The sequence below is a fragment of the Antennarius striatus genome, chromosome 21, assembly GCF_040054535.1.
Source record: "Antennarius striatus isolate MH-2024 chromosome 21, ASM4005453v1, whole genome shotgun sequence".
NCBI lineage: Eukaryota > Metazoa > Chordata > Actinopteri > Lophiiformes > Antennariidae > Antennarius > Antennarius striatus.
In genome coordinates, this window is record NC_090796.1 from 4818431 (window position 1) to 4942500 (window position 124070).

The 124070-nt window shown below is 40.7% G+C and overlaps 4 protein-coding genes, 1 long non-coding RNA gene and 1 pseudogene across 13 annotated transcripts; 2 read left to right on the top strand and 4 right to left on the bottom strand.

Moving 5' to 3' along the window:
* Positions 1-17015: 17015 nt before the first annotated feature.
* lrrc18b (leucine rich repeat containing 18b) lies at positions 17016-24559 on the bottom strand. Its single transcript, XM_068305387.1, has 2 exons — positions 24104-24559; positions 17016-23525 (listed from the first exon to the last, which is right to left on the bottom strand). Exons 1-2 carry the CDS (start codon positions 24359-24361, stop codon positions 23076-23078), a joined length of 708 nt encoding a protein of 235 aa, XP_068161488.1. The 5' UTR covers positions 24362-24559; the 3' UTR covers positions 17016-23075.
* An 81-nt stretch (positions 24560-24640) lies between these two features.
* Positions 24641-65349, bottom strand: vstm4b (V-set and transmembrane domain containing 4b). 6 transcript variants are annotated; one of them, XR_011034047.1, is made up of 10 exons: positions 65135-65349; positions 62865-63272; positions 49729-49782; positions 49384-49491; positions 49127-49160; positions 48907-49031; positions 48381-48445; positions 25427-25743; positions 25182-25330; positions 24641-24969 (listed from the first exon to the last, which is right to left on the bottom strand). XR_011034047.1 is itself a non-coding variant. In XM_068305384.1 (8 exons), the coding sequence occupies exons 1-8, from the start codon at positions 65184-65186 to the stop codon at positions 47530-47532; spliced, it is 972 nt and encodes a 323-aa protein (XP_068161485.1). In that variant the 5' UTR covers positions 65187-65349; the 3' UTR covers positions 45375-47529. The 6 variants fall into 6 exon arrangements, 2 of the variants coding, with proteins under 2 accessions (XP_068161485.1, XP_068161486.1); XR_011034048.1 differs by having other exon boundaries at positions 24656-24674; positions 24797-24969; positions 25182-25743; XR_011034045.1 differs by having other exon boundaries at positions 25182-25743.
* A 12005-nt stretch (positions 65350-77354) lies between these two features.
* LOC137587980 (uncharacterized) lies at positions 77355-86534 on the top strand. 4 transcript variants are annotated; one of them, XM_068304659.1, is made up of 3 exons: positions 77355-77497; positions 77573-77674; positions 79021-86534. In XM_068304659.1, the coding sequence occupies exon 3, from the start codon at positions 79145-79147 to the stop codon at positions 85367-85369; it is 6225 nt and encodes a 2074-aa protein (XP_068160760.1). In that variant the 5' UTR covers positions 77355-77497; positions 77573-77674; positions 79021-79144; the 3' UTR covers positions 85370-86534. The 4 variants fall into 4 exon arrangements, with proteins under 4 accessions (XP_068160760.1, XP_068160763.1, XP_068160762.1 ...); XM_068304662.1 differs by having other exon boundaries at positions 79025-86534; XM_068304661.1 differs by having other exon boundaries at positions 77576-77674.
* A 998-nt stretch (positions 86535-87532) lies between these two features.
* Positions 87533-89853, bottom strand: LOC137588835 (bone morphogenetic protein 2-like). The gene is made up of 5 exons (XM_068306131.1): positions 89541-89853; positions 89126-89265; positions 88788-88904; positions 88486-88648; positions 87533-87945 (listed from the first exon to the last, which is right to left on the bottom strand). Exons 1-5 carry the CDS (start codon positions 89851-89853, stop codon positions 87533-87535), a joined length of 1146 nt encoding a protein of 381 aa, XP_068162232.1.
* Positions 89854-103782: 13929 nt separating this feature from the next.
* LOC137588836 (uncharacterized) lies at positions 103783-112076 on the bottom strand (annotated as a pseudogene).
* Positions 112077-112481: 405 nt separating this feature from the next.
* On the top strand, positions 112482-117067 carry LOC137588954 (uncharacterized). Its single transcript, XR_011034111.1, has 3 exons — positions 112482-112581; positions 113005-113082; positions 116637-117067. It is a non-coding gene; the product is annotated as an uncharacterized lncRNA (long non-coding RNA).
* Positions 117068-124070: the final 7003 nt, after the last annotated feature.

The window sequence follows — 124070 nt, forward strand, 5'->3', positions numbered from 1 at the left end:
GTTTTTTTTTTATTTTTTAGGATGGGTCTCCCACCCATGGGCCTGACTGGGTAACAGATGTCTAATTTTAAGTGTTGTTATTTTCAGATTTTCATAAAGACCTGTATGTTTGGGAAGGGGAGAAAAATGGGGAGCGGTTGTTAATCCAGTGGATGTTCCCTCCCTGTACACCTAATTAGGCAATAGAGGTCCTCAGCTTGTCTCCACCTCCCTCACTTAATCACTAATTTCCCCCATTCATGGTTTTCTCCCATTTTCTTCATCACACTCTATCTTGATTTATTGATGTTTTATCTCCTTTGCTTTTATCTTCCCTGTCCTCTTCCCATCACCATCATCACAACTCCTCTGTAATCCTGCTTCTAATCTGATGTGTTTTCCCTCTTTTCTTTTGATACCTGCAACTATTTGTTTAGTTTTCTTTCTTAGCAACCTTGTTGCCTGACATGGACAATTCCAGGACCACCAGGACATAATTACACCTCTAGGACATTCCAGTGGCACAATTTAGAAAATGGAAGAAACATTGTACGTCTAACACACAGCATTACATCACCCTGTAACCTGGCAGACACTTTCCTGTCAAAAATATGACACCAGCAGAAAGAAATCTTTAAACCAAATGTACATCAATTTTGTTGCACCACAATATATCAAAATTTTGGATTAATGTTTGCAGATATTGGTCATTATTTAACTTTCTTAGTTTGAGTCATTGTTAATATTTATCCAATATTATAAAAATGGAATCTGAAATTAAAATATATATTTGAAGGAGTTCAATATGTGCTGGTCAAAAAACTCCCTCATTCAGGAAGAAACCCCGGGCAGGACCCAAACTCTTTTGGGTGGCCATCCACCTTGACAGGTTGGGTGGAAAAGAAATAAAATGAAAGATAGAGGCAGGGTAAAAGAAAGAGAGACAGAGAGTGGCAGATAAGCCAGATAGAGTCAGTGTCTTTATGGCTAAGGTTAGACGATTTGATGCAGGCACTGAGGTGGTAACGGGAAAGTCAGGCAGCGTTTACGGACTCCTGGATAGTTGTCTTCAATACATGTTCCGCATCATGTAGTGATGTAATTATTCAGAGGAACAGTCTCCAATAATCCTGAATTACAGATAGAAATATTTCTGATACCAAACAATTTTTGAGTTTTTTTTACCTGGTCCCTGAAATTAAAATGTGATTTTTTTAACACCTCAGAAACGCAGATTCATTTTTTGTTTCTAAACTTATTTTTGGTTAATATCCAAATATTTGGGTAAAAAATTTAATTTTTTATCATAATAAAATGCAATAATTTTTTTAACAGGTAATGTTTCCTACATCAGTTTATCCTATTATAATTTAATTTTCATTTAAAAATAACATATATTTATCCGAATTTTAAAGGATAATTTGTACTTTCTTTTATATTATACCTCATTGATTTAATAATAATTTACAAAGATTTGACATTTAACTCTTTTTTCCAGGGGAGAAAATTACTCAATAATAGTCTTTTTTAATCAAATCTAGACTAGTCTCTAGTCTCATAGACATAATTCCCTGCATGAAATTCTACTGTTTCTTTGCACTTTCCAGTTTGACATGATGGTTTCTGCCCTGTGTCTTGTGTGGAAGGCAGAATTTGACTTGTCGTTGCTGTTAGCAGCTGTGCTGTGGCAGCCGGGTTTCCCTCCTCCTCCAGTGTACAGAGGATAATAGCCTTTAAGTCCTGCACTGCAATTGAATCAGAGCTGGCCTCACGTCAACCACAGCTGCTCTTATTACAGAGACACAGAAGGGGTGGAGGAGTGTGTGTGTGTGTGTGTGTGTGTGTGTGTGTGCGTGTGTGTGTGTGTGTGTGAGTGTGTGTGTGTGTGTGTGTGTGTGTGGCATCATATAACATGCATGCACATGTACCCACATGCCAACGAGCAGTTAAATTTAGGCAGCAAATGCAAAGATAGATCTGCTGTGCAAACACACATGTAACTAAAATGGAATAAGAATTGGGCCGATAAAACCAGAAACATGGTTCACAGAAGCTGCAATGAAACAGAAAGAGGACACACACACACACACACACACACACACACACACACACACACACACACACACACACACACACACACACACACAATTCACTGGAAAGCCCACGGTCCCAGTGGTGAGTTTGAGACGGAGGCTGGGTCTGGCCACACCAGACTGGGTGTGGCTCTGGGGATGTCTCCTGACTCCAGCATGAAAATGATCCCACGTTTATTATTATCCACTACCATTAGGTAGGATGTTGGATGAAAGACAGAGAAATGGAAGACAAGAAGAGGAGAATATCATGGATTCTTTTCAGTTTTATACTGTTGGTCTTATATATAAACTGATCTAAGAGGAGCTAAATGTGACACGAACTAATCAATGGACTTTAGGAGATACTTTACTTATTCAGCAATACTTACTTTCCATAAATGTGACAAAGAGGAGTGTATAATTTTAATTTACTGTTTTGTAATGTTTCTTAAAACTTCAGGCTTTTTCAGCAGTATATCAACAAATATCAATATTTGTATTAAAAAATAGTTTCAAATCTTCATCATATAGAACTAAATGTTGATACTCACTGTGGCTCAGTTCCCTGTCAGCTAAATAAAAGCATCACATCTACTTCTCTAAAACACCAGAATACAGATATAATAGACGGTGACCCTCTATTAGCACACACATTCCACCACCCAAGAAGATGTTATCATCAAAACTATGAATTTATCAAGATAACATAAAAATGGAATCAAAAATTATAACTAATATTCAGTATGACTGTATAATATTACAGCACCCACTCCTACGTGCCACCACTGAGGTCCAGTGATGACAATGAGCCACGCACGAAATGCTAACAAGATCTCAGGAGCCAATGTTTGGAAAACCTTGTGAAATATTAATAGTGACCATGATTAATTCATTGTGGTTGGGACGGGTTGTGTGAAGAGAGACTGGGCGGCTGCTGTAGGTGTGACTGTTGACTTAGCATTACTTATTGATCACCATCAACTGACTGTGCTCGGTCTCCCCATCAAAGACAGAGAGGCTACATTATCATTATCTGCCTCCAAATAATTATATTAAAGAAAAATAGTAAATTTTTAATAAATAAAACATCAATGCATCTGTAGATGATATTATTTTCCATACTGATTTATTGATATATAATGCGCTTAAAGTTATTTGACCGACTGTAGGAATGAATGGGTGTGTGCGTGTTTGTCTGTGTCTCTGTGTGGCCCTGCGGTGCACTGGCATTGCACCCGGAGTTTCTCCTGCCTCTGTCACATCTCTGGACTACTTCCTGCTTGTTTTTTCCTGTCACTAACATATCATGTCATTTCAGGTCTGGTCTCATTTGCATTCAGTTCATTCCCTGCACCTGCTTTCCCTTCGCTCACCTGAAGCTTCTCCCCTAATCAGCCACCACTCTTCAAATATCAGCCCTGCCTTCTGTTCACTGCCAGATTGTTAGTGTTCATCCTGATCTTCCAGCATTTGTATCCCACATATTCTGTGAAGTGTTTTACTCTGCCTGTTTCCCCGGACCCTGCTTGCTGCCTACCCCTTCTCAAATTTGTCTGCCTGGTTTATTGGATTGCTTTTTGTGTATGAATTGCCCGGTATTTGGACTCTGCCTGTCTGCTTGCCGTCTGCCTGACTCGTCTGCTGTTTGGACTGATTACCTGGTATCTGACCCCTGCTTGTCCTATTAAACCTGTTTTTGGACTTGACCCACCTGCTTCACTGTCGTGCTTTTGGGTTCTCACCACCAGTCGTGTTCGAGCCGTGACAGCCTCCTGCCCCCAGTCAGATGGGATAGGCTCCAGCGACTTGCGACAGCGGACAAACGATTTCTTCCAATTTATACTTCCTGTATTAGTAATATTCCACAGAACAGTAGGGAAATATGTCAATTTTACTGAATTTATTAATTTTCAATTTTATCTTTAATTCATCTCTTTTAATGTTGACACAAGAGGACACAAGCCAGTGTCTTATTGTGCTGGTCCCAAGCCAGGATAAATACAGAGGGTTGCTTCAGGAAGGGCATCCGGCGTAAAACTTTTGCCAAATTAAACATGCAAATCAAACCTACGACTTCCTACCGGATCGATAGAGGCACGGGTTAACAAGGAGCGCCATCAGTGCTGTTGTCTTACAGGGTGCTGGTGGAAACTGGACTACTGTTGGTCGAGAAGGAGAGGAGGAAAGTGTGTTCGTAGGAAGAGAGAGAAGAGGAATGCCAAGAGAATAGGACTGAGAGTAGGGACATTGAATGTTGGAAATATGACAGGAAAAGGTAGAGAGTTGGTTGACATGATGCAGAGACGGAGGTTTAGGAGCAGAGTTCAAGTTGTTCTACCATGGTGTAGATGGGAAGAGAAATGGAGTAGGAGTTGTCTTAAAGGAGGAGTTTGTTAGGAATGTCCTGGAGGTAAAAAGAGTGTCGGATAGAGTGATGAGTCTGAAGCTAGAAATACTGTAGAAGGTGTGATGTTCAATGTTGTTAGTGGGTATGCTCCACAGGTAGGATGTGAGCTGGAGGAGAAGGAGAAATTCTGGTTGGACTATGATGAGGTGATGCAGAGCATACCTAGAAGTGAGAGAGTTGTCATTCTTGCAGACTTCAATGGACATGTTGGTGCAGGTAACAGAGGTGATGAGGAAGTGATGGGCAGGTTTGTATCCAGGAGAGGAACGCAGAAGGACAGATTGTAGTTGACTTTGCAAAAAGGATGGAAATGGCTGTAGTGAACACTCTCTTCCAGAAGAGGCAGGAACATAGGGTGACCTATAAGAGTGGTTGTAGGAGCACACAGCACACACTACATCTTGTGTAGACGGTGTAACCTGAAGGAGATCAGTGACTGTAAAGTAGTGGTAGGTGAGAGTGTAGCCAAACAGCATAGGGTGGTGGTGTGTAGGATGACTCTGGTGGTGAGGAAGATGAAGAGGGCAAAGGCAGAGCAGAAAACAAAATGGTGGAAGCTAAAGAAGGAAGAATGTTACATGACTTTTAGGAAGGAGTTAAGACAGGCTCTGGGAGGTCAGGAGGTGCTTCCAAATGACTGGACAACTACAGCTAATGTGATCAGGGAGACAGGTAGGAGAGTACTTGGTGTGTCATCTGGAAGGAAAGTAGATGAGGAGACTTGGTGGTGGAATGAGGAGGTACAGGAGTGTATACAGAGAAAGAGGTTAGCTAAGAGGAAGTGGGACACTGAGAGGACTGAGGACAGTAGACAGGAGTAAAGGAAGATGCAGCTTAAGGTGAAGGTAGAGGTAACAAAGGCCAAACAAGGGGCTTGTGATGACTAGTATGCTAGGTTGGACAGTAAGGAGGGAGAGACTGATCTATACCGGTTGGCAAGACAGAGAGATGGATATGGGAAGGACGTACAGCAGGTTAGGGTGATTAAGGATAGGGATGGAAGTCTATTGACAGGTGCCAGTAGTGTGATGGGAGGATGGAAAGAGTACTTTGAAGAGTTGATGAACGATTAAAATAAGAGAGAACAAAGACTAGAAGAGGTGACTGTTGTGGACAAGGATGTAACAAAGATTAGTCAGGATGAAGTGAGGAGGGCACTGAAGAGGATGAAGAGTGGAAAGGCAGTCGGTCCTGATGCATACCTGTAGAGGTTTGGAAGTGTCTAGGAGAGGTGGCAGTAGAGTTTCTGACTGGGTTGTTCAACAGGATCTTAGATAGTGAGAAGATGCCTAAGGAATGGAGGAGAACTGTGCTGGTGCCCATTTTTAAGAACAAGGGGGGTGTGCAGAGTTGTGGCAACTACAGAGGAATAATGCTGATGAGCCATACAATGAAGTTATGGGAAAGAGTAGTGGAAGCTAGACTAAGTGCAGAAAAGTGAACATTTGTGAGCAGCAGTATGGTTTCATGCCAAAAAAGAGTACTACAGATGCTTTGAGGATGTTGACAGAGAAGTACAGAGAAGGCCAAACGGAGCTGCATTGTGTTTTTGTAGATCTGGAGAAAGCTTATGACAGGGCCCCAGAGAGGAACTGTGGTATTGTATGAAGAAGTCTGGAGTGGCAGAGAAGTATGTTAGAGCGGTGCAGGACATGTATGAGGACTGTAAGACAGTGGTTAGGTGTGCTGTAGGTGTGACAGAGGAGTTCAAGGTGGAGGTGGGACTCCATCAGGGATCAGCTCTGAGCCCCTTCTTGTTCGCTATGGTGGTGGACAGGCTGATAGACAAGGTTAGACAGGAATCTCCATGGACTATGATGTTTGCAGATGACATTGTGATATGCAGTGAGAGCAGGGAACAGGTGGAGGAGAAGCTAGAGAGGTGGAGGTTTGTCCTGGAAAGGAGAGGAATGAAGGTTTGCCGCAGTAAGACAGAGTATATGTGTGTGAATGAGAGGGACCCAAGTGGAAGAGTGAGGTTACAGGGAGAAGAGATCAAGAAGGTGGAGGATTTTAAGTAAAGAGGTGAAGAAGCGTGTACAGGCAGGATGGAACGGGTGGAGAAAAGTATCAGGTGTGATGTGTGATAGAAGAGTTTCAGCTAAAATGCAAGGAAAGGTGTACAAAACTGTGGTGAGACTAGCGATGTTGTTTGGTCTAGAGACAGTGTCACTGAGGAAAAGACAGGAGACAGAGCTGGAGGTAGCAGAAATGAAGATGCTGAGGCTCTCTTTGGGAGTGACCAAGAAGGATAGGATCAGGAATGAATACATTAAAGGGACAGCACGTTAGAGGTTTTGGAGATAAAGTCAGAGAGGCCAGACTGAGTTGGTTTGGACATGTCCAGAGGAGATATAGTGAATGTATTGGTAGAAGGATGCTGAGTTTTGAGCTGCCAGGCAGGAGGCCTACAGGAAGACCAAAGAGGAGGTTTATGGATGTAATGAGGGAGGACATGAAGGTAGTTGGTGTGAGAGAAGAGGATGCAAAGGACAGGGCTAGATGGAGGCAATTGATTCGCTGTAGCGACCCCTGAAGGGAAAAGCCGGAAGGAAAAGAAGAAGATCTCTGAAACCTGTTGAGATATACAGTAATCACAAGACAAAATGCCACATTTTCATGAAGTCAGAGGCACAAAAATGTGTAGGTCAGGGTAACATTTTGAATTCAGGGGTCTCGCAGGTTGTTGCAGTCTCTGTCCCTCCCCCCGTCAACTCAGGGACCTGGGTTGTTCTGCCTGTTGTACTGTCTGTGTTGTACTGCCTGTTGTACCGTGGGTCAGAGAGGACTGCAATTTCATCTGTGCTGTATGCCATGCTTATAAAGTACATTTGACAATAAAGCTGACTTTGACTTTGACTAAGGATCTTCGTCTTCTCCTTTCGGCTTTTCCCTTCAGGGTTCGCTACAGCGAATCATTTGCCACCATCTAACCCTGTCTTCTGCATCCTCTTCTCTCACACCAACTACCTTCATGTCCTCTTTCACTACATCCATAAACCTCCTCTTTGGTCTTCCTCTAGGCCTCCTGCCTGGCAGTTCAAAACACAGCATCCTTCTACCAATATATTCAGTATCTCTCCTCTAGACATGTCCAAACCATCTCAGTCTGGCCTCTCTGACTTTATCTCCAAAACCTCTAACATGTTCTGCCCCTTTGATGTACTCATTCCTGATCCTATCCTTCCTGGTAACTCCCAAAGAGAACCTCAGCATTTCTATTTGCTCTCTAGACCAAATAACATTGCTGGTCCCACCACAGTTTTGTACACCTTTCCTTTCATTTTAGCTGAAACTCTTCTATCACACATCACACCTTACACTTTCCTCCACCTGTACCATCCTGCCTGTACACACTTCTTCACCTCTTTTCCACACTCTCCATTGCTCTGGACTGTTGACCCTAAGTACTTAAAATCCCCTAAGCCTCAGCATCTTCATCTCTGCTACCTCCAGCTCTGTCTCCTGTCTTTTCCTCAGTGACACTGTCTCTAGACCAAACAACATCGCTAGTCTCACCACAGTTTTGTACACCTTTCCTTGCATTTTAGCTGAAACTCTTCTATCACACATCACACCTGATACTTTTCTCCACCCGTTCCATCCTGCCTGTACACGCTTCTTCACCTCTTTACTTAAAATCCTCCACCTTCTTGATCTCTTCTCCCTGTAACCTCACTCTTCCACTTGGGTCCCTCTCATTCACACACATATACTCTGTCTTACTGCGGCAAACCTTCATTCCTCTCCTTTCCAGGACAAACCTCCACCTCTCTAGCTTCTCCTCCACCTGTTCCCTGCTCTCACTGCATATCACAATGTCATCTGCAAACATCATAGTCCATGGAGATTCCTGTCTAACCTTGTCTATCAGCCTGTCCACCACCATAGCGAACAAGAAGGGGCTCAGAGCTGATCCCTGATGGAGTCCCACCTCCACCTTGAACTCCTCTGTCACACCTACAGCACACCTAACCACTGTCTTACAGTCCTCATACATGTCCTGCACCGCTCTAACATACTTCTCTGCCACTCCAGACTTCTTCATACAATACCACAGTTCCTCTCTGGGGCCCTGTCATAAGCTTTCTCCAGATCTACAAAAACACAATGCAGCTCCGTTTGGCCTTCTCTGTACTTCTCTGTCAACATCCTCAAAGCATCTGTAGTACTCTTTTTTGGCATGAAACCATACTGCTGCTCACAAATGTTCACTTTTCTGCACTTAGTCTAGCTTCCACTACTCTTTCCCATAACTTCATTGTATGGCTCATCAGCATTATTCCTCTGTAGTTGCCACAACTCTGCACACCCCCCTTGTTCTTAAAAATGGGCACCAGCACAGTTCTCCTCCATTCCTTAGGCATCTTCTCACTAACTAAGATCCTGTTGAACAACCCAGTCAGAAACTCTACTGCCACCTCTCCTAGACACTTCCAAACCTCTACAGGTATGCATCAGGACCGACTGCCTTTCCACTCTTCATCCTCTTCAGTGCCCTCCTCACTTCATCCTGACTAATCTTTGCTACATCCTTGTCCACAACAGTCACCTCTTCTAGTCTTTGTTCTCTCTTATTTTAATTGTTCATCAACTCTTCAAAGTACTCTTTCCATCCTCCCATCACACTACTGGCACCTGTCAATAGACTTCCATCCCTATCCTTAATCACCCTAACCTGCTGTACGTCCTTCCCATATCCATCTCTCTGTCTTGCCAACCGGTATAGATCAGTCTCTCCCTCCTTACTGTCCAACCTAGCATACTAGTCATCACAAGCCCCTTGTTTGGCCTTTGTTACCTCTACCTTCACCTTAAGCTGCATCTTCCTTTACTCCTGTCTACTGTCCTCAGTCCTCTCAGTGTCCCACTTCCTCTTAGCTAACCTCTTTCTCTGTATACACTCCTGTACCTCCTCATTCCACCACCAAGTCTCCTCATCTACTTTCCTTCCAGATGACACACCAAGTACTCTCCTACCTGTCTCCCTGATCACATTAGCTGTAGTTGTCCAGTCATTTGGAAGCACCTCCTGACCTCCCAGAGCCTGTCTTAACTCCTTCCTAAAAGTCATGTAACATTCTTCCTTCTTTAGCTTCCACCATTTTGTTTTCTGCTCTGCCTTTGCCCTCTTCATCTTCCTCACCACCAGAGTCATCCTACACACCACCACCCTATGCTGTTTGGCTACACTCTCACCTACCACTACTTTACAGTCACTGATCTCCTTCAGGTTACACCGTCTACACAAGATGTAGTGTGTGCTGTGTGCTCCTACCACCACTCTTATAGGTCACCCTATGTTCCTGCCTCTTCTGGAAGAGAGTGTTCACTACAGCCATTTCCATCCTTTTTGCAAAGTCAACTACAATCTGTCCTTCTGCGTTCCTCTCCTGGATACAAACCTGCCCATCACTTCCTCATCACCTCTGTTACCTGCACCAACATGTCCATTGAAGTCTGCAAGAATGACAACTCTCTCACTTCTAGGTATGCTCTGCATCACCTCATCATAGTCCAACCAGAATTTCTCCTTCTCCTCCAGCTCACATCCTACCTGTGGAGCATACCCACTAACAACATTGAACATCACACCTTCTACAGTATTTCTAGCTTCAGACTCATCACTCTATCCGACACTCTTTTTACCTCCAGGACATTCCTAACAAACTCCTCCTTTAAGACAACTCCTACTCCATTTCTCTTCCCATCTACACCATGGTAGAACAACTTGAACCGTGCTCCTAAACTTCTAGCCTTTCCACCTGGTCTCCTGGACACACAGTATGTCTACCTTCCTCCTCTGCATCATGTCAACCAACTCTTTACCTTTTCCTGTCATAGTTCCAACATTCAACATCCCTACTCTTAGTCCTATACTCTTGGCGCTCCTCTTCTCTTTCTTTGTGAGAACGCACTTTCCTCCTCTCCTTCTTCGACCAACAGTAATCCAATTTCCACCGGCGCCCTGTAGGTCATCAACGCCGATGGCGGTCGTTGTTACAGCAGGTTTCAGAGATGTGTACCTAAAAAGGTATAAAAGTGAAAATTTGATCTTGACCTAGTTTTTCAAGGTCAAGGTTGGGATCTTACTTTAATCCCCTTGCCTCCCGAGTAATGTGCTTTTAGTTTCATCTTAGTATTTGCAACAGTTGTGAAGATATTCAGTGGACAGACGGACGGACAAACAAACAAACACACAAATACTCACAATTACGATACATCACTGCTTCGCAGGATGTAATTGAGAGCTTCTTAGGAGAAACCACAGACAGGAAAGGTCTGTCTCTCATCATACTTGCCTGTCTAAACCCCCCCCCCTCCCCCTCTCCCCTCTCACTACTCCATCACTACCAGTTAACACAGATCCCTGACTTCATCCACTAAAGGTTATGAGATGACTTGACATGACAGCAGACTGTGGCATAGCCAGTATGGATGAGATCCTTCTGCTCATCTGATTTTCTGTCTACTTGTCACGGCCACTTGTTTTTGTCAGGCTGTGTATGTTGCATACAAACATTATTCGGAAAATCAGTCTAAAGGTACAAAAAACCAGGAAACCACATATTGTACTGTACTGTGCTACATAAACTTCTGTCAGAGTCACCAGACTGATTTGCTCAAGTAATGTGACAATTCTCTGATGATCCAGGTTAATCATAATTTACTTTTCTACCTGTAAAACTAGTTTACTCCTCTAAATTAATTTGAATAGTAACTAATATTCCATACATCTGGAACAAAATTATTTGTTCACCTTGTTTGCCTTGGAAAAACTACAGCTCCCATGAACTGTTTCCAGCAACTATGGTGGTTTCTTTTTGTGCTTGAACCAACAACCTATTCCTTTGTGGATGGAAACCCACACAGACGTCAACAGACAATAAACAACCTTTTTTCCATAAATTGATAATTAACATCTCTGAAAACAAAATAATTCTAAGAAATAATTATATTAAAAAATCGATTCAAGTGACTGCACTGATGAGGTTTATTTTGAAATATATCGACTTACAATCAGTGCATTCAGCGTAGGACAAATACTGATCAATTCCAATAAAAAGGTGAACGAGTCAATCAAATAATATTAATTACAATAATCAGAATTAGTGGTTGGGGACCGCTGATCTAGGGGTAATGGGAGACAACGACACCTGAAGTGTGTTCTGGACGTTTGGTCTTCTCCGCAGTTTAGTTTTCTTTACGGTCACTGCAGAAAATCCCGCTTTACAAAGACAGGAGGTTGGAAGCAGGGTTTTCAATATTTTTTTGGACAATCTCAGGATAATCTTCCCTGACTTTAATCCAGAACACTGGTGCGGTTATGTTGCTTAATTTAAGGGTAACAGTTGGTGACCTGTCACATGACCAAGACCTGTCAAGCGGTTCAGATGCATGCATTCATCTGTGCGTCATTCCGCACAGACATCACTTTTCAAAACAAAACATCTTAAGATGGTAATCAATTAAAAAAACTAAAGTCAGACTGTGCCGTCCGGTACCTGACTTGCTGCCCCACTCTTGCACACACACACACACACACACACACACACACACACACACACACACACACACACACACACACACACACACACACACACACACACACATTGAATGATCTGTCTGTGCGTGGCTTCACTGTACCTCATGTTGCTTTCCTTAGGTCTTCTTCAGCTTGCCTCTATTTTGGTCTATTTAAGGTTACTTGGTGAACGTGTTTCTTTTTTTGTTGAAAGTGTGGCATAGATAGCCATCAGTGGGTTGATTATACCTACATGAATATGATTTATATGTTTAATTTACATTTTATTTAGTACAGGTCATGTTCTGAGTTTGATGAATATTTTTCAGGTGTTTCCTGTAAAGGTAAGAGGTTGGTTAAATGGTTGAAAATGTAATTTAGCAGTGTGCATGGTCTAACTCCTACCAGCAGAGGGCGCGTTCGCTAAACTCGGTGTGCAGCGTTCAGAGAATGAGAACGTAGACTTGGAACGTGCATTTACTGTGCGTGTGGTGAACTAATGAGTAACAGCAATTGTTTTGCTCTTTGCAGGTAAGCAGGGAAGGTTAGAATTGCAGAATTAATCTATGAATATGTTATAAATATGTAGTTTATGGTTATGAACATTACTTGTTCAGCGAACATAACATACTGAAAATAGCGGATAGACAGTAGTTAGCACTGATCGCCTCGTTAGCTAGCGCGAGCGTAACTGAGCCCGCGCTGTTCACGTGTCGTACATATATTACAATAAATAAAGTACATGATGTGAAAGTAGATACATGATTGAGGTGATTAATGTGACAATGCTAGGCATGATTGATTGACTGTATTTGAGAGACAAGTTGATATTGAATATACATGACTGTTTTGGATATTGTTACAAATGTTCATCATTTTTCTGTGTTAAAATAACGCAGCTTTCAGAGAATGAGAATGTACACTTGAACGTGCATTTACTGTGCGTGTGGCGAACTCTTTGCAGACAAAAATAAAACACTTTCAAAATTAAATGTGTTGTGGGGGGCAGCTTCATTCTGCAACACGCTACATATTTGGGTAGCAGAAGATGGTTGATTCAGCCCACAGCCCAGTCGCATAGAAAAATAAAAAGACAGAAGACCATGGAGGAAGCAAGAGACGAAGTTAGCAGGATACTACTGATGCTGCAGGAGACGGAGCTCATTTCTCTGTGTGAGCATCTAAAGTGTAAGGCACCTGTCGAGGGTTTTGCCAGCAAAGCAAGACGCGCCCTAATCAGGTTGGTGGAGACGACGTTAGATGAAATAGAGGCAGATGAAGAGTCCGCAGAATCATATCAGCAGATTCTGTAGAGTGTACTTTCCTTTCTGGCCTCTCTGAAGCGGGCACAGGAGGAACTGCAGTCTGACACTGGAGTTCAGGGAACGAGCGAGTTAGAGAACTTGAGAATGCAGTACCAGGAGTTACAGCGGCAGATGGAAGTGGAAATCAGGGCAATGGAGGAAAATATTAAGCAGAAAACACAAACAGCAGGGGGAGACACTGTGTCTGCCATCATGACTGCAAAGGAGGAGGACACAAGGACTGCCACCACGACACCAACCAGACTGCCCGAGGTAACCCTGAGGCGCGAGTTTCGGATAATTGTACAGATTGGTGAAGCAGGTCAAAAGGACAAATTGTCTTACACAAGCCTCATCAACCAGATAGAGGCTTTGACAGCGCAAAGGACATGAAGAAGCGGAGATGATTGAAGCATTCACCCGTGCTGTGAGTTCAGGTCTTCATCTGCGGGAGATGCTGGAAATAAAGCGAGAACTGACCCTGCACACCCTCAAAACCATACTCAAGGGTCACTACAAGGTGGACTCCTCCTCTGACCTGCTGCATTGCCTGATGACCGTGACACAAGACCCAAACGAGTCAGCACAGAATTTCTTGTTCAGAGCGATAGAACTGAAAGAGAAACTGATGAGAAAATCCAGCGAAGATGATGCAGCTGAGGAAGGTGAGCAGTTTAGTCCAGAGCTAATTGAGAGAAAATTCCTCCGTTCCATAGAGACTGGTCTTTACAGTGATGTAGTTAAGTTCCAGCTCAAGCTATATCTCAATAACAATACTGTCACAGATGAAGTGTTAATTGAGCTAATCAGTGAGGCTGCAAATATAGAGCAGGAAGGACAGCAAAAACTGAGAAAGACCATAATAAACAAACCCTCAAGAGTCAGTGAAGTGCAGGCGGAGGCGTACCCACCTGATGCCTCAGTGGCAGCAGTTGACACCGTTAATAACCTTAAAGCAGGGGGAAAGGGTAAGAAAAGTCAGGGAACCAAGATAGAGGCAGACCCAATAGAAGCATTGAAGGCTGAGGTTCTAGAAATGAAAAAGTTAATGTTACAGACAGTGAAACCCCAAAAGCCAGACTAACAGAGAAAACATTCACACCCAGTCGTATCCGGCCCAGGGGTTGTAGATCGTGCCAGGAAGTGTAGATAGGTGACTCCTGCAGACATTGCTTCAAGTGTGGGCAAGAGGAGCATCTTTCCAGAGGATGCCGACGGACCAGGGAGCAGCAGGGAAACGAGACGGGGCTGCCGAGCCGGGACCCCCGGTAGCCCATGAATCACTCAGTCCCAATATGCAGCAACCTGTCCCACCTCTCACACTGCCTCAAACCTCATAAGTCAACTACCTCCCACCACGACACAAGGAAAGATTTATCAAGTTGATTGCAAGGAGACACACTGTCCACTGCACACTAGACACAGTTCCAATAGTAGCATTATGGGACTCAGGCGCTCAGGCGACCATCATTAATGAAGAATGGAGGAAGCTGCACTGGAGGGGTTGGGAGCAGTACTTTTATCAGAGACAGAACAACAACATGGTAGTCATAGGCTGTGGGTCCAGAACTTTAACACCACCTGAAAAGAACTATCACATTGAATGTGCATTTACCGTGCGTGTGGCGAACTAATGAGTAACAGCAATTGTTTTGCTGTTTGCGAGTAAGCAGGGAAGGTTAGAATTTCAGAATTAATCTATGAATATGTTATGAATATGTAGTTTATGTTTATGAACATTACTTGTTCAGCGAACATAACATACTGAAAATAGCGGATAGACAGTAGTTAGCACTGGTCACCTTGTTAGCTAGCGCGAGCGTAACTGAGCCCGTATTGTTCACATGTCGTATATATATGACAATAAATAACGTACATAATGTGAAAGTAGATACATGATTGAGGTGATTGATCTGACAATGCTAGACATGATTGATTGACTGTGTATTTGAGAGACAAGTTGATATTGAATGTACATGACTGATTGTTTTGGATATTGTTACAAATGTTCATGATTTTTCTGTGTTAAAATATCGCAGCATTCACAGAATGAGAACGTGCACTTGAGCGTGCATTTACCGTGCATTTACCAAAAATAAAACACTTTAAAAATTAAGTGTGTAGTGGAGGGCAGCTTCATTCTGCACCACGCTACACAAGTACTGTACGTGGTGCATTTGACCAGACAGAGCTGAAAACTGCTTGTGTCACGTCGGTACCTGCCTCCTCTCCAGTATTTTTTTTTACCTGTTTGCACTTACTGTTGTTTGACACTTAATCGCTTCAGTTCAAAATAATAATTTATATACTGTATAGATATTTTAATTATTGCATAGCGCGTGCACACACTCACACATCTGCTCTCTATCTCTCTCTTTTTCTCTCTTTTTTTTCTCTCTAAAAATTAAAAAAAAATTAAAAGAAGAAAAAAATTAGACAGTTGAGTATGACAATTCTTTTTCACGCATAGTTTGTAGTTCATAATTTCCTATTGCATGTATTGCATTCATTAATGCACTTCATACTCTGAGTTAATAAGAAACTTCTGTAAATAATTCCTTTATTATTGTGATGAAAAGCATTGAATGTCAATTCTGTGGGTTTTCTGTAAATATTCATTCATACACTTAAGAATATTCATGTTCTGAGTTCATAAAAAAACTTTTTCTGTAAATAGTTCCCTTGCTTTTGTGATCAAAAACATTGATTTGAATCTCAATTTTGAGGCTGTTCTGTAAATAGTTTTAAAATAAACAAACTTTTGATCAATCCACATCAATTTCAGACTTAAAATAATGTAAGCATTTAAGCCCCACCCATTTCCGGTCAAACCATACCCACTTTCGGTTTAAGTCCCGCTCATTCTGAGTGCAGATATAGATACAGATGATTTAGATGGTTGAACAGATACAGATACAGACAGTGGTGTACCCATTTATCCCTGTTTATGGGGTTCCTCGGCCAAATAGGTCAAAAATGACTAAAACAGAAATACTGAAGCTCACTGCATCACATGACATGACATATACATGCGCACATGCATACATACATATGTGCATACATGCTATACATATCTGCAGAGTTCTTATGTATATAGCAATCCTCTTTTAAGTGTTCTAGATTTTCTAACCCAGGACTTACTTGTTACACTTGAGAAAAAACAAAGTTTGAAATTCAATATGATGATGCTTTACTTTAAAGGATTTATATGGCAGAACTGAAATATAAATGAAGGAACAGTCCAAGTGCTCTTTATTCCTACCGAAGGGATTGAGCCCATCCAACAGTAATTACATCCCGTGAAGTGGTGATGTATTATAATTGTCAGTATTTGTGCATTCGCCCGTCCGTCCCTCCATCCACCAAATATTTTCACAACCGTTGCAGATAGAAAGATGAAACAAAAAGCACATTACTCGGGCGGCAAAAGGGATGAAAATTAGATGATGAGCTTGACCTTTAGAAAACTGGGTAAAGGTCAAATTCTGATGTTTTTTTTTTTACATTTTTTGCACATATCTCATAAACCGGATAAGATAAAGACAAAACAAAAGGCGTTATATTCAGGGAAGCAAGGGGACAAAAATAAGACCACAATGTTGACCTTAAAAAACTAGGTCAAGGTCAAATTTTCACTTGTATACCTTTTTAGCTACACATCTCTGAAACTTGATGAGATATAATCACAAAACAAAAAGCAACATTTTTAGTAGAAGAATGTCCATTTTAATAATCCCCTACCGGGAAATTGTCTTTACACTCATACATACATACGTACAGTTACATGCATATATACATACATTGTTGTGTACAGGCCCCTGAACACAACACACTAGGGGCCTCTAGGCATGCAATTACAGCAAACAGTATATATAGTTATTAAAACATATTGGCCATGAAATTGCCTGGAGCAGCATTAATTTCTTGGCTTTTCATATCCTACACATTCTACAGTAACATTGGTCATTCTTACAGGCCAGCTGAGTCGATACGGAGCTGCTTGTGTCTTAACGACTTTATCAGGTGAGACCTTAATCCAGTCTACTCAGCACTCCTCAGCTCAGTGATGTGGGAAAACTTCATTGACAATATCCTCAAATTGTATTGAATATTTGTGTGGATATGTGAGAGGTGCGAGAAAGAATAATAATCGAGTGGTAAAGTAAAGACACTTGGCACGTTTCACGAAGGCAGGGTAAACATACCCTGAGGTAAACCTGTGGTTCTGGGTTGCTTTACCCTGAACTTGGAAAAGCCAGGGATTTCGGTTTCACAAACACGTTTCAGGGTTAGTTTTTCTAACCCAGAGTAAGTTGACCCGCAGTTTAACAGACGCAACAACTCGAAAAAAAGCCATCATCAATGGAGCCCCGAGTCAACGATTCACCATGACGACGGAGGAGACGCGCACTGCAGTGCTTTACAGCAGTACAGGAGTACAGATTTTAATTTATGAATATGAAGACTTTGAGGACATTTTCAGAAGAAACAGAACAGCGTTGCAGCTGCAAAGAAGAGCAAGATGTCGTGGGAGTGAATTGCTGCTCAAGTCGATGCGTAAGTTTAAACGTAGTCCGTTGCACTCACGGTAAAAATGGTGTGGTAGGCTCTCTCCTGCAATGTACTGTATAGTGGATTCATTAGACTGGATTACACAATGAAGACAAGTGAAATACTGTATTGTGCAAATCTTTAGGTTACTGACCACGGTACAGTAAACTGCTCAGGTAAAACCATATATCCTAGAGTCAGGAACAGACCCACACCTCTACATCAGAAATATAGTCTGCAGCATTACATGATCTGGACAGATGTTTATCTATAATGCAGTCTTGAACATGTTGAAACAATGTTCAGTCTACAAGTACCTTGATGGGAATGTGGTACCATCTGTGCAGCCAATTACATTGGGAAATCCTAAATAAATTAAAGTTAATCCAATTTTGAGGTTGGAGCACAATGTCATTAAGAGAATATCATTTGAAATTCATTTATCAGATTTCTATATCATTCACCTGCAATCCTGTGGAACTCCTCCTTGATGATTCCGTCCGATTAATCTCCGGAGAAATAGAAAAACTGGGGTAAAAGTTTAAAGACGAGGCGCACTAAGCATCTCCCACATTATATGGGAAAATTACCGTTTGCAAATAAAAAATGAAAAACTGAACGGAGCGCTACACCCAGCGCTGCTGCAGATGTGAGGATGGATCAGGTGTGTGTGTGTGTGTGTGCTTGGGATGTGAGCCGGTATTGATCATAGAGAGAACTGTCTGGATATGACTGGACATCTGAACGAGATACAAAAATATTTAATTATCTGTGAATTAATGCGGAAACTCTATCAAGGGGCTCCACATCAAACTAACAAGCTATGTTCACCTCTAAAATACCTCTAATGTACGGAGTTATTTATAAAGCCTTACGTTGGTCAAACTCTCCGTCCGACAGAACCAGGAAATGAAGCCGCGTGAGCGGCGGTGAAAGGGGGCTGAGTCAGAGGAAACCCTGGGTTTGTGGAATAAAACCTGCTACCGAACAGAGGCCTGTACCATAAAGCTGTATTACAGTTTAGTGAGATAACTTCAGGTTTAACCCTGGCTTTTCGGTACCATACAGGTGGCGTACTTTCTATTGGGTTACTTTGTTCGTGGTAACCTATGCTGAACACCTAACCTGCTCCGGAGCAGGATAAGTTCAGGATAAGAGCTCAGCAGGTATAAAAGCCCCACCTACTGACCAATCAGTTCTCTTGGAAAATGGCCTGTCCATTTTATGAGAACCTGGTGGATCCTGGTGCACAGTAGGGGTGGGCGATACTGGGAATTTTGGTATCGATCCGATACCAAGTAAATACAGGGTAGTATCGGCCGATACCAAAGTAGCCGCAAGAGGGCAAAAGTCAGTGTCTTATTGTGCCGGTTCCAAGCCCGGATAAATACAGAGGGTTGCGTCATGAAGGGCATCCGGTGTAAAACTTTTGCCACATCAAAGATGAGAATGGAACCTATGACTTCCATACCGGATCTCCATGGACTATGGTGTTTTCAGATGACATTATTATCTGCAGTGAGAGCAGGGAACAGGTGGTGGAGAAGCTAGAGAGGTGGAGGTTTGTCCTGGAAAGGAGAGGAATGAAGGTTAGCCGCAGTAAGACAGAGTACATGTGTGTGAATGACAGGGACCCAAGTGGAAGAGTGAGGTTACAGGGAGAAGAGATCAAGAAGGTGGAGGATTTTAAGTACTTAGGGTCAACAGTCCAGATTAATGGCAAGTGTGGAAAAGACGTGAAGAAGCGTGTACAGGCAGGATGGTACGGGTGGAGAAAAGTGGCAGGTGGGATGACTGATAGAAGAGTTTAAGCTAAAATGAAAGGAAAGGTGTACAAAACTGTGGTGAGACCAGCAATGTTGTTTGGTCTAGAGACAGTGTCACTGAGGAAAAGACAGGAGGCAGAGCTGGAGGTAGCAGAGATGAAGATGCTGAGGTTATTTCTGGGAGTGACCAGGATGGATAGGATCAGGAATGAGTACATCAGAGGGACAGCACATTTTAGAGGTTTTGGAGATAGTCAGAGAGGCCAGACTGAGATGGTTTGGACATGTCCAGAGGAGAGATAGTGAATATATTGATAGAAGGATGCAGAGTTTTGAACTGCCAGGCAGGAGGCCTAAAGGAAGACCAAAGAGAAGGTTTATGGATGTAGTGAAAGAGGACATGAAGGTAGTTGGTGTGAGAGAAGAGGATGCAAAGGACGGGGCTAGATGGAGGCAACTGATTCGCTGTGGTGACCCCTGAAAGGAAAAGCCAAAAGGAAAAGAAGAGAAGATCGGCCGATACCGATACGATACCGATACTTTTTGCTTGGAAATTTCATGATCATTGAATAATTGACCCCCCCCCCCCAAGTTAGGTTATTATAATTTTGATAAACACAGCACAAATATTTTAGGCAATAAAAATGTTTCATTTTTAATAAATAACTACAATGCAAACTTTGACAGTATAAACAAATAAAATAATTCTACTACAACAACTGTTTCAGAACAAAAGTCAAGTGTAACGAGTCAGAGGTAGGACCCACGTACAGCACAGACTGAGACCAGATCAGGAATAGTCCAACAGTTTATTCTGAGGTTCGCACAGAATGGCAGCAATATTCCAGAAAAACAGTCTCCGTAAACAGGAATCCCAGGTGACAGGTATCAGACAAGGAACGAGCAGGCAGAGTAGTCAAGGACAGAAGGCTGGTCAGTTTACCGGGGCAGAGACGAGGACGACTGGTTGAAGACAGGCAGGGTCGTAACCGAGGAAGCAGTCCGGAGATCAACGCGAGAGAGCTATGCATGATACAAAGACAATCTGGCAGAGACTGAGAGGAATGGGAGGGTATATGTACTGAGCAGGCAGGTGATAATCAGGTGAGGAAACACAGGTGACGGCAGTTGCACTGATGAGTTTGGAGTGGAAGGCAGGTAGAGCTGGGCAGATGAGGGGAAAACCAGGAGTGGATTGTGACATCAAGAGAGTCAAACAAAAAAAAGCAGCAATATAACTTAATGTTATTTCGGGAATTAAAGTTTGTTTAGCACTTTAATGTACATGGTTCACAATAAGTTAGAGATTATGAGAGACTCATTTTTGGGGTAATTAATATTACACTAATGAAAATGGTGTTTTGTCTCATTCACTATATAACTCTTATTCATGTCAGTACAATTCAGACCAAATAGGAAAGCAGTCACATAAATAAGAATATAAATAACATACTGTACATGAACCTTGTATTTTTATCTGATTACTTTAGTAATAGAATTAATCAATAGATTAATCGATTCCTTGGGTAATGGATAGCTGAAGTCCTTAGTAAAGAAGATTTTTTTTCAATTGGGTGAACATATAACCATTGAACCAAGTACATTGTAAAAAACAGATTACGTGGGTCTTGTTGATTTTTTGGCTGAAAAGCCTCTGCCAGAGTACATTGTCTCTGTCCGGAGGATGCAGCAGGCCAGTGGCCAGGTAGGGGGAGGGGCTAAAAGTGTGCCTGAGTCACTCACTAAGGCAGAGACTCAGAGAGTAGCAGGGGGCGAGAAAGAGGAGGGGGGGGGTGCGCTGTTTGCACAGAAAAGCGGCGCTTTGAGGAAATTGGTGGAGGAGCAAAGTATCGATCACAGGACAATAGTATCGATCCGATCCAAGTACTTGCGTAGTATTGATAATATCGACCCGTAGCAATCGGTCGCATGCAGCAAACTCCACCCTTGTTATGTGAGCGTGCATAGATCTAGAGTGGACAAGCCTGAATTGAATTAGTGAGTTGATAGCTGGCTTTATGGTACCGAAAATCCAGAGGGCGGATGTCTTGTTAAGTGAAGCCAGATAAGTAGGACGCCTGGCTAGGTTAATCAAGCTTTATGGTACAGGCCTCTGGTTATGTTCAGAGAGTCTGTTTCTGCGGTAACAAACCCAGAGGTTCAGTTTACCTCGCTACATGAAACAGGTCAGGGTTACAGCTCTAACTCTGGGTTAAGTTACCTCCATGTGTGAAACCAAAAACCCTGGTTTTACCTGATTTTCAGAGTTTCCACTGAACGTGCTTCGTGAGGCTAGCTTCAGAGTCTGTTACTGTGGTAACAAACCTAGAGATTTACTTTACCTCGCCTCGTGACACAGGCTAGGTTTACTCCTCTGAGTCTGGATTAATTTACCTCCCTTTGTGAAACCGAAAACCCTGGTTTTCCCTGATTTCAGGGTTAACTTACCCAGGTTTCCACTAAACCGGCTTTGTGAAACGGGCCCACTATGACCTTCATCCACTTCAAGCTCTCTGATATATATATATATATATATTAAGCTATAATGGGACTAGTTTCATTTGGGTTAATCTCAGTTGGACACTTCTATGTCCTACAGTATGACTTTTGAGATTCATTTACGTCAGCCAAAACAAGCTGTAAATAAAACGACTAAAATATCCACATCCTGTTGATGATAGTTAATATATTCAGTGACTGCAGAGAGTCATTAGCATTCATTTACAGTCATGTTTTTCACCACCTGCTGAATATCAAGTCCAGTAATCACTCTTAATCGAGCCTCCTTGTACCAAATCTGGGGTCTCTTTACATGATAAATATTCTCCCATTTTTTACCAGCTAGTTGCTAATTCTGTCTGCTGTTTGGTGCTTGTCAGTGATGATGTATCATTAATGATCAACTCCGCAAATGTTGGTTATTAGGTAATTGTTTCAGTGATACTCAGAGTAATTATATAGTGCTTTTATCATTTAGAGTAAAATTAACAAGCTGCTTACTAATTAAATGTTAGTATACATGATTTATTATCATGAAAATCATGAAGATAATCCTTTAGTGGTCAACATTTCTGAAACACCCAAATATTCAATGACAGGACAACTCTGCTGTCCTCTAGGCCATAGAGACGACCAACATGTCCTGAAGCACGTATTGTCCCGTTTCCTTTGTTAATATTTATACAACTAAATCCTGCTTGTGTTTCACAATTATACAGATACAATCCACTGCTGTAAATATGGCTAATGCTGTAATTTTTTTTGTTTGTTTTGTTTTTTAATTTGAGGATTCCAAGATACAAAATGCAATATGAACCTCCTCCACAAACACTTTCAAATGTTACAGCCTTTGTGGAGGTCTGAGTATTCTTGAGTCTCAAACTTTATTTTCCAAATTCCTAAAGATTCCTCAAAATTCCAAATTCCCTTCTGTTTCACCAAAGTGCAGTCCGCACCAGCATCATGTTCTCATTCTAGAAACCATCGTTCCTCCTGGGTTCTGACCTGTTGTATAATGCTCCACCTCTTCTTCTCTGTTTGACACTTAAGCCTGCAGTCCGCACACAAAAGGGTCTCCTTGACCAGGTAAAGCCTCTTGGGTTCTGTGAGCAGCTCCTGACTGGGTTCCTGCTTAGTGAGGATGGGGTTTCTGTCCAGGTTGACCCTTTCTAGCTTGGTCAGCCTGTAGAGGCAGCCAGGGACACGGGTGAATCGGTTGTCGAAGAGGCCGATGTATCGGAGCTCCTTTAGTGCTGCAATGGAGGAGGGAAGAGCCTCCAGCTGGTTGAGACCCATGTTGAGGGTTTGAAGGCTCTTCAAGAGTCCGATCTCGATGGGGAGGCTGGTCAGGCGGTTGTTGCACAGGTTCAAGTTCAGCAGGTTCTGGAGACGACCAATGGTTTCAGGCACTTCCTCCAGCTGCAACAGAAGCGCAGTGTGCATTTCAACAGTTTTTTCGAGGGACTTGACATCTGGGAAATCCATAGAGGAGAAATTAGATGTGATTGTTGTATACCTTTGAAAGCAAAACCTGAGAATGGCACACAGGAAATATTTTTTTCATGGAGGAGGCAAAATTACAATCTAATTTTAAGATTGTTTTTTTAAGTTGACAAACTAATCTTTAACTGACCCACACAACACATATACGTATAACATAGAGAAGGGGAGAAATAGTTCATAGGTCCGACAGCATATGTTCTGTTCCCTTTGTTGTTGCAACAAAGCAGAAATAAATAATTGTTTATTTCTGTATAACCTCTATAATGATAATCATTTCGATTTGAACAATTGAATATTGTTTGACAAAGAATTTTGAGAAGTCATAAAGTGTGCTCCAGCATATGGCTGATGTGTATGCTCAAGGTGTAGAAGAAATATAAATGAATTGTCAACTCACAGTTGACATGGAATGGAACACAGACTATACTGTATCTCCTGTGGATAACAAAGAATTCTCCTGAAGTATATTATACTCACCTTTCTTTCATACTTACATAATTGCTATGCAGATCCAAAAAAGTGATGCTTATAAAATTTTCCCAAAAGTCTGGGAGCTTTGTGATCAGGTTCCTGCTCAGGTCCAGTTCATCCAGTTGTCCCAGCTTCAGGATGCTCTTTGGCACCGTGGAGATCTCCTTCAAACTGAGGTCCAGACATCTTTTGCCTTCCAGCGTCAGCTGTATGCAGCTCTGAGCCACTTTCAGGGTAATTATTTTAGTTTTAGCGTGACCTGTTTTCTTTCCTTTGGCCATTCAGCTGTGGGAACACACAGGACGTTGATGCTGTCTGTAGTTAATATGCTGTGACTGCGGAGTTAACAGGAACTTGGGTGGGAATATCGTGTTACCCGACACAGGCCAGCCAGGTGAAACGGTAGACACAGATTCTCTTAGATTAAATACCTGAAACTACAACAACCATTGTTCCATGACGACACAGCTGACATTCTGTGCTTTTGACCTTTTTTTTCATTGTTTTAAACACATTCTTTCAAAATAAAATTATAAGAATATCTGACTTCTTACCTGCATTGATGGGTTCACTTTGATCCGATGCACTGGGACACTAGGGGATAGAAAAAAGGAGGATAAGACTGCAGACACAAGATATTTAAGTCACTTGTAATCTCCTTTCTCCAAACAAGGAATTATAATCTACGTCAAGATGCCATGGACAAAAAAACTTACAATTGAAACTATTCTTGTGGTTGTTCTAAAGGTTACTTCCTGCATTTACTTAGCTTCAGATTGGATTTGTTGTCTTTTGTTCCCAAGCAACTGCTGTTTGCTGTCAGCAGACTTAGGTGAACTGGAGGAGTGTGGAGAAAGACTTCAAAGGTCACAGCAACTCTGGATTTATTCTGCTTTAAATGGAAAGCACTCATGAAGATGTGCAGAAATGCTATCACTTACTTTTAAATATTGTCCAACAGATTAAGGGTTCCATCATGAAATCATAAATAATAACTATAAATATGGAATACAATACATAGAAATGTGGTTAACATGTACAATAATGGCCTTCTTGCCTGTGTAATATTGTGCATACGTTTCATGAATATTTGTCACGTACCTCCAGGAGGTGATGTTGTGTTTGTAAAAACATGATTTTCACTCCATCAGGAAATCAACAGATCCAGTTCTGGTATCTCTCTGATTTTGTTCATACTGTAGTGGAAAGTGGCCCCAAATCTGGTTTCTTTGCTTGTTTGTGTGAGATTTCTGTAGGACAGTGTCAACAGCATAAATCGCATTGATTCTAGCTACTTAACTGTAACTAATGTTGTCAATACTGTTATAATAAATCATATCTACTACCTGTGACTGCCTTGCACTTGCCTTGCACAAAAATGTAAAAAAAAGGAATCTTTTGTTTGGTTTGAAGCTGTGTTCCTCTGGTTGAGCAGCAGATGGAGCTAAATGCATTCATCAGGAAGGATCATCTGTGATATGATGTTGCAGCTGGTGCTGATGGTTGGTTACAAAACTCTTAAACTGTGCCGGAACGTCAAACCATGACTACAGAATCTGATCAATTAGGATTCCCAACCATATTTTCTCATAATCATGGCCTTGAGCTACAGTTGATCTCATAATTCAAACCTGGTAATGATTATACTCCAGCAGCCAGCAGCCTAAAAATGCAAACATTCAAGGGACCACATTAAGAACGGCGCATCATGCATGTCAGCATATTAGAATAGTAGAAGTAAATATAACAGTTTAACAAAGAAGCAGAAATCTGCCTAGGGTCACATTTTACACTGACCGTACATGTAAAAATAGCTGTTACACTGTGGAGTGTGAAAAAGAAGCAACAAGATGACATGTTTTTTGAAATTGTTAACCTTTCTTCTAACACCTTAAATCCCTCTTGGTGCACAGGTCATCCATCTAAACCTGCGGATGTATTTTTATTTCCCTCACGTTTATTCATGTCTAATACTCCTGAAACAGAAAGCAGTGGTATACTACGGTCCATTAAAGCCTGACTCACTTCCCCTGTCAGTGTGAAGTACAGGTCACACTGGAGGAAATGGTGCCGGCCTAAACGAGTGCAGATTATAAATAATGCTTACAAATATGAGCTGTGTGTGTGTGTGTGTGTGTGTCCGCGTGCGTGCATGTGTGTGTGTGTGTGTGTGTGTGAGAGAGAGAGAGAGAGAGAGAGACAGAGAGAGAGAGAGAGAGAGAGAGAGAGAGAGAGAGAGAGAGGAGAGAGAGACTGTGTAACTTTAAGTGACAAACTCCTTTTCTCTTTTCAGAATTTTCATGTCACTCTCAGGCAACATAAAAATATGCATCCATCCATCCATCCATACATCCATCCATAAATCCATCTATCATCTCTTTTACAGCTAGCTGTCTGCCTTAGAGGTCACGGGTCTGATGGAGCCTCTGAGCTGGTTGTCGGCGAGAGCAAGGGTAACACCCCAGACCAGACGCCAGCTCATCATGTAGCCACGTAATAATAATAAAAAATACGAATTTCTACCACTAACTAACACACTAATGTGGTGGAAAGTTTTAATACAATAAAATAATATAGTAAAACAATATCATCTAAGTGAACCAAAGATCGGGATTGTTGTGTGTGTCATATTATTCAGCGCTTGTGAAGGTGGCCCCAGGATGTCTCGAGGTCATGAAGACGCTGCATGAAAATAATTCCTGTTAGACCATATTTGGAAATGCTTGCATGACTGTGGGTATCCTTGGAAGAAGTTAGACACTGACAGAAGCGGCTAGCCAGATCATTTCATACACTGTACCTGAAATTAGAATGTATGTTTCTGCACAGGGTCATCCAGAGAATGTCTGCAGCAGATCCTCACAGGGTTCACGTGACTGATTATATTATGTCATCAAATAGTTTTGTGAAACTGTCGACTTGATATTTTTGGTAACGTCTGGAGGTCATGACGTACCAACTGAGAGCCCACAAAGAACTGGTTGAAAGCAGATGGGCCGAGGTTAATACCTCCCCCTAGTCACACCTTTAGGGTATAAAAAGGTATGTGATCCATTTCCTAGTTGGTATTTGAAGTACCCAGAGTACTCTGCAACAACACACCGGAGGACTTTTTCATCGTCCCCAGAGCTCTCATCATGCTTAGATAAGTATTTGTTGAACTTGTCTGTTTGTTGAACCTGTCTGTCTGTCAATATCATCGATGATGTTATTGGACTCATACTCAACCTATTGATGATATTATTGTACTGCTACTCAACCTAAACATGATTTGAATTGACAAATAAATATCTTGTATTTTACACTGTCTCCTGTCCTTAAGAAAAACGAAATCCCCACCACAAAGTGGCGTCATGAACAGCGAGGGTTTCAAGACTCCATCCGCCTCCCATTTGCCCCTCCTCTAGGCAGACAGACTGCACTGTGCGCACATATGAAGGAAGCTTTTTGGCTTAAAAATTGCATTACTGTCTGTCTGGAAGAGATGCTATGGATTCTGGTGAGATATGTTTTCTAAACATAATTTTAAAATAAATTTGTTTAGTTAGTCTTCCCAAAACTACCTGTGTGGGTCATCGTGGGTTGAGTATTTGTCTGAATTTATGTTGTTTGTCTGCTTGATATCTGTTTGCTTTGCATGAAAATATTTGTCTGCTCTTTTCTCTTATTAAATGGGTGACTTTCAATAAACTTTAGAAAACAAAACTAAAAAGGTGAAGGTTGAGGTTTTAAAAGACAGTCTATTCGGCGAGAAAGTTCTGTGAAGATGTCAGATCCAATATTGAATCGGTAAATGATGGGTCTTTGGTGATTGGCTGACAGTCTATTTGTACACATAAATTATTTGTTTGACTGTTAATGTCCGACGTTTTCCGTCCTGGTGGGACACAGCGGTAAAAGCCCACGGGTGGCCTTTGTTTGAATCGTTAAGAACAAACAAAGCTTCGAAAGCCACAATAAAATTAGAGACTTGTTTGCTGTGGAGGATGGAAGTTCAGATTGGGTGCCATACGATTGTCTAACTTCAGGGTTGGTGGAATCGTGTGGAACTGCACCTATGAGGTCATAACGTCTTGTCGAGCTGATGATTGATGAAGAGTTTTGACGCCGTTCAGGCCGGTTTCCATAGGTGACGGGGTGATGAACACATGGAGTGCGTCAATGATCGATTCATCTCCGGTCGTTGCGTAGAACCTTGAGCTGGATTCCCATGTGGAGTGTGAAGTACGGCCGGTCCACCTGAGATCTCTGTAAATAGTTGTCCGGACTGGGGTGGGATAATTTTATGTTCCTATTAGACTCTTTCTAGTGCCGTAGAAATTGCTTAAGTGTTTGTGGAGATTGATAAATTGGTGATTTGCCTATAAATACCTGTCTATTTGTTCTTTGTCTGCTCTATTCTCTATTCGTCTCTCTCTCACCCCCTCCCCTTGGCCTCACACCCTACTTCACTGTTTGTCTGAAAAGGAATTTGTTGTGTGTGTGGATTTGTGTGTGTGTGCGGTTGACAAGGACAGTCAGAAGTGAGATAATTGCGGTAGTTAGATCTGTGTGTGTGTGTGTGTGTGTGTGTGTGTGTGTGTGTATTGTTAGTGCTGAGTGATAAACCGTCATATTTTTATGTGTAATATTTTGGTGTATTGGTGTCCAGTGTGTAATAGGAAAATAGAATTTGAGTTGTTGGCAACTAAACTTAAGATTGTTTCATGATTACTGTGTTGTGAATGACCAGCGCTGTTGTTTTTTTACATGTTTTGTTGGAGAAAGCCAATGGTTGCCTTTCTCTCTTTGTTTTATTGCGTTAGACGCAGTTAAAGATTTATCCAAAAGCCCCCAATAATTGATTTTAACTGTTATCTCTAATATTTTCATTTGTTGCACAATTTTTTTTTTCAAATTTTTTTTACTGAATATTCAGAGTAAGCGCGGAATTAAATTCTCTGATAGTGGATAAGGCTTAGATATTTGGCGTTGGAGGCTATCCAGCTTCAGAATACTGTTTTGGGTTCATGTTGGAGGCTATCCAGTTTACAAACACCTAGTGAGGAAAACATTAATGTGGAGTTAAAAGTCATTTTTGTCAGAAAATTGGGTTGATTGAGAAGTGTGTCACTTCATAGATGCTCACTGAAACAATTCTGACTGAGCTGGACACAAATTAGCATAAACTAGCATATATTAGCATAGACTAGCATACATTGGCGTGTTAACATATTAGCTTAGCATGTTAGCATATCATCTTATCATATTAGCTTAGAAAGATAGCATGTTAGCTTAGCATGTTAGCTTAGCATAAAATAGCCCATTTACATAAAAAAAACTATAACCTAGTAGCTTTGGATAGCATAATAAGCTTAGCATTACTTAGCTTATCATTGCTAATTGTGAGCGGTTGGTTGTTTCGGTGTCTGGAGGAGCTGTGCTGGCGGCATGTGTGCAAAGATAATACAAAAACATCCTAGATACGTGTAAATTGACAATTTGTTCTTTGTCTGTGGTTGGCTTGGGATATCTGAATACATTTTTTTTTTACATTTTTGTAGTTATTATCGTGTGATTTACATAAAGATTTGATACTATAGTGATCCTGGCAGTTTAATAATGTGGGGTAGATAGAGAGTCACACAGCACAGAAATATACACCAAAATACACTTTAATACTTATACATAAACATCATATAGACACATACATACATAATTCTAAACATTTAGAAATATTTTAATTTTAATCAACTGCATTCAATAAAATGATTTTTTCACTGTTGGTCTGTTTATCATTTTACACTCTGATCTAAAACAACTGTTAAATTGTGTTTTCTGTAATTGTGTGTTGGTGTCATTTTACACCATTTTTTCACATCACTACATAACTGCTTACATTGTCTGTGCTGTGTGAATCATGGGGTCTGAATCTCAGAGTTGGACTGCAGTGGGGATTCTCAGTAAACTGAACCCACTGTTGTCTAATGAAATAAATAAAGTTTCTCAAAAATGGAGCAAGCGAACGCGAAGCAATCAGTCTCCCTGGCCTGCGGATGGTACATTTGACTTAAGTCAGTGTAGAGGGATGGAGGCTTTAATAAAAAACTATAAACCAAAGGATAAAAAATCTCAACGTGTTCAAAAACGCTATAGAGAATTAGCTATTTTGCAGATGTTTCAAACCCAAGGAAAGAAATTAAGAGACGTCTAAGAGATGTCTAAAAAACATGTAGAAAAGTCAATAGATGCGGGAAAGAGAGTGTCTCCTCCTACGTACTCGTCTCAGATGCCGATCCGAAAAGTATCGCTAATGGGAGATTATGTAATGAAGTCGGAGAAGGATGCACTTTATCCTGTATTAGACTCGATAAAACAAACAAAAACAGAGCAAGAGAATGAAATACCTGTGCCCTGGCAAATACCACAAAAGAAAGGCAGACGTACAAGTGGCTTCAGTACCAGAGTCAAGTGGAGTCTTCAAAAGGCTGAGGCAGCAGGTGGAGAGTATGACAAAGAAGAACCGGAAGAAGCCAATGAAGAGGCAGATGAAGAAGAATCATCAGACTCTTATTCTGAACTTCCTCCACCAACACCCAGGCAAGCAGGAGCAGGCCAAGGGGCAAGACCAAAAGAATCCATGAGGCTTCGTACAGGCAGACACAGACCCAGACAACACGATGAAACAGGGAATTTTGAACCTCCAAGTATTCCAGAACACATGTCAACGCCAAGACCAAAAACTTCTTTACCATTTAGCGGTAATGAACTTGTGGAGGAACGAGGACATTTGAATGGTGAAATCACATTTGTGACCCGTGAACCACCTGTTGCTACAGCAGTGCAAGAGGGATCAGAGTACCCCCTGCTGGCCAAAGGACCAAATCTGCAATATGCTCCCTGGGCTACAATGGACCTGGAAGGGTTAATACAAAGACTTCCCTGTATTCATGAAGGAGCAGGAAAATGGATTGCTACTTTTGAAGAAGAAACAATCTCTACAATCTTGGCAATGGGAGATCTTAAAGCTCTTTGGGGAAAAACAGTGGGGAAGAGTGACATGGAAGACATTCTACGAGAAGCTGGACTGGAACAGTATGTGGGGACTCAGGTACACGATGGAGACATCTTCAACAGGTATCGCAATGTGCTGTGGACAACGTTAAGACAGCGATTTCCTGCCAGAATCAGACCTGACAGCATCATCATTTCTCCAATCAAAGACAGTGAGAGCCCACAGGCCTATGTTCACAACACCCGGAAGGAGTGGATCAGACAAACTGGTGCACAACCAGATCAAGACGTTTTCCACAACGTTGCTCTCAGGAAGATCATTGCTGATGGATTGCCAACAGCAGCTCAGAGCAGACTGAATGATGCTGTGGGACTATATACAATGTCATTTAATCAGTTCACAGATTATGTGGTGGATGCTGTGACAAAGACAAGAACTAAGATCCTTCACCAAAAGCAGGCTGATGAAGAAGCCATGAGAAAACTGACGTAGCTGCAGCTTACGGAAGGAAAGAAGAAGATACAAGCTGTTGTGGCACCAGTCACCCCATCACAAGAGACACTACCAAGTGCCCCAATACCTGTACCTCCCCAAGTGGTATATGTGCAGCATCCAGGCTGGGTAGATCCTGCAATGGGACGAAGCAGAGGAATGACAGCAAGAGGAATGAACAATCCTAAGATGGGACCACCTAGATGCTATAATTGTGGAAAAATAGGACACGTCCGCAACAATTGCAGGGCACCTCATTATACTGGATCTTGGCAAAACATGCAAGGACAGAACAATTACCAACAAAATTTTAGGGGACCTGTGAACCCCTGGCAGGGACCTCCTGCTGGGTACTAGGGGGGCCTTGAGGATCCTAAGGGGGGTCATCAGCTGGCTGTTACATCACGCCCTGATGAAGAAACGATGTTAACTATGCTGGCTAAAAAGAGCCACAAGGCCTCACAAGAGAAATTACAGTACTGCATGGATCATGTAGAGTACCTGGGTAGGTTGATCAAAGAAGGGACACGATCAGTTTCTCCCTCCCAGTTGGAGGCGGTGTCAAAAGCTCCTAAGCCAACCACTGTTAAAGACATAATGACATTTCTGGGGATGACGGGGTACAGTTCAGAATGGGTTGATGGATATTCTGCTATTGTCCAGTCTCTGAGAAACATGATTAAGGAAAATGGAGCTGGAAATTTGCGAAGCAGATTACTTTGGACATCAGAGGGACACACTGCTTTTGAGACTATTAAAACTTTGCTACAGCAGACGCCGGCTTTGACCCTTCCAGACCATGAGAAACCGTTCCAGTTGTTTGTGTCGTGTCGTCAGGGACATGCAGTGGGGATGTTAGGCCAGAAAACAGGTACATGCTCAACCAATTGCCTATTATTCTGTTGCACTAACACCGGTAGAACTAGGTTTGCCAGACTGCTATCAGCACCTGGCTGCCGCTCATTTGTTGTATGAAAAAGCATCAGCTCTTACTATGGGCTATTCGATAGAGATTTTATCACATCATAAGTTGATAAACTGAATTGAGAGAGGAAAATTTGTGTTAACCTCACAACGGTTGACTGACTATCACCGACTTCTTGAATACCCGGATGTGACATTGCATATCTGCAGGGTGAAGAACCGAGCAAACTCCATTCCACTCCCGTTTGAGGGAGAACCACATGACTGTGTGGCTGAGGCAGAGATATGCTAAACTAAGGTCTGACCTGAGTGCTATCCCTTTGGAGTCAGCCGACATGACTCTGTTGGTGGACGGCTCCTGCTACAGAGATGGGGAAGCACTCAGAGCAGGTTGTGCAGTTATTGAGTTAAAACATGGCAGAACTGAGATTGTTCGAATGGAAGAGTGTGTGCAGCCATGTTCCAGCCAGTTGGCAGAACTAAAGGCTTTGACGTCTGCATGTGAGTATGCAGAGGGTAAAAACGCTAACATCTACACAGATTCTGCCTGTGCACATGGGGTGTGTCATTTGTTTGGTGCAGCATGGAAGGGAAGAGGTTTCAGAAAAACTGACAGCTCTCCCATTCAGCACCATGATCAGATCAGGAAATTATTAATGGCAATGATAAAACCAAGATTCTTAGCCATAATAAAGTGTGCTGCACATCAGAAAAATGATTCATGGGTTACCAAAGGAAATGCAGCAGCAGATGAAGCAGCTAAAAGTGCAGCTTCAGTGAACAATAAAGCTGTAATGGTAACTCATGCTGTGGACCTTGAGGAACAAATAACTTGTAAAGATTTGATATTGTTACAGGAAGAGGCTCCAGAAGCAGAAGGCCATTTATGGCTTCAGAGAGGAGCTTCTAAGGATGCTGAAGGATTGTGGAGAAACCACGAGGGGCTATTTGTTGCTCCTAGTGGACTCCTACCTTTACTGATCAATGAGGCTCATGGGGTAGGCTATGAGTCTAGAGGCGAAGTGATGAGAAAAATTCGAGAATGGAATTTTTGGGCTCCTAAACTACAACAACATGTTGATGAAGTAATTGGCCAATGTGAAACATGCTTAAAAAGTAACATTCGAAAAGGGGAAACACCTCCTGCTGGACATATTCCAGCACCCGAAGGACCTTTTCTACACCTGGTCATGGACTATGTTGATATGGTGAGACCAGTGCAAGGGAAGAGGTATATGTTGGTTGATTGATAGATTCAGCAGGTGGGTTGAAGCGACACCGTCCAAACACAAAAATGCAGAAACTGTTGCAAAGTTTCTGTGCCGTGAAATTGTTCTGAGGTTCGGGATTCCACTAAGAATAAGTTCAGACAATGGAAAGGAGTTTGTGGATAAAACCGTGAAATGCATGTTGCAGAAGTTAGGAATCAAGCAGAGATTTGGATGTGTGTACAATCCTCAGAGTCAAGGTATTGTGGAGAGAGTGAATGGGATTTTGAAAAACATGAAGCTGTAACCGGCAGGTCAATGCCTTCTCCAATTTACAAAACAGCTAAGGGACCTTCTCTTGATATTTTGACAAATGACATGAAGTCGTATGTCAGACAAATGACTAATATCCACAGGAGCATCTCTGCTCTGTTATCTCATTACAGGCAAAAGCTGACCGTGAGGAGACTCCACCTTCAGTGACACCAGGAGACTTGGTGTACATAAAGGTGTTCAGACGGAAGTGGAACATCCCCCGACGGGAGGGTCCGTACGAGGTGGTGAGAGCCACTTCCACTGCAGTGCAGGTCAAAGGATCCCCTACGTGGTATCATTTAAAGCATTGCTTAAAAGCACCCATTGACATTCTCAGTGACGAAGATGAAGGCCAGGGGAAGGACTCCCTGGAAGGGGGGGATGCTCCTTCTTCTCCTCCTGGCTATGATGGGGATGATGATACAGCACAGTTTCCAGTTATTCAATTCCCCAAAGAGAAGTGAGACCAATAATGATGTTAATAATCTACAGAGCAGAACTAGAAGGGAGATAAGGAGTGGTCCTGGACGTCACTGAACTCTTCCACAGGCTGGATTCACACTAACAGACCTTTTCCAGCTCCTACAGCTCCATTGACAGCCAAAGGTGCTGAAGGCCCACCAGGCCTGAGACAACTAACTATCACTTTCTCCCATCTCACAGAAAAACAGGCGGATGTCTCCAGAGAAATGGATGTGTGTGAAAGTGTTGTGGCTGAAAGTAACAAAACAAAAATGCTCTGAACCTAGGTGGACAGGTCCCTTCCAAGTGACTGAGCGAACGGGAACTGCAGTCCGTTTGCTGGGAAAGGGGGACACATGTTGCCACACTTCATCTACCAGACCAGCCAGAGCCGACCAAGGATCTGCTCTCCCTCCACCGGCTGGTGAAGGTGCCACTCCAGACCCTGATCTGAAAAGAGAGGTTGCAGCCCTTGCAACCCCAGAGAGTTCCTCGGCTGAGGAACCAACAAAGGCAACGGCCTCAACTGAGAACATCGTGTGTTGAGTCGTTGAGGACGTCGGTTGTTTTGGTCTGAGAGGAAAAGATCCAGACAACTCATCCCAGAGGAAAAGATCCAAACAACTCATCCCAGAGGAAAAGATGAGTGAGGCGTCCCTCTACAACGCCCACAGCGGCGGTGGGGACTCCTGCCAGAACTCACCCACCGGTGTGAGGGGAAGTCTGACTACAAAGGGGGGTGGATGTATAGATTCCACTCGTCTCGATGTCAGTGAAGCAGGGAGATCCTCACACCATTAGGGGTTGGGCTCTGGGGGAATGTCCTTATTGCCATGCAGCCAAGTACGGGACGAGGACACTGTGAAGGACTGATAACTTTGTGTCACCAATAAGTTTTCAGTGATAATTCATAAACTCACTACTACATATTGTTCAGTTTTTCCAGTAATCTTTGTTTTTTAGTAATCAGAATGTCATAATGCATCTATAGATGAAAGGGTCATGTTCAAATGTTTTGGAGGCTACTAAGGTTGGATTGTCTTCTCTGCAGGCTAAGAAAGCGATCGCTCAGTGAGGGTCACGGAGGAATTTTTCCCCAAGAAAATAATCATCAGGGTTTTCGCCTCCGTCTGTAGTGAAGAATAGTAAGATAGTAGCCATAGATCTGAGCCATCTTTGTTAAAAATTGGGTTGTTGCATTTTATTAAATTTCCCAGTTTTGGTCCATGGCTTAAAAGCCATGGAAGGGGGGTATGTGGTGGAAAGTTTTAATACAATAAAATAATATAGTAAAACAATATCATCTAAGTGAACCAAAGATCTGGATTGTTGTGTGTGTCATATTATTCAGCACTTGTGAAGGTGGCCCCAGGATGTCTCGAGGTCATGAAGACACTGCATGAAAATAATTCCTGTTAGACCATATTTGGAAATGCTTGCATGACTATGGGTATCCTTGGAAGAAGTTAGACACTGACAGAAGCGGCTAGCCAGATCATTTCATACCTGTACCTGAAATTAGAATGTATGTTTCTGCACAGGGTCATCCAGAGAATGTCTGCAGCAGATCCTCACAGGGTTCACGTGACTGATTATATTATGTCATCAAATAGTTTTGTGAAACTGTCGACTTGATATTTTTGGTAACGTCTGGAGGTCATGACGTACCAACTGAGAGCCCACAAAGAACTGGTTGAAAGCAGATGGGCCGAGGTTAATACCTCCCCCTAGTCACACCTTTAGGGTATAAAAAGATATGTGATCCATTTCCTAGTTGGTATTTGAAGTTTTCATCTACCCAGAGTACTCTGCAACAACACACCGGAGGACTTTTTCATCGTCCCCAGAGCTCTCATCATGCTTAGATAAGTATTTGTTGAACTTGTCTGTTTGTTGAACCTGTCTGTCTGTCAATATCATCGATGATGTTATTGGACTCATACTCAACCTATTGATGATATTATTGTACTGCTACTCAACCTAAACATGATTTGAATTGACAAATAAATATCTTGTATTTTACACTGTCTCCTGTCCTTAAGAAAAACGAAATCCCCACCACACTAACATACTGTAGCTCACTTAGCTGACTTAAAACTTTGTTATTTCTTCCCAATCATTTATATATTAACATATAAATTTGTATTATTTTCATAATAATAATAATAATATTAATAATACGTGTGAGTGACCCTTTACAAACTGTTGCAAACATATGAAAGGCATTCTACTGTCAGATGATGAAGCATAATGTCATATATATATATATATATATATATATATATATATATATATATATATATATATATATATATATATATATATATATATATATGGACAAGGGCGGAGGATACGGAGTTGTTGGAATGCTACTACACAAGTAATCCCAGAGAGAGGGGATATATGGGGCGGATGTGGGACCAATGGATGCTTCGAAACCCACAATCAAGGCTAACAAAGAAACAGCTGTTAGCCCAGTGTTCCAACATCCGTAACCGAAAACTGCTGTCACAGTTTTGCTACGGCAAGGGGGAGCCAGGACGCCAGGTCAGCGGGGGGATATCACCCCCCCCCACAATCCGTGATTGGGTACCAAGCCCCAAGAGACATAGACAGCCTCAATACAAGAGCTGCTGACCTGCGAAGGAAGATCGTGACCCAAATGGAAACCTGGAGCCTCCGACAAATACCGAAGCTAAGTTGTCAGGTACCTTCAGAAGATCTGCTAGAAGATGTGAATGCTGCAATAAGAACCATCTCCACAGGGAACATAACTGAGACCAACAAGCTGATCCACAGTACAGCAACAGTAATCCTCGAGATGCTGGGATACAAGATCAACACAGGGCATAACAAACAATACCCTCCATGGAAGAGGCGGTTAGAGGCCAAGATAAAGGCGACACGGAGAGAAGTCAGCCAGCTAGCCAAGCTACAGAAGGGGAACATGGTGAATAAAGGGGCACCCAGGAAATACAGCAAGCTCTCCATACCTGAAACACTCGAAACTGCCAAACAGACTAACAGCTCTGGCTACCCGACTGAAGCGATACACCAAGGAGATTGAGGCCAGGAGAATAAACAAGACCTTCTCCACTCAACCAGCAAAGGTGTACTCTCAGTGGCAGGGAAATAGCATCCAGCCAGACCCACCAAGAGCTGAGGTGGAGAAATACTGGAAGGGCATATGGGAAAGAGTAGCATCACACAACACCGATGCCCAGTGGCTAGTGGACCTAAGGACTGACCACAGCTGCCTCCCAGAACAAGAACCAGTAACCATCTCAATGGCAGACATCCAAGAAAGACTGTCAAAGATGAAGAGTTGGTCAGCACCGGGCCCCGATATGATCCATACATACTGGCTAAAGAAGCTGACAGCACTCCACGAGCGTCTAGCAGCACAGATGAACCAGCTGCTAAGGGATGGGACGCACCCAGAATGGTTGACTGAAGGCAGGACAGTCCTGATCATGAAAGACCCACAGAAGGAATCTACCCCATCCAACTACCGGCCAATAACCTGTCTCAGTACAACATGGAAGCTCCTGTCAGGCATCATGGCCGCTAAGATGAGTAGGCACATGGATCAATACATGAGTGGGACACAGAAAGGAGTTGGTAGTAACACCAGGGGAGCCAAGCACCAGCTACTGGTGGACAGAGCAGTACACAGAGACTGTAAGAATAGGCAGACCAACTTGTGCACCGCCTGGATTGACTACCAGAAAGCCTACGACTCAATGCCACACACGTGGATACTGGAATGTCTGGAACTGTATAAGATCAACAGGACACTAAGAGCCTTCATCAAGAACTCAATGGGGAAGTGGAAGACAACCCTGGAGACTAACTCCAAGCCAATTGCCCAAGTTAACATCAAGTGCGGCATATACCAAGGGGATGCACTATCACCACTGCTGTTCTGCATAGGCCTGAACCCCCTCAGTCACATCATCACAAAGAGTGGCTACGGATACCAATTCTGAAGCGGGACAACAATCAGCCATCTCCTCTACATGGATGACATCAAGCTGTATGCCAGGAATGAGCGAGAAATTGACTCACTGATCCACACCACCAGGATCTACAGCGACGACATAGGGATGTCATTCGGATTAGACAAATGTGGCCGGATGGTATCAAGAAGAGGCAAGATGATCAGAACTGAAGGGGTCAACCTACCAGGGGGCAGGATAGAAGACATCAAGGACAGCTACAAATACCTTGGAATCCCACAGGCTAATGGCAACCATGAGGAGGCCGCAAGGAAGTCATCCACAGCCAAATACCTCCAGAGAGTAAGGCAAGTCCTGAGAAGTCAGCTGAATGGCAAGAACAAGGTCCGAGCCATCAACATGTATGCACTGCCGGTCATCAGATACCCCGCTGGGATCATAAGCTGGCCAAAGGAGGAGATAGAAGCCACAGATATCAAGATTAGAAAGCTCCTCACCATGCATGGAGGGTTTCACCCCAAGTCCAGCATCCTGAGGCTGTACACTAAGCGGAAAGAGGGAGGCCGAGGACTAGTGAGCATCAGGGCCACTGTCCAGGATGAGACATCAAAAAATCCAAGAGTACATCACGAAGATGGCCCCAACAGATGAACTGCTCAGTGAATGCCTTACACAGCAGAAACCTGAAGAGGAGGAGGAGACAACATGGAGGGACAAGCCCCTACACGGCATGCACCACCGTCAGATAGAGGAAGTGGCTGATATCAAGAAGACCTACCAATGGCTGAATAAAGCTGGACTGACAGACAGCACAGAGGCACTGATCATGGCAGCACAAGAACAGGCCCTAAGTACAAGGGCAATAGAGGCCAACATGTACCACAGTAGATCTGACCCAAGGTGCAGGCTATGTAAAGAAGCCCCAGAGTCAGTCCAGCATGTGGTAGCAGGGTGTAAGATGCTCGCCAGCTCAGCATAAATGGAAAGGCACAACCAAGTAGCTGTGATAGTGTACAGGAACATCTGTACCCGGTATGGACTAGAAGTACCCAAATCCCAACGGGACATACCACCGAAGGTGGTGTAGAACGGCAAGGCTAAGATCCTGTGGGACTTCAGCTTCCAGACCGACAAACAGCTATTGGCTAACAAACCGGACATTGTGGTGATGGACAAAGAGCAGAAGAGAGCAGTGGTGATAGATGTGGCGATTCCAGCTGATGCCAACATCAGGAAGAAGGAACACAAAAAGATTGAGAAATATCAAGGGTTGAAAGAACAGCTGGAACAGATGTGGAATGTTAAGGTTAATGTGGTCCCCGTGGTAGTAGGAGCACTTGGGGCAGTGACCCCCAAACTGGAAGAGTGGCTCCAGCAGATTCCTGGAACAACATCTGAAGCCTCAGTCCAGAAGAGCGCAGTCCTAGGAACAGCTAAGATACTGCGCAGAACCCTCAGACTCCCAGGCCTCTGGTAGAGGACCCGAGCTTGAGGATGACACACAGATACCACCCCACAAGGGTGAGAGGGACATTTTTTATATATATATATATATATATATATATATATATATATATATATATATATATATATATATATATATATATATATATATATAGTAATTAACGCAGACCAAGTATTGATGATATACAGATCACATCCCTTTTTTTCCACTCTGCTAATTTGCCATGAAGGATTTCCTCTCTTTCACACACTTATTTCCTTCCTTCCTGTCTTCTCTCACAGCTGCATTACAACATTTCAACACATTTTCCCGCTGGTCATTACTATGTAGTTGTACAGTTATTATTAATTTATGCTGATGTAGATAGATAGATAGATAGATAGATAGATAGATAGATAGATAGATAGATAGATAGATAGATAGATAGATAGATACTTTATTAATCCCGGAGGAAATTGCATATAGCCACTGCTCAGGCATTACATAACAAATAATACTGGTTAAACACCAGGAGAAAAGGAAACACTGACATCACAGGACATACCACAAGACATACATTACACTAACAGACAGACACATGCAGCACTAACAGGACTTATATACTAAACTATAACTAAAAATATAAACAGTATAAAATTTAAATGTATTCATAAACTCAGGATAATATACACATATAAGTGTATATGGATACAAATTTTCATTCATTTATTCAACTGAGTTGTGTGTGTTTGGAGATGGGAGGAAGCTGGAGAACCCAGAAAAAACCCACCCGGACATGGGGAGAACACACAAACTCAAATGGCCCGAGGTGGAATTGTACCAAGGACCTTCTTATAATGAGGCAACAGCACGAAACACTGTGCAACTATGCTGCCTATACAATGTTTTGATGTCAATGTAATTTAACTGTCATCAACCTTCTGAACGTACTGTTGAAATACGTGAACTAAATATTGATTTGTGAAATTGATAAATAACGTCATCAAGAACACTGACAGGATTGTATCACGTCCATGGCAGTAAATCCTCACTAAGTATTTCTCCATTTTGTTTTGGTATCATGTTTTCACTTCCCATTTAAAATGATAGTCCTGACTGAAAACATCCATATTTATAATAACGAGTCTTCCTTTCCTGTGAATTTACTATATATTGTTCTCCTCTTTATTGACTGTCGTTTGAGTCTTTTAATCTGACACATACTGCTTTTGTACGGAGATGACTGATGACAAGTTGGACATGTTTAGGAAAACTGGCACCGCGGGGGCAGAGGAAACCACTCTTTATTTCAATCTGGATGGATGTGGTTTTACTCTCTTCTATGTGACTGTTCTTGTCTTTGTTTCAGGGTTAAATGCTAAGAGACCCTTTTCTTTTGGTAAATGTTTGTCTTCAGGGAACTTTTCATAGTTGGATTAGTGAATAGTGTTTTTTGACAGTGAATATTTTCAGGATTAGTTTATGATGCTTTGTTTATATATATATATATATATATATATATATATATATATATATATGTGACTTTATGAGACATGAAGTGATCAGTCATCATGAGTGGTTCTAAATTTTCCAAGGAAGGATGCATTAACTATGGTTGTAGTCAAGATCATCATCTGGATACAGATATGTTTTGATGGAATCTTATACTTAGAAAAGGAGCAGTTATTATTGTTTGATTGCCTCTGATTTCACTGATAACAAATCTTGGGCCAAAATTACATGAAATCCCTATTAGATCAATAACCCCTCAGTTGGATTTGGATCCAGCTAATACTCATGATCCAGAATGATTAAATCGATCAAACTACAATTTAATGAAGCCCTCGATTTTAAATTTTATCACGTAACTTCCTTGGTGGAATTTAGGTTAATGTAATTGTTTTACGGATTAAACTTACTTTTAGTTGCCTTTTACCACATCAATTTTGTTTAGAAAAGCTGTATAATCGACTGGTAGTGATTTTATTTTCACATTTAAAAGATGTTTAAAAGTGCTGAATAGTTTTCTTATTCCACTGAAGCAGGTACTTGGCGTTATAGTATCATGATAAAAATGATTCCATCATCCTTCACTTGATAAAGCCTAGACTATGTACACCACCTACTTTAGTGTGTCTACAGAATAGTTTTCAATGAGGCTGCTTTGCTGAGAACGTCAGACAGAATAACATCAGACAGTCAGTGATGAGAACAGTGAGAATCAAAGTGATGAGATAAAAGAACTGAACTACTAAATGGAATGATAATTCTCTGTTGCTACAACACATTTCGTTGATCACTTCACAATTTGATTTAAAAAAAAAAGTAATTTGCATACATGCATTGACTTAAAGTCACTCACTGGTTAATGGCAACAGGTGGCAGCTTCCCGTGGCTTCATTGCTCATAATTTGGCACCCACACCACCTTCCTCACTGAATGTTAACAGTCACGAAAGCCATCATAGTATGATGTCACCACTTTTGGAACCAGAGGTTTGGAGGGCAGCCAGCCGGTGAGCCAGACACAAGCTGTTTCTCATTAGCTCTCCTTGGCCTACAGTTCCATACAACAACAGACGCTGAGAGAAAACTGTCGCCTCTGCTGCAGACTGATAAATCTAGCTGTTAAATGTCTTGTCAGTTCCTGTGAGTCTGTCAAACAAATCCAAATTTGAGATGAATATGAAAAACTACATTCAAACCAAGATGTCATCATACACTATAGTTATCTAAAGTTCAGTATTGAGAGTTTAGCTCACTTCCAGAAGAGCAAATAGTCTTCCTTTCCTATTTTAGCAACTTTGTGTGTTACCATCCAGTATAAGCCTGGTGTTTTTCATAGTGAGCTATTTCTCAGTCTTCTTCTAAACCACAGGAAAACAAGTTCTCTCACACAATATTTATGATAAAATCTTTGTTTCACAGCAGGAGTTCTAGACTTTTTCCTGCCAAACTGTATAAAAACACGAAAAACACAAGGTGCAGAGACTCTTGGGTGAAGTCCAAGTCTGCCTGGTCAAGTCTTAACTCTTTGACTTGTGTCTGACAGAAGGAATCCGTGGACTGACCGTCCAGCAACCAGGTTGCTTACGTGACATCCAGGCCCAAGCTTTAATCTCATTTCTACTTCCTGCGATTTCCTCTTGCACAAGTCTTTCATTATAAACTCTTTTTTGCTTCAAGGTCAGCGCAGCTATGCATTACTGTAACCACACAGGATATGTTGGTTGTAGACTGTGTTTACTGTGCATTGTGTTTCTATGGCCTGAGATGATGGCATGCATGAGACAGACACACGCTAGGGCTACAGCACTAACAATAGGTTTTGTTTGACTGTTTTACCAGTGACATCAGTTGTTTCTTTTTAGGGGAGTGTCTTTAAAGCCTGCTGTTTGGTTCTTAGATACAACTAAAGTGGGACTGTGCTTTACCTTCTACCCTTTCCCCATGCAATCAAAGATTTTTTATTTATCCAATCCCCTATATACTTTTACCCCTTCCCTTTTCAACATCCCCATTTCATTTACCATAATGATCGTATTTTATTACTCCACAAAGGCCGAACCCTGTATGTGTTTTCTTTGTGAGTAGAGACATTTTCATAAGCCCTCTCAGTTCTCTTTTGTCCCATGCAAACAATGACCCCCTCTTTCTGTTCCCTTTGAAAATAATTTGGAGGTAGCAACTCAACTAAAAGTAACATTTAAATCTGAACCTATCTCATTACAGTGCCTCCACCACCATAAGTGTAGCTGACAACCATCCAGTCTGCTAATGGTCACAGACTGCTCATATCTCCTGTTTATGTCAACATAGAGGTAGAACATAACTGGAGCAGCAGACTCTGAGCTTGGTTCACAGTATAGATATTGTGATGGTCTGTGTCTGTCTTGCTTTTGTATTTTGTTTTATGGGTTCAGTTGTTGTACTTTTCTGTTTCTGCCACATTTGTTGCACCTGTTTTGTTTTTCCTGATAGTTTCGTTTGGAGTTTAGCCAATCTGTGTTTAGCTCTCCCCATAGTTAATTAGTTTGTCATTTGTTTCACCTGAGGCCAATAGGCATTCATTTTGGCCTGCCTATTTAAGTAATTTCTTTTCTGTTCAGCGCTGTCACAGCATATTCAGTAGTCCTTTGAAGCAGAGTTTCATGTCTGGCAATTATTTACTGTTTTACCTGACCACCTTTTATACGACCACGAGTTTTGCCTTCCCTTGTCTGTTCTTGTTTTTGGTTTTGACCTCTTGCCTGTTCGACTACGATTTTTGGATATCCCACTGGATTGTAAACTCAGAGTTTTTCCTGGTTTTGAATTTGGTCTGATTAAAGGATTTGGATTTTTGACTTTTGGACTCTCGCGCCTCGTTCCTTTTGTAACCGTAACAGATATTTCCGGTAATGAACAGTAAATAGACATGAACAGCATGTAGAAGCTTGAAGACAACAGTTTATCCTTTAATCAAATACATCAGAGCAGTCGAAATATTTTGAACAGTTGAATAAGTACCAAATGTCTTTGGAGTTAACTTGAAATGATGCAAATAGGGCCTATACATCACTTATTGTACATTTCAAGACACATGTGTTTTACTTACCAATAGAAGCACCTGGATGCAGATTATTAGAAGGCTGATAAGAAGAATGATAAGAAGCTAATAAGAATTATATGTTTAGCTTTGCATGTTTGTGTTAATGTTTTAGCAAAAGATGAATTATTTCTGTATTTATGCTGAGAGAACAATGGAGATAGTCACAGGACGAGTCATCTTGGATTATATGTCCGACATTTTGTGCTATCAATCCTGTGAATAATCAGATATTTCACACAGGTGTTGGCCTTTGTTTCTAGTGGAAAAGAAAAGACACCAGACAAACTAACTACTCAAAAACCTCTCCAGGACGATACTGCTCTTATCAACTTTCAGATTTATTTATCTTCATACAGTGTACAGATGAAAAACAATGGACTAGCAGAAATGCTAAAATGATGGTGATGTGGAGATCGGTGGTGGGCAAATAGAGGGAAAACAGAGGGACGGAGCCAAGAGGCACAATTCACACACATGGTTCTAGTTAGTGAGGGTCCCATTAAGGACAATGTGGATTAGAACTAACTTCATATTTCACAGTTAAAGAGCAATTTTAAGACACCTCTGCCCGCCACCAGAAAAGTCACATTCATTCACTTCATATATGGATAATACATGCTGTACAACCAATATACATACATACGGGAATAATAGAGGAGGAGTTGGGAAATTGCAGTTTTATAGTGATTTGGAATAGTCTTTGCTACTATCGGGCAAGAAATCACAAAATATGCAACTATCTGTTTGAATCATATAAACACACTGCAAAGCAATTCAAGATGAAATATTGTACATCTTACTCCAATATAGGTGCTATTACTGGTTAACAGGTTAAAGATTTACAAAAGAAATCAAAAGAAAATCAAAGAATAAACCAGTGATCATTTAGACACTGCCCCCCCCCCCCCCCCGCCGCCGCCGCCAAACCAAAAAAAAAAAGGTGTTTAGCCTTTTCATTATTCCTCTGATGTCTTTTGGAAATCTTAGAGTTAATCCATGTCGTCATGTCAATGCAGAACACAAATATTGAGGTGTTTAAATATTGGTGTATTGGTACTTTAATGAAGTTAATATCTCCTCTACCACTGCTACAGATAGTGGAAATCTTGGGGGGAAGGAGGGATCTGGTGCTTTTGTGTCTGGGTTTCAAGCTCAAAAATCAGTCCTTTGGTTTTCCATGCTGGAATCCAGAGACTCATTAGATTGAAAAAGAGACTTAAGCACATTCACACTCAAATTAATGCAAAGCGAGAAAGCACGGGCTGTACAAAGGGATGTGTTTTGCAGCTTATGAGGCTTGTAGATCTGAGTTAATCTCCAACAACAAAACCTACTTCATAGTCATAGTCATAGTCAACTTAATTGTTAAATTCACGTGAGACTTTCATGGATCCCTGTTTGTCCCTGTTTTTAAAAAGTTCGTAGCTTTTCTGATTAATGCTATGTGCAGTTGTGTCGTCGATCCTAAAAGAGTTGTTTGCCTACATGTAACTCCACCCTTTCATGTATGTGTTCATGTGTGTGTTGCTAACAGCCTGTAAAACTGATGTTGGCGCCAGATGAAAGGGCTAGCCTGGTTTCACATACTCGCCCTTGGGGGAGGTTGGGGGGCTAATGTTACTTCAAAATCAAGTCTGTGAAGTCATTACAGCCTGCAGCCGGATGCACAAAAATGCCAAAAAAGACTGTCCCTACATCCTGTCCTTATGTTTTTCAGTTGGCTCATTTTTACAGACATTGATTTTGGAACTATTACCTCCTCTGCTTCTAGCTCAGAGGCAGAGAAAGTCAACTTTTTTTCCTTTGGAATTAGACAGAATAGAGAGGAGTTCTCATTTCATGAGGCAGCTGCTTCAAACAGACTGAAAGTGGCCCATGTGACATTTAGTTGCCTATACAGTATACATATAGAGGGTGCCCTCGCGCATTGGCGCATCAACGCTCGCGACTTCACCTCATCGCGGATTTTTGGTAGGCAGTCACATGATACCGTACGCACATTCTATTGGATGATCCAGAAGTGTGCTACGTTCTGTGAGTCTCGGGCTTCTGTGAGAAATAAAAGTGCTTTAAACAGTTGATAGGAGTGTGGGAAAAGGTAATACAGATAGAAGGTGGTTTAATATCAGTATGGGGAGGGTTCATAAATGTTTAAATTACCATAAATAATAACATAAATAGTTTGTCGCTCTATCACAAAATTCATTAATCACGTGTGCTTCCTGGAACGCATTAACCGCGAGGAAAGGGGGCACACTGTATATATATATATATATGTGTGTGTGTTTGTGTGTCTGTGTGTGTTTTAAAAGAATACTTGATTTTCGGAAATTTCTACTTGTGAAGAGGGTAACAAATAATTCAGACTCGACAAATAATTAGCATATCTAGGGAAAGTTAATCAGTTAATGAACACATTATGTTTTGATGCTACATTAGTAATTTACCGAGAATAATGTATTCACTTTTGCTGTTAGTAGCAAATCTGGGAGATGTTAGTTGAGAAACAAATTAAGCACATCGCCCTAGCCATGCTATTTAGCTATTTAGCAAAATCCACCCTTTATATGTTCCCCTTATTTTCACTCTTCACTATATTTGACCTCATGTTTGTTGTTCCATACTTAATGCACTGACATCAGAATGGTGTCAACTATCTTATCACATCACCTCAGCCAGAATAAACTTAACTGGCTAATTTTGGAAGGAAAATGGCAAATGTAACCTGTTTGGTATGAATGGGAGAGATTAGTTTGCAGGTTCAGTTCAGGATCAACTCCCTGCATCATAATGAATACATTTGGTCTAAAGCTGCACCGCATCTTCCATCATGTTCCATCATGTTGCTACTCAGAATTCAAAATTGGATGCAAAATATTGTATGCCTCAGTACAAAATAATTTCCTTTGGGATCTTGAAAAAAGAAGTTCTATCAAAGAATGTATAAAATTATATTTACAATAATCTGTGAGAAATTATACATTTTTCGATACAAAATAACACAGTCTATAAATACAAATATTATTTACAGGCAGCATAGCCAGTGGTGTGAGTGTTCCTTTCATAACTGCTGCTCCCCAAACAGTATCTGAGCATACACAGTGCCGTTACATGAGGTCTTGGTCTCAGGAATTGGCTTGACCAAATCTAACTCTGCATAGGTCAGATTCTCCTCCACAATCTTTGGCTGGAGATGGAAGAGAAACAGGGCAGATGAAAATAATGATGGAGGAGAGAGATGGAAAGAGGGGGAAGTGGTATCAGTGGTTAGAAAATAAGCATAGAGTTTGAGATAGATTTTTTACGTCAAACTCCATCATTAATCTCCAACTAAAGTTTTCTTGTTTGACTGTATGAACACACAAAATAAATATCTAATCCTGAGCAGAGATTAAAATTCCATTTATATGGAGACGGATGTGCTTAAAGATTGGATGTTTTCCTCTGTCATTTTTGTTTGTTTCTCTCTACTTTCTGCATTGGTTTAGTTAGCCTAAATGGACTGAGTCTGTGTGCAGACATCACTGTGCAGGATTCATGGCTTGAAATTACTAAAATTCAATTACGTCTCGCAGCTTTCTGTGCTATTAAAATACAAGTTTATTTAACACATCATTCCAGTGACGACTTAAAAATAAAGCATGTGGTTATGTGGTACATTTTACGGCGTTTTGTTTTGCTTGCCTACATTTTTGTGTAATTTCCCATAGCATTTGTGACAATAATCATGGTAGGCCACAAAGGACAGTAAGAATGCCTTGATTGGTAGTAAGCTTTGGGCAAACAATGCAAAAAAAGGAAGAATTATTTAACATGAATACATTACATGCAGATGAAAATGCTAACTTAGATAAGGTGCTACATTTATAATGAAGCTGATTTTTAAAAAAAAAAGGAATGTATGATACTCACCAGCAACACTTTCCTTGGTTGTGGTTTTAAAAGTTTGGGTTTCCGTGTTTTGTCTCCAATGGGAGCTAAAGGAACAAAACCAAAGTAGCTCCAGTGAGTTCACACAATGACTGCACATTTAGGACAGAGGGCAGTTATCACAGAATCTCACCATTTAAGCCTAAAGAGCATATTCATTCTTGATTTCCACCCATTATTGTCTGGGACTGTCATTTGAGATATTAGCTGTTGTCAAAAGCTTGTCTCATCTATCCAACAACAGGGTCACATCGTTGTTGTTTTAATTTTCACACTCTTTATCCTCTTTATCCTTTAAAGAATGTGGGGGATTTTATTTACATCCTCCACATCACCATCACTGGTGATGAAGTTGGCTTTAAACAACTCAAAACTTCTTTAAACATGGATTACAATCAAAAACTGCAATCCTTATTCATGTGTTTGGATGACTTTTGCATCTTTTATTGTCTATGTGGGACTCAGTTGAGTGTTTTCACACAAACAAATCAAATTAGAAGGTGTTTACCTTTCGCTGGTATTTCTGGTGGTATCTCTTTTTGGTAGTCTCTGTTCCGTTTCTTCCTGTACCTCCTCTCCTTCTTTGGCAAAGCAGGAGATGCATTCACCAAACTGGTGACAGTCTCTCCTGAACTGGATTGAGACCATATTTCCAGATATAAATTTTATTTATTTTTGTATTTGGTTGCTTTTCTGGCTGTTTGAGTGGCAGCGCTCGAAAGTCTTACCTGTTCTGAGGGCTTTTCACCAAGTAATAATTATCTGCGAAGACATATACATAGAAATGAAACATGCAATGAAAACCAGTGTTAATGTAATTATTAAAGTGTATAGAGTTTGCATTAAGTTTTATCGGAAGAACTAAAAAGAGACATACTGAAAAAGAATATAATAAAAACATTACCGGTATATAGGATAAAATGGAGATATAGAAACCAAATAGACAGAGATTTCAGCTGAGAGTCATCTTGAAATTGTCGTTCACCTTTTAACCTCTGCTTCCTCTGTACGTACTGGCAGGTCACAGTCACAGTGAACATGCACATGCACAGCAGACCCACAGAGCAGATCAGCACTGCACACAGATAGACATCTGGAACACAACAGCACTCACTTTATTATATCACTGCATCAGACTCATGCCTGATGCTTGACCTCACACAAAAATCTTGAGTTGAAGAAAAAAGTACTGGTTCATGTTTTGCTGAGCTATTTATGGTCCTGTACAAAATCCGTTGGGTTGGGCTATTTTTGCCTGCCAAGGATGATACAGTACCAGTTGACCACAAACAAACACCCACTCAAACACGCTAAAAATATGATGACTTACCTTCAAACAAGCTCCACAGGCTTTCTTTGGCCTTGATGGCTGGTAAAACATGCACTACAGGGAGAAGAAAAAAAAAAAAAGATTAGAACCATGTAAAGTCCATCGTTGTCACTGGGCCCTCCCTGCCGCCTGATTACACCCTGGCTACAGTTTAAATAAAGCTAATTGTAGGAAGACAGCGGGTTTGTTCTCCTCCCTGCCTGATCCTGTATCTGCATCACTGTCTCAACCTTTACTGGACCTCACTGACCTTTACTGGATCAAACGGGTGGATTACTATGGCTTGGTTTACATCTTAGCATCATCCTAGACTTTATTCTCAAATCCACACATAGCAAACCATCTTTGACATACGATAATTTACCAGTAGTGCTTTTTGTACCAAAAACTTTCTGAATAACTTTCTTTTTTAAGTTTAAAAAGCAGATTTATTGTGGATGTTGCACGTATTTATGTAAACATGTTGCTGTTGCAGCTGACTTTGCCACAGTGGGTTCTCTCAGTGATGACACTCTTCAAAACGCAACAGAAAATAACCCCTACTTAATAATTATAGGCTTTCAGATTTCCAGACTCTTGTCCTCTCTCACACAGCCTTTCTCTGTGTCTGTGAATACAACCTCAATCTATGTAATTGGAATCTCCATTATGTGCCGCTTGTGTCCAAAATGATTGATAAAATATGTTTGCCATAATGGACTTGAAGCCTGGTGCCACACAAACTCATTTTGCCATCCCATCTGACCACAGCAGTCTTAACACCGCTGTGCTCTCGCTGAGCTGATGGCAGGAAGCTTGTGAAATGACACCCACAAGGACATCTTGAAATACCCCAAACCAGCAGCAGCTGACGACAGGCAGGCTAGCCATGCCGGCTGGAGACTTTCCCACAGGCCGAATGGCTGTGCCGCAACTGACAAAAATGCTACAGACATGCTTTGGATGATGATTCATTTTGTACTGATAATGCATATTGAAATGGAAAACCTTAGATGAACTCTAACCCTCGAAATTGCAACTTTCATTTGAGGAAAAGTAAGATTAGATTTAAAGCTGCCATAAAGCATTGTGGAGCAGCATATATTTAACTGTGAGGCATCGCATAGAACCATGGGATGTTTACTGTAAAGAATCCTTGTCCAAGAAGATTCAATTCTTGGAAAAAAGCTTCATCAAAATGCAGAATTATGCCTTTAAACTGCTAATTCCATTTTAGGATAACATCTATTAAAGCTGTCACTACAAGCCCAGTAATAACAGGGTATCTTATACCAAATAGCTGACCACACACATCTTTGACCCGCTTACCATGTAATGTGGGCAACACCAGTTCAGAAAATGAAATTTGCTGAGCAGTAGCCTCTCATCAACTGACATATTCATCTTGTGTCCATCCGTTCCTTAAGGCTATTCTTTGAAAGGCCTAGATGTCTTCAGACTGTTCTCTGTTGGGAGCATACCTTTGGATTTGCTCCCCATCTGTAAAACCACTAAAACCTACACTGACCATGTGTGACCTACATTCTACTGTTTGGAAATACTAGCCTTAATCAGTTCCAAAAGGAAGATGGATCAATATGACCGCTCCATTTACTTTGTGAATATGAGCATGCTTGCGATTTGAAATGTTTAGCACTGAACCAAATATATATATATATATATATATATATATATATATATATATATATATATATATATATATATAGTAGATAGATAGATAGATAGATATATACAGTAGATAGATAGATATATACAGTAGATAGATAGATATATATAGATATATAGATAGATAGATAGAAAGAACTGCTGACCTGAGAAGGAAGATCGTGATCCAATGGAAACCTGGAGCTTCTGACAAATACCGAAGCTAAGTTGTCAAGTGCCTTCAGAAGATCTGCTAGAAGATGTGAATGCTGCAATAAGAACCATCCCCACAGGGAACATAACTGAGACCAACAAGCTGATCCACAGTACAGCAACAGTAATCCTCGAGATGCTGGGATACAAGATCAACACAGGGCATAACAAACAATACCCTCCATGGAAGAGACGGTTAGAGGCCAAGATAAAGGCGACACGGAGAGAAGTCAGCCAGCTAGCCGAGCTACAGAAGGGGAACATGGTGAATAAAGGGGTACCCAGGAAATACAGCAAGCTCTCCATACCTGAAGCACTCGAAACTGCCAAACAGAGACTAACGGCTTTGGCTACTGACTGAAGAGATACACTAAGGAGATAGAGGCCAGGAGAATAAACAAGACCTTCTCCACTCAACCAGCAAAGGGGTACTCTCAGTGGCAGACTGTATAGGAAATACTGGAAGGGCATATGGGAAAGAGAAGCATCACACAACATCGATGCCCAGTGGCTAGTGGACCTGAGGACTGACCACAGCTGCCTCCCAGAACAAGAACCAGTAACCATCTCAATGGCAGACATCCAAGAAAGAGTGTCAAAGATAAAGAGTTGGTCAGCACTGGGCCCGGATATGATCCATACATACTGGCTAAAGAAGCTGACAGCACTACTCCATGAGCGTCTAGCAGCACAGATGAACCAGCTGCTAAAGGATGGGACGCACCCAGAATGGTTGACTGAAGGCAAGACAGTCCTGATCATGAAAGACCCACAGAAGGAATCTACCCCATCCAACTACCGGCCAATAAGCTGTCTCAGCACAACATGGAAGCTCCTGTCAGGCATCATGGCGGCTAAGATGAGTAGGCACATGGATCAATGTATGAGCGGGGCACAGAAAGGAGTTGGTAGTAACACCAGGGGAGCCAAGTATCAGCTACTGGTGTACAGAGCAGTACACAGAGACTGTAAAAATAGGCAGACCAACTTGTGCACCGCCTGGATAGATTACCAGAAAGCCTACAATTCAATGCCACACACGTGGATACAGGAATGTCTGGAACTGTATAAGATCAACAGGACACTAAGAGCCTTCATCAAGAACTCAAATGGAGTTCTTGATGGAGTGGAAGACAGCCCTGGAGACTAACTCCAAGCCCAAGTTAACATCAACTGCGGTATATACCTAGGGGATGCACTATCACCACTGCTGTTCTGCATAGCCCTGAACCCCCTCAGTCACATCATCACAAAGAGTGGCTACGGATACCAATTCCGAAGTGGGATAACAATCAGTCATCTCCTCTACATGGATGACATCAAGCTGTATGCCAGGAATGAGCGAGAAATTGACTCACTGATCCACAACACCAGGATCTACAGCGACAACATAGGGATGTCATTCGGATTAGACAAATGTGGCCGGATGGTATCAAGAAGAAGCAAGATGATCAGAATTGAAGGAGTTGACCTACCAGGGGCCAGGATAGAAGATATCAAGGACAGCTACAAATACCCTGGAATCCCACAGGCTAATGGCAATCATGAGAAGGCCGCAAGGAAGTCATACACAGCCAAATACCTCCAGAGAGTAAGGCAAGTCCTGAGAAGTCAGCTGAATGGCAAGAGCAAGGTCCGAGCCATCAACATGTATGCACTGCCGGTCATCGGATACCCCGCTGGGATCATAAGCTGGCCAAAGGAGGAGATAGAAGCCACAGATATCAAGACTAGAAAGCTCCTCACCATGCATGGGGGGGTTTCACCCCAAGTCCAGCACCCTGAGTCTGTACACTAAGCGGAAAGAGGGAGGCCAAGGACTAGTGAGCATCAGGGCCACTGTCCAGGTTGAGACATCAAAAATCCAAGAGTACATCACGAAGATGGCCCCAACAGATGAACTGCTCAGTGAATGCCTTAGACAGCAGAAACCTGAGGAGGAAGAGGAGGAGGAGGAGACAACATGGAGGGACAAGCCCCTACACGGCATGCACCACCGTCAGATAGAGGAAGTGGCTGATATCAAGAAGACCTATCAATGGCTGAATAAAGCTAGACTGACAGACAGCACAGAGGCACTGATCATGGCAGCACAAGAACAGGCCCTAAGTACAAGAGCAATAGAGGCCAATATCTACCACAGTAGATCTGATCCAAGGTGCAGGCTATGTAAAGAAGCCCCAGAGTCAGTCCAGCATGTGGTAGCAGGGTGTAAGATGCTCGCCAGCTCATCATACATGGAAAGGCACAACCAAGTAGCTGTGATAGTGTACAGGAACCTCTGTACCCAGCATGGACTAGAAGTACCCAAATCCCAATGGGACAAACCACGGAAGGTGGTTGAGAACGACAAGGCTAAGATCCTGTGGGACTTCAGCTTCCAGACTGACAAACAGCTGCTGACAAACCGGACATATTGGTGATGGACAAAGAGCAGACGAGAGCAGTGGTGATAGATGTGGAAGAAGGAACACGAAAAGATTTGAGACGTATCAAGGGGTTGAAAGAACAGCTGGAACAGATGTGGAAGATCAAGGTTAATGTGGTCCCCATGGTAGTACGAGCACTTGGGGCAGTGACTCCCAAACTGGAAGAGTGGCTCCAGCAGATTCCTGGAACAACATCGGAAGCCTCAGTCCAGAAGAGCGCAGTCCTAGGAACAGCTAAGATACTTCGCAGAACCCTCAGACTCCCAGGCCTCTGGTAGAGGACACGAGCTTGAGGATGACACACAGATAACACCCCACAAGGGTGAGAGGTATATATATATATATATGTATATATATATATATATATATATATATATATATATATATATATATATATATATATATATATATATATATATATATATATATATATATATATATATATATAATTCATTGCAGTTAAAATGCCTGATGAAAACACAACATAAAATACGCTAGCCTCCTAGATTCCAGCTAGATTTAGCATTAGCATGATTCCATTAATTTCTTGGAGTTTTCTTTCATTAACAAAACATTTTACTTTAGTATTTTAATTCCCAGATGAAAGGAGTAGAATATAGGACTAGATTTTTTTCGTCCCATATCCCATATCTGTAGTAACTGGACTGTGAATTGTTCCTGACATTGTGGACTGACTGACAAGTCATGTGAAAAGCTGTAAAACTTAGTCTGGGTTTCATTAAGTATTAAACAAAAGATCTGCTGCTTGATCCCACTGATTTGAGTGAACAGAACCCACAAAGCAGAAAAGGCAAGAGCTACAGCACAACTTAATAATAACAATAATAATAATAATAATAATAATAATAATAATGAATTTTATTTATATTGCACTTTACATTATAAAAATCTCAAAGTTCTACAAAGACAAAGAGAGCATAAAACCTATGGTGAAGTAAACTAATAAAAACAGCACAACCCAACAATAAGGCATATATAAAAGGCTAAGTAAAGGCCTTTTTAAAAAGGTAAGTCTTTAAGCCATGTTTAAAAGAATCCACAGTCTGTGGCACTCTCAGATGGTCAGGGAGAGCATTCCACAGACTGGGAGCAGCCAAGCAGAAGGCTCGATCACCCATGCTGTGTAACTTGGTTCTGGGGACCTTGAGGAGGTTGGCTGTGCTGGAGCGGAGGGTGCGTGAGGTGGTCTGGGGGACGAGGAGTTCCTTAAGGTAGGCTGGAGCATTACCATGTACGCACTGGTGGGTGAGGAGGGAAATCTTATATTTGATCCTGAGTTCCACAGGGAGCCAGTGCAGTGATTCCAGGATGGGGGTGATGTGGTCATATTTCCGCACCTCATCAGGATCCTAGCAGTACTGTTCTGTATGTATTGGAGCTTGTGAATGCTCTTGCTAGGGAACCCAATGAGGAGTGCATTACAATAATCCAGCCTGGAGGAGACAAAGGCGTGTACCAGTTTTTCAGCATCGGACAGAGAGAGTGTGGAGCGGAGATTGGCAATGATCCTAAGGTGGTAGAAGGAGGTCTTACACAGATGCTTGATGTGGGTGTCAAATGTCAAGTAGGGGTCCATTCTCACGCCCAGGTTGGTGACTGCTGTGGAGAGTGGAATGACCCGACCAGCAAAGGTGATAGAGGTTATGGGGGATGATCGTACTTGGTGTGGAGTACCGACAAGTATGGCTTCGGTTTTGGAGCTGTTGAGTTGAAGGAAATTGTGGTTCATCCACACCTTAGTCTCCTCCAGACAGGCTGACAGTGCAGCTGGTGATGGAGATGATGACAGGGCTTTAGGAGACGTCGACTCCGTCCTTATGTAGAGCTGCGTGTCGTCGGTATAGCAGTGAAATAACACGCCGTGCCTGCTGATGACACGGCCGAGGGGGAGCATGTATTGGGTGAATAAGAGGGGGCCAAGGACAGATCCCTGTGGGACACCACAGGTGACAGACTGGGTATATGATTTAGCGCCTCCAAGGGAGACGCACTCGGTCCGTCCAGCCAAATAGGACTGGAACCAGCTCAGGGCCAAGTCACAGAGACCAACGGTGGAGTACAGACGATCCAGGAGGATGACATGATCCACTGTGTCAAACGCTGCTGATAGGTCGAGGAGGACAAGAAGGGATGAACATCCAGCATCCGCTGCCATCAACAGATCATTGGTGACCCAGTGCTGTGAGCTGACCGAAACCCAGCTGGAACTTCTCAAAGATGTTGTTGTCTTTGAGGTGGTTTTGGAGCTGAGCGGCAACTACCTTCTCCAGCACCTTGGAAAGGAACGGGAGGTTGGAGATGGGCCTGTAGCTACTGAGGGCTTCCGGGTCCAGAGTTGGGCTCTTCAGGAGGGGAGTGATGATGGCAGTTTTGAGAGCTGACGGAACATGGCCAGCCTGTAGGGAGAGGTTGATAACATTGGTGATCAGTGGACCAATGTCACCAATGTTAGCCTTCACCAGGGCTGTGAGAAAGGGATCCAGGGCACAGGTAGAGCACTTCATCCTCCCGATGATGCGCTGTACCTCTTGCTGTGAGGTGTTGTAGAAACAGCAGAGAGGCTGGGAGACTTCAAGTTGCAGGACAACAGCTGGAGCAGGGGGAGCAGAGGAGCCAAGGAGGAGAGAGCGAATGCCATCAACCTTAGTTTTGAAGAAAGACATGAAGTCATTGCACTGCTTCTCGGTGGTCTCTCTGTGTACCTGGGTTGGGGGTTTAAGGAGATTGTATATAGTGGAAAAGAGCTGTTTGGAATTGCCGGGGCTGTTACTGATGATTTTGGAATAAAACTTCGACCGTGCATCTTTAAGGGCTTTGGAATAGGTCTTTTGGTGTTCTCTGTAGGCCACCCTGTGCACGGTTAGTCCTGATTCCAGGAGGCGCCACTCAAGGACACGACCAGCCACCTTCATCTCCCTCAGCTCACTGGTTAACCAGGGGGCAGAGAGCGAGAACGCGACTGTCCTGGTCTCACAGGGGCATGGACATCCAGGAGGCCACTCAGGGTTGTGTTGTAGAAACCTACTGAGTCACTAACTGTTGAGAGGGTCGGAGGGGTGAGATGTTGGAGGTCCCAGGCCAAGGCATCCTGGTTGATGTTGAACATTTTTAGTTTTGAAGCTCATTCCTTAGTTACATGACTCTTCCATCAAAATGTTGTGCTGAAAATAAGTAATTTTGTGGCAGAGCAGCTATTTTAAATTTCAGTGTTTTCTCCCTCCCCCTCAAACTTATAATGCAGTTTGAGAGCCTGAATTATCCTAGTAGCTATGTTATCGGGGGCTTCGTGGTCCTGGTACAGTCTCCCATGATAAACAGGTCCTAGGTGACAGGTTAACCAACATGGGCCCAACCTCTGATGGACTCACCACTAGTCAGTCCTGAAAAGGGGTGATCTGAACACAAGTGGTGTTCTGTTATTGGACTTCTGTGCTAACCACAGTTTGTCCATTACGAGCACCTTGTTCAAGCACATATGTGTCCATGACACTGTCTGTCATGAAGAGACGGGCAGAATTGTCAACTGATCACCACCTGGTGAGCTGGATCCACTGGCGGAGCAGGGGGCCGGAGAGACTCGGCAGTCCCAAATGTGTCTTGAGGGTCTGATGGAATACTCTGTCAATGAGATCTTCAACTCCTACCTCTGGGAAAACGTTTCCCTTTCAGGACCTCAGGAGCCACTAATACTGTTTAGAGCGGAGGCAGAGTTGCTGGCCTTGACTAGGGATATTGTAGAGAAAATCCTTTGAGGATCTCCTCAATTCCACTACCATGTTTTCAAAGGAAGAAGCAGGGGCTGAGGTCTGAGTGGGGGACTCTTCCATCACCTTAGCTGAAGTTGCTGTGGTGGGTGCCAAGCTATTCAGGGGTAAGGCAGCTCAAGTCTCTAGATGTGCAGGGATTGTCTTGGTGTCCTGTCACTTCACTCCATGAAGTGACTTAGAGGTGGAGTGAGAAGCTCAGTCACCAGGGAGGGATTTGGAGTAGAGCCGCTGCTCCTCCATAATGAGCGGAGCCAGCTGAGATGTCTCAGTGTCTGTTTCGGATGCCTCCTGGACGCTTCCCTGGAGAGGTGTTCTCAGGGAAGGCCGAGGACATAATGGAAGGACTATGTCTCCCAGCTGGCATGGGGATGCCTCAGGATGCCCCTGGAAATCTGAGGAAGTCCGGGCATCCCTGGTCAGATCATTGCTTCCGTGACCCGGCTATGGATAAGCAGTTGAAAATGGATGGATGGATGTTTTCACCGATATATTATTTGTGAGAATTGAAGGCAACTTAAACAAACTTTTTCTATCATTCCTCAGTGGAAGGCACAGTGGTGCAATATTTCATGCTTGTTTTATTTGATACAGATCAAATGTTAGGATACAAAAGACAAACTAAACATCTGTTGTGGAGTGAAGTTTTTTTCTTATGTAATTTTGCTCTTATGTTGTTTGTAATCTATATTTTAAAGTAATTTCTGGTACAATGACTCCCGTGTTTCTCCCTTTTCCCTTATCCCATCATTATAAATAAAAATGTTAAATTGAATTTAGTAGCACAGACATTGAATCAGTGGGAAAACAGCAAATATGTTAAAATCAGCACCCCCCTGTACTTTCTACGTCACCTGGTTTAAATATAATTTAGGATAGATTTCCTCCAGCTTATTTGAGATGGCAAGTGAGTTCCTTTAAAGAGCCATCGTCTACACAGTGAATTATTCACAGCATAAATTTCAATAACATCGCTGATGTTAATGTGGTGGTTTTTTCTTAAAGCTGTGAGTTCAGTGCAGTAGTTGTAGCTGTGGGAATGCTCATCCATGGAACAAATTTGATTTACATAAAAGTGGCTTTTATCCACATCCACTAAAAGTATTCTATTAGCATCTTATGAATGGCTGAAGACTGAACGGGATGACAATGGGGACATTCAAACGAACCTTTTGTTGAGAGTCACAGACGTTATATTGATTATCTGACAGAGGTTTTGTGTTTCCTTCTGTTCCAACTAACCTAACATTGTAAACATCAATGCAGAAATGTGGCCAGAGGAAATAATGATCATCTGTGCTTTCACCATCTAGTAAGCCACTCATTGGTCTAATTGACTGTCCTGTGAAAGATTGCAGATGAATGTAAGAATACAGCAATGCTCTGTGTCTGTACAAAGCCCTTTGCAATTTATAGTCACACATCCTGACTATCTTTTTGTCTATGAATCAGCATCATTCGGTGTATTTAATCACTGTAACCTCTTTGTAGTGATCAACATAGGCCTGTTTTGTTGCAGAGATATTTAACGCAAAGCTGTAACATTTGTCATGTCTTTATGTGGAGCTGTGAATAGAATAGACAGAAGTCTGTATTCCAATTACAAAAAAATAAATATGCGAGATCCACTTGTTGTCTACCCACATACATTATAGAAATACCTATGGTTTGGTTTGTCTGTGAGAGGAGACTGCATCCACGCTATGCTCCACCCTTAGTCTTTCTACCAAACCCTCTGACTTTTCAATGTGTTTATTATAGCAGTAGTAAGTAGAGCAATGGGAGTTTTGTTTTAAGAAAGGCTGTGGAAACACCTGGTCACCTAATGTTATCCCTCCACAAGAATTCCATTAGCTAAACGTCACAAACACATACATTTGTGCTCATAAAGGCTCAGTCTTCTGCTGAAGGTGAAGTGGGGACCAGGAGCAATGGTCCCAGAGGGGTTTTAACCCCTCAGATGTGCAGATAATGTTTATTGTAGCTGTCAGCCTTTGGTGTGAAGACTATGAAATTTCCCTGCCTGCTGGGCCACTGGGCAAAAATGTTTTTGTCAGCATCACCGGAGATATGGACAGTCCATTGCAATTACTCAACTCAGATGATAGACAACCCAAGGAAGAGCTTCCAAGAAGCTGGAACACTCTGGTAAACATAATAGTCCTTTTTACATTCAGTTCAAATGCCAACCATAAAGACTATAATTAGATATAAATAAAATTATTTATTTATTTATTTTTAAATGAATATATGATTATTTTGAATTTTTCACAGCAAATCTAAAAAAAGAGAAAGGACAAAAACAATATGGGGGAAAAGAAAGACTTGTTTACCTTTTCATACAATTATGCATGGACAAATAGTCCAACAATGAATCCAATTCAATTTAAATCTTAAAGTGACATATAGAGGAATTTGAGATTACACCATTTACATTAACATTATTAAAATCGTCTGCGCATTGACTTTAGTCTGGGGAAAATTAGTCTAATTTCATGTCAAAAGCAGCCAAACAGAGTTGCGAAATGAAATTGATCAGAATCCATGTTTTATTGTCTAGATGCAGCCCCATTTGTGTCATGATTGCAGAATTCAGGCCAAATGTAGACACAGCCTTAGAAAAAAAAATCTCTGAAACCAACATGGACTGGCGCCTCCTTGGACAAAAATACCTTCCCACATCCTAAACCAGGAAAGGTTAACGGCCAGACACGAGCCTGCTGCCTCTCTACTGTCATTGCAGACAAACATCTGAATTCTAGCGCAGAGCAATCTCTTGTTCCATTTCTGCTGAGTCTGTTTGGCCTGTCTGTTCCACTTTTGGGAGGGAAACTCCGTGTCAGGGCCAATGTCAACAGCTCTCAGTAGGGACTGCGTGTCTGCCGGGGCCCAAACTTGGCTGTGGCCACCATGAAAGTCACAGCCTGAAGGAACACTTCCATGGAAAATATGGGGAGCAGCAATTTGTGCTGCCAAACACTGACAGTATTTCAGGTTGAATATTAGTTGTCTTTTACATTTTTCAAATGAAGACACTTTTTGATATAGTATAGTATTTGGTATAGTACTGACCCAGCGGAGGTAGAATCAACCAGGTGGGCTTTTGTCTTGTTAGAAGAAATCTATAGTGATAAAAAAAATGACTCAACTTACTAATGTGCATTTATACATAGATGGAAAGAGGAGATGGTATAAAAATGTCATAACCAGCTGGGAGTGGTTGAGGTCATTGATGGTCAGCTCCTAGAGGCTGAACAGAGGGCTGTTCCAATTTGCCTTAGTTCCACCAACACTGGTTCTACTGTTAACCCCAACACCAATCATCGACAATCATGTTGTGTTACTCACTCATTGACACAGAAAAATGAAAATATTCCAGTCAAATTCAGGCTACTAAAGCAAGATGAAAATTTACCTTTTTTTGGTGCAAACACATCATAATATTAGTTTAGTTAGTTAGGTAGTTACAGCTAATAAAATCTAAATGGCTGCTGTGATTAATTCATAGATTTGTGCTTTTGTTGAAAATAAAAAAAAACCCCACTGTTTCTTATTTTTCCTATTATCCATGTAGAAGTGCACATTTAGCAAGTAAACAGCAATAAATACAATTTGTGACCAGTTAGCATCCAAGTTTGAGATAAAAAATTAAGAATCTATCCATGTCTGTTGGTGAACATTAGGATGAAGTTCTGGTTCTGATTAAAATTTGTGAAGGAAAAAAATTGTGAAGACTACAAAGTATCTGGAGCTGATGGATTTTGTCATCCATTATGTTTCATCAACATCTCATGTGCTAGCTTTTCTATCAAAACCTCAGTGTCTTTATGTGTTCCTCCTCCAAGACAATCCATTCTGTCGAAGCCACAACTGGTTGGATGGAGGATCTTTTTCATCTCCAAACTCCTAACTAATCATGGTTATTCAGATCTAAAGCAGAACATTGCTTATGCTCATTGAAGCCACTTCTCTGCCTCCCCAGCCAGATGAACGTCATCATCCAGTTGCGGTCAGACGAAATTCTGCTCCCACAGTGCAAATGGGTTCCTGCTATCACCATTGAGCTGTTACAACTGTATGATTATACAGTAGAAGCTGACGATCATCACCCCATTTGCATTATCTCATTTGGAGGCATTTGATAGAATTACCATAGAGTTGCTCTTAAATCTTTGCTTTCTCCTTTAAATATAACCAAAGTCCCCCATGTTCTTTTTAATCCTCAAACTGCTTCACACACTGGGAGATGCTTAGTAGCTGCCATAGCTCTCTGCTACCAACCATGAAGTTCTCTGAGGAAATGTCCGGCTATCTGCCTCAACATTTTTGCAGTCTTGCTATTGTCAAACTGCCGTTTGTCGGTACTTCTGTTGTTATCACAAAAATTGAAGGACTATTTGCTATTGGATACTTTTCAAATTACAGACAGGAATATTAGTGAAGTGTTGGGAAGACTTTAGATTACAATCATGACCGATATCATGATGGAAAACTTAGAACTAATTTAAGTTGGAAATAACTCTTTTCTGATTAACTCTGGCTCATTAGCTACCCCCCCCCCCGACAATTTCAGCATTATTTACTATTTTTGTGTTTCCTCAATTGTTTTACATGACACAAGATTGATAATAATCAGTTTCATGAATCACAGTCATTGCCTTTGGATAGATATATTGTTACACCAGTGGGTAGATATGATTTTCTGTTTGTAAAACCCACTCTGTGAAATTACCAATCATGACAAAATTCTGTCTGCACGTTTGGATATTTAGTATTTATATGTTCAGTGGAAGGCAGTATCTAAAAATAGTTTATATTTCTGTCTGAAGTAAAATTAGTGAAGGAAACCACAAACTGCCTTTTGAAAAAACAACATGGCAGTCAGAGACTGCAACATCCTGCGACACCCCTGAATTCAAAACTCATCACCGAGGTGTTCCTGGCCTACATGACCTTTAGCAACTCAAAAACACAAAGTTGGTTGATTCTTACAGTGTTTCATTGACATATTATCCTAGAATAAGAAATCCACACATAAAATCCAGAATTAAAATCTGGGCCTCACCTCTTAACTCAGTGGCAGCGGTGCAGTTTGATGAGGCCTTCCAGCGGTCCTGGTGCTTTTTAAACTCCTGCACACGGCACGTGTAGAGCCCCCGGTCCCCCTCGGACACATTCAGAATCAGCAGGTCAAAAATCTTTCCTTGCTTCACTACTGTCAACTTCAGTTTGGGCCATGGGAAACTCTTTGTGTAGTTGCCATAAAAACGGGCCTTCCTCATGTTGACGCGAGCAATGAGGAGTTCGTCCTCTGGCCGTTCGGCGCCTGCTGGCAGGAAGGTCCATTTCACCACTGGCAGAGCAGCATTGCGGCGCCGCTGGGACACAACGCAGGTCAGTGTGATGTTCTGACCCTCCTGGGCCACTGTGAAGGGGGATGGGGTAATTGTGACGTTGACGGCCAAACACAAATCTGTAGACGAAAAATAATTTTTATTGAATCAGATTTAGTACCAGGATTACTTCAGTTTGTTGATTAACACTTTATCAATTTATAGCAGCCACATATGGCACACATACAGAAAAAAAAAACCATACAAAACCTCTTGAAATCATCTTGTTGTCTGTATAGTGTCAAGATTTTACACCTGAACTTCTCCCTCTTTGTGCCAGGTGACTCCACAAACGTTTGACACAAGAAAAAAACAACCTTTTTTTTTCTTCCTTTTTCTGTTATTTAATGTTTTAACATTAACATATAAATATATTTAATATCATAAAATATATCAGAAATATGTCGTTTAATGTTCTTCCAAATAAAATCTAGATCCACGGTCTTTTGATAAGGCACTGTTAGGTAGCACTGTACAAATCCACGTTCCACTTAAGGTCATGAGACTAAACTAGAGAATTTAAAGTGATCATCATTACAAAGTCAACTTTACTGTTGTTAACATCTTCAATGGATCTTTAATGGATTTTGTGACCAGTCATTGGAGTCAGTGTTTTAATGCTATGTAAAAATGTGAATAGATTCATCCTTAAGGTCACCCAGTAAATAACAAAATTGAAATTATTTGCATATCTTATTACATTTTAATGTAATTTTTACCTTGAAAGTCAATATGGTGTTTATCAGAATTACAGGAGAAGGGGTTTTAGGTTTTGTAGATATCCTAGTTTTAACAGGACAAGCTTTCCATGAAGCAGCAGCTGACTAAACAGTCTTCACTCAGGGTCCATTTACTCATTTGTTCTGGACTCTTTGGCTGCATCACAGCCTGTCTTTAACTGCAGACCATGTTAGATGAGCTGTCATAAAACTCAAACATTTGACTCTGGTTTGTCCAAGACTTTTTCAGAGTTCTGTTCATTGCTACTGTGCAACTCTTTTGCCATGTTTGAAGGGACGTCCTAAAAGCACTCGGTGTGATGTCAAATTTCAAATTTCAAATTTCACGCAGGACATCCTGTCAATGGATTCAAGACATAATTATATTGTTCGTAGTAGCTAAGAAGTGTCAAATGTTGGGCAGGTATGTAATTTAATGAGTCCAAATCAGAATGTCACCTTTACAAATCATAGCTGACTAGAACATACTAGTGCAGAGCGTCTGTACTTAGTTTCTACATAATAAATCAAGTAACTCTGATGAGTAACATCAAAGTCCCTTTTGTAACACTTACAATATTACACTTAGGTTTAATAAATCATGATATTTATAACAACTGAATCATCTTTATTACGAGTTTATTCAGTAAATATGGTCTTCAGAGCTCCAGGTTGATCTTTGTATGCCACTTTTATCAGTTATGCTGACAGGTACTGGAGAAAACATATAAAGGTGTAAACTGACAATTTATCACTAGTCTGTTTCTTTTAATTTTGTGCAGTTTCAAAAGTCCATCATTTCCATGACTAGAATTATTTTTTGCACACAACTCACCTCTTCTTGTTTTTTTGTATTGTTTTTAGTTGTGTCTTCAATTTGGTTTGATTGACAGTGTTAGCATTGCATGTTTATTCCACGCCCTCTGCCAACATCATCTGTTTTGAATTCACAATAAATAAATGCAGAGCTCAGTTACAGTGCAAACACATGTATCTTTGATGAAGGTGTTATAACTGAACGGAGGAACAGAACGGAGCTCGAGGGAGTTTGCGCGATGACACCATCTCATCTGACAACAGATTCTTCTCCATCTCCATAAACATTGCTGCAGTGTTCCGTCAGATTCTCAGATGTTTTCTGCAGAGTTTCTAACACAAATATAGGGAAACAGTTTGTCTCCACCACATCCTCATCAGTGTGAAGCAAACTAAACTTTTCCTACCTCTAAGCAGCACTTGAGTAAGGAAAGTAAGGACCACAGAAGAGATCTTCATTTTCCACCGCTGCAGCCTCCATAAACTCCCAGTGAAATAACTCTGACAAAAAGTCACTGGGGTTTCCTCCTCCTCCTTCTCCTCCTCCTCCCTCTCGTCATTCACGTCCCCCTCCTCCTCCCCCTCTTTTCTTCCTCTTCCTCCTTCCTTTCTCCTCCTCTTACTCCTCCTGCTTCTTCTTCTCCTTCTTTGTCTTCTTCTTCTTCTAATTCTTCTTGTTTTTCACAACTAAGGAGTGTAATATGAAACATCAGTTGTTCTGTTTCTACTCAGGACCTCCTTTTGCCCCTCCTCCCTCCTGTCACGCACAGTGGAAACACATTTGGCTGCCTCACATGTGTGGGTGCACGCACGCACACACACACACACACACACACACACACACACACACACACACACACACACACACACACACACACACACACACACACATGCATGATGAGTAGACAGAAAGAGACAAATGAGCATGTGTGACTGAAGACGCAACACACACCTCTGCTTTTGGCAAGTGACTAGGAAATGTAACTTCCTGCAATGGAGGAGGGAGAGACTGACGCCGAGCAAATCACTGCTGTCCTCCAGCTGAGGAGGACAGCAGGAGAAGACCAGAGTCTGGGCTTTATTTGGCACACACACACACACACACACACACACACACACACACACACACACACACACACACACACACACACACACACACACACACACACACATACACACACACACACATGCACACACACACATGCACAGACAAACACACACATGTTGACAAAAGAGAAGGAAGAGGACAAGGGGGGGAGGTGTGAGCGCTTCTGTTGCAAATATCATCATTTTAAGTCATTAATGGAGTGTAACCTGTTGATAGTTGCGTGTCCTTGTGTAACAAAATCCCACAATGAAACTTTATCCAACTGTCTGCCAGCTCAGGATTTTTGGGACATCTTTTTCTGGCTTTTATCAAATCTCAGAGAAAAGTGCTGTGAAAATCTGGGACACGCTTGATTCACAGATGATGGAATCGATGGCCTGGGGGGGCCCTCATGACTGCTTCTAGTCTAACAAACAAGGCTGCTTCCTGGACAAAGACGTTCCCACTTCAACAAATCTTGATAACCTTCAAGATCCTGTGAGGGATTTGATACATTAGAGGTCTTAACACAGTGTCCTCACTCACACATACTTCCTGTTTTTATCTAGTCTGCACAAAATATTTCCTTAATGTTGAATATCAGAAAATATTTTTAAGTCTTTCCTTCCGAGTCCACCTGGTAGTCACGACCAGTGCATGCCCCAACTTCACTCCTTTCTCTTTGTTTAGTCTCCATTACTCATCCATGTATTTACTATAGGGGGTTATCCAGTGCAGGCTGGCAGGGGCTTGGACAAGTTGTCACTCATCACAGAACCACACATAGTCCAACACTCATGTCATGCATTTGGTGAATTTAGTTACTAATTCACCTACACAGCACGTTTTTGGTGGGAGAAAGAATGAATGCAGACACAATGGGCCCGTTTCACAAAACCGGTTTAGTGGAAACCTGGGTAACAGGGAAAACCAGGGCTTTCGGTTTCACAAAGGGAGGTAAGTTAATCCAGACACAGAGGAGTAAACCTAGCTTGTGTCAGGAGGCGAGGTAAAGTAAACCTCTAGGTTTGTTACCATAGTAAGAGACTCTGAAGCTAGCCTCACGAAGCAGGTTCAGTGGAAACTCTGGGTAAGTTACCCTGAAATCAGGGAAAACCAGAGTTTTCGGTTTCACAAAGGGAAGTAACTTAACCCAGGGTTAGAGCTGTAACCCTGGCCTGTTTCACGTAGCAAGGTAAACTGAACCTCTGGGTTTGTTACCACAGTAACAGACTCTGAACATAACCTAGTCAGGAGCAGAGGCCTGTACCATAAAGCTTGATGAACCTAGCCGGGCTTCCTCTTACTTATCTGGCTTCACTTACCGAGACATCCGGCCTCTGGATTTTCGGTACCATAAAGCCGGCTATCAACTCACTAATTCAATTCAGGCTGGTCCACTCTAGATTTGTGGGCGCTCACATAAAAAGAGCGGAGTTTGCTGCATGCGACCAATCGCAAACATGCAACAAACTGACCCGAGCCGCATATTTCACAACGAAGGCGCAAACAATAATAATTAATAAATAAGAGCAATACAAATCAATAATCCAGGCAAAAAGCAACACAGTTGCAGCTGCCAAACAGCGCAAGGATCGCTGGCAAAAAATTGCCGACTGTGTTAATGCGGAAGTTAGTGCCATTATAATATTACTTCCCCACTATGACTGCACTTGTATATCTGACTACAGTATCATATGTGTGTTTCATAAATGTATGTCTGTATGACATTTTTTGTTATGACATGTGATTGTAGCCCCCGCAACTTAATGAATAGCTCTACATACAGTGTTCTTCCCGAGGTTTTTGGCATCGCCAACAGAATACATAAACGTACCTATAAATGAATGAATCAATCCATGATTTACTTAAACAAATAATTGATTAATGGCATTTTATCTGTGGCTTGCTTGTAACCCATCCAACGAGGGGTTTAATGACATCATATTAATTACAAACATCACTAAGAAATATATTAACTGTGGCAAAAAACCTTAGTGCAATGCACACTGTCTGCGGGACTGTCAGCGTGTGGCTGCGGTGCGTTACATTACTGACGTAAGGCTCCAGCAGCTGACAGATGTAATGTAACCCATCTTGCCAAAATATGTACCTTTCGTACAGTTCAGGCAATTCGAACGGATTACAGCGATCTCTAAATATTCTTTTGTGCCTGAGCGCTCTTCGCACAAGCTGTGCACTAAGATCCATGGGTTCTCATAAAACGGACAGCCCATTTTCCAAGAGAACTGATTGGTCAGTAGGTGGGGCTGTTATACCTGCTGAGCTCTGATTGGTCAGTAGGTGGGGCTGTTATACCTGCTAAGCTCTTATCCTGAATTTATCCTGCTCCGGAGCAGGTTAGGTGTTCAGCATAGGTTACTGCGTCAACGTAGCCCGATAGAAAGTCAGCCACCTTTATGGTACCGAAAAGCCAGGGTTAAGCCTGAAGTTATCTCGCTAAGCCGTAATCCAGCTTTATGGTACAGGCCTCCGGGAGCAGGTTTTATTCCACAAACCCAGGGTTTCCTCTGACTCCGCCCCCTTTCACCATCGCTCGGGTGGCTTCATTTCCTGGTTCTGTCGGACGGAGAGTCTGACCGAAGTAAGGTTTTTATAAATAACTCCGTATTTCAGAGGTGAACATGGCATGTCCATTTGACGAGGAGCCCCTTGATGGAGTTTACGCATTAAATCACAGAGATTTTAAAAAATTGTTGTATGGCGTTCAGACGTCCAGTCATAGCCCGGCCAGTTGTCTTTATGATTGGTACCGATTGATTCACGTCCATCCATCACACACATCCACGACCTGATCCATCCTCACATCTGCAGCAGTTTTGTGTGTAGGTAGTGGTCCGGTCAGTTTTTTATTTTATATTTGCATATGGTATTTTGTCTATACAATGTGAGAGATGCTCAGTGCGCCTCGCCTTGAAACTTTTATCCCAATTTTTCTATTTCCCCGGAGATAAACCCGACAGAATCAGGGGAAGTTCCACAGGATTGCAGGTGAATAATGTAGAAATCTGATAAATGAATTGCAAATGATATTCTGTTAATGACATTGTGCTCCAACCTCAAAACTGGATTTTTAACTTCAATTTCTTTTAGGATTTCCCAACGTTATTGGCTGCACAGATGGTACCACATCCCCATCAAGGTACTTGTAGACTGAACATTGTTTCAACATGTTCAAGACTGCATTATAAATAAACATCTGTCCAGATCATGTGATGCTGCAGACTACATTTCTGATGCGGAGCTCTTGGATATATGGTCTTACCCAAGCAGCAGACTGTATTGTGGTCAGTAACCTAAAGATTTGCACAATAATTCACTTGTCTTCATTGTGTAATCCAGTCTAATGACTCCACTATACATTACAGGAGAGAGCCTGCGACACCTCAGGATGATTCCTGCTATCCAGTATGGCAGAACAGTGCGGACTCCATCTGCCAGAATCATTTCAGAGTCACCATCACCACCATCACAGCAGGCAATAAAAACATACAATACACATGTCCTGTGGGCATATTTATTTCTGAAAAATACAAAGTAATTTTTGTATCGTTACAATACTTAACATTCTAATAAGTAACATGATTGACCTGTGACCATCACCCACCTCTAACTTGTGCTCCAGTATTTCTATGTCTAGATCTGCTCCTAATCTGGAGGTCCTAGTAAACCATTTCTATTTTCTGTACTTTTTTAGAAAGTAAATTCTATAAACTTCTTCAGCAGATTGGCACACACACACACACACACACACACTCCTACTTGAGTAGGACATTAAAACATAGTTGCATATGCATTCCATAGAATGAACAACTGATGGTCACTGAGTGTCTATTTCACAGTGATAGTCTGCAGTTGGGACCCTTCTGCTACTGTCCATTCATGATCTGTTAAAAAAGGATGAGAATTTGTTAATACTTCAGTAGAGGATGAATGTCACAGTCTGTATTCCACCAGAATGTGAAGCAATGGGAAGAGAACAATCAGTAACATAAAATATTAGACCACCTATGTTTTCCTCTATTTCTTGTTAATTTCTTTTTGTTTTTATTGATTATGAACTCCTGTGTATATCGTTTGACTGAAACAGACATCAAATAAAACTTGGAATACCTTAGAGCGGTTATAAGCAGTACAATGCCACAGCCACTGATATAAGAACTAAAGCAGTTTTGGCTATTACTGTATCAAACGAGCTACATGTCAGCTCTTGATTTCAATTCTTAGATAATATAGGCATGGTGTGAATATCCTTATCAACTGTTTTTGTAATGTGAATATGTCAATTTACTGTTTTATTTACACAACAATAAAACGTCTAATATATTTCCTTATTGAACAGAACCTGATATACAGTAGATGAGAGCGTATTTATGTGCGTGAAAAGAGCGTTATTTTGGCGATAAAACAATTGAATAGTCAGACGTCCACTTAATACTTATTGTACAATATCAAACACAATCCCTAACGAGATGATGCAGAAGTCTGACCTGTGTGAACGATGTTTTTATACTTCATTCTCAGCTGCTGACGTGCGCTTCTCCCCCCACTGGATCGCACCTAAATAAAATAAATTAATAAACTATAATTGAAGCAGTTTACTTCCATATTTTTACCGTGAGTGCAACGGACTACGTTTAAAGTTACGCATCGACTTGAGCAGTAATTCACTCCCACGACATCTCGCTCTTCTTTGCAGCTGCAACGCTGTTCTCTTTCTTCTGAAAATGTCCTTAAAGTCTTCATATTCATAAATTAAAATCTGTACTCTGACTGCTGTAAAACGCTGCGGAGCGCGTCTCGTCCGTCGTCGACTCGGGGCTCCACTGATGATGACTTTTTTTTGAGTTGTCCTGTCTGTTAAACTGCGGGTCAACTTATTCTGGGTTAGAAAAACTAACCCTGAAACCCATTTGTGAAACCGAAATCCCTGGTTTTTCCGAGTTCAGGGTAAAGCAACCCAGAACCACAGGTTTACGTCAGGGTATGTTAACCCTGCCTTCATGAAATGGGCCCAATGAGTACATGTAAACTCCACCCCAAAAAGTCCTCAGGTAGATTACAACCACGAGGCAAAAGCATGACTCACTGCTCCATCACGCCCCTGCAATTTTCATTAGATTGCTAAAAGGTCTGGTGCGAGATGTGTTGCATGCTCCTCAGTTATATGACTGTGTTCCAAAGTAAGTAAAGCTATTATTTATCTCTCCATTGGTCCACCCTTTCATCCTGAATTAATCTACTGCTAGATTCATCAGACCAATGGCTTCCCATCTCACTTTCATCACACATAATATGTCTGACCAGCAGAAATATCAACATGCTTTTAAAAACATCATACTTACAGACTGAAAAATGTTAAAAAAACAAACAAACAAACAACAAAAAAAACTGAACATCTTTGCTGGAGCTTAATTGACTGGTATTGATAAAAAAGACCCTTGTAATAATGACCCCATTCTCCATGGGGTCATTATTACAAGGATCTATGTTATAATATTAATGTTTGACATGTTTGGAACAAGACAGTAACAGATAGGTGTTTAATTATGTGGTACATTGTTCTATTGTTACAGATGGATTTTTTATAGGTTTCATCTGGAGGTAATTACAGCAGGAATTCCTCTTGAATAATCTCTACATCTGTTAGTTATTATTCTGATTTTGTCTTTTCAGTTACCAAGATATTAGAAGACACTTTCTTTTATTGGTTCTTCTTCATCCAATAATGGAAGATGCTGTCTCAAATACTTGGCTGTAGACTCAGACTCTATTATGATAAGATCAATTGGAGACAGTCCCAAAGTACTAAGAGCACTAACAGAGTTCAGCTTGAGAAACACTCTAAGAAACTAACTGTTTTAGAAGCACATCAAGCATTTTGAGATTAAAACGACCTGATATAAATGTATACATTTTCAATATATTTGTTTGTAATTTTGTTGTGCAAAGGTAAAACCAAAAGGCATCAAAGTTATTTTGTAGAAACTGGAAATATGGACATTTTCAAATTGATTATGATTCAATTGAGATCTCTGGAACAAATGCACAAGAGTGAAATCCTATCTTCACAATGAGTCATTTGACAACATTTGACTATGTATTGGACAAATGAAAATGTGAGACAATTGTCTGTGTAGGTTCTCAGTCATCCAGATCGTGGTTATCCAAAAGCTGTTGAGTCGATCCACTGGACGTTAAGAAAGTTCTTGAAGACATTTTGTCTCTCATCCAAGAGACTTCTTCAGTTCGACACTTCACAACTGAAGAAGTCTCTTGGATGAGAGACGAAATGTCTTCAAGAACTTTCTTAACACTCAGTGGATTGACTCAACAGCTTTTGGATGTGAGACAATTTGAAGGTGAGGATTCTTCAGGTTCACAAACATGATTTGAATATATTTTGTCATGTCTTTTGTTAAGGTTGTGGTTTGACAGTGAATGTCTGAAATACATTTGATTGTGAATTACGATAGAAAGGAAACATAATCATGTTAAACATCCAGTGGAATGCATTTACAGTTAATATCTAATTATCTGAATAAAGCAAGAGGGAAAAGCACAATGAGCAGGAGAGATGGAATTAAGGTCATAAAGCCAAAAAAAAAGGTCATTATCTGGATGTGTTAAATGTCCCATTAGTAATTTTCATTTAGGTTCTGACGTAAATTCAAGAAATGAAAGTACAAATAACAGGTTTGTTGTTTTTGTAAAAGATTCATTTCGCTCCCCTGTGGATAATATCAGTGGTATTGAAACATGTCTGCAGTGTGTGTGTGTGTGTGTGTGTGTGTGTGTGTGTGTGTGTGTGTGTGTGTGTGTGTGTGTGTGTGTGTGTGTGTGTGTGTGTGTGTGTGTTTGTCAGTAGAACGGCTGGAACTTTTGCAGGCTTCACAGCATTGCTCAAATCATTTGGTCTGACCTTTAGCATGGCATGGCCCCACTTTGGGACCTTCTTATTGGACAAGATGGGTCAGAGTGAACAGGAGTCTGTAAATGAGAAACCTATTCAAGCATGTCTTTTCACTTGAAAAGGTTATAGACAATTTGTTAACATGAATTATGCATACATTACATACTTACGGTCCATGATGGAGATAAACACAAACAAAAATCACATAAGCTAATTGTATTATATCATCATGTCAATATAAGTTGAACATTGAAGGTTATGAAGGTAAGCATGAGAAACAATGAACAAAAAAAAATTAAAAAGGAAATATTTTCCGATAGTCTACATTAGGTTGATCCCTCCTACGATCACAATATTCTTCATTTCTGGAAGAAAAACTACCAGTAGACATCATTCAGACCTGAGCAAACAAGATGCAACATAACACCTGTGACGAGTTTGGGAAATGCCAGTTCACATGGCGTGTTTGCATGTGTACGAAAAGAAGATGGTTGATTTCTCAATGTGTTTACTCTGAGGAAGATTGCAGTCTCAGTCATAGTATCAAGCTTCCCTCTCTAAGAATGTAAACTGCATCACTCAAGTCTGCAATCTGAATCCTGACTGTCCTAGAATCACAGAGGGAACACAGCCGATTGGTGTGAGCCAACAGTCTACCTTTGACATGGTTTGACCTCTACAACTAAACCCTCAACATGTGTTCATCAATACTAATAACGTGTAACAAAATACATTTTACAGCTGTTCAAAAAAAAAATTCAGGTTAACATCCAGATGTGAGAAGAAGGTTTTTACAGATCATTAATCTTTTTCTTTATAATAGTTTTGATGCTGTGCCCTGAGGAATGTACATGCATTATGCGTTAGCTTATATGGAGCACATGTTGCCAACCATTATATCATGAAATGTATTTTTGAGAGGAGGTGATGGTTTTGAATGGCTCAGCACTGGCTACATGTGATCAAAATCAAGGTCACTCTCAATGAACTATTTCGGCAATCATCACAAGACACGCAAGGGAAAATATGGGAAGGAAAAACTAAAATATCTTTGTTATTGCCCTCAAACCCTTGAGCCAGGCATTTAGTGTTTAGTTGTTCCTGTACAGAGGGTAGGGAGGTGTGATTGTGAGTGTTGGTGAAGCAGACCATACATGCTCTGCAAGCGGTATCTAACATTTTAGAGTCACCAGTCACATTTCTATGACAGCTCTCAGATCTGTTTACAATATTAAAATCATTCAGGAGCTGCAGAAATAATCTAATAGGAAACTGAAATGACCATTTTTGCAGTTATTTATTTGAATTTTCCACGTAAACACAAGTGGAAGAACAGATGAAACACTTTAATGAGGGACTCAGGCCACAGGTCAAGTACTGACTCTTGCAGACCATGTGTTATGCATCAGTCTTGGGGTAGTTTTGTCTGAATGACGTGAGAGCTGGGAAAGATGGAGTTTCCAGCAACCATTTCACAAAATGTGTCACATCCTGCCGGCAAACTAAACCCTGGAGAGCTTCATGATCGTCCACTGCAGCCTGAACTTACATCCCAAGTCAAAATGCAAATTAAGCCAGGAGACAGATTTTACTGTAAACATGTTTGAACAGTGTGCTGTATTATTTGCTGCTTTGCTACAGAGCATAAAAAGTGTACAAACACAGACAGAAAGACAGAAAGCAGTAAGCAGAATTAATAAAAACGGACAAAATTTTGTTTTGCATGTATTGAACTCAAATACATGCAGTTCAGGCAGGATTCAGGAGAAGATGCCGTGCTCTGTCTTTTGTGCCTGACTTCTTTGGAAAATGACAAAACAAACAATAGTCAGGAAATATTAATGACATATGATGGTAAAGTTATTTGTTACATCAGGGTAGGGTACCGAGATAAAACACCCCTAGAAACAGTTTTCAAGGAAGTCAGCAGCAGGTTATATAGGGTTATAAATATATAATGTGTTCTTATGAATTTTTTTAAAACTTTTATTATTTTAACACCATGATCAAGGTCACTACTGAATGAACCCCAACAATGAGCTACATTTCAACTTACTAATGCTAAATGGACCATTTGCGGTATCAATCTGGGGTATCAGTTATTGTAGTCCTGTCATTGTCCCCTTCACACATGGCAAATAACACGTAGCTGTGAGATAAGAAGAAAGCACACTGGAGTTGCAGGCTGCAATGTCTTTATTGTTTCTGTAAATACACAGACGAAGACAAAACTTTTATTACCGCTGCCTGACTTATTAATGTGTTTTTTTAAATCTTCAAAAAAAGGCTCCATTGTGAAAACTTTTTGCCACCACCTTTAAAACTAATAACAGAAGACTCTTATTCCCTTAATACTGCAGTATTTGTTATGTTTTTCTGTCACTATATCGATGTTTCTACAGCTGTATATGACCTGTCCCAGCTGCTCTACAGCTAGCATACCTGGGTTTACTAGCTGTTTGCTGGCACCCTCTGTGATGCTTGTCCCAATTTTCAGCTGGCACGACAAAGTGTGATCCTTAGATCTTCATAGCTCCCTGTAAGAACACATGAGTGTCAGTCATAAAACCATAAACAAAGAGAATCCTGACCTGGAAAACTGGACTCAATTAATAGACGTCTGTTTTGCGGCTCCACTTACCACTGGCTTGCTGCTCACAGTTATATCCAAGCCAAAACATTCACAAATGTAAATCAACTTGTCTATTTTGACAGCCAATAATATAATGTGTATTTCAGATGTTATAAACTGTGAGTTATTAACATGAGAATGAAAGCCAAACCCTATTTGTTTCAACAGATAAAGGAAGAAAAGAAACTCTATCTATCTATCTACCTAACCTTAACCCTAACCCAACCTCAGAATCTTTCCAAATTGTAGCAACGTAACTTCATCATTTAAAGTTTGTCGAAGGCTGTAGAGTAAGTGCCGTGTTGCCATTAGCAACACGGCACATCTGAGTTGACATCTGAGTCATCCGACATCTGAGTCATTGGATTTTAAGGGGTTGACAGGGACAACGTACTTGGTTCAGTTTAGAAGTTAGACTGATTGATACTGATGGTAGGACAAAGTGCATAGACAAAATTTAGCAGGTAGAAATTGTGCTGACACATCCAGTCAAAAAAGACACAGTCTCTTGTTGTATGTAGAGTATTTATAGTTACATTCACTTTTTTGATGAGTTACGATGCATTTTCTGTCGCATTTTCTGAAGTTCTTGCCATCATTTCATTAACTGTTACCTTCATTTCAAACCAACTCTATTTTCATCTGTTTTTGACTCACTTGTTATCTCGCAACAAATATAAGCAACAGCTGAATATGTCTCGGATGTCTCAGGACAGCTGAGCGATTGCATCCTATTTTACGTCTCACTTTATCCTCAGTTTGGTCATATCTGGCACTGAGAAATACATATTTCAAGCTTGCAATTTTTTCTGCTCATAAAAGTTTATTCCTAGAGATATTTTCGTCTTAATAGAAATTATAATACCACAGTTTATACATAACTGGTTAGAATAAATGGGTAACGGACAAAAATTATGAGAACACAATCTAAGGAACACAATCATGAGAACACAATCTAAGGAACTATTGGCATGGTCATGTCATCTGACTGAGATAAACTGCTGTGCAAAAAATACTTTTTTGTGTAAGGTTAAAAGTAGGACGCTCAGCTTACATGTGCAAGGGAAATATTTGAGTGATTAGCGTGGAAGGTGCAGTCAGCAGAGAGGTAGTCTCCTACCTTATGAAATACAACATGTCTGAAATAGACTGACTTAAATTTGGCAGTCTTGTGGATCATAAGGCCATAGAGTCAAGGAGTTCCTGTTGGGACTCAAGAAATCTCAGCAGGATTGTCATTTCATGCTTTAAAAACTATTTTTATACTGTACTTTATTGAAATGTGTGCAATAAGCTATGATGATGCAGTAGGTAAATGAAAAGACACCAACAACAACCAAGCAAGTTGAACCCACTTTCTCCATTTAGAGAGTGTGCAGGGTTAGCTTTCACATGTGACCACATCCATTGGCATCCTCTGAATCACAACGGATAATAAGTCAATAAAATGCCGCTTCTATTTCAAACTAAACGCACATTAACAACAGCTGCACTGGTCCTAAAACTAAACCACCAAGTATTACTGCTTCATTTCCACAACACGACCATCATGTAAACAGAGCTTGAGCAACAAGAATTATATCAGTCTTGTATCACTCGTGTCCTAGACTCAGGGACTGTCATGCTAATTTTGAGTTGTGTGTTGTAATGGGATGAATAAGAATGCTTGTTTGCCTGGGTGACTGAGGCAAAATGAATTCATAAGCTAAATGTTAGCCACTGGTGCTGACAACCAGCTTAGTATGGCTTACACCTCTGTGTTGTTTCCATCGAGGCTCACATGACCAACGCCTCCTTTTCAGTGACACAAAATCCCTGTCATCTTTTAAGGTGCCTACCATTAAAGAAAGGCTCCATCTGGGAGCCTATTGGCTCTCATTGCCTCGTTACAAAAATAACCAATGACAGTGTCCATTTCATCTGTCTGGCCTGTCTTGGCCTGCCACTCGACACCCACTGGTTATTCCAACATGAGCTCGCTAGCTGTATTCTGTGTTGCTGCTGAGCCTGGCCACACCAACTTGTGCATCTATTTTTGTATTTTCTGAGCTTGCTATCAGGACCACCAGGCCACTGCAATACATTCGAACATGGATCTAAAGACTTGACTCACTTTGGTGAGTGTTCATCAACTTCAAGCGCAAAAGTTTGTTTTCTGGTACTGATAGCTGCTAACTTTAAGTTGTTGCCAGCAGGTGATTTTCTACTGGATTCTCTGATTCTACATTGAGGATTTATGTGCACTAGCACTGTCTACTGGACTTGTCCCTCAGCTACAAAGACTCACTACCCAGGTGAGAGATGAGTGTGACTACATGAGTGTTTACAACACAATAATACTATGGGGCAGCAGACAGAACATAATTTACTGAGTTTTAGATTTGGTCTGTACATAACTGTACCCTCCAAAAATGACCAAAATCATAACACAAGACCTTTGGCTTCATTTTATTACTAAAAAAAACTAGCTTTTCCCATAGATATTTATTAGTATCTATGAGAAAATTAGTAAATTATATTCCAGTATTAGAAATATACAGTGCAGTTAATGTAATTAGGCTACCCCATTCTTTGGGTATAAATACACAAGCATCCTGGGGAAGTACCGGGGTCGCTAGTTGATCTGTAGTTATGAGGGCATGGAGACAGCTGGCAACAAAACTCTTCTGGAAAGCCAAAATATTTAGTAAGTCACACCCAAGATACAGTTGAAATATTTAAATCTAGCAATTTTACCTTGGTTCGTAATAAAAACAATAATTTGCCATTACTTATTTGTTATACCAACAGTACCGACTCACCTGGCTTGAAATCATCCTTGACTATGACCCTCATTGGGTGGTGGCAACTGGGCCTATAGAATTTTTATGTGTATATATAAGATAAGACATCACTAAATTGAGGAATGATTACAATTCTATTTGTTTCAGTAGTTATAAGGAGAGTCTTAGTTTTACAGATAGTTATGAGCTGAGTTATCTGCTCATGGCTTTGTTCCCAGGTCAGGACATATAAATGGGTTAATGAGCTATTCTAAGACCTCACCCAGATAGCTAAAGTAAGCTACAGTAGAGCAGCTGCTGCCGAGGTACCCCATGACTTATGTGATGATATAGTTGCATTTCCAATACTCCGTGGTGTATATTTTTTATAATGAAAAAAATATTAACAAAGGAATTGTCTCTATGTTAAAGAAATTATTCAATACATTTTAAGAAGACATGATCATGTTTGAGGGACTAGCGTGCATTTGCTTTAAAATGTATGTAAATATGCAAACAATGGAAATGATCTACTCTAATGAAGTTCCAATCAATGAGATCTGGGTTGTTCTCATATGGAACATAAGTATGCTTGCTGCTGATAGCTCAAGGCACCATACAGTGCTTAAAATAGCCAAGCACATGGCATAAAGAGTTTGTCTATTGCCTGCATAGTGACAGCCTAGCTGCAGAATGTGTCATATACATAAAGGTCATCAGTTCGAGTTCATAACTTTTAGCAGTAATCACATTAAGTAGGCAACCTTTCAATGAGCGTTAAACAAAATGTAAATAGTTAATTTATCAATGCAACTAATTTGTACGCTTGTTTGAGGTCGCAACTTCTTAATGCTGGTATTTATTGTTCTTCTCTCAAGACAGCTTACATGTCCCACAACTTCTCTGACGTTCATCTGAGCTGGAAAAAATCATCAAATGCAATGCCACAACTGCAGAGGAGGCAAAACCGGTGATGCATGAAACTGAAAGAAAGTTGACATCATGAGCTGTGTGGAAAAGCGACACATGAGCCATCGGACAGGGAGCATGCTCCATCATCGCTTCCCCAACAGCTTCACTGACTTGTTCATGGACGAAACAGATCGTGAGGTCAGCACTCTAACCGATCGGGCCTTTCGAAGTCTCTGCGTTGGAGATGATGCTGTTTACAATGATGAGTTCTTGTATGGATACTCACCTTTTAGCTGCCACAAGCCCTTGGCGGGGGAGCCTCCTAAAAAGACTCATAAGGAATCTAAAAAGCAAGGGCAAAACAAAAATAACAAAGAATATACGCAGCCATGGAAACAACAGCAGCAAAAGAGTATTGCCCACATGTCATCTTTCCTCAAGGCTTTAAGTGCCACAGAAGAGAGCTGCGATGGGATTTTGATCAAAAATGGAGATTTTACAGACTCTAAGGGCGAGTCTTGGGATAAGTCTGCACTTCGCAGCATCCAGAAAGAGCTATCTGAATTCTCTTCTAATTATCACACAAAGCGCAAAGGTGCTGATCTTCCAACAGGAAAATCCTCAAAGACAAAAAATGGGAAATCTACTGTTAAACTAAAGAAACTTAATATCAAGAACTTTTTTCTTCACAGTGAGTTTAGCCCTTTCCAAACATGGAGAGATTTGAAACAGTTCCCCTTTAGCCAAGATGACACAGTTCTCTCCACAGAGAATATCCCTAATTGGTGTGACATGCCTTTTTATAAGGAACTTACAGAGGCACATAGAAAAGAGACTCTGCATACGGAGGAAACACCATCATGCCAGGAAACACCAGTTGAGCCCCTACCTCCCATTGCTCCCAACCCCGTCCCTCCCTCTCCTCCACCAAAGGTCTTGACAAATCCTTCAGTTACCCCAGCTGATAAGAGGTGCCCATCTTTTGGAGGGGATGGAACTTGTGCCCCCTGGAGGCGAAACAAGCCCAGGGAAAAAAGTGTGATTCCATTCAATCAGCCTGGAATTACACCTCAAGAAAATGACTCAAAAACAATGGATGAGAGTCATTTACAAGCCAGAAAGGAAGTGAAGCCGACGGTGGTGAAAGCAGTTGAGGAAGTCAGCTCTTTGGCATCAACTCCTTTCAGCATTTGCCAACTGATGACTCCTCTCATTCCTTCCAGACAACCAACAGAAACATCAGAAATCCTCCAAGGTATCCTTTCACCATCTTCCCTTGACCTTCCGCTAAGACCACATTCTGTGGCAAAACTCACTCCTGAGCCAGCAGTCAAGAGAGACAGCTACAAATCCCTTGCCTCTAGCATCCTCTTCAACCTCAAAGACAACAGAAAAAGGGTGAAAAGTCATTACAGTCCACCTAAATTCAAAAATTTAGAAGTGTGTGGGGGTGAAACTCAGTCTCCACAGTCAGATAGTCAGAAACACCAACAAGCTTGTTCTGAGGGAAATACATCTGATTTAAGTATTTCTGCAATTTTAAAAGAAGAGCAGACTGTTTTTAGTCCTATTCTTGAATCTAACAGCACTCCAACAGTTGGTCTTAATAAGGATGAAACTGATAAACGTCTTTCAGATGATTATTTATTATCAAATCTGCTGCAAACTAAAAGGGAAGCTGCAGACGGTCTTGGTGAGGAGAATCCAATCTCCCCATTAATCTGTTCAAGAAATAACAAGGGTTCTAAAACTAAAAAGCAAAACTACCCTTCCCTGAATTTATACAAGAAAGCAACTGCTGATAGTGATAGAAAATCTCTTGATGCACCTCCTATGCACCTAGATCAGCCATCTGACACAAATCAATTTTCGCCAGTAGTGATTGACAATGAACTCTCTCCAAAACCACGGCCAACAGTCACAGGGTTTTCATCAAATACTTTACATAACACTGAGCAGTTACCCAGAATTTCACCCCTCGCACTTCAGAAGGAAGAGGTGTCATCAAATGCTCCAGGAGGGAAAAGGACGCCTAATATTCCAGAAAAAACAAAACAACCTGCAAGGGAAAAATACTTTGGAGCACAACATTTCAGTTCTAAGGAAAACGATGCAAGTGGTCAATCCATAAGTACAGTGGATGTAATCAGGGCAGCAAAGGAAGCAATAAATGCAGCAAAAAGTAAAGCTTTATCTGCAGTTCAGTCAGATAGCATCAGTAAGTCCATTCCAGGCATAGAAGAACTAAGAGACAAGGAAACAGAAAATATGGTTGTCCAGTCAAAAGAATTGTTGAACCAGAAAAGAGAGAATTTAGTACCAGAGAACAGCACATCTGAAAGCAGAAATAAATCAAATAGTGTAACACCAGTTGGCAACAAGGTGAAGAAAGCACCCCCGCCTGTTCCAAAGAAAAACTTCATTAAATCTGATATTCAACTCCATCTTGACAAACAGCAAGGACATAATGTTGATAAACTAACTAATGGTGAGATGGATGCAACACTAGATTTGCCACAAAATGAAACTGAATTAATCAAAAAACAGGTTCCGTTGAAACATGTGTTCTCAGCCAAACAAAATAATTTCATAAAATGTCAGAGATACTCAGTCTCAGATGATGGACAAAGAGATGAGTTTAAAGAATGTAACCCGAAAGTTAAAACAGGAATGGAGAAAGAAGAGATATCCCTCAGAGAAATTAGAGATAGTGAGAATATAATTAATGATTTGAATGCATTGAAAGAGCTGGAGAGAACAAGGCTCAGTGATCGTGTTCTTGATCATGCAAAGAACAGATTAGGTGCTATTGACATAGATGAAGAAACGAAGGCTAAGAATGATTTGATCTCAAGGGAGCTAAGGAATATAAAGAAGGGCATGCTGTCTATGAGAGGGAATACATCAGCTAAAAGAGAACTATTTGCAAGTAGAGAGATGAAGCAAAACAAAAAGGATAATTTCACAAAGATAGACAGCAATGTCATAGTTAATAGATCTCTTTTCAATGACAATTATGACAAAGCTAAAATGGCACTTGAGGAAATTATCTCAGACAGGCAAAAAAGAAAGAGTAAGTTAACAGAGCAGGATGCAAATCTAATATTTAATGACATGACTAATGAGGAAAGTTATGTATCAGGGATACAGCAGCATAGAAAATCTATAAAAGACTCTATGACAGATGACAAGAAAAATCAAAACACTCTAGCAATTGCACAAGAGACTGACTTAAAAGAGAGGCTGAGTGATTTAAGAGACCAAAATCACATGAGACGAATCTTGTCGCAAACTGAACCTGGGTCTGAGGACTCTCACATTTCAAGCGGTAGGGTCGAGGATAAGTTTGGCAATGAGCCAAACATGGTCCGAAAAAGTCACACAACTCATGTTAATGATAAAACCACTGATAAGTCTGGCTATGAATCACAAGAAAATAGACACATAGTGAGACAGATATCTGAAGAAAGTGGAGAAAGTGTGATGACTCAGAGTGAAGGTAGAAGGAGAGCTGCTCCTCCTGTTCCTCCAAGGAGCAAAAAAGGAGTGAATAGAAGAGACACGAGTGTTACTAATGAGACAGATAGTTTGAAAGATGTAGTAATAGAGGGTGTATTTGACAATGATGAACAAGTTGAAAATGATGATGTATGCTTCAAAGAGATGAACACAGATTCAGATAAACAAAAATTGGACAAACTGTTGATAAAAGACTCTTTGCCCAATCAGAATCAAACCATTGCTGATAAAGAGAGGGGGGATATGGTTATTGCTTCAAATTCAAAAGCCATTGCTGCAATTGATTTTGCTGTAAGTGAGTCAATTTTACCATCATGTCCCCACTCTGAAAATAAATTGTATTTATCACCACAGTTAAGAGGGAAGGCAATTGGATCTAATAACTTGCAAACAGATGTGAGACCCAGTATGGAAACAGCAGTTAAAACTACAAATGACACGGCTCAGGAAACATTCGAAGAAAAGCAGAGAGATTGTTTAAAACGGGAGGAGTTATATCTGTCAGATCACCATACAACTAACAATTTAGTTGCAGCAGAGCCTGACAGAATAAACAGAGCCACTGAGGAAACCAACCTGGATACAGAGACTCTTGGTGAAATCCCCAGGAGTATAATGTCTCCTTTATTATTGGTAAATGGAATTAGCACTAATCAGAGTCCACCAGATCAAGCTAGCTTGTCCTCAAAGTCATCCTACTTTTCTGTGGAAAGTGCACTGCAAAGAAACACTGAGACTGACTCAAATGTTTACCACTCCCTGGAGAACTTGATTGGAGATGTTGATGAGGTTTGTGAGGTGGAACAGACTGTTTCAAAAAATCTAAAACAGGATTCTGATAAGGTTGGGGTGGAATATTACTCTTTAAGTGATCATGAAAATGAGCCAGACGCTGTAAGCCAAATTATCAATTTTCCTCGAGGGGAAACAGCGACACAGAACAAAGACAGCAAAGACAGAGACAACACGACAATAGATCACTGTATAACTCAAGATGAAAATAGTCAAACACCGATGTCACCATCCAACATGTTTTCACCATCTTTGGGGATCCCTGCCCTATTTAGGGTCAAAGACAATACTTTCAGTCATAAATTGAAGAAGACTATACAACCATGGTCACCAAGGGGGAATTTGATCCTTTCAGAGAGGAGAGAGGAGGACTTACATCAAGCAAACAAAAATGTAGAGCTCCCTCCAGAGAATGATCCTTCTCCCAGAAGTAGCACACCAATCCCAGACAATATCTTTAATCCGAAACATAATTCATCAAATGATTTACCTCCCCTGTTGCAGCCTCCTTCGTGTCTGCAAAATGAAAACCAAAAGAGACCAGAATTTGGATTATTCCTCAATGTCCCACAGGAGGAGGATATATTTTCTGGGGTGAGTCCATCATCTGAAGGTGTGGAGAGCTTAACAACCAGCACAGCTGACACAGCCGATGAGGTGGGAATCAATGCTGGAGTGCCTGCACAGCATGAGGTGCCAGAGCCACCCAGTGAACAGTCTAGCTCCACCTGCAGTGGGAATGAAAGCCAAACAGGGCTGCCCAAACCACCAGCTGTCTTACCTAAATCTGAAAAGGCTGTTCTGAGAGCTATTAAGATAGCAAACAGGAGGATGAAGAAGGAGGAGGCCCAGAAGTCCTCACACAAAGCATCTGAAAGCAGAAGCACTCACAGAAAGGACAGACAAAAGAGTGACAAGTCCGATCACAAGAGTGGTAACAGCAGCAGGAATACTAAAAGCAATGAGAAAAAGACTGACAGAGAAGGCCATCCTCACAGTGAAGGCTATGGTAAAAACAATAAAGATAAGACTGAGCATCACAGTGAAAGACCCCATCAGGACAGAAAACACCCAGCCCACGGTACTGGACAGAGCCATGATTCTGTGGAGGACAACAACAATGAAGCACCAACCAGTGTAACAGGAAGGCAGGGTCGAAGCAGCAACAGACAGATTCGAGATAAACCAGGCCAAAGAAACTACAGTAGTGATAGGTTCATCAGTAATGTACCTGTGTACAAAGCTCACATCAGCGGGGCACCCACAGTGGACCGGCAGTACCAACGATCACAAAGCATTGATAGGTACTTAGGTGATAAAGTGGAGTGCAGGCTCAGTGGTGACATGTCAGTCAATGAGAAGCTTGACCCGAGGGCCCAGCGCATCGAGAAATCCATCATGGACGAGTTTCAGCAGAGAGGCCGAGCCAGAGACAAGGCAAACAGACACAATCCGTTGAGAAGAAGTCACAGTATTGATACGTACAGCATAGAAGCAACTCATCCTTCAACCCTGTCACGTCAGTCAAGCCACACCAGCCAGCTTTCTCGCCAGTCAAGCATTGAGCATGCCATTGTGACACAGTCCTTCCCTATGACCCAACGTAAACTCCTCCAGGATCCAGACTCTGGGCAGTATTTCTTTGTGGATATGCCCATCCAAGTCAAGACAAAAACTTTCTTTGATCCCGAAACAGGAAGTTATGTGCAGCTGCCAGTTCAGCCACCAGAGGGCGTGGTACCTCAGGCATCACCATTGGAAGTGTTGAATCCGCCTCTGGTTGTTTACCATGGATTTGTACCAGTGCCTCTCTCTCCGATGGCTCAGAAAGCCAACATACATGCCACTCAGGTGGCATCGGAAGACACTGAGCAGAGACACCATGAGAAGTCAGTCCAAATGCACAGTCAGGAGAGACATCCATACTTAGAGCCTGTCTATGCTCAACACGACCACATGTTAGGGGAGTTTTTAGGGACAGAAGAGATGGACCGTGCAAGCTGAAAGAAAAACTCTACTGCTTTTTCTGTTTTCTAAAATCAAATTGTATTCATTGCATTCCAGGGATTATTTCGTGTTCATGTGTTGCTTCGGTTTGATTTTGTGTGCTCTTGTTTTCACACTGTCTCATTCATCAGATTTGGTTGCTAAGGTTTTCCTACGTTTGCTTCAAGGATTAAAATTTCTCTTTGCTCAGTTGCTGGAACAAGATAGCAATTAAAAATAATCTCTCAAACATCTTCTGTTGTTTTAATAACAGTGTGATGAGAATTAATATGACGTACATAATGAACAGCAAAACTGAACCATCAATGCAAGTTACATTATGAATGCCTGTTAATTTTGATGGATGTTTGGGTTTCATGGTAAATTTTTCTTTCAAGGCTTTAACCTTAACTTAAATCATCTGATCATTGTATTGCTTAAAATGCTTTAATGTGAAATAGAGATGCTGTGCAGATTTTCTGAACCTAAGGCGTCTTCAGTTAACTTTGTGAATAGGAATGTGTTTATATGAATGTGAACTGAATGAATGGAGATGATACATTTGTGAGTTAATGATTGCAGTAATGTTAGGTAGATGGATTTGTGTCAGGTAATGAGTAACTTTTAAGGATGTTGAAAAGAATTGGAAGATATTATGCTTTAAAGTATAAACAGACATGGTACCGTATGCCTGAATGTAAATGTGTACTATTTATTGTAATTGCCGGATTTTTTTGTAGACATCCACAGTGGTGTTAGAGTCTCCACTGCTTTTGGGTTTTGTGGATTTTGGTACTGTATATGGAACTCTCATTGCTTTAATTTTTTTTTGTACATCAGAAAGTGCTGATGATCCCATGAGTTATCATGAGCACCACATAAAATAAAAACAAAAGTGATCCGTATCACATCAGCACAACACTTTAAAAAAAATCCTTTGCATGCTGAAGTTGAAAGTACACTTTTCACCTATTTAATGTGTTTAAGACAAGAGATCTAATTTATATTGTCTAAAAGCTTGAACTGGGATGTTTGCAATCAGTTTTTTTTTTCTTCTTGTTTAATGCAAAAGAAATGGAGAACGATTTGTTTTGCAGGTTTGTCACAAGTTTCTCTTAATTAGAATAAAGCAGAGTTAAATTGTGTCTGTGATCCATTCCAATAAAATAACAAAATCAACCGATGTTAGTTTTATTATTGTCTTTATTTTTATGTGTATAGAAAACTTTTTCTGCAAACAAATTATTTTCCAAACTACTAAAACTATTTGTTATCATAATCATAATGGCTACAACGACTAATTCAGTTTTGATCATTAAAATAATATTTCAAATACTCAGAAACCTTTCTCACATTTTGGTAATTAAATAAAATACTGCAAATTAATGTATGAATTTTAAAATTATTCTAAAATTTGAAATTTGGATTTTCAATTTGGAAAAGGTGGTCGTAAAAACTGTGGATGGGGAAAAACTGTGTCGTAAAAATACCTCATGGAGGATTATAATCTGATCCAGGTATCTCAGCATGACATTGCAGTCAACTGCTGCCCCCTGTTGGTTTGTTACTGAAACAACAGGAGATGAATTGTTTACGTTGCCAACAGCCTGCATCTTCTATCAGCACGTCAATAACACTTTCAGTCTGTCCAGAGGAGGCAAAATCTTAATAACATCTTGACACTTAACACAGTTTCTAAAATGCTTTACCAAAGAATGGGCTGTGGATTTTGTTACTTTAATCATTAAGGTTAACTTTCATCAACTTTTTTGACTTGTGGCATCATAACGTTGGTTGTACAAATCAACCATCCCTGGAAAGAACTTAAAATAGGCCAATAGCAACTGTAGGAAGGTATCCTCCAATTTAAATTAAATCTAAAATTACCTGCGTGCGCCCGCGCGTGCGCACATACACACTCACACACACACAAACACACACATTGTATAGATGGATAGACAGAGGACAGGTATATTGTAAATGTTTTGAGCCTCCCTTCTTTCTACGCTTGGATTTGCAGGACTGAACTAGGCAGAACATCACTGATTAGCTGAGCAGTAGTTATGTTATTTTTCCAAAATAATACAACATTTGAAAAAAAACTGCAGCGTTTCAAACAGTGTGAAAATGCCACCATCAAACCAACCCTTGGTCTCTATAGTGCACAAGGTGCACAACAAGTCAGTGACAGCCACAACTTAACGCGACCATGTCATCATACTGCTTCAATACTACGTTCTCCTCATCATCAAAATACAACAAACTGATGGATTGGAGTCTGTCTGGCACACAGCAGGGCGCTCCTACTTTATCAGTAGACAGCTTGAGTGCATTCATGATGGAGCGCACTGTGGCGTGGTTGGTAGCTCTGATGCTTCCCCCTAAGGGGAAAGGGCAGGAACCTTTGCAGTGATAGGCATTGTATCCCCGAGGAGAGATGATCCAGCCCGACCAGCCGATCTCATCAAAGTCAACAAAGAGGGGAACACGCTGGCAGGTGTGGGGGTGACTGGGGGGAAAGGATTCCGGTGACGAACGTCGTATCCTGATGCGACGGTTGTGGAGCACAGACTCTGCTGCTGCAGGTTTGGCTTAACCCAAGGAAACAAATAAAGGAACACATTAAGTTAATATGATAATTACATTAAAAAAAAAAATCACATTTGAGGTTATGTTGCATCTGTGAAAGATTTATTTACTGAGACAAAATATTTTAATTGTATTTATCTAACAGATGCATGTCATAAAAATAAATGTTGCTTTTACCACCGTGATTCGGGTTAAGTTGCTAGCAGTTGTTAAGGTTGCAGAAAAACCCAAAAACAAATGGGAGGAAGAAGGTTTACTGACAATGAGTGGGCATGACAACAACATTTATGAAGGTGATGATCTAAAACATAATGTAGCTTGACACTATTGTGAGACGATAAGCACACTTTAATGTGTACATTAATAAAAAAAAAAGGAATCCAGTGTGAAACTAACTATAACTGACTAATTATTCGTGTAATTTTCCTTTCTTAATTTATTCAAAATATTTACTTTGAATTTCATTTTTTGGGGGTTCCATATATATCCATGATACCAAAGTGCAAAGCCAATACAAATAACAGTCTCATCCATGACCCCTGTCTTACCCAAAAAGGACTGATTTGTTGCCCCTGGCCTCCCATCGTCTGAGAATATGACCAGATAGGCACTCATGTCAGTCATGGACTCCATCCAGTTACCAGAAGGAAGCGTGGTCACCACCAGGATGCCGTTATTCTCTTGATTGTTGAGGATCCACTTTGAAACCTTGCATTCAGAGCATGAACAGTTTTTACACATATTCACAGGAGTGAGAATGTGTTTTATTGATTTCAGGTCAGACACATTCATTTGTGGATCCACTGACAACTGGGTTTTTTTTAGAGTAAGATCAAAAATGTGTTACCGTTTGAGTGATATTGAAAACTTCCCATCCCTGTGTGTAAAGGGGCATCATTCTGGAGGTGATGATATTTCCTCTCCACGGTTTCACTCTACTATCCAGCACCTCATACAGATCCACCTGGACAATCACAACGTCAAGCTGTTTGTCAGGAGACATTTACAATAAAACATAATTTTCTTTTAAGAATTTGCTCACCTCATTTTAAGTCCTAATATTATTGTTCTTTGGTCGGTGATAAAATAATAAAATGAAGCTGGACTATTGCTCGTTTGTAGTTATAATGTGTCTCAAAAATATTCAGAATCAGACTAGATAATTTCACACAAAAGACATTTTACCTTATAGAAATGAGGCCCAGAAAACTTTCCGAGGTAAAACTTCTGTGTCTTTCTGAAACAACGGAACTCCGCTCTGACCATCCGCTCCTCTCTGTCGAGAGATGAGAGATTGAAGAAGTGAAACTTCTGCCCTGCTTGACCTGCAAACAAACAAAAAACATTAAACAGACATTAAAGTACAAAACGTTTTGATGAAAATATTGGGCAACGGCCTTAAAGTGATCAATTTACCGATCTACTTCTATTGACTGAGCGGTAGCCGCGCGTAAAAGCGCCAAGTTTGAAGAACAACTAGGTGCTCTAAGTAATGAGTGTTTATTTGTGCCAAAATACCGGCTTCGATTAAAAGTACATGTTTTAGTCAATACCTCCTCACAAAGTAATTAAATTCGCAAAGAGATGACTGCTTGGTTACCTTTATCTTCGAAACTCCGGACTACGTTTCCTTCCAAAATCTCCTTCTGGCTTTTTGGGTTCAAATTGTCGTCTGACACCCCTTGAAAAAAATCCAACATGAACTGAGGCGCCTTTTTGTGAGGAGCCACTATTGGACCTCGGGGTAAATCCCTCTGCTGGGGAACCGCGTCAAGCATCTCATGCGCCGCGTCAGTCGCACCCACGCCTGCGCGCCGTCCTCCTGCCGCTGCGTCCGGATGGATGGCGAGCGGGGAGAGGCATCTCAGCTGGAGAGCCAGGACGAGGCACAGTCGCAGAGATCTTGTTTTCATTTTAGAGATGGTGGACTGAATCCAATATCTGTGGGACAGCAGGAGATAAGGACGACCCCACCGCCGCCTGTGATGACAGGCTGCCCCTGTATTCACCTAACACCAGAAATGATTGAGCTGTGTTTGATTATAATGGGAAAAGCACAAAGGAAACACAGAAACGGCCGGAAAATGAGCTACAAAAACAATTGAATGACAAGGACGGGAGAGGTCATGCAGGGTTAGTGCGTCTATTTGACCTAGAGACATGTTAATGACATTTCCTACATATTTAAGCAAGTTATTTAAGATCTTTTAAAAAAAAACCTGATAAAAGAAAGTGAAATGTCAGCATGGAAAACTACATGTTGACTAAATCAGTTGTGGAAATGACTCACGGAATGGATGAAAAAAAATATATTGTGCAAATATTTCAAACTAAAATATACATTTAATTTGACATAACTCTGACGTGACGCCCATGCGTAGGAAGCATGCATGATGATAACCTTTGTCTTAATTAATGGGACCAATTAGCAGGGCCAACCAAATACTGTTATGATGTTTAGTCGGTGGGGCTCCACATCATGCGTTTCTCTGTTATCAGCATGAGGCCAGTTGCAGGAGAGTAAACGAAAAAGTCAAGTCGTGACGCAAATGAAACACGTTTTCAAAAGCTGCTTGTTAATGTGCACATTTCCACCAAACGCAGCCGGTTACTGCGTCCCTTCTCCTCCCCTCACCTCAGTTCACTTCTGTTTGGACAGTGACTCAGAGTTAACACCCAAATCTATGCAGCGCATTTACCCTCCCCTGGGGTGAATCTGAGATGAACTTCAATTAATCAGGTCAAACAAAAAAGATCAAAGGATCATTCTACTGATCAATGGCCCCAGCCTCCACCTTATTGTAAATAAAACCAAGGCCATCACAATGAAATGATGATCCTCTCATCCACAACCGTTACTCTCCTGATGACTGGCCTTTTTCTCTCTTGGAACAGCCAGACACAAAACTGTCAGATAAACAAAGAATAGATTGAAGATATTGCAAGCAGCCAGAAACCACAGGATCAAATGGTGATTGGCTTTCTTATCAGAATTTCATGTTGCATAATGTCCATCTTCCCGGGAGAAAGGTGAGAGAAGGTCTTATCCACAATCCCCCAAATGCTAATGGAACTTCAGGATATATGTATATCTACAGTATGAGAAATAGACATGTGGTCTTTCCATTTCTTGCTAATTCAAGGAACTGAAATGCTGAGGTAACATTCAGTCAAGGTGTAATCAAGTGACTCACACATGGTGCTGCTTGTGTTCCATGTGTGTTTGTGTGGCACGTGAACATGTGTGGGACAGCTGCTGAGTGTGGGTGTCCTCAAATGTTTACCCTGACCATGTGCTGATTGCAGATAGCTGAAAGGGAAACCCTCTGACATCAGAGGGTTTGTGCAGAGCGTTACCTCAGGGCAGGGGATGGAGTAGACGCCCCCATAACGCATACAGCAGAACTATACTGAAAGTTCCAAAATGGCGCTGGCAGTCATGGATTTTTAGAGAATGTTTGTGTCTGTGTTTCATAACTAGATTCTCCCTTGCTGAAGAAATACAGAATAAAGTGTTTAAGTTGAGGTTGTTAAATCTAACTATATATATATATATATATATATATATATATATATATATATATATATATATATATTTATTTATACAAACACATGTGCTGATCTTGACCTGAATACACTCCTAGAGATCATCAACAAGGGTTTTATTTTATTATTGTTTTACATTATGGTGTAAATTCTGCCCTGAGATGTGCTGGCTTCTCATTTGAAGTGTACCTCACCTCTCCCCCATGGTCACCTGGGATAGGGTCCAGCAGACCTGTGACCCTAAAGACGGACAAAAGCAAGACAATTTTGATCGTCTCACCTAAATAGATGAATGGATGGTATAAACTTGTTCAGTGGATATTGTACAAATGGAGTTTATCTAAAAAAAAAATCTAAATAATGTAGGATATAAATACATATTTATGGTGGACGATGGGCATGAACACCTCTACCAGCTGAGATGACAGTTTTGAGACTCTCGTGGTTTTAGTAAATACAATACAAATTTTATGGGCTTTTTTTGGTGTCTCTTCCGTTCTTGTCTTTGTGCATTTATGGGTGTTTGTGTTGAGGCTGCAGCTCCACACATCTGATCTGAATCTACCCATCATGCCGCAGTGCATGAAAACTGGATGTCTTACAAGCCATTACCAGATTAATTTGATTCATATGTTTTCTTGGTGATATTTTTTTGTCCTTATCCTATGTCCAAATCTAAAAGCCTCAACAAACTCAGATGGTGGATGCAAGACATATTCTTGTAGGACTATTTGACCCATGACGGAGGGATATGCTCAACTGGGTGTGATTCGAGTTTTATGTTTGACAGAAGAAGAGAAGAGTGATCTCTTCACTGTGACCTTGAAACCCACATCCTCGGTTTCTTTCTTTTTTATTATTTAAGCATATCTTAATGTGGAGTGAAGTAAATTCAAGGAAAATATAGAAATCACTGTTCAGGTAGTAAAATAATCTAGAAGGAATATGCACTAGCATACATGGTATCACCGTGTCTCACGTTGTGTTGCATCAAAAGCTCGGCTAGCATCAGTTCGCTATCGTTTAGCTGGAGCTCTCCACTTTAGCAGTGTGGCGTAAGCTCCATAGAACACGGTAGCTATTTATTCTTTTCATATGTTTGGTATGAAGTCTAATATTATTGTTTTATCATAATTAAACGTCAATTTCAAATTTTCAAGAATGATTTTGATGGTGTTTTAACATATAAAGGCTAATGGAGCTGGAGGTCGCCATGGTTTAATGTCTCTTTATGTATGTAGTGCTCTCAACTAAACAGCAGGCAGCACTATCGGCTTGTTGAAAACGGGAGCCGTGGTATTATTTCAGGATACAGAAAGCAAAATACTGTACCTGTATATCAACTTAGGCGCAGGCACGACATATTTTTGGAATTATATGACTTTTATATGACTTTATATTAAAAAAATAAATGAATCAAGCTTCTGTTGTTTAAATTTTTAGAGTACGGCACACTGTGAATATGATATATGGGTTTATATGTGGAAGGACACTGCAGTTATGTGATACAATGACTAAAATATGATGCATGTATGGAAAATCCATCATGTAACTTATTTTGTATGTACATAGTCACATATCCATTGTGTAGTTAAATCATTGTCATGCAAATCTATTAATCTTGAATTAATCTGTAGCTGCTGAAATGTTTCACAGACTGGCTTATTTTCAATATCCGTAGCACATAAAAGAAAATGTTGAACTTGTATTATGTTTTTGCCCTAGATGGTAGCACAGCATGCCATCTTTGTGCTACACAATTGACAGCACATTCTCTCCAGTGCTGTTGTCTTCTCTTTTACCTAAGGCTGTTTGGCTACACATCTGACATTGTGCCTATGTGTTAATGACTTCACCTTGTGTTAAATTCTGAGGCAATTAGAGACACATGGAAGGCATTTGCTGCAAGTGCTGGCCACCGCTACAACTCCATTTGAATGAATAATGAAGAGCAACACAGTCATAGGAAAAGTGGAAACATATGACATGAGTGTCAAAATGAGCCCCAATGTCATGTGATTGTTTTAAAAAATGCATCTCTATTGCCTCTGATGACAAATAAAGAATGTCAGCAATTATTTTCATCATTTTTAATAACCGTTTTATGTCCTTATAGTGTTTTTAACAAATAGTTGGCAAACAATGAGGAATGCAGCATTTGTCTCATGTCATCTCATTACATAGGTCTTAATATCTTTTTATGCTTAATATTATCAGTGTTTGAATGACTACATACACATTTCGGATAAATTATTTGTTTTGTTGCTGCACACTTTCATGGGTATCTAGATTTGACTCTGCATCAGTTTTACATATATCTCCACCCACTGGCAGTACCAAAACTGACATGATTAAGACTCACAAAAATTAATGGACCACAGAATCTTTGATGAAATCAAGAAAATGGCTTCAGAAGTTTAATGGAAGTGGTTAAAAATTGCTGGATCCGCCTGTTTTTCTGGATCCACTTCAGCATTACTTGGGTTCACCCTCTCCATATGCCAACCCTTCTACTGAAATAGGAGTGGTTCCTCAATGAAGAAGACAGTTACTAACAAATGAAAAAAGTAGTAATCACAGTGAAAAGATCACCTCATCAGGGTTAGCTAAAGATGCATAAACATGAAAAAATGTATCTCAATTTAAAGGAATTATTTTATCCTTCTAGTTTTGATATGTTATCCCTTTCTGGTTTGTGCTACGCTGCCTCTGTGCTACATCAGTTATGATTGAGACTACATTTTCACTGGTTATTCAGAGATCAGCGAATCTTCTCCCACATGAAGATAAGCTTTTCCACATGGAGACTTGATTTACTTTGATATTCCTGGGGACAAAAAAAATGCTCCTCTTATTTAGATGTTTTTCTATTTATTGAGGGGGTATAGAGAGTGCAGCACAATTACAAAAGAGCCTCAATTAAAATTAATTTAGGGAGGGGGGGAGAACTGTTTTTCTTTATAAAACTTGTCCAGGAACAACAGGTCATTACAATCATCATCATATGTTTTTATGCTTGTATTCCAAACTGGCCAAAGAAGGAATGCCAGCATCAGGAGATGTGATCAGTCTGACATCTGTGCTGTAATTCTGCTGAAGAGCAGTGACGTCTGCTGCGGTGGTTCAGGAGGTCTCTACCGTATCAGGAGCATCTCAGGAACCTGATAAGATAGACGGGGGGAAAAAAAGGTGTTATATCCAGGTACGCAAGGGGATGAAAATTAGATCACAACCTTGACCTTTAAAAACTAGGTCAATGTCAAATTTTTACTTTTATACCTTTTTAGGCACAGATCTCTGAAACCTGATGAGATATAGCCACAAAACAAAAAACAACATTTTTAGGAAACCAGAGGCAGAAAAATGTGATGATGTTGTGGGACTCTCTGACTGCCTTGTTAATGTTGTTGCTATTATGTTTGTTTATTTTCTTTCTGGTATGAGCAAACATATAATGAAATCAACAGGCATGAACACAACAGCATATAATGACTTCCAAGCAAGACATGCTTTCACCTGTGTCTGTTAGCTGATTGATGCAAAACATTAATGGGGGCGGCAGTAGCTCAGCGGTAGAGCAATCATCTTGAAGACACGATCGCCCAACCATCGGGGGTTTGAATCCCGCCCGACAGAACATCCTTCGGAGTGTGAGCTGATGGTGGGAGGCGTCGGCTCACCTCCCAGCCACTGCCGAGGCGCCCTTGAGCAAGGCACAAGATGCTCATTGGGGCGCAACCCTCGTGTGCGACCTGTCAGTCCGCCTCCTTTGTACCTCTGTATGTCCTCTATACTAATTGCATGCATACAGGCCCCTAGTGTGTGCTGTGTTCAGGGGCCTGTAATCTGTAACCCCTGTGTGTGTAATTACCACATACAGTATATGTACATGTGAAGTGTGAAGTGTAAAAAGAATTTCCCCAGGAGGGACAATTAAAGTACTGGTTATTATTATTATTATCATTATTATTGTTATTATTATTATTGTTATTATTATTATTATTATTATTATTATTATTATTATTATTATTATTATTATTATTATTATTATTATTATTATTATTATTATTATTATTATTATTATTATTATCATGAAAAACTGATTTCCATTTTATTTGTGGTAAGCTGCATCAAAGGGCTAAGCAAGAAGAATTTATAGCACTTACAGTGCAAAGCTGAATCTTCACAGATTCACAGTGATTTCCTCTTTCAATGAAGTTCTGTCATTTGTTTAGTTTGTCTGATTTTAAGCAGAATTACTTAAATACTATTGGAAGAATTTACATCAAAGATGGACCAGAACATGTTCCAGAGATGATCAACTCATGGGGATGATCAGGATATGTTTTTTGTAAGTGATTGTTTAATGTCATGAAATAAAGCAGTTTGTGTCACTTTGTTTTATAACTTTGATACTATGCAAAATAGAATAGAAACAATTGGAAAAAAACTTCCATAAAAACACATTTACAGCCTTAGTGGTGTTTCGTCCTCTCATGTTTTCATTTTCAAAAAATTGGATGAGGCTTAAGTTTCAGTTGTGTGAATATTTTGACATTCTGAATTCTATGATCTGTAGTAGTTTTGCTTGAAGATTTACAAATTATAGAAGAATGAACCATTGGTGTTGGTTGAGTTATGCCATCACCAAGTTCTCATCCAAGAAGAACTCTATCATTAGATTTAACCAGATTCTAGAATTCAGAATTGGAAGCTGTACTAAAAAAAAAGACAAAACATTCAGGAGTTACTTGTTGACCTGATGCGTCTTGAGCATTATTATTCACATGATTTACATGGATAGAGACACATTTGTTTGATGTGGACACATTTTTTTCATTTTCTCGCATGTGTTGTCCCAAACAACAGATATGTCAGTTCACTGTCTGCCCCTTAGTCCTACATACACCTTCTCCATCTCACCTCCCACTTTGTAGCTTACCATCACAGACCAATCCAGACATAAGTTTTTCATAAATTGTTGTGTCATAAAACTGTCAAAAATCGTTTCAAGACAAATCATAGTAAGGCAAGCTGCAAATAAGGGTGTTCAGGAAAAAGGCAACCTGCTGAAGCACCAACAGGAGGAAAGACAGACGTGGATAGGGAATGACAGGAAGGATAGACTGACACAAGGAGAAAAGACAGACACTCAGATATAAAATAAAATGGCCAGGTTTCTGTAAGCCTCCATCACCATACCTGAGACGGGAGTATTAAATTAATGCTCACTGGAGCCATTAGAATGACTAAAGGATATCCTCCATTGGAGCTAATGAGGGCTTGAGCGTATGTGCTGGTCAGATGGAGACTACAGGACTTCCTGTTTCATTTTTCCATGTATGAAGAGCTGGTTTACATTAAAAAATGTCATTTGCTTGTTGGAAGAACTATTAAAGTTTTGGCTATGTGTAAAAGTGCAGTTTTAGTGCAAGCAAGTTTGGCTACATGCACATATTGTTTACCAATGTCTGTCTTATGTACACAGACTATCCTCTGAACCTAAGAAAAAAAAAAAGGGATTTTTTTTTTTTTAATTCCAACAAAGCACTAAAGTTTCAATGGTAGTCAACTTGTGGCTAAAAACTTTTGTTGATATGGAAGTCTGTTGATTTAACCTGATGCCATGAATAATAACCAAAATTCTTTGGATAAACAGCATCCTTTAAATCTGAGAAAAAGCTTTTGATTGGAGAATTATGATTTCACCTATATACGTACTAAATATGCACAACGTCTACATGAGACAATTATTATTATTTATTTTTTTTGTCGCTGTTGCAAATCTGGTTAGTGCTGCAGCACCTATCTGGGGTCTATAGATGTAAATGGCAGCTAATCAGTTACGAAATAATCAATTCCATTATGTGCCAATTGCCAAAGCTAAAAGGTGATTCCCCTCACACAATAAAAGGAGTAAAAATAGTGCTAAACAGCTTGTGCTACACAGCTATCTTGACTCATGATAAACTTAAAACATGTCTGCCAACAACGCAAAACAATATGATTGATTTCCCCTTAATGTTTTTCATTCAAGTCAATTCAGCTTTACTCTCATTCTGCCATACATTTGTTCTACAAAGCACTATGAGAATGATTCCCAGAGATCATGGGGCCCAGAGCAGAATAAATATGAATGTAAATATGAATCTCTTTGAATCATCTAAGACAAAAAAACCTCACATAAAAAAGAAATTTATAACACACAATAGTGCAATTCAAACATGATTACTCACAGTGAGGAAATTATAAAATTGTATCTTAGCTAATCAAATCGCATCTCATCTCATCTAAACTCGTCTCATTTCACCTCATTATATATTTGTAGAATACTGTAATCTCATGTCATCTCATTTTATCTTAACTTAGCTGATCTGATCTTATCTCATCTCATGGGGCGGCAGTGGCTCAGCGGTAGAGCAAAACGTCTTAAGACCAGTCATAGTCCAGCCATCGGTGGTTCGAATCCCACTCCCACGGACATCTTCGGAGTGTGAGCTGACAGTGTGGGGTTCAGCTCACCTCCCAGCCACTGTCGAGGCGCCCCTGAGCAATGCGCCGTCCCCCCAACAAGATACTCATTGGGGCGCACCCCGAAGTTGCAACCCATCACTCTGCCTCCCCCAGTAATGTGTGATTATTAATCATGTGTGATTGCATTGCATTGATTGCCCCTAGTGTGTTTACAGGGGCCTATATACAGTGTTTGGGTGTGCTTTGCTACTAACACATATATACTGTATATGCATGTAAACACGAGTGTAAAGATAATTTCCCCGTTTGTGTGGACAATAAAGTGTGCTTTAATCTTTAATCTCATCTCTTATTTATTTTTAAAATATTTACCTGTAAATGTAATAGTAAAGGCTTTTTTCAAGTGAGTATTTCCGTTTTGAAGGGATCATATGTTATGGAATACAAAATGAAAATGACTTAAGAAAACCAGGATAGCTGTTTCTCATCTTTCCAGCATTTATGCTAGGCTACACTTGGTTGTAGCACAGAATATAGAATACAGAAATATATCCAAAATCAAGGCCTGATGTAATTCATAAAATCTCAAGTAAAAAGATACACATGGTGAAAGGTGACAGTGAACGTGTCTCACATTTATTTCAAAGAATCAACAGTTCTTAGTTGTTGGTGTTCTTTAGCTCTGAAGTAAATCATTCATCTCATTCAGATTCCAGTTCTAATGTGGAGAAACAAAGAGTATTGAGCTCTACAGGCAGTGGGATTGCATGTGGGCCATTTATAATTTTTTTTTTCTTCTTTCTACACCCCATTTCCCCTCCTATCCGGCACAGCGACCTCACCTTTCTGTCATTAAGTCAGCCAGACGCTACTTCATCTTGCAAATTGTTGCAGTGTAGATGATATTCTTGATTGCTAAAACACAGTAATTCCCCTGCATTTGTCCATTTGCAGTAGAAAGTTGTTCATAATATCCACTTGTTCCCTATTACACTAATTGTTAGCTGTATGAGCCACCTGAACAGCTGTGGGTGTAAGATTTTGTTTAGATTTATTTTTGGTTTTTTTAGTTTTTTGATCACTTCATTTTCCTTTCCGTAGCTAACATCTGATTGGTGTGTGATTTTAACAGCATTATTCCCACTTTAACCAAGTGAAACTACACTTGATCCATTCATCAGGTGTCGCTCACCTTAACTACTCCTTTTCCTCTGTTTGCTAGCTTTAAATGTAATACTTCCTGTTTGTTCCAGAAGATTTTCCTTAGAAAACAAAGTAGGGATTTTGACAGCAACAAATAGTTGGGTGCCAATGTGTTCAGCCTTTTTAGTGCCAAAGATGGAAGAATGGAGGCCAACAATGAGTAAATGGTTGGAAGAACATTAAGACTGAGGGGGTATCTTAAAGGCAGATGGCACTGGTTAAAGTCTGGCTGGACAATGAGATCAAAACATCGATTAAACCATTTATTTCAACCAATCATAACAGCAACATGTTTATGCCTGTAGCCAAAGAAGAATCAATCACTTATGTGGAATTGTGCAGAAATTTTGTCCAACATGATGAACAAAATGTTGGGAAACATTTTGTATCCATGATATTCCAGCGGAAATTTTGTTTGAATTAATAAAGGAGAATTCTGTCATGCAGTGAATTACTGGCAATTTTTATGGATAAAAGAGCAGCCAAGTTCGAAATTTCCTAACAGTTAATTCAAAATACAATTTAAAATCAGTAAATGAATTACAGCTTGACAAATGAAGTCAATCAGAGAAAAATATATTGCAGTTACAATCATACAAAATAGGAGAGGGCATAGCGTAAGAACTTCCAGAATAGAAATGACTAAGTTTCTTTTTAGTGTTATCATATTTCATCCACTCAACCTGTTTATTTGCTTGCATAGTTTGTGACAAATGAAAATAAAAAGTAATTAACTTTAAATCAATAATTTAACATAAAAAACAACATGTGGCCTTAATACGTGTTTATTTTCCTAAGGATGACTTGGTTTGATGTCATGATCGTCACTTGTAATCACTTGGAGAAAAAATGATTATCATTGATTGTCCAAAAAATGTGTTAGCAGGCAGATTATTCACAAAATGAGTTGTGTATGTAGGGAATTTTTATCCAGACCTGCCTTCATCCATCATGAAATAGAAAACCTCTGAAAATGATCAACAAAAATGATGTATTTTTAAAACCCTTGAGTGTTTATCTAAAGATCATCAGTGTTGAAAGTGTTCATAGGCAGCAAGTTGCATTCACCATGGCAACTGTATGAGATTAAAATAAATCAGTGGTGTGTTTCAGCTATTTCTAGAGATATCATAGGAGCATGAGAAGAACTGCATCTTCAAATGGAGCCCTAGTGAAAGCTTAGTCTGGTAAATGATTATTTATGATTATTTTGTACACAAGAGAGTTATTCTTTGTCCTTCCTGACATTCACACATCTCAACCATACTCAGACTAGATTTCCTGCTGTCCTTGTCTGTGGCTGTGTAATGGACATATCATCTGGTCAAATCTACCCAATATCACAGTGACACACCGTCATTCTTAGCCTTGTTCATCTTTCTGCTGAATTTTTATATTGGATTCTATTTGTTCATCTCCCATTTATGCTGTGTGTGGCTTCCACCTCCCCATCACTTCTCAGTCTTCATAAATTCAACTTCCTCAATTCATCAACCTCAGCAGAAACATCAGCTGCCACCACCACCAACAATGATTCGACTCGATATCTTGCTGCTGCTAACTGCTACTGCTGCTCAAGGTAGATGCACTTCAACACAACCTTGTCTGAGAGACTAATTACATATCATCCATAGTAGACAATTTTAGTTAATACACTGTCTCTGAAGATTTAAATTAAACCACTTATTTACAAATTAACAATTTATTGTGCATATTAATTTGAAAAATACAGGAATGGGTCTGCTGAAAGAACGGTTAGTGGGAACTTTCTTCACTTCCCTCTGTGGGCTTTTCAATGTGAGCCAACATCCTTCGTCTCCCCCAGCTCGTCTCATGTATATTAAGGTGTAATGGCCCAGTTGTTGTAGCTATGGCTCCAGTAGCTCCACACAACCAAGCACGTGGAGTGCAGATGTGTGGTACCGCTATATGCAAACACATGGATATTATGTGTATAAATGTGTGTGTATGGACCATGAGTGTCTGTGTGTCTCATGTTTCCAGATGAAGTGAGGGCTTATGTTATTTAAATTGGCTCATACATCATGCTACCAGCACTTTATTACTGAGGTCTCCTATCAGAACCACACATCTCCCGCTACTTTTTTGTATACTTTATTTGCATAAACTGGTCACTGGTTTGGAAAATGTTGCTCACAAATGATGTGAGAAAAACTGGAGCTTTGCCTATCTGCTACAATTTGTTCTTCCCATTTTCTTTACCGCAAAACCTGCAGAATGTGAGACTTTAGACGAAGGAAAAACAGAAGAAAAAAATGTTTAAATTTCTATCTTTCAGCGATCTGATTGCCAGAACCCAAAAGCTTACAGAACCTACTCCAAACCAAACCCTCAGTGTGGGATATACTGAGGATTACATAACGTAGATCAAAGTACTTTCACACGACAGAGGTTTTTCAGTCCTAATATAAAGAAAGAGATAACATGACTTGTAAGTACAGTATATGTAGTTTCAGTTGTTTTAACCACCAATGAGACCTGAACCATCTTTTTGTGAGGTTACTTTATACTATTGGCATAATATTTATCTTTCTTGTCAGGCTTTTAAAAAAGCTTTGTGACAGAGATCTTCACGTTAAAGTAGGAATGGCTGCATTTTACTCCATCATTAATGCAGGTGGGTGTGAAAATCCAAAGAGTCTAAATGCTGATTTTTAGTGCAGATAAAGCTCATGCAAATCATCTTTTACAGATCAACATGGAAGTCACAGGAATTGTAGAACACTGGTCCCTTCACTTCATTTATGAGCAGTTAGTCATACGAGGAGCCCAGTGACGCAAACCCATCACCTATCCTTCAATGACACGTCAGTAGAACAGGCTCCATTTGTTTTGGGATAACTGCAAGTGTCAAAGTTCAAACCAAATTGAAAAGGAAGTGAAATATTGAGGAGCTTTGACATATTTTGTCATGGATTAAACTTTGAAATCACAGTTAATAACCTTTTTAATGGTGCAATGCCCCTACATTGAACAAGTATTTCCATATAAGTTACAGATTGAACATGTTTTGTCAATAACTTGTTAAAAGTAGTCAACTTTGTGATCTGATATGACCACTTCTTAAACTTTTTGTGAGGAACCTGATGAAAGAGTGATTTATTTCACTCACAAGGATTGTGTGTGGACCCCGTGAACAGGCCAGTCCACTCTGCCCAGCATGAGCCATGAGGGTTGCGCCAGTTGTTATAAATATTAAAAAAAATGTTTGAAGCCTTATTTACAGACCATGACCAATAGCTTTTATCTTGAAAAATGTTATTCAATGAAGATCAGATTTCTTTCTAGCTTTTTATGCAATTTGCCTCCAGTCCTCAATGTGTTTCTTATTGGTCTCACCCGCCTTTAAATGATCTGAAACATAATAGGATGCTCTGTCCTTCTTTCAAACTTAAAATCAACTTCTTTTTTGCACTTGCTACTCAGTGGTTTCAGAGGTGTGAAAAAATGGAAGCATCTGCATGAAGTAAAGTACTTGTGCACATATGAAGTCCTGATGCACATATAATGCTTCAAAGTATTTTCTAGCTTGTAGGATAAATCATACAACACTGAATTGTGTTTTCTCCTTATAGTCCTAAGAGCACCATAAAGATAATTTTTCTTCACCACTGGACCAACAGTGGAAGGCACTTTTTTTTTCTACCATTGAGACATCCAAGAGTCCAAATTTACAGCTCACAGGGTTGATGGAGGAAACATTTCTAATGGACTTTGGAGCAGTCATGTCCTGTGGGCACATGGTGTTACATTAGGCAGGGAGAGTCACATTTTACACAGACTCATTAACAATTCAGAGACTCACACCTATAAAGGTTCTGCCAACATGTTCTTATTTTTTAGAAGGTACCAACCTAAGTGTTAGGCGGTTCTGGAGGCTGCTTTCTCTGCCCGTAATTTTATATTTTACGACAAACATTAATTGGGTTCTTATATACCAATTTTATTCTGCATTAGAGCAAAAAAAAAAACAAAACCCACTAAGTCAACCTTTAAAGAAAGAGATTTCCAACCAGCAACCATATTTTGCAATATTGGTTTATGCCTTTGCTATTAAATCTGACATCATCTTGTGTTTTTGAGGAAAAAACTGAACATATTTTGGCAGCAGGGTGGAGGTAGCTAACTGAGAACTCATAGATATACCTTGAGAAGAACGTGTCACTCTCAAGGTGAAGTATATGCCTTCAAAACAGTATCTTTGGGTTCAATAGACCTCCACTCTGGCTTCACTATAACAGTACAGCCAATCTACTCATCCTCTGCGAAAAAGAAGAACCAAATGGATCTGAGTGTGGATTAGAAGGATGAGCTGTTGTATTGATGTATGATTTTATGCCATTGATTACAAATGATAAAACACTGGTGAAGTGTTACACATCTCGGTGCAGGAAGAGGCTGGATTTGCTGCTCAGCAGCCTCTTGTGACAGTCTAGTCCTTAACAGGATGTCCTTGAGTTAAATATCGGGGCACCGAAACTCTTTTCATGTCATCTTAAATACAAAAAAAACATAAAGTCTATGCAAAACGATAATGCATAAAACCCTAATGGAAGAGGATAAAGAAACCTTACATGCTGAATTGTGGTTGGTTTTCCTTATTTCTCATTGATGGTGCAGGAGTGGGATTTGGGATGGGGAACCTGATCCTGGCCCTTAGCTCCTCTCTGAGAGGAGAGGGACATATGGAATGCATCCACTGCATACATCCATTTTTCATCATCACCCTCCTCTCCTTTCCCCATTGTTGTGCTAGGTTCCTAATGGGACTGTGGTTGAACGTTTCTGCGCCAAATTCTCTGCACTCTTTCATCCCCATAACCCCAGGAATAGCTCCTGTCTTCTCAAGTGCTGCCTGAGAACGTATGGCCACAGCATTAAGTCTTGAAATGAGTAGTTTCGGTCTGAAGAAATCTCCAAAGGTGTTGTGAGTTAACTGGGACTTGCAGACCTTTAGGTTGTGTGTGTGAAGGTTCCCCATAAGGGATGATTTAATGTGAACTCTGTTATTCACCTGTTTTACTCCAAGAAATTACTTTATTTATAAGCCCAGCTTTCCTGAAATGTCCATACTTGAGAAAAAAACAAACATGCATTTGCACGATTAACTTAGAAAACAATACTGATATTCTGATTGGCCATGTTGCTAACCAATCATTTTCATATAAATAAACCTTCAAGAGACAAGTTGTATTAGTATGGACGTTCTTGCGAAACCTGTAACAGTCGCATTGTCAGTATTAAAATATCATCACAATAATATCACTGACAATAAAACTGTCTTATTTAAGTCAATAAAATATAATAAAGCTGCCAGTGATCACAATAGAGGACGTCATAAAAAATCAAATCCTCAAATCTTTTTGTCAGTATCTTAATAATAAGTTACCCATTTCACTGATGTGTTGTCTTGAATGCAGCATTTCTTTAGCCAGGAGTTGTATTTTGAACAGACAACACTTGACAAAGTTCTAATCTTCTTAAATACATTACCTAAAAAACATGCAATAAAAATTAAAAATCTGACAAGATGAAAATGCAGCATCTTACACAAAAAAAATAGTGTATGTACTGTAAACATTTGATGAACATTTCATTATCTGTAATATACTGCATATGAACTTTTGTGAAATTATGTTTTTCAATTGTGCTTTAGTGGATTCAGCTGGTTGACATGTTGAAATAAAATAGAACATTTGAAACCAAATGTAAGTTTTTCCCCCTTGAGACCAAGAATTAAAATCAGGACAGACATATCGTAGCCAAACCTCTTAACCTCTTTGGATTACTTGCTCCAGGCTGATTGTGGTTTTGTTGCAAAGCCTCCATGAACAATCTGACACAAACCTCATAAATAAATAAGTGCCTGGATTGCTTGGAACTTGGAGATAATATTTGCGTGTGTTTATAATGTGTTTATAGAAAGTGTGAGTGGAACAACAGCCGCCCAGCAAGGAATCTTGAGTTTAACCCAAAGTTCTTGTTCGAGGTGAAGCTGATAACAGTTTGGTTTGACTGTAATTACTCTAAATTAATGACCAAAAAGTCTTTTACCGCTGCCAAACCTAATTTTACAGAGAAACACCCATACGTAGGCGTAGACATTCATGAATTGGGCCGAGGTGTGAGGCCTGGCTGTGGAGCAGCTACTGCTATTTGAATTTTGCTTTAAAGGATAATTACATTGTAAGAATGTTTATCACCGTTAAGTTTGCTGGGAAGTGTACATCAAGTTTCTTGTCCTAAAACTCCAATGACTGACCATCACTGAGAATTTGATGAAGGGAAAATGTGTCTGATCTTTAAGAAGTTGTCAGGATGGCCAATAAGGACCTGCTTTCATTATTTTTTAATGTCTAATATGGATGATTAAATTATTATTTTTAAAATAAATTCAATATTCTTTTAACATATATCAAATTGTAATGTAGATGCAATTACCCCTTTAAGACAGCCTGTCTTTAGTTTGTTGTTGTCCCCTCTGAAGTCAGCAGTAGTACCAGAACTGAATCAACATCAGTGTGAACTGACAAAACCGGCAAATCTATATTAACTATCTGATCGATTACATTCAAAATAAAAATTAAATACACTTCTACCCAAAAATAAAGTTTAGAAGTTCAATAAAAGAAAGAGGAAAAGTTTGATGTGCTGACCCAATGCCTCACAGGTCATTCCAAACTTTGTAAAACCAAAAGAGAAGAGCAGAGAAGGCTAGAGAAGAGAAACTGGTTCATGTTCACACTGAAGAAATTGATTCAAGATAGACTTGCTTTGTGCTTTTTTTAAATTGTTATCATTGTATTTTAACTGAGATCTGAGCATCGAAGAATGATGAATGACAAATTGAACTCCTGTGGTGATGGAGTGGTCAGAGTGAGATGAGAAAAAAAAGAGGACAGACAGAAAGAGCAAGAGAGAGTGAGAGAAAAGAGAGAAAAAGGTGAAAGTCTTGTCTGTATGACAAATATCTGCAGTCTCTCCCTGACAGCACCACCTCACTGCTGCCAAGACAGTGAACTGAAAGGAAGGACTGATGCAGGTGGAGAGAGAGAAGAGATGCTGACTTCCAATGACATCATGGCTTTATAGATTTAACAGACCTCAGTGATGTCTGCTTATTGGTGCAAGAGAGAAAATGTGGGTTTTTATAAAAGGTAATACGAGAAAACCTTTCTGTTTTCTAATCGAGAATGTGGCTGACAATAAAGTACTTGTGTTCTGGCATTTGAAACAGGAAATACTGCAGAATCCATACAAAATAAAACATTTCCATCCTTTTCATTTACCTTTGTGCTTCTCTTGATGTGTTGGTATCCATCTATCCATCCATCTGAATACAAGTTTGAGTGACTGTTACAGCCAGGTCAGCTTGCTGCTAATATTTCTTGTCACTCTCCACTATAGTATGTGGTAAAACCACTCAATGCAGTGTTTGAATCAATTTTTAAAAAACACTTTTATTCGTAAAAGCCAAATTACAAAATAATCACGTTGATACAAAATCCAAAAGAGATTCATTCAAAAAGGCATTCACATCTCAAAAACAAACAATACTGTGTGTTTCCTGAACGAAGAAAACATATCACTTTTTAACATTTATCAAACTAAAAACAGAGGCTTTTGTCTTCATGTCAACATGCTCCATTCACTTTCAAAGTACTGTACTTAAAACACAGGTTTAAAAAAAGCAGACAAAAGTCAAAAACCAACTAATCCTTCTCCATAATTATGCTTTTTACTTTTGTCACTAGAAGCGAAGAAGCTTTCCTTCATTATCCCTGTGTACTGCAGAGATGGTGATCTACAGGATGTTCCTCCTCTCAGCCAATGGACACTCACCTCCGACCGTCTCTGCTGTTCATCGTGCCCCTTTAAAGTTCTAGAATCAGCTGCCCTTATTTTTGATAACACAAGCAGTTAATTAGGTGTGATGTTTTGGTTTGGGATCAATTGCATGCATAGTCATTGTTCGCACAATTGTGCACACACACACACACACACACACACACACATACACACACACACACACACACACCTCATCATGAACTGCAGAGTTCAGTAGTCATTCGATCGTTGCTGCAGCCAAGACAAACAGAGGAGTCGGAGCCCCTGCAGCGCGGACGTCACGAAGCAGGATAGTAGTCTTGTTATTCTAACTCATACTTCTCTGGTATTTATGGGTGTGCTTCTGTATTTATGGTATGGCCCTCAGAGTCCAGCTTGATCCAGTGATATGGTCGCAGTTATGTTATTTGTTATTTGTACTGTTATTTGTACTGGAAATGCAGCCTGAATCCAGTTTTCATCGCCGGTCCTGTGTCGTTCATGCAGATACTCAGCTTGAGCTCAATCCTTCCAAATCACTGGGTTCTGAGGGACTCGACTCCATAGAGGTCTGCATCCAGCCAACAAACCTATTATGGTATGCTAACTTTGAAACACATTTTCATATTTAAGACATGTTTAGCATTTACAAAGGATTGCATTAAACCTTGCCATATAGTCTGAGGCTAACATATTTAACCCCTCATTTAATCAGCAGTTTGCAGGGCTCGGACAAACAGAAGACGTACAGCAGTATTATCCCCCAATGACACAAAATTAGAAGGCTACTGCAGTATCTAAATAATTCAACCCTTAATGATGAGAGTCTCCGGTACCATCTGATCCTTTCCACTGCAGATTTTCACTGCAGAGAAAGCAAAGTGCATCAAAAACTTTATTGAACCATATATTCTACTGCTAAAGTCATTCTATGAAGGATTGACACTGTGTTTTAAAAACATCTGGTCTGTGAATGTGTGTCTTATGAGGGATGATTTTCAGTAGATTGAGTTATTTTGAGAATGCATTCATCAGTCCTTTGCATTTTTCATCAAATGTGGAAAAATAACCTTAGTATGTGCTGCATTGATCCATTCAATCTCTTCCTGTTCGGTTTCATTTGCAAACAGCTGATAAATATGTGTATTTAGCAAATAATATTTTACAGAATCTTTCACAATTATTGAACCAAGACTTAGTAAAAATTAATTTAACGGCATGATAAATTTAATAAAATTAAATTAGTTCTCTGGCCTCATTTGGCTTCATGTTTCACTGACTTTTATTCTGAGACATGATCTTTCATTTCTTACAAACCTACCGTACGATACTGTTTGTATGTTGGTCTAGTCCAGCTAGTACATACTGCAGGTTAGGGAGGAATTATGTAGAAAATACAGAAAAGAGCCATCATGTAACTCTTGAAGCAATTATTTCTAATTATTTTTAAAGCTTGGCAATGGGAAGGTATAGCTTGACATAGCCCTAGCTGTGAATCTCAAATTATGCAATAGTTGTTCAGCCAAACAATTCCCAGCATAACCCTGAGGGAGCTATCATCATAAATGAAAGGACGAGCCTGTGTTTGTGTTTAAAGCCTAGGGAGGATTCATTCCCCTAAAACAACTGACATTAGATTTCAGTCCAAATGTTCAAAATAATAATATTTATCCAAACGATGTCTTATTATGCTGCTGGCTTTAACTTCAAGTCCTGGCTGAAGGTACAGAGTTCTTGGCCGCAACTTACTGTATCCGTGGTTTTGTTAAAAGGCAAAAAAGAGACTATAACAATAAAGTGCATAAGTTCTTGAGTTCATTTAAAAAATCACAGATATGAGGAACAATATGCTGCTCTAATTTCAAGCAATAAAAAAAAAAAAAATCAGGTGAAAAGGAGAAAAAAATGTTTGGAACTATTTCTAAAACATTTTTCCTATACAAATTGTTAAAGTAATAATTTTAACAAAAGTTTTGAACTAAGATGCGAAATGGTGTGCTGACAATCAGTAATTTCAAATAAAGACAACAATCAAGATACAGTAATACTATAGGACTACTGATGAGTACTAATGAGTAGTCATGTTAACTTTCTGCTGGTGAAATTTTTTTCCTGAATTCACATCTTTATTAGTGATGTGCTTTGTTGGAAGCTGTGTTTCAGTCCTATGGAGGTAGAACATGAGGTAGTGACGAGGTAGAGATGAAGAACAGGACGGCGGTCACAGACCCATGGGACGAACAGGAGCCAGGTATTTCCCTCAGGAACTGGTGGAGTCCAAAAACAAAACCGTTTGCCAAGCGTGACGTGTTGTCTTTGCATGTGTGACTGTCGGTGTTAACATTTGTCTTCTAAACTCTAAACATACTTCAAAGCTGTGTGATTCATGTAGCATTAATAACACCAGGACTTTTTTCATTTCAATTAAATTATTTTTTTCCAATGGAAAATTTATTTTATATTACAGAATTAGACAAGTAAGATTTTTTTAAATTAAATTAAATAAATGAAATTATAAATTATAAATTATACATAAATTATTCTTTTTTATTTTCAGATAAATGATTATAAGGAGAAAAAAAACCATAATTTATTTGGAGTGAGCCGAAAAATTAAGGAACCACAAAGGTTTTTGAGTGAATCATTATGAGGATATGGAAGAAGTGCATCTGACTCCAAGAATGTTCCATGGAATGACATCAGCAGGGGAAAAGTCATGAATAATTAATGACCTTATGTGGCTTAATTTTGACAGCCATGAATTACAAACAAGCAAACTGCCGGATGTTGGTTTTCATTTTGACTATAATGACGTGTGGATCTCTTTCCTGAAGTCTTGACCACTGCAGCTATTTGTTATTCAGAAGTCTTCCATCATCACCCAGAAAAAAAAAAGAAAAAAACACAAACTGCTGCTTTTATAATATATAAGAATGTGATTCTGTTTTCATTTGGCATGGGAGAAACAGGATGTTAATGTCAGTTATAGTTTTACCAAGCAGCAATAAAAGTCCATTGAAAAAAGGATATGTTTCAGATTAGCACAGTGACTATTTATTTATTTGTTTATTTATTTTAATTTATATGGGAGGAGACGGCATTGCTTAGCTGTGTAAAAGTTGGTACTCATTTAGCTCTTTTGCATTTTTTAATTCAGAACTTAATTCGGACTTGATGATGCACGGATGAGATGACTCAGGAAAGTTTGCTAGCATTTATTTCTTCCCTGTGGAGACTCGGTGCCACAGGGAGGAAAGCTTCAAAATTCGACAAGCGTTCTCAGCAATGTCAAAGATGAACATGCCTCTTTCATGAATTTCTGTGCAGTTTCATAACATATTTACCTTTAAACGCTGAAATAATGAAACCAAATCTACTGGCAATATAGGAACAGGATATTATTATCAATTTTTTTACATATAAACACAATTATCTTGACACAAATCACTTTTGAAACTTAACCGTAAGTAATATAGTGATGTCTGTGTAGGTTGTCAGTCATCCAGGTCATGGTTATCCAAAAGCTGTTGAGTCGATCCACTGGACGTTAAGAAAGTTCTTGAGTATTTGCCTCTCATCCAAGAGACTTCTTCAGTTCAGAGAGTGGCTGATAATGTCCCAGCTTATAAACCCTGTGGTGTGGTCAGTGCTTTTCACATTCCAACGACTGTTGTTAAACCCGTCTGGCTCTTCAACGATTGCTGGTGTGGGTGTCAAAGGGGGTCGTTGAGATGTGAGTTACACCTGTGTATGCTAATGAGGGTCATTAGCATGAGACCCATCACCTGGGACAATCCGCTGAGACAATCTTTTTTGGGAGTTTTGAAAGGACATGATTATAAATCAGAGAAAGGTGATGTCGCAGACCACCCCCTCTATTCAGAGATAGGTTCTCCACTTTGACGTGGATGGCCTCTTTCAATCCTCTCTCAAACCATTTATCTTCCCTGTCCAAGATCTGAACATCTGTGTCCTGAAATGAGTGTCCCTCTTCCTTGAGGTGAAGGAAGACTGCTGAGTCCTGTACTGATGTGTTGGCTCTTCTGTGTTGAGCCATGCATCTGTGTAGTGGTTGTTTGGTTTCCCCTATGTAGACATCTGAGCATTCCTTGCTGCCTTTAACTGCATACACCAGATTGCTCTTCTGACTGTGTGGTGTGGGGTATTTTGGGTGGACCAGTCTTTGTCGGAGGGTGTTTCCCAGCTTAATATACACAGGGACCTTGTGTTTGTTAAAGATCCTCCTCAGCTTTTCAGACACTCCAGACACATACGGGATCACTATACCATTGTGCTTGCTCTTTTCTGTCCTCACTGGGTTGTTCTCCTTTCTGGATCTTGTGTGAGCTTTCACGAAGGTCCAGTCAGGAAATCCACACATCTTCAGTGCCCCTTTCAGGTGTTGGTGTTCTTTCACCTGGTCTTGGACACTGGTTGGTAGCTTATCAGCCCTGTCTTGCAGGGTCCTGGTGATGACCAGCTTGTGCTCCAGTGCGTGGTGAGAGTCAAAAAGCAGGTATTGGTCCGTGTGTGTTGGTTTCCTATATACCCCAACATACAGACTTTTGTCATCTTTTATGCCGACCTCGCAATCCAAAAAGGGCAAACTGTTGTCCTTGACATCCTCTCTGGTGAACTTGATGTTGCTGTCCACTGAGTTGATGTGTTCGGTGAAAGGTTGTACCTCGTGGATTTTTACCTTAACCCATGTGTCGTCCACATACCGGAACCAGTGGCTTGGTGGTGTTCCATTGAACGAGGTAAGGGCCTTGTGTTCCACTTCTTCCATGTACAAATTGGCCACGATAGGAGATACCGGCGAGCCCATGGCACATCTGTGTTTTATGCCTATAGAAGTTCCCTCTGTACTGGAAGTAGGTTGTGTTGAGGCAGAGGTCCAAAAGTTTGCAGATCTGGTCGGGGCTGAGGTTTGTCCTGTCGCTGAGGGTGGTGTGGAAACATCTTCAAGAACTTTCTGAACGTCCAGTGGATTGACTCAACAGCTTTTGGGTAATATAGTGATATATAATTTCTACAGGCAAACCAACCAACCAACTACCCCCATCAACAGTGCAGGGGGTAGGGGCTACTTTTACTGTAATGTTAAGGCTTTCAGTCGAGGTTTTTGATAAATACTGTGGGATGAGCTCTTGCATGAAAAGCTGCACATCCTCATTTCACCCAAAGGGAGCGGTAGAGGACCATGCAAAATCCACACCAGGCCCAAAGAAGGAAGAGATGTGTGCCCCAGCACGTCTCCTACAGGAAGGAGATAATTGGTGGCAATACATTTTAAAAAAGGATTGATACCATATGACGTATTTCTCTTCTTTCCTTTTTCTCTGGGTTCTACTTCTAGTTCCCTATTTCCTCCAAAACAAGTAACAGATAAAGGTGTTAGTTATGGGTAGGAACACATGATGCACGGGGGAATGGAAGCCTGAAACTGTATTACAAGGTCACACTCAGCCCTGTGTCTTCCTGTTCACAATTTGGGCCACTTTTTTGTTTTTACCTGCACATCATTAGCTCCTCCAGGCCAGAGGAACTGACAACAGCTGGACGTTAAGGTAATAAGACTAACCTACTCAACACTCACACAATAACAAGCCAGTGCCATCTGAGTGGGAAACGTGTTTCCCACTCAATAAAAGCCATGTGTTCTATGAGGAGATTCAGGCAGAGCTACCATATGTTCAGACTATGGAGATGGTTGAAAGTGTACTTTTTATTTGACTTTTAACAAAGAAGAACTTTAGAATGAAGTTGTGAAATGCTCTCTGCAACAAAGAGATGTCAGGAACTTAATAATATTAACATTTTAGTGTCACAATCTGCAAATAATGGAGATGAAGTTTAAACCAGGTTTTAATGTGGAAAATGTGATCTCTTGACATGCCAGTATGCCAGTTTCATGTAACAAAAGCGTGTTCACTAAAGTTACATTTGATGATCACGCTGTACACTTACATTCTGTAATTTTTTTTTTTCAGTCTGTCTTGGAGCTTTGCATTCATTCCTTCCTGCCAAGTCATGGCTGATCATAAACTGGTGAGGCTGACAGTTATAAGGTCAGAGGCAACAGAGCACTAAATATGGACTGTTTTCTGTTTGCATGGCTCTGTTTGTTTGTGACAGCATTAGCAATACAATGGTGGATTGAGCAACACCAGAAGTGTGGGGCCAGGGATTGCAGTTTCAGAGGGTGTGTCCACCTCTCGGGTCCAAAGTGAAGTATCTCAACAACTATTGGACAGATTGTCATGGCCTGATAGTTGTGGTTCTAAGACAGACAAAACTTGTTACGATATCCTCGAGCCAGAATGTGGTTATGTTTGTGGCTTTGTTTGAAATAGCTAGTTCCAGTATAGTACCCCACAGAGCTGTTAGCATTGGCTTTAGACCATTCATTGGGTAAATCAATATATTATCGTTACAAGTTACTGTTTGGAAGAATGCAGTGTAAAGCTAGATAATTGTGTAAGGGAATTAAATAATCAAATATGTTTAGTTTAAAGATGACATGATGGTGACCCCCTACCCCCCGATATCCAGTCCAATTCCCAATCCCAAATCCATCAGTTCCCACCACATTCTTTATTTCTTTGTTCAGCCTTGACAAATTAAATCCTCACAACATGAAATTAATGTCAAATTGAAAACATCAGACTCAGCTATATACAGTATCTATGATTAAACATAAAGGGCAGAGTTACTGTTGACTTGATCTTCATCTCTTTGATTGTTGATGGTGATAAAAAGGGTAAAATTCCTGACTTCATTTTAAATATAATTGATTTTTCATTGCTGTTAGGTTTCTTTTTGTTAGAAAGACGCTCCATAATTGTATGTATTGAAGTTGGTAAATTGTTTGCAGTATATTTCATTACTGTGTGCAGGAAAGAGGAAATTCCAACCAACTGTATAGCATTTGTGCTGGTAGGAAAAATTTCAAAGACAGATACGCCATAACTATCTACGTGGCTGGATGCCAACACAGATTTGTTTTTATTCTAGTTCGGGTGAACTAAACCTTTAAATTTCTCTTTTGGTTGTTGCCTCCCTTGGTTTTGTTCTCTTACTCTTCTATCTTTCCGTTTCTCCCATGCCCTCTGTCAGGATCTGCGTTTAGTTTCATGATCTCAGGAATTATCAAGCAGCAGTACTTGGCGCTTGTTTATGATGTCATCATTCGGTCTCTGGGGGATGTTGAGGTCAGCGGAGGAATGATAAAATGCCTTTAGTTTAACACCAGAATCATGCCGTTAACCCCTGATTTGGCAGTACAAACAAGATAACTGTGTTTTGGAGGAAGTCAGTCTTCGGAGACTTGGCTGGGGAAACACATGACGTTCCAAGAGTCTGGATTTGTGTGGGAGGGAATAGGAGGATAGGCACAATGTGGGAGACTAGAATTAAGTAGTGCCTGGGAAGAAGTCAATCCATTACTGTGATTTCTTTAATGTCTTTTCCACCTTTTTTTGGTTTATCAATTTGTTTCATCAGCAACAGTCATAATCACTGCCAATACTAATTATTAATATGATGACTAATTGCATCGTCTTTTTTGTAAGTAAAATAGTTTTTTGAGTTCTTTTAATGTCTTTTAGTACAGTGTACACTGGAACATCCTCAATAAATGAAGGAGATAATGTCAATATTTGAAGCAACACATCATTCTGCCAGCCAATAAAATAAAAAGTAACATTAAATATATTCATCTTCTATCAGTCAAAGTATAGTCAAAGCACCTCCTGACCACCCAGAGCCTGTCTTAACTCCTTCCTAAAAGTCATGCAACACTCTCCCTTTTTCAGCTTCCACCATTTCGTCTTCTGCTCTGCCTTTGCCCTCTTGATCTTCCTCACCACCAGAGTCATCCTACACACCACCATCCTATGCTGTTTGGCTACACTCTCACCTACCACTACTTTACAGTCACTGATCTCCTTCAGGTTACACCGTCTACACAAGATGTAGTCTACCTGTGTGCTCCTACCTCCACTCTTATAGGTCACTCTATGTTCCTGCCTCTTCTGGAAGAAAGTATTCACTACAGCCATTTCCATTCTTTTTGCAAAGTCAACTACCATCTGTCCTTCTGCGTTCCTCTCCTGGACACCAAACCTGCCCATCACATCCTCATCACCTCTGTTTCCTGCACCAACATGTCCGCTCCAATGACAACTCTCTCACTTCTAGGCATGCTCTGCATCACTTCATCAAAGTCCAACCAGAATTTCTCCTTCTCCTCCAGCTCACATCCTACCTGTGGAGCATACCCGCTATACCAACATTGAACATCACACCTTCTATTTCTAGCTTCAGACTCATCACTCTATCCGACAATCTTTTTACCTACAGGACATTCCTAACAAACTCCTCCTTCAAGATAACTCCTACTCCATTTCTCTTCCCATCTATACCATGATAGAACAACTTGAACCCTGCTCCTAAGCTTCTAGCCTTGCTACCTTTCCACCTGGTCTCCTGGACACACAGTATGTCTACCTTCCTTCTCTGCATCATATCAACCGACTCTACCTTTTCCTGTCATAGTTCCAACATTCAACGTCCCTACTTTTAGTCCTATAGTCTTGGTGTTCCTCTTCTCTTTCTTCGAGCGAACGCACTTTCCTCCTCTCCTTCTTCGACCAACAGTAATCCAATTTCCACTGGCGCCCTGTAGGTCAACAGCACCAATGGCGGTCGTTGTTAACCCGGGCCTCGACCGATCCGGTATGGAAGTCATAGGTTTGATTCGCATCTTTGTTTTTGCAAAAGTTTTACGTCGGATGCCCTTCCTGACGCAACCCTCTGTATTTATCCGGGCTTGGGACCGGCACAATAAGACACTGGCTTGTGTCCTCTTGCGGCTACATTCTACTACTGATATTTAAAGCATTGAAGTGGAAGTGGCTCCATTACAGACCTCTTTAGAAAACGAAGGCGGGTGTGGCCCCAAATAGTTGCTTTCATACAATAATTTCAGGAAATATTTCTACAGTTATGCAACATGCTGTCTGTCAATCCCTCTGTTGTGAGTCACATTTTTTAAAAAAAGTGTTGGTCTTACAATGTCTTGATTTAGGTTCATTTTTATACGGGTTTTGTCAACTTTTTTAAACACATAAAACAAAATGTTACAACTTCATGAAGTAACTATAGTCAGTTTATGGTTAAAGCATGAACATTTTTAAAAAATGTTATTAATTACTGTAATTAATAACATGTAATTACTGTAAAGGTAAAATTTGTTTGGACTTAATCTTCCTATACTTAAAGCCTAGTATCACATGCTTTCCCTGACTTGCTTGTTGAAGTGGGAAGACTGTCTAAATATAGTGTGCAGGTGTAACACTGTGGGGCAGCCCCGATAGGAGCTAATGACTGGTGTACATCAGCTGTACCGCTGAGTCAGCACGTAATCCCCCTCACCTACAGATGACTCTCAGCAACCTCCCTCTACGCCCCCACACCTCACATCCTCTACCAGGTGTGTGAAGTACTTGTCTTTAATGCTTTGTGTGTGTGTGTGTGTGTGTGTGTGTGTGTGTGTGTGTGTGTGTGTGTGTGTGTGTGTGTGTGTGTGTGTGTGTGTGTGTGTGTGTGTGTTTGTATACAGGCCAGTGATGACCCACGCAGCTGCAGTGTCACTGACATCAGCGCTGCGGCTCTTGGACAACGTCTCTAATTAGACCGTGATGCCCTGTCATCACACACTGCTGTCATCCTTAGCAGATGTCTCATACATCCAAAAAAGTCCTTACACAACACACAGGTGTCTGAAGCCGAAGCAAAATATCATAGCAATCACTGGAGAAGCAGGACAAGAACAAACACAAGACAAAAAACGCAGCAACAAGAAGAAAGGAGACAATAAATGTTACAAGCTGGAAGAACATGTGTATAATTTGAGATGTTTGGTAACGGCATATCAATTTTTTAAAATTGTTTTTCTAAGTCTCTTAGCTTATTGCAAAATTTGAAATACACTGCAAGCATATAATCAAACTAAAAGGCAAAATATACAGTGACAATTCCATAAATTTTTTAAAGAATTGAGTCATAACAATCATTTAATTCCAGGATATCTTAACAGCAATAGTTGCAGCAAATAACACAAAATGAAAAGAATTATATTGTAATGACTATAAAACATGTGAAAGTTGGATTGTTATTATTATCACATGGTATCTTTCCTATCGATCCAATGTCTAATGTCAGCTCCAAGCACTCACCACCTCTCACTAGTCATTTTGCCATTTTCAATATTTAACAGTAAAAAACTACTGTATACCAAAAACAAAAATTAGGACTTTAACCAATTTTGTTGCCCCTGTTGTGAAAGTTTAATAAGGCAAATTGTAAAGCAGGAATCAGTATTTTATCAGTGATCAAATGATCAATAAGTTGAATTACCATGTGAAATTTAAATGGTGTCAGAGAATCATTTCAAAGCTATAGAGACTGTTTTAGAGTCTTCCTGCTCGTAGTTTTGGTCTTGGAAACTACTCCCAATTTCCAGATACGTAGAAAAGGATTTTTTTAACACTCATCAAACCACTACTGCCACCTCAAGACCCAACAACAGGCAGCAATTGGCTGGTGAATGGGTTAGGGTTACGATTTTGGATGAATGAAATGGAGCATCAACATCCCCTGCCCACTTCTTGGTATGTATATATACACGCAAGATAGATAGATAGATAGATAGATAGATAGATAGATAGATAGATAGATAGATAGATAGATAGATAGATAGATAGATAGATAGATAGATAGATAGATAGATAGATAGATAGATAGATAGATAGATAGATAGATAGATAGATAGATAGATAGATAGATAGATAGATAGGTAGATAGATAGATACTTTATTAATCCTGGAGGAAATTGTATATATCCACTGCTCAGGCATTACATAACAAATAATACTGGATAAACACCAGGAGAAAAAGAAACACTGAAATCACAGGACATACCACAAGACATACACTACACTAACAGACAGACACATGCAGCACTAACAGGACTTATATACTAAACTATAACTAAAATATAAACAGTATAAAATTAAAATATAAACAGTAGGGCTGAAGATATCTGCTTTTCTTGATTTTCATACTTCTCGAGATTTGTAAAAGACTTTTCCAGCAAAAGTATAAAGAACTCGATGATAATGCAGCGCATGTTGGAGGCTATAACAGAGCTTAGTACAGAGTGAATACTGGTGGAATGAACATAACACCAAATGTTAGCTGCATGATAACACATTTGCCATATCAATTTAACAAAGTGATTAAAAAGTCAGTGTTGTGTTTATGGCTTGTTCAACCTTTCCCAGAACTGATCCCTGCTTTAAAGACCAGAGCAATTTCCTAATTCGATTTCTTTAAGGGAGAACAGAACAGAAAACTGGATTCACATCATTCTCCAGTACTACTTCAACTTGGCCCACTTGACTTTTTGGCAATTTCTCATTCCAGTTGGAAATCCATTATTGGCACTGATTACCGATCTTGAATCAAATTTTTCCTCCTTCTGTTTCAGATCAGTGAGTGATGCCGTTTCTATTTATTTTCCCATCATTTTGGCATTTAAATGAACCCCTTGTAACAGCCAGCTACTGACACATCAGCGGGTGACTAACCTGGCACGAGTGGAACTGTGGCAGCTGGTAGTGATTCAGCAACACGGAGCATTTAACCACATGGACCGAATACATTTTAACTGTTTTCTGTGCAATGGCCTCTCCTCGGGCCAAATGGCTTCAAGATCACACGTACCAAAAGCACAATTCTTAGTGGTTTTGTTCAAAAACTCAGCAATGGCATTATTTCCAAACAGTATTTTACGCCCTATCATGACGTGATTTGGTAGGAAGCGAGAAAAAAGAGGGATGCAGGATGGCTTTGTAAATTAATTCTGCTTCCACATTCAATCTTTGGTTTCCTAGGTTAGATCTCAGATTAATATTGTTAATATGATACAAATTTGTGATACAAAGCATACTTTTTGCTATAATGAATTGTGATTTAAATGTTTAAGGATTTTAACAAATGCATTGAGCATCTTGGCTAAACTTCATTTTTCATTTTTTTTCTCTACTTTTTGCAGAAGGGTATGAATGAACCAGCCCTCCCTGTCATAGTCCAGCTGGATATAGACATAAATTACTGCCTGTTGCTAATTTCCCTTGTAATTGCAGGTTCAGCTGCACTCTAGAAATCACTGATTATCCTGTGCAACAAAAACCAGTGCTGTCAGAGTGTCAAAAGAGGGAATTTCCCAGGTTGAATCCCATAAAAAAATTTTCAACTTAAGAGTCTGAGAAGCAAAGACACAGAAAAAATGTTTGAATTTTGATTGCTTCTTTTGTTGTTGACAGCTCAAATTTGTCATGAGTCATCAACCAATGAGAGGAGATAATGGTTTAAAAAAATCCCCAATGATTTTTAATCTGTACTCATTTGTAAAACTGTATTTCAATATTTCAGGTGTACATGGACACTACAGAAAACTGAATATCTGACAAAAAAACAAAAAAATGCTTGTTTTTTGTTCACATCTATAAGAACATGAAAGATATAATCACGAAGTTCACATAGAATGTTCAGTCACTGGTAAGATGACAAAATAGGGAGTAACTTTTTCCCCTTTCTAACACGTTTTCCCTTTCTCTGGCGTCTGTGTTGACTTATCTTAGGTGTGTCCTTTGACATCCATCTGGTGCTACTTGCCCTGACAGGGCAAGTAGCTCCTCACAGCTCACACCTGTGACCTGTGTGAACCTGCAGTAGCCTGAGAAGGAAACGAGGGGTGGACTCAAACATGGATCGTTTTCCTGTTCAGAAAGTGTGAAGGGTGCACTGATACTTATTGCTCTCATTGAAACCTGTACTAATCAGGTTTATTTGCAGGAAGTTTGTTACCTGCCAACTAAGTTATGACACATTTAACAGCATGTGTCCCTCCACCAACCAGTCAGTCTTGTACTTTGGGAGAGATCTTGTTCAAAAAGACCAGGGCCTGATCTGTATAACACATGATCAGAACTGGGGTTTCACCATCACAACCAGCCTAGACTGAAGGAGAGAAGACAAGAAACAAGAAGAACAGGAGGACTGCAGAAATGTGTAAAAAAAAACTTGGATGTAAACTATTCCACTTTTGAGTTAGCAACTGACATCGTGTATGCGCTTCATGGGAATTATCACTGCAACTTTACTGCAGCCTCCCCCGAGAGCTGCCACCTTATCATGGTGGGGGAGTTTGAGTGCCTAAATGATCCTGGGAGCTATGTTGTCAGGGGCTTTATGCTTCTGCTAGGGTCTCCCTTGTTAAACAGGTCCGGGGTCATGGGCCAGACTAAGAGCAGTAGCAAAACCCCTATGACAAGTACAATATCTAGTACCATGACGTCGCCCGGTTTGGCGCAACCGGGGCCCCACCCTGGAGCCAGGCCTGGTTTGGGGATCGTATGCGAACGTCTGGGGATCGTATGCGAAAGTCTGGTGGCCCGGTGGGGCTCAGCCCGAAAGGACATTGTGGGCCCAACTTCTGGTGGACTTATCACCCGCCAAGGAAACCGTAGGGGATGGCTGCAGTGTGGATTGGATGGCAGTTGTCAGCATGGGGCTCGACGACCCAATCCCCTGACAAATAGTCTAGCTCTAGGGACATGGGAAAGGAGAAAGAGCTTGTGAGGGAGATTGAGAGGTACTGACTAGATAAAGTCGGGCTCACCTCCATCCATAGCTTGGGATCTGGAACCCAAACCCTTGAGAAGGCCTGGACTTTCCACTTTTCTGGTGTTGCCCAAGGTGAGAGGTGGCAGGCAGGTGTGGGCTTGCTTATAGTCCCTCAGCTCAGCCGTCATATGTTCGAGTTCACCCCAGTGAAAGAGAGGGTCCCCTGTGCCTTCGGGTTAGGGACAGGTGTCTCACTGTTGTTTCGCCCTACGGTCCAAACAGCAGTGCGGAATACCCGGCCTTCTTGGAGTCCCTGGGAGGGGTACTGAATAATACTCCGACATGGGACTCCATTGTTCTCCTTGGGGATTTCAACGCTCACATGGGCAATGAAAGTGAGACCTGGAAAGGGGTGATAGGGATGAACGGCCTCCCTAATCTAAACACCAGTGGGGTTCTGTTATTGTTCTATGCTAGTCACAGTTTGTCCATAAAGAAGACCTTGTTCAACCACGGGGATGTCCATAAGTGCACATGGCACCAGGACAAACTAGGCCGGAGGCTGATGATCAGTTGGAGCTGTGGATGCAACATCTCTGGTGCCAGTCGCGGTGGTAACCCGCGAACCTGGTGGTGGACACCAAAAATAAGGGATAGCGTCAAGCCGAAGAAGGAGTCCTACCAAATCTTACTGAATTGTGACACTCCTGAGGCAGCTGACAGGTACAGGCAGGCAAGGCGTACTGCAGCTCGAGTAGTCGGCAAAAACTCAGGTAAGGCCATGGAGGAGGACTATTGATCAGAAATTCTGGCAAACCATTTGGTGCCTCAGGAAGGGAAAGCAGTGCACAGCCAATACTATTTACAGTAGAGGTGGAGAGGTATGACCTCGACTGAGGATATTGTCGGGCTGTGGAAAGAATACTTCAAGGATCTCCTCAATCCCGCTACCATGTCTTACACTGAGGAAGGAGAGACTGAGGTCTCAGAGGTGGACTCGTTCATCACCCAAGCTGGAGTCACCAAAGTGGTTGCCAAACTCCTTGAAGGCAAAGCACCGGGGGTGGATGATATCCACCCTGAGTACCTCAAATCTCTGGATATGCAGGGACTGTCATTGTTCACACGTCTCTGTAACATTGCATGGCAGTCGGGGACAGTACCTTTGGATTGGAAGACCGGGGCAGTGGTCCTTCTTTTCAAAAAGGGGGATCATAAGATGTGTTCCAACTATAGGGGGATTACACTTCTCAGCCTCCCGGGCAAAGTCTATTCCAGGGTACTGGAGAGGAAGATTATTCCTATAGTCGAACTGCGGATTCAGGAGGAACAATGCGGTTTCCGCCCCCGTCGCGGAACCCTGGACCAGCTCTACACTCTCCATCGAGTGTTTGAGTGTTCATGTGAGTTTGCCCAACCAGTCCACATGTGTTTTGTGGATCTGGAGAAGGCATTTGATCGTGTCCCTCGTGGTATCTTGTGGGGAGTGGTTTGGGAGTATGCAGTTTGGGGCCCTTTGCTGAGGGCTGTCTGGTACCTGTATGACCAAAGCCAGAGCTTGGTTCACGTTGCCGGCAGTAAGTCAGACCTGTTCCAGGTGCATGTTGGTCTTCGGCAGGGCTGCACAAAAGCACCGGTCCTGTTCATAATATTTATGGACAGAATTTCTAGTCGCAGCCAGGATCCGGAGGGAGTCCGGTTTGGGGACCAAAGGATTTCATCTCTGCTTTTTGCAGAAGATGTTGTCCTGTTGGCTTCATCAAACCTGGACCTTCAGCATGCACTGGGCCAGTTTGCAGCTGAGTGTGACACGAGTGGGATGAGGATCAGCACCTCTAAATCCAAGGCCAAGGTTCTCGACCTGAAAAGGGTGGTGTGCCCTCTGTATGTCGGTGGAGAGTCGTTGCCCCAAGTGGACAAGTATCTTGGGGTCTTGTTCACTAGTGAGGGAAGGATGGAACGTGAGATTGACAGATGGATTGGTGCAGCTTTTGTAGTGATGCGGTCGCTGTATAGGTCTGTCGTGGTGAAGAAGGAGCTGAGTCACAAGATGGAGCTCTCAATTTATTGGTCAGTCTACATTCCTACTCTCAACTATGATCATAAGCTTTGGGTCATGACTGAAAGGACAAGATCCCACATTCAAGCGGCTGAAATGAGTTTCCTCTGTAGTGTGGCTGGGTGCACCCTTAGAGATAAGGTGAGGAGCTCAGTCACCAGGAAGGATCTAGGAGTAGAGCCACTGCTCCTCCACCTCAAGCGGAGACGGCTGAGGTGGTTTGGACATCTGTTTCGGTTGTCTCTTGGCTGGCCTGGGAACACCACAGGATCCCCCCAGAGGAGCTGTAGGAGGTGTCTGGGGAGAGGGAAGTATGGGCATCCCTCCCGAGACTGTTGCCCCTACAGCAGTTGGAAATGGATGGATGGATGGACTTTACTGCAGCAGGGGTGGGTGACCAGGGGTGGGTCAGTCCTCGCCCAGCTAGGAGTGGGTAGTCTACCTTCATGCTTTCATGCTCATTGCAGGTAGACATTCTGATAACCCTTATAAAAGGATATGCCAAGTCAATATATCTCAAGCCACTATAAATATAATTATGTCGTGGACAACTGTGCGATATCTGATTCTGAGTAATGGCAAAAAAAAAAAAAAGCCCTCCCACGTATGCTAATGCTGTTTTTGCAGGGTCTGTTGCGAGAGAACCGCAGAGCCAAGAAGTTGAGAGCTTGAGAAAAGTGAGTGGGCAAGGCAACTGGTTGATGGATTTCCAGTAATGTATTGGGGAAAGAGTTGAGAAGGTACATAGCATGCGTCTGAACATTTTTCCAAAGTTTTGATTAAATTTTGGTGCGCTGTTACACATTGATTGTAATATTCTGTCGGCAGTATTAGCAGTGAGCCGCTGAGGCTGCATTTTACTCTTATGGATAGTAGTTGATCAATTCCTCCCTTGTATACATTATTTGGACATAGTAGTAGACAAAAAATGAAATTGTCATATGGTATTGACTCTCTTCATTGGCAAACTTAAACTACCTAGTCAATATCTTCAAGCGCTTGCCAAACAGAGGCAGTGAAGGATGGGTCACCTTCAGCTTAGTGGGGTTTGACATTTAGCCCTCTGTACATCACTGTAGTGTGAACCGCTGATCTTCAAAAAGAAAATTAACGTTGGTTACTCTTTCAAATTTATTCATTATTTTTTTCTTTTGGTGCAAGACATGTTTAGATATTTTCAGCGAGTGAAATTGAGTGTAACAGCAGCAGTCAGTTAGTAACATAAAATCATATGATAAACATCAGGTAATGAAGCTATTTAGCAGTTATTCATACACAATATCACCTTAAGGATTTAGGCCACTG

Coding starts and splice junctions, on each gene's coding strand:
- lrrc18b (XM_068305387.1), bottom strand. CDS start 24,361: ATGGCCAAAGGAAAGAAAACAGGTCACGCTAAAACTAAAATAATTACC. Junction 23,526..24,103: donor TGGATCTGCATAGCAATTAT/GTAAGTATGAAA, acceptor CTTCTGTTGCAG/CTGGAGGAAGTGCCTGAAAC.
- vstm4b (XM_068305384.1), bottom strand. CDS start 65,186: ATGAAGATCTCTTCTGTGGTCCTTACTTTCCTTACTCAAGTGCTGCTT. Junction 49,492..49,728: donor CCTGTGGAGCTTGTTTGAAG/GTAAGTCATCAT, acceptor GTTGTGTTCCAG/ATGTCTATCTGTGTGCAGTG. Junction 48,446..48,906: donor ACCAGAAATACCAGCGAAAG/GTAAACACCTTC, acceptor TTGTTCCTTTAG/CTCCCATTGGAGACAAAACA.
- LOC137587980 (XM_068304659.1), top strand. CDS start 79,145: ATGAGCTGTGTGGAAAAGCGACACATGAGCCATCGGACAGGGAGCATG.
- LOC137588835 (XM_068306131.1), bottom strand. CDS start 89,853: ATGAAAACAAGATCTCTGCGACTGTGCCTCGTCCTGGCTCTCCAGCTG. Junction 89,266..89,540: donor CCGGAGTTTCGAAGATAAAG/GTAACCAAGCAG, acceptor GTTTGTTTGCAG/GTCAAGCAGGGCAGAAGTTT. Junction 88,905..89,125: donor CTGGGCCTCATTTCTATAAG/GTAAAATGTCTT, acceptor GTGATTGTCCAG/GTGGATCTGTATGAGGTGCT.